Here is a 144,179-nt window from a genome sequence, read left to right as displayed (position 1 = left end):
TAACCTGCTACTTTACTGAATTCACTTATGAGTTGTAAAAGTTTTCTGGTGGAATTTCTGGGTTCCTCTAAATATATAATCATGTCATCAGCAAACAGGGATAGTTTGAGTTCTTCTTTTCCTATTCGTATCCCTTTAATTTCTTTGGTTTGTCTAATTGCTCTGGCTAGAGTTTCAAGGACAATGTTGAATAGAAGTGGTGAAAGAGGGCACCCCTGCCTTGTTCCAATTTTTAGGGGGAATGCTTTCAGTTTTTCACCATTTAGAATGATATTGGCAATGGGCTTAGCATAGATAGCCTTTACAATGTTAAGGAATGTTCCCTCTATTCCTATTTTTTCTAGTGTTTTGAACATGAAGGGATGCTGTATTTTATCAAATGCTTTTTCTGCATCTGTCAAAATAATCATGTGATTCTTAACTTTAAGTCTGTTGATATGGTGAATGACATTTATTGATTTCAGGATGTTGAACCAACCTTGCATCCCTGGGATAAAACACACTTGATCGTGGTGCACTATCTTTTTAATATATTTTTGGATGTGATTTGCTAAAATTTTGTTGAGAATTTTTGCGTCAATGTTCATTAAGGATATTGGTCTGAAATTTTCTTTCCTCGATGTGTCTCTGTCTGGTATCAGGGTGATATTGGCTTCATAGAATGAGTTTGGGAGGGTTCCCTCCTCTTCTAGTTCATGGAATACTTTGAGGAGTATTGGAATGAGCTCTTCTCTAAAGGTTTTGTAGAACTCAGCTGAGAACCCATCTGGTCCTGGACTTTTCTTTGTTGGTAGGCTTTTGATGACTTCTTCTATTTCATTGCTTGAAATTCAATTATTTAAGTTGTGTATGTCCTCCTGGTTCAGTTTAGGTAATTCATATGTCTCTAGAAACTTGTTGATGTCTTCGAGGTTTTCTGTTTTGTTGGAGTATAGATTTTCAAAATAGCTTCTAATTATGTTTTGTATTTCACTCCTGTCTGTAGTGATATTTCTTTGTTCATTCTGAATTTTAGTAATTTGAGTTTTCTCCCTCTTTCTCTTTGTTAGTGTGGCTAAGGGTTTATCAATTTTATTTTTTCAAAGAACCAACTCTTTATTTTGTTAATTTTTTGTATTGTTTCTTTTGTTTCAATTTCGTTGATTTCAGCTCTGAGTTTAACTATTTCCTGTCTTCTACTACTTTTGGTGTTGGTCTGCTCTTCTTTTTCTAGGGTTTTGAGCTGTAGTGTTAAGTCGTTTATTTGTTGATTTTTTTCTTCTTTTGTTGAATGCGCTCCATGAAATAAATTTTCCTCCATGAACTGCTTTCATAGTGTCCCAGAGATTTTAATATGATGTGTCTTTGTTCTCATTTACCTCCAAGAATTTTTTAATTTCCCTCCTGATGTCTTCTGTTATCCATTCATCATATAATAGCATATTACTTAATCTCCAGGTATTGGAGAAGTTTCTGTTTTTTATTCTGTCATTTATTTCTAATTTCAATCCATTATGATCTTATAGAATACAAGATAGCATGTTTCTCTTCTTGTATTTGCTAACATTAGCTTTGTGGCATAAAATATGGTCTATTTTAGAGAAGGATCCCTGTGCTGCTGAGAAGAAAGTGTATACGTTCTTTGTTGGATGGTATATTCTATAAATGTCCATTAAGTCTAAAGTGTTGATTGTGTTATTGAGATCTATGGTTTCTTTATTCAATTTTTGTTTGGAAGATCTATCCAGTGGTGAGAGAGGTGTGTTAAAATTGCCTAGTGTTGTGGTCTATTTGAATTCTGGAATTGAGAAGGATTTGTTTGACATACATGGATGAGCCAGTGTTTGGGGCATAGATATTTATGATTGTTATGTCTTGCTGATTTATGCTTCCCTTAAGCAGTATATAATGTCCTTCTTTATCCCTTCTGACTAGTTTTGGCTTGAAGTCCACATTATCTGAAATGAGGATGGATACTCCAGCTCTTTTGTTGTGTCCATGTGTATGGTATGTTTTTTCCCATCCTTTCACCTTTAGTCTGTGGGTATCTCTTTCTATGAGATGAGTCTCTTACAGGCAGCATATTGTTGGATTTTTCTTTTTAATCCAATCTGCCAGTCTATGTCTTTTGATTGATGAGTTCAAGCCATTAACATTCAGGGTTATTATCGTGATTTGTATTCCCAGTCATTTGACTCATTTTTGTTTTTTGACATGATTTGGTTTCTCCTTTATTTGGCTATTCCTTTAAGCTAGTTCCTCCCGTTGCTGATTTGCATCGTTGTTTTTCATCTCTTCCTCATGGAATATTTTGCTGAGAATGTTCTGTAGTGCCAGTTTTCTTTTGGTAAATTCTTTAGCTTTTGTTTATCATGGAAGGATTTTATTTCATCGTCTAATCTGAAGGTAAGTTTTGTTGGGTATAAGATTCTTGGTTGGCATCCATTTTATTTCAGGGCTTGGTAAATGTTGTTCCAGGCCCTTCTAGCTTTTAGGGTCTGGATTGAAAAATCTGCTGATATTCTTATTGGTTTCCCTCTGAATGTAATTTGATTCTTTTCTCTTGCAGTCTTTAAAATTCTGTCTTTATTTTGTATGTTAGGTATTTTCATAATAATGTGCCTTGGTGTGGGTCTGTTGTAATTTTGTATATTTGGAGTCCTATAAGCCTCTTGTACCTGGTTTTCCATTTCATTCTTCAGATTTGGGAAATTTTCTGATATTATTTCATTGAATAGACTGTTCATTCCTTTGGTTTGTTTCTCTAAGCCTTCCTCAATCCCAATAATTCTTAAATTTGACCTTTTCATGATATCCCATAATTCTTGTAGATTCTGTTCATGATTTCTTACCATCTTCTCTGTTTGGTCAATTTTGTTTTCAAGATTAAATATTTTGTCTTCAATATTTGAGGTTCTGTCTTCCAGGTGTTCTATCCTGTTGGTTATGCTTTCTATTGAGTTTTTAACTTGGTTTATTGTTTCCTTCATTTTGAGAAGTTCTGTTTGTTTGTTTTCAGTATCTCTAACTCTTTATTGAAATGATCTTTTGCTTCCCAAATTTGCTCTTTTAACTGTTGATTGGTGCGATCATTTAATGCCTGCATTTGCTCTTTCATCTCCTCGTTTGCTTTCCTGATTGTTTTAATTATGTGCATTCTGAACTCCCTTTCTGACATTTCTTCTGCTGTGGTGTCATTGGGTTTTATTGATATAGTATCTTGGTTTGTTTGGGACATTTTCTTCCCTTGTTTTCTCATATTTGTCAGATATCACTGGGACTCTGAGATATTGTAGGTTTCCTCTATTGGCTTATAGTGTCCCTGTAGATTTTCAGTATATCACCTCCCAGCCTTCAGTAGCCTGAAGTCTTGGAGGAACTCGATAATGCAGTGCTTCCGAAGAAAGCTGCCCCTAGCCCGCTACTGGGTTCAGGCCCTGGTGTTTTGGCTCTGTGGGGAAAAGCTCTCACTGGGCGGGCCTGCTCCAAGAAGCTGGCTGTGGACCCCGCCTGCCGCTGGAGGGAGCCTGGCTGCTGGGGAAAGCCTCTCGCTGTCCGCCATCAGTTCTTGAGGGAAAGGGAACAGTTCCTGTTGGACTTGCTAAATTGAATACTATAAGTTCTATTAATCTAAATATGTCTCTATTTTGCCTTCCCCGCTTTTATTTATTCACCTAAAATTTACTAATTTTATACATAAAGTTAAATATTGTCAATAGTTTAGAATCACAGCCATCATCACAAGACAGATATTATCTTACCGGAAGATTCTACAGCCAGCACTGGCACTTTTCCAGGTGAGAGACCTGTCGGGGTACCCAGCACCCCTAGCCCCAGGCTAAGCAGGATGGCGGCTGGCAGTTTGCCAACGTACGGTCCATGGCACATACTTATGACGCAATAAGCAGGAGTCGCACTGATGCCGTATGAGGAAGTACTTAACTGTTGGCTCCTGTTTCTCGTGTGCAGTGCGTGATCTGCTCGTGCCCCATACACTTACACATTGGGATCATGCATGTAGCTCGTGCCTTGTCTGTATAGCTTTCTGATTGGCTGCCTTACTATATATATTCTTTGTGTGCTCCCCTGAGGGTAGAACAATAAAGAATCTTGGAAAGCTCCATGTTGTCGGGGTGTTCTTTCCTTTGGGCAGGGGAATCCCCGATAGAGACCAACTAAATTGTATCAAAATTCTTTTGCTCCAAACTGTAGTGTGGCCTCTCCATTAGCAAGAGATTTGGAGCAGGAGTAAGGAAAGATACGGTTTTATTCTAATTTATTGAGTTCTTTATAAGTCAATCAGCCAGCCAATAGGTTTAAAGCCCTAAATTGCAGGAGACTGTACTATCCCCTCTTCCTTGGCAAGGGGTGGGGGTGCACTGGTTGGCCATAGAGAAATGAATGCAATAATAAAGCTGGTTTATGTGTGGGAGATGGGTGCAGGTGCTGAAGAAGATAGGAATAGGGAGATAGATAAGAAGATGAGAAGGGGACAGCTACCTTTCTGGAGGAGTCAGTTGAAGTGAGGAAGAAGTCAAAGGGAAGAAGAGGTGGGTAAGATGGAGTCAATTGAATAGCTTTGACAGTTTTCACAATTATACTCACATAATACACAGAAGCTTCAGACAGAGATTCAAAGTCAGATATTTTGATGGTACAAAGCTCATCTCCAGAGACATCCTGGACTATACCGAGCATGTACTGTGGACCAGACATTGGGTAGAAAGGAGGATAATGAGGTAGGTCATCAGATCCTGGCTGGAGAAGTTGAACAGACATATTAAAGACAGATAATTATACAAGAAATTAGGATAACACAAAATGGGTAATACTTCTTCCCTTGAAGTATGTTGTTTGCTATTAGTACATTTTCCCACTTTCTCTATTTTTTTATGGGCAACATAAAATTTGGTCTTCTTTTTCCTTCTTCATTTTTTGCAGTACTGGGAAATGAACCAGGGGACACTGAACTCCTGAACTACATCCCCAACACTTTTTTATTTCTTTTGCAATTTTAAGACAGATTATGACTAAGTTACCCAAGCTGGTCTCAAACTTGTGACCTTGTGCCTCAGCCTCCTGAGTAATTTGGACTGGGTGCACATCACCATACCCAGGCTGCTTTTCATATTTTGATATTTTTTCTCTATGATCTTCAAGAAGAATTACATCTTAATTGTGCATTGTAATGTTTAGGTAGCATAAACTACATTTGGTTGTCTTATTTAATTTTTTTTGCTTGAATAGCATCCTATCTAATGATAACATAGAGACCTCAGATTTCTTTCATTTTGTAGTTAGGAGGGGGTTCTGAGCCAGAAATTTGTTTATTGATGGGTTTCCTTGGGTTTTAATTCTGGCCTTAGTTTTTTTGTTTGTTTGTTTGTTTTGCATTCCTTGTTCTTGTGAAGGTCCCTCATAACAAGCAGGGACATTGGAGAAGGAACTTAAGTCCAAACTGTGGCGTCTTTCCCCACAACAGTCTAATAATGTGTTGTAGACTAAGGTAGTATGATAGTTGATAGGTCCTGGAGTTGGTTAAAAGCAGACAATATCTAAAACAGGTGAAAAATATTGGATGGCTAAGGAAAATGGTATGGCAGTTCCTCCCACAAAAACAAATTGCCATATGATCCATTATCTCACTTCTGAATAAATAACCAAAAGAACTGAAAGCAGGATTCCAAATGGACATTTGCATATCCATGTTTATATTCATAGTAGTCAAGAAATGGAGCAACTTGAGTGTCCATCAGTGGAGGAATGGATGAGGAAAATGTGTGTATACATACATTGGAAGTCATTCAGGCACATGGATGAAACTTGAGGATATTTTGTTAAGTGGAAAAATCAGTCACATAAAGGACAAATGCTATATAATTCCACTTACATGAGATTACTAACATAGTCAAATTCATAAAAATAGAAAGTGGAGTGGTGGTTGCCAGGAGTCAGGGGGAGAGGAAAATGAGAAGTTGTTGTTTAATAGAGAGTTTCAGTTGTGCAAGATGGGAAAGTTCTAGAAATTGGCTGCTTGACAATATAAATATACTTAACCCTACTGAACCATACATTTAGAAATGGTAAAGATGATACATTTTATAATGGAGGGAAGGTCACCTTTACCAATGCTGGCACCCAAGAAGTTATCTATGAATTCTCTTCTTCCTTAACTGGGATAATTTTTCCTTTCCTGTAGCTTAATTGCATGAGGTCTACACTTACACTGAGACCCTGAGAGGAAACCTTCTGGGCACAGACCTTGGTTTTTTATTTATCCCTTCTTCTTCTACATCATTCCCAACTCTCTACTTGGTTAGACTGACCTGCTGGGTTTCTGAATCCCTTTAGCGGATTGAAGCAGTATGGTAGTGTCAGGAGTCTCCTTCCCCCTCTCCTTTGTTTCTGAAATGGAAATGATATTTGATCTGTAGTGCAAGAGTTGTAATCATTGACACTTTGATCTTATATTTTCCAGACTCCAGAGTTGTAAGAAATAAATCATGTTTAATTACCTAGTCTAGTTTTTAATCTGCATAAATAGACTAACACATGTTTAAGGAAATAAAAATGCAAGGCATAAAAAGAAAAATATATATGTGTAGGGAAATACCCAGAACATGTAAAAAAATGCTTACAACTAAATAATGAGACAGAAAAGCTTTATAAAAGATTTGAAAAACAGTTCACAGAAGAAGATATGTCAGTCACTGAGAATGAAAGATGCTCACCATCAGTAGTCACCAAAGAAATGCAAATTAAAACCTCAATGACCTACCACCACACATCAATTAGAATGGATAACATTAAAAACACATGAGATAAAACCATATCTTAACTGAATATGGAGCAATTGAAAATGTCATTTTCAATGTAAAAAATGTCACAAATATAAGAACATGGAAACATGGAAAAATGTCATAATTCATTTGGAAAACAGTTTCTCAATTACTGGTATAAACATGTATTTTGTAACCTACTAATCCCGCACTAGGGCATTTGCCCAAGGATGAGAAAACATATCTACACAGACAGACTTGTACTTAAATATTCATAGTGATTTCATTCATAATTGACCTCAAATATTAATAATCCACATTATCAACTTCTCAATAGATAAACCAATGGGTAAAGCGGGATTCTGGAAATACTTAGCAACAAAAATGAATTATATATTAATACATACAATATATTGGATAAACTTTGAAATCATTATGCTATACAAGTTTGCATAATATGGGACTGCACATATGTGAAGTTCTAGATTATTTCAAAATTACAGAGAGAAACAACATGAGTTGTCATTTCAGGCTATAAGTGGAGGAGAAACTCAAATACGAACAGACTTGAGGAGATTTTTTAGGGAAAAGTTTGGGTAAGAGAACATCTGTCTTGTGATGATGACTGTGATTCTATACTATTAACAATATTTAACTTTACATATAAAATTAATAAATTTTATGTGAATAAATAAAAACAGGGAAGGCAAAATAGAGACATATTTAGATTAATAGAACTTACAGTATTCGATGCTAGCAGTCCTGCACTACAGGTAATTTCAAGCTAAGTCCTTCAGGTTATAGTTTCCTATGTTTTACTGGATGTAGGTCAGTGTTAAGTAGATTGTGGAACATTAAAGATATAGATTTTAATTATTACAACAAAAATAAGAAATGAATGCCAAAACTAGGCCTAAAAAATCAGGAGAGGAGTTGTAAAAGCATAAACCAAAAAAAAAAAAAAATTACTCTAAACAAAGGAAGGTAGAAAGGAAGGAACAAGAATGAAGAAAAGATGAGATATTTTAAAAATAAATAGAAGAACAGTAAACTAAATAAAACTGTAAAAGTGATCCAGTTAAATAGAAAGGAGCTAAAATTCCCATCAAATTTCCCTGAAATTATCAGTTGGATGGAAATAAAGACAGATCACATGATATTGATGTGATCTATTGACAACAGAAACACTTTAAATGCAAAATAAAACCTCAACTTAAAAGTTGAAAGATGGATAAAATTGTCACTTAAGTAGAAAGCATTAAAAACCTGAATGCTCACGTCAGTGTGAAACAAAATAGACCTCAAAATAAGGAGTATTATTAGAGATAGGGAGGAAAGTTTTATAATGATAATAAGAAAGAGGAACCACGGGGCGATCCAAGATGGCAGCCTAGAGGGTGACTGCACCCCCAGTCGCTCCAGAACCCAGGAGTTAAGAAGGGGAGGCATTGAGAGACTCGGACTGAAATAGAGCCACGGGTGAGTCTGCCCACTGGGTAAAGCTCGGACCGGGTGGCAGGCCCAGATAGAGGTGGCTTATCGGAGCCGGGGCAGGGCAGCTAGAGTCATCCACAGGCAGCCCTGCGCACTCCGGCAGTGGGCCCCGCCCACACAGCCAGCTTCTCCAGGTTCTCGGAACGGAACTGGCCCACTAGTGAGACCCTTTCTGACCAGAACAAGCTCCGAGTCCCGGAGCCAGTGCAGCGCAGCGTACTCCGGCACGCAAGCAGCTTCAGGGACCAGGATAGGGCAGCCAGAGACTTCCCCAAGTAGCCTGGACCCCTGCGGTGGGAGATGCCTTTCAAGGCTAGCTTCTCGGAGCAGACCGCCCAGTGAGAGGCTTTCTACATAGAACCAGCCACAAGCCCCTGAACCAACGGAGAGCTTCGATCTGAAATCAGCCTCTGGGATCAGGGCAGGGCAGCCAGAGACCTCTTCAGGAGGCTCTGCCCACTCCGGCTGCAGGCTCTCTTCACAGGGCAATCCAACATGGCAGACTAGAGAGTGACTGCACCCCCAGTCGCTCCAGAACCCAGGAGTCAAGAAGGGGAGGCATTGAGAGACTCGGACTGAAATAGAGCCACAGGTGAGTCTGCCCACTGGGTAAAGCTCGGTCCGGGTGGCAGGCCCAGATAGAGGTGGCTTATCAGAGCCGGGCAGGGCAGCTAGAGTCTTCCCAAGGTAGCCTTCCACACTCCAGCAGTGGGCTCCTCCCACACGGCCAGCTGCACGGTGCAGGCCCACAGTGAGAGCCTTTCCGCACAGAGCCAGCTCCAAACTGTGGAACCAGTAGGGGGCTAGGGGCAGTTTTCTTCGGATGCGCTGCATTATCAGATTCCTCCAAGACATCAGGCTACTGAAAGCTGGGAGGTGATACACTGGAAATCTACTGGGACACTATAAGCCAATAGCGGAAAACTGCAATATCTCAGGGTCCCACTGACAGCTGACCAATATGAGAAAACAAGGGAAGAAAATGTCCCAAACAAACCTACATACTACATCAATAAAACCCAATGACAGCACAGCAGAAGAAATGTCAGAAAGGGAGTTCAGAATGTACGTAATTAAAACGATCAGGGAAGCTAATGAGGAGATGAAAGAGCAAATGCAGGCATTGAAGGAGGAGATGAAAGAGCAAATGCAGGCATTAAATGATCGCACCAATCAACAGTTAAAAGACCAAATACGGGAAGCAAGAGATCATTTCAATAAAGAGTTAGAGATACTGAAAAAAAAAAAAAAACTGAAATACTTGAAATGAAGGAAACAATAAACCAAGTTAAAAACTCCATAGAAAGCATAACCAATAGGATAGAACACCTGGAAGACAGAACCTCAGACACTGAAGACAAATTATTTAATCTTGAAAACAAAGTTGGCCAAACAGAGAAGATGGTAAGAAATCATGAACAGAATCTACAAGAATTATGGGATATCATGAAAAGGCCAAATTTAAGAATTATTGGGATTGAGGAAGGCTTAGAGAAACAAACCAAAGGAATCAACAATCTATTCAATGAAATAATAACAGAAAATTTCCCAAATCTGAAGAATGAAATGGAAAACCAAGTACAAGAGGCTTATAGAACTCCAAACATACAAAATTACAACAGACCCACACCAAGGCACATTATTATGAAAATACCTAACATACAAAATAAAGACAGAATTTTAAAGGCCGCGAGAGAAAAGAATCAAATTACATTCAGAGGGAAACCAATAAAAATATCAGCAGATTTTTCAATCCAGACCCTAAAAGCTAGAAGGGCCTGGAACAACATATACCAAGCCCTGAAAGAAAACGGATGCCAACCAAGAATCTTATACCCAGCAAAACTTACCTTCAAATTTGACGATGAAATAAAATCCTTCCATGATAAACAAAAGCTATAGGAATTTACAAAAGAAAGCCAGCATTACAGAACATTCTCAGCAAAATATTCCATGAGGAAGAGATGAAAAACAACGATGCAAATCAGCAACAGGAGGCGCTAGCCTAAAGGAATAGCCAAATAAAGGAGAAACCAAATCATGTCAAAAACAAATATGAGTCAATTGACTGGGAATACAAATCATATCACACTAATAACCCTGAATGTTAATGGCCTGAATTCATCAATCAAAAGACACAGACTGGCAGATTGGATTAAAAAGAAAAATCCAACAATATGCTGCCTGCAAGAGACTCATCTCATAGAAAGAGACACCCATAGACTAAAGGTGAAAGGATGGGGAAAAACATACCATGCACACGGACACAGCAAAAAAGCTGGAGTATCCATCCTCATTTCAGATAATGTGGACTTCAAACCAAAACTAGTCAGAAGGGATAAAGAAGGACATTACATGCTGCTTAAGAGAAGCATAAATCAGCAAGACATAACAATCATAAATATCTATGCCCCGAACATTGGCTCATCCACAAACGTCAAACAAATCCTTCTCAATTCCAGAATTCAAATAGACCACAGCACAATAATACTAGGCGATTTTAACACACCTCTCTCACCACTGGATAGATCGTCCAAACAAAAATTGAATAAAGAAACTATAGATCTCAACAACACAATCAACAATTTAGACTTAACAGACATATATAGAATATACCATCCAACAAAGAACGTATACACTTTCTTCTCAGCAGCACATGGATCCTTCTCTAAAATAGACCATATTTTATGCCACAAAGCTAATGTTAGCAAATACAAGAAGATAGAGATACTACCTTATACTCTATCAGATCATAATGGATTGAAATTAGAAATAAATGACAGAATAAAAAACAGAAACTTCTCCAATACCTGGAGATTAAGTAATATGCTATTATATGATGAATGGATAACAGAAGACATCAGGAGGGAAATAAAAAAATTCTTAGAAGTAAACGAGAACAAAGACACATCATATCAAAATCCCTGGGACACTATGAAAGCAGTACTTAGAGGAAGATTTATTTCATGGGGCGCATTCAAAAAAAGAAGCAGAAATCAACAAATTAACGACTTAACACTACAGCTCAAAGCGCTAGAAAAAGAAGAGCAGACCAATACCAAAAGTAGTAGAAGACAGGAAATAGTTAAAATCAGAGCCGAAATCAACGAAATCGAAACAAAAGAAACAATTGGAAAAATTAACAAAATAAATAGTTGGTTCTTTGAAAAAATAAATAAATTGATAAACCCTTAGCCACACTAACAAAGAGAAAGAGGGAGAAAACTCAAATTACTAAAATTCGGAATGAACAAGGAAACATCACAACAGACACGAGTGAAATACAAAACATAATTAGAAGCTATTTCGAAAATCTATACTCCAACAAAACAGAAAACCTCGAAGACATCAACAAATTTCTAGAGACATATGAATTACCTAAACTGAATGAGGAGGACATACACAACTTAAATAAACCAATTTCAAGCAATGAAATAGAAGAGGTCATCAAAAGCCTACCAACAAAGAAAAGTCCGGGACCAGATGGGTTCTCAGTCGAGTTCTACAAAACCTTTAAAGAAGAGCTCATTCCAATACTCCTCAAACTATTCCATGAAATAGAAGAGGAGGGAACCCTCCCAAACTCGTTCTATGAAGCCAATATCACCCTGATACCTAAACCAGACAGAGACTCATCGAGGAAAGAAAATTTCAGACCAATATCCTTAATGAACATCGACACAAAAATTCTCAACAAAATTTTAGTAAATCGCATACAAAATATATTAAAAAGATAGTGCACCACGATCAAGTGTGTTTTATCCCAGGGATGCAAGGTTGGTTCAACATTCGGAAATCAATAAATGTCATTCACCATATCAACAGACTTAAAGTTAAGAATCACATGATTATTTCAATAGATGCAGAAAAAGCATTTGATAAAATACAGCATCCCTTCATGCTCAAAACACTAGAAAAAATTGGGGTAGTGGGAACATTCCTTAACATTATAAAGGCCATCTATGCTAAGCCCATGGCTAATATCATTCTAAATGGTGAAAAACTGAAAGCGTTCCCCCTAAAAACTGGAACAAGGCAGGGATGCCCTCTTTCACCACTTCTATTCAACATCGTCTTTGAGACTCTAGCCAGAGCAATCAGACAAACCAAAGAAATTAAAGGGATACGAATAGGAAAAGAAGAACTCAAACTATCCCTGTTCGCTGATGACATGATTATATATTTAGAGGAACCCAGAAATTCCACCAGAAAACTTTTAGAACTCATAAGTGAATTCAGTAAAGTAGCAGGTTACAAGATGAATGCTCATAAATCCAATGCATTTTTATACATAAGTGATGAATCTTCATAAAGAGAAATTAGGAAAACTACCTCATTCACAATAGCACCGAAAAAAATAAAATACTTGGGAATTAATCTCACAAAAGAGGTGAAAGACCTCTACAATGAGAACTACAGAACACTAAAGAAAGAAATTAAAGAAACCTTAGAAGATGGAAAGATCTTCCATGTTCCTGGATAGGCAGAATTAATATTGTCAAAATGGCTATACTACCTAAAGTGCTATACAGATTCAATGCAATTCCAATTAAAATACCAATGATGTACCTTGCAGAAATAGAGCAAGCAATTATGAAATTCATCTGGAAGAATAAAAAACCTAGAATAGCTAAAGCAATCCTCAGTAGCAAGAGCGAAGCAGGGGGTATTGCAATACCAGATCTTCAACTCTACTACAAAGCAATAGTAACAAAAACGGCATGGTATTGGTACCAAAATAGACAGGTAGATCAATGGTACAGAATAGAGGACATGGACACAAACCCAAATAAATACAATTTTCTCATACTAGACAAAGGTTCCAAAAATATGCAATGGAGAAAAGATAGACTCTTCAACAAATGGTGCTGGGAAAACTGGAAAACCATATGCAATCGAATGAAATTAAACCCCTATCTCTCACCCTACACAAAACTCAACTCAAAATGGATCAAGGACCTCGGAATCAGACCAGAGACCCTGCATCTTGTAGAAGAAAAAGTAGGTCCAAATCTTCAACTTGTTGGCTTAGGATCAGACTTCCTTAACAGGACTCCCATAGCACAAGAAATAAAAGCAAGAATCAACAACTGGGATAGATTCAAAGTAAAAAGCTTTCTCTCAGCAAAGGAAACTATCAGAAATGTGAAGAGAGAGCCTACAGAGTGGGAGAATATCTTTGCCAACCATACCTCAGATAGAGCGCTAATTTCCAGAATCTATAAAGAACTCAAAAAACTCTACACCAAGAATACAAATAATCCAATCAACAAATGGGCTAAGGAAATGAACAGACACTTCACAGAAGAAGATGTACAAGTAATCAACAGATATATGAAAAAATGTTCAACATCCCTAGTAATAAGGGAAATGCAAATCAAAACTACCCTAAGATTTCATCTCACCCCAATTAGAATGGCGATTATCAAGAATACAAGCCACAATAGGTGTTGGCGAGGATGTGGTGAAAAAGGAACACTCATACATTGCTGGTGGGGTTGCAAATTAGTGCAGCCACTCTGGAAAGCAGTGTGGAGATTCCTCAGAAAGCTTGGAATGGAAACACCATTTGACCCAGCTATCCCACTCCTTGGCCTATACCCAAAGGACTTAAAATCAGCATACTACAGAGATACAGCCACATCAATGTTCATTGCTGCTCAATTCACCATAGCCAGATTGTGGAACCAACCTAGATGCCCTTCAGTTGATGAATGGATAAAGAAACTGTGGCATATATATACAGTGGAATATTACTCCACAATGAAGAATGATAAAATTATGGCATTTGCAGGCAAATGGACGAAATTGGAGAATATCATGCTAAGTGAGATAAGCCAATCTCAAAAACTAAAGGACGAATGATCTCGCTGATAAGCGGATGAGGACATATAATGGGGGGTGGGAGGGGTTAGCATTAGGTTAGGGTTAGGTTTAGGGTTAGGGATAAGGAGAGCGGTAAGAATGAAGGAAAGAAGGACTGTATAGAGGGAAAAGAGGGGTGGGAGGGGTGGGGAGAAGGGAAAAAAAAATAAACATCATTGCCCTATGTAAACGTATGATTACACAAATGGTATGCCTTGACTCTATGTACAAATAGAGAAACAACATGTATTTCATTTGTATACAATTAAAAAAAAAAAAAAAGAGGAACCTTCTATAATGAAAATAAGTATATAAATAACTAATTACAGAACTCTAAGGTAGATGAAGGATAAATTAGTAGATAGGAAAAAAAAGAAATTGACATCAAAAATCACAATATTTGATGATCAATATTTGTCTCCATTAATAGAAGTACAAGTAAATAAAGTTATAGAACACTCATCTAAATATTATATCCAACAAGAATAAATGAGACATATTTCACAAGTATAAGTGGAACATTCACCAAGACCAGTCATCTCCTAGCCCTAAGACAAGTCTGAACAAGTTGAAAATGATTGAACTCATTGAATATATTCTCTGTCTATAATGATATTGAATTAGAAGTTCATGACATTAAAATATCAGGACGATCACAAAATATTAGGAAATTAATTGAGGTACTTAAAAATCCACAGGTTGAAGAAGAAGGGAACTTAATTTTTTTAATTTAAGAAAATATCATCAAAATATGAAGGATGCTGCAAACACAGTACTGAAAAGAAAATTTATAAAGTTTACTGAATAATAAAATTTTATAAACAACTCTGCCAACAAATCAGTTTGATAACTGCTATAGTATGGCTTAACTGTCCCACAGATTTCCATGTGTTAAATGCTTAGTTCCTGCTGGGCACTATAGAGAGGTGGTGGAATCTTTAGAGATGGGACCTAGTGAGAGATCTTTAAGTCATCTAGACAAGCCCTGGAAGGAGACAGTGGGACCCTAGGCCCTTCCTCCTTTTGTCACTTCCTGGCTATGAGGTGAGCAGCTTCTCCACCACATACTTCCCATGATGTGCTGCCACAGGCCCAAAGCAACAGGCCAGCAGATCATGTCTTGCTAAGTTTGGGATATCGTATTCTCAGTACACGGTTATACTTTGGAAATATATAACATGTCTGGTTTCACAGGTCCACAGCAGAATTTTGCCTCAGGGTGAATTGTCTGTCCATGTCTGCTTTAGATATATTTAGATTATACTTTGGAATTCACATTTTACAAGTGATGTTGGAAAGAGTTAAGACTGTTAGGATCCCTGGGGTGGAAGAAATGTATTTTGTATGTGATACAGACATGAATTTAGGGACAAAGGGCAGAAAGTAGTGACAGAATTGTATTCCTTCACCCTAAATTGATATGTTAACACCCTAACCTCCAATGTGACTATGTCTGGAAATCATCTCTCAGGAAATAATTAAGGTTAAATGAGGCCATAATGATAGAACCCTAATCCAATAGTGCTGGTGGTCCTATTTTTAAGAAGAAGAGAGAAATCTCCTCTTTCTGTCCATACTTAGGTATGGAGACAATATATCTGAGAAAAAAACAATTTAAGAAGAATTCAATAAAAACAATTTATTCTGGCTCATGATTCCAGAGGTTTCAGTCCATACTCACTTGGTTCCATCACTGTGGGCCTGTGGCAAAGCATGTGGGGCATGTGGTAGAACAAGTTGCTCACTTCATGGAGGCAAGGAAGTAGAGAGAAAGGAGCCAGGGACAACATATACCCTTCAAGGGCATGTCTCCAATGACCTACTTCCTCCAACTAGGCCCCACCACCTCAAGTTACCACCCTCCTCTTATAGCTGATTAACTTTTGAATCCATGAATGAATCAACCAACTGATGAGGTGAGAGTCCTCACAGTCCAATCACCACCCAAAGGCCCCATCTCTGACACCTTTTGCACTGGAGACCAAAACTTGAACATATGAGATTTGGGGACATTTAAATCCAAACTATAACATCGTGTGAGGATGTAAGGAGAAGCAGTTTTCTGCAGGACAGAAAGAGCCCTCTCCAGAAACTCAGTCAACCAGAACTTTGATCTCAAACTTTTCAGTTTCTGGAACTGTGAGAAAACAAATTTCTGTGGTTTAAGTCACTTAGTCTGTGCTATTTTTTTATCTCAGCCCAAGCAGACCAAGACAGATTTTGGTATCAGAAATGAAGTTCTGATACCAAAATGTATGTTTTGGTATGTAACATACCAAAAATGTAGAACAGGCTATGGAACTGAGTAGCAGATCAAGGTTGGGAGAGTTCTGAGATACATGGTAGAAAATCCTACTCTTCCTTGAAAAGACTGTGAATGTTTCAAACAATTCTGGTAAAAACTCAGGGAAAAAAAACAAAGCTACAGGTAAAGCCTCTATGATTCTAGAAAACATGCATGTCATTATGACAGAATTTTGGTGAAAATATGGCTGTTAAAAGCATTCTGATGAGGTCTCAGTGGAAATGAGAACTCTGTTATTGGAAGCTAGAAGAGAGGTGATCTTTGTTATGTGTGTCTTTGTTACAAACCAGGAAGAGAGGCTTCACCTGGAACTAAATCACCTGGCAGTTGGATCTGGGACTTTGAGCCCCCAGAACTGTAAGAAAACACATTTCTATTGCTTAAGCCACCCAGTCAAATGTGTTTTATTATGGCAGCCCAAGCTGAATAAGATACACATTACTCACAAGATGATTATTCACTCTCTGTTGGGTTACATAAAGTTACATAAAATAACAATATAAAAGATGTGTCATTAGGTAATCCAGAATACTGTGAAGTAAGAGTGACCTAAGAAGGATTCTCAAAGAAAGAGGAAATTTGGCTAAGGGTGGGTGGAATATATATATGAAAAATAAATACATATCTGTCTTGCAGGGCTCAGACCCAGGGAGCAGAATTGGGATCCTGGTAGGTGGCAGAAGATATTGAGGCACGGTTGGAATAGTAGACCTTCTGTATTCAGAGGGAGTAATAGCTTCAGCCAGTCCCATTCTCCAGCATCAGCCCCCAGCCACTTCCATCTAGCCCCCCTGAGCCATTTCTATAGACCTTTTTATATGCAGGCCAGACAAAGAAGGCACATTGCCAATAGGTTTACTTAAGTGGGTACATGTTCACAAGCAAATGTTTATGACCTTTATTACATATGCTGAATCATGGTGCTTTGACCTTGGTTACATACTAAAACACAGCTAGCCAGAAGCCTCAGTGACAGAGTCTAACAATGGCCATTTTGGGTCTTCCCTAAAACAACCTCACTAACAAACAAAGCAATGGAAATTTATACAAGAGTGACAGATTTTTTCACTGAGGTACTGTATCAAAGAAGAAAACATCAACAGCCTTCGGTGTTGGAGATGAAGTGGGGAAACAGACACTCACAATTGGTGGCATTGTAAACTGGTTCAACTCATCTGGAGAGCAACCTAATATCTATTAACTTATAATTATATATAGTAATATACAATTAGCTATAATGAATCATTGGCATCATATTTCTTTTTCTAGGCAATATCCTCTGAAATGCTCTCATGAATCTGCAAATACAGTATGTACACACTACAAGTCAGAGGTAACCTAAACAGATCCATAACATTTAACAAAATTTCAATGAAATTTTTAGGTAAAACCTTTCCACACCAGATCATCTAGTGAATTGATAAACCCAAAGAGGCATTTCCATACTGTGGAATAATATTCAGCAATAAGAAAGAACAAAAGTACTGATACATGATACAACATGTGTTAACCTCCAAAACATTATGGTAGGGCTGAATGCAGCTCAGTGGTAGAGTGCTTGCCTAGAATTATGCAAGACCAGGTTCAAACCCCAGCATTCCACATGCACATGTATGCATGGACACACACACACTCACACGCACACACATTATGCTAAGTGAAAAAAGCCAAACAAAATAGATCACATGCTATATGCTTCCATTTATATAAAATGTCCAGTAAAACAAATCTCTAGAATTCAAAAGCAGATTACTGTTTGCCTAGCCCTGGAAGTGGGTACAGGGAAAATGGGCATGAGAAATCTCTTAGTGTAATGGAATTATTCTGTAATTGTATTTTGATGATAGTTGCATAAATCTGTACATTTATTTAAATTTGAAATTGTTCACATAAGAAATTATGAAACTTTGGACTGACATTTCTCATGAATTCTTGGTAAAATATCAACAAATCACGTCTATATCACTGTGATGAAGTTAGATTTATCCTAAACTATAAATTGGATGAATATTTAAAAATAAATCCTTATTTAACCATCTTAATAAAACAAGGGAGAAGAATAACCACAAGATCATCTCCTTGAAGGAAGAGCTTTTTAAAAATTCAAAACCTATTCTTGACTGAATCTTTTTGGAAACCTCTTCAATCTGATAAAGGGCATCTCTGAAAAATCTACAAATAACAATGTACTTTATGATGAGGGTGCTTTTTACTTAAGATATGGTGTTAGATTTGTATTGCTGTAACCATCAATATGAGATAAATCAACTTACATCAATTTACCTAAGATAAATCAAATTAAATGAGGATGGGTTTATTTTGGATCACTATTTCAGAGGTGTCATTACTTGATCCCACTGCTTTGGGCCTGTGAAGTACATCACAGCAGGAGCATGTGGCCGATGAGGCCTTTATCTCTTGATGCCAGGAAACAGAGAAAGAAAAGGGGGCCAAGGTCTCAGTATCTTCTCCAAGGGCACACCCCTAACAAACTAACTTCCTTGCAGTGGGTTCCACTTACTAAAGCTTCCACCACCTCCTGTTAGACTAGTGATAAGCCTTTGGTATACTGAGGGTCATTCAGGATCCAAACCATAACTCATAGGCAAGTATCTTGACTCTCACCTCTTCTGTTACACACTGTAACTCAACATCTTAGCCAGTCTTCAGGCAAGAAATAGAAATAAAAGGGTGTCAAGCATGGGCTCAGACCTAAGTGACAAGTTCAGGATCCCAGCAGATGGAAGAAGATGCAAGATGCAGTTAGTAGACATGCTTTATTCAAGGTGGTAGGCAGCAGTCTCTAGCCAGCCCCCATCTCTAGCTTCAGCCCCTGGTCAGTTTTATTTAGCCCCCTGAGTCTTCTCCACAGGCTTTTATTTTTAAATATTCAGGACAGACAAAGAAGACACAGGTTACATCAGTGGGCATATGCTCACAAGCAAATGTTTATGACCTTAAGCACATAGTCTGAATCAGTGTGTTTATGACCTTGACTGCACACTAAAAACATAACCCACCAGAAGCCTCTGCAAGGGGGCCTAACTAGAGTCATTCAGGGCCTGCAATACAATGGGATATAGATTGTAAAGATTACATTTCAATTTATAGATTATGAATTGTCTTAAGTTGCAGGTGACATGATTGATTACATAGAAAATCCTAAGGCAAAGAAAATCCCTAGAATAGATGAATTTAGAACATTGAAAACTACAGAGTCAATTGTATTTCCATATACCAGAAATGTAATATTTGGAAAATGACAATAATTAAATTCTATTTATAATAACATTGAAATACAATGTTTAGGTAGCCATTCTTAAAATCTAGGTAACTGTTTTAGTCAGATTTTTTGCTCCTGACTAAAGGACCAGACAAGAACAAAAGTTTATTTAGGGGCTCACAGATTCAGTGGTCTCTGTCCATAGAAGGCTGACTCCATTCCTCTGAGCTCCAGCTGAGGCAGCACATCACAGCAGAAGAGAGTGGCAGAGGAAGTCAACTCAGGATATCATATCAGGAAGCAAAAAGACAGTTGTGCTCAACAAGGACAAAGTAAATACCCCAAGGGCATACCCCCAGAGACCAACCTCCTCCAGCCACACCTCACCTGCCTACAGTTACCATTCAGTTAATCCTTATCAGGTGATTAATTCACTCAATAGGTTAAGATTCTCTTAATCCTGTCATTTCACTTCTAAACCTTCTTTCATTGTCTCACATATGAACTTTGGGGGTACCTAATGTTTAAACCATAACAGGAACATTTTACACTAAAATCTATAAACCATCATTAAGAGAAAGTAAAGAAAAACTATAGTTAAGGATTGGAATGACTGATATTGACAAGGTATCAGTTCTCTCACAATTGATCTGTCAATTAAATGCAATGAAAATCAAACAGGTTATGTTTTTTTAAAAACTGACAAGCTGAATTCTATAATTAGTATGAAAGTGATAAAACTTTGAATAATCAAAATGATGTTTTACTTGGAAGACACACACTATCTGATTTCAAGATTTACTACCATGTGCAAGTAGTAGAAACTAAGAGGCCCTGGCACAGGATAGTCTACATGACTAGTACAGAATAAAGATGCACAACTAGAACTGCACACCCAAGCTGATGGAAAGGGATTCAAGGAATCCAGTGAGGAGAGGATTGTCTTTTCAACAAATGGAGGTGAACAATGAGACACGGAGAGAAGAACAAACACCTGTACAAAACAATTTGAAATGAATCACAGACCTGAATATAGAAGATACAATTATTAAGCTTCTAAAACAGCACTCACCAATAAAAGTGCAATTTGAACCACAAACGTGAGCCATAGATGCGGTCCTAAGTTTTCTAGTACATATTTTAAAGTAAAAAGTAATGGATAAATTAATTAGTATTTTATAAATAGTACATTCAAAATATAATTTCTGCATGAAACCAATAAAAAAGAGTGTTGACAAGATGTTGTGCATTTCCTCATACTTACCCTTTCTCCTTATTACTGTTTGGAGAATCTGAGGATTAGAAGACCTCTATTTTAGATCCTGCCAGATGGTGACTATCCTCCAGTTCCAGGGACTCTGGCACTGCTGAACACGTCAGATTCACTTACACCTCAAACTCAGCACAGAGATGGAGTTGGATTGGGACCTCACCTCAGCCCTTTCCCTCCTCTCCTAACCTTCTTCCAAATACCAGAAATTCCAGTGTCCCCAAACTTCAGAATTTTAGAAAGCCTCCATGAGGCACAAAAGAGAAGCCTTCATAGGATCCACAAACCTTATGTTCAGAATCACACACAGGAAGTCCTTCCTGAAATCTGCTCACTCCCATTCCTACTGCAGTCTGTTGTTCCCCTATAGCCCCAAATGAGTGTTGCAGTGATCAAATGTCTCTTCTGAGTAAATCCTACTCTGAGGAAAATAAAGTAATTAAAAGTTACAACCATCTCCCTTATCCCTACTTTGCTCCTTTTCTCTAATCACCCTACTTTCTGACACTTCTTTACTACAGTCACCTCATTATTTCTAAGTCCCCCATTGGAAAGCAAGCTCCTCAAGGACAGTGAATTTTGCCTGGCTTTGGTGTATTATATTGCAAGTGCCAGACACATAACTGATAAACATTTGTTAAGGAGTCAGTAAATCCAAGGTCAAGATCTTGAAACCCAGTCTAGGACAAGAAAAACAGGCAGTTTTTTGGATATGATTGGGGGTCCTCTTTTTGCCTGTGTGTTTGGTTGGAGCTACTTATGTCTTTATTCTGAACAGGAACCCCTCACTCAGCAAGCCCTATAGCACCCTCCACACTCTGCACATAGCACCAAGCTCATGACCAGGAGAGGAATTCTGACAACTAACCATGTTCACAGCCCCCTGGATTCAGGAGAGAGAAACTTGACCAGGTGCAGGGTATCCCAGTAGCCTAAACTCAAGAATTTATTGCTGCTTCCCATCTCAGTCCTGTGTCAGCTGCAGACTGTAGATCTCTCAGGAGCCTCGCCCAACCACAATTCCCAAACTCTGGGACCACATAGGTGGGATCAAAATAAACTCAGAACCACAGGATTATTAATTTTGTAAAATGCAGATGACAAAGAGGTGAGCCTTCAGGAATGTAGTAACAGGGCCTTTTCTGGTTAGATCCCAAAAAAGAAGAGAAGAGGCAGGATGCTGTGTTCTGGACTCTCAGACTTGTGGAGAGGTGGCCCTCCAGGCTCAAAGACAGTGTGTGGATCTGATGTCTTGGCATCAAGGGGGATGGCAGATGGACACCTGCATTTGGAGGTCCGGAAAGGTGGAAAGGGACCACCTCAGGATCCAGAGGAGATGCTGGGTGGATGCCTGGCTCCCACTCATCTCAGGTCAGGCCCAGTATGGTCTTCAGCTACTGCCCCATCTATTCTTGACCCTCTAAGAACACTGTCTCCCTGGCTGCCTTCTGTGTAGCCAACTCCCAGCCCACAGCCCCATGTTCCTCCAGTACCTCCTACTGAATTAAGATAGCCAAATCTTGTTGCAGGATACCTGGGGATAGGCTTGGAAAAGACCATGACACTGTAGCACAGTAAGTGGGACCCTGGGAACCCTGGAATCAGGAATCAGGGCTGGACACATCACCAAGAGGCACAGGCCTTACTCTTCGCTATTCTCTAATTCTGTCTGCCACCCCAGCATTAGTGAGTGAGGCTCTGGAAGAGGGGGAATCCCTTTAGTCAATTCTCCTCTTGCATCTGCTTCTTTTCACACTACATCCCTGTATATTTGAATTATACTGTGCATTTAACACAGAAAATTGTAAAAACACACCGTGGTCTACTGAGGAATGACATCTAAAACCTGTGTAATTGCCATCCTAGTAAAATGGAGGCCTCCTCCAGCACCCCAGCCAGAAGACCCTGAGCCTCTTCTAAACAGACCCATGCCCGCCTCACAAGTGTCACTAGGTTGACCCTTCCCATGACTTTCTTTGACCTGATTCCTTCTCCTCCCCTCTTCAGCCTCCATTCCCTTAATGTCCCACTTTCCTCCCCATTTTCTCCTCTTCAGAAGGCTCCCTCACCACACTAGACCAACACTTCAGTGACTCCTCTCACTCCTGCCCCATCAGTGTCACAGGTAAATGGTGAGCTGAAGCTCCAGGCCTCTGTTCTTTTGCTCCATGAAAGAAAATTGAATCACACATGAAAAGCCAAGCAAGAGAATTATTATATGTCAAAGTAAGACTCAAGCAAAGAGTGCTCTCAAGAGGGAAAGAGAATGGGTCATCTCCCAGCAGAGAATCAGAAAAGAAACTTGATACTACTTACAAATGTATTACTGTGATGTTTGCCAGGAGAATGGGGGTCCACCTTCTGCAATCTTCAACAGTCTGATACTTATCTCCTTCTTCATGTGGAGCAGGGTAGTTTTTGACCCTAGTTGATCCTTTTAGTAATTGTCATGGTGACCAACCCACTCAGGGTTGGGGCTTCATCCACAAGTCAATCCTGTGTTAATACAGGTGCTGGGGTCCAGGACCAGGTAAATTTATCTTAGTGCACCTGTGCTACTAAAGAAATTTCCCTTATATTGAAAAACCTATGACTATAAATCCTAACTTTACAATGATCTCAATAGATCTGATCAGGAGTTAACCCCATAGATCTTAGTTCTGGACTTATTTCTTAATTGGCTCTCTTTGTTCCCCCTGTTATCCTCAGGTTTAGTACACCTGTTGTTTTCCTATGAGTTACTAATTTATTCATTAGGTTTTGTTTTGCTTTTGTTTTTGTTACCGGAGATTAAACCCAAGGGCACTTGACCATTAAGCCACATCCCCAGCCCTTTTTTGATTTGAAGAAGATCTCACTGAGTTGCTTAAAACCTCCCTAAGTTGTTGAGGCTGTCTTTGCACTTTCAATTCTCTGGCCTCAGGCTCCCAAGTGCTGAGATTTTCCGAATTTACTGAGATGATTATTTGATGTTTGTCTTTAATTTTATTTATGTGATATATTGCATTTGTTGATTTATGTATGCTGAGACAATCTTGCATCTCTGGACGAAACCCACTTGATCATGGTGTGTAATCTTCTTAGTGTGTTTTTGAATACAGATAATGAATATTTTATTAAGGATTGTTACATCCATATGCTCATCGGGGATATTGCTATGTAGTTGTGTTATTTTTCCTTGATGCATCTTTACCTGATTTGGTATCAGGGTGATACTAGTTCATAGAATCAGAACACATTTCTTGTCATTAGATGATGGATGACTCTAAAGTATATTTGATATAGAAAAGTTATAAAATGCTAAGAAGGATAAATGACAAATTAAAAATAATACAGATGCTTAAACCAGAAAATTGTGTTTGCATTTCCTTCTAGTCTCTTATCATCCTCCCCCTACAACCTGAATGCTGCTCGTCTCTCTTTCTCTCCATCTCTTTCCTCAGATGATGAATACAGGCTTCAGTGGCCCCAGCACTGCCCTCTCCAAATGCCATTTCCCAGGTCAGTTGACTCTCTGACCTCCTGAGGGGACAACTTCTCCCTTTCTCCACCCTTCTCACACCCCACTACTACATCCCCACCTCTCACTCATAGAAGATAAAATATGTTCTCTCATACTTGCAAAAAAAATTAGGGTCAGGTAAGAACTGTATCATAATCCCATCACAGTCCCCACACCCGAAACTGTCTCTTCCATCTTCCCACCAGTGGTGATGGACGGTCTGTTGCCACCTCTGCACTTGGGAACAAGGTTGACCCCTTCCTCCCCTGCATCACCATGTTTCCACTCTCTGTGGCTCACTCATCCCTGCATTCAAACATACTACAATATCTCCCATTAAAGTCAACACAAGTAAACTCGGTAAATAAAACAAAATCCCTTCTCAGTAAATAAAACAAAATCCCTTCATAAAAACCCACAACCTGCTTGGGGAAGATGCTAGAATAAAGGAAGTTGCATTCCTGGCTGCTGCATGGTGTGAAACCAAGAAAGCCGACAGGCAGCTTCTCCACGAGGTGGGAGAACCAAAAACGGGTTTTTTTTAAAGAGGTTAGATATAATAAATAAGAAAAAAGTCACCAGCAGAACAGCTGCTGCCTTGGCCAGGCCAGAAATACCAGCCAGGGTGGTCCCTCCATGAGCATAGTGGAGGAATAAGGGAATTAAAGGAACCCTCATTTGGGGGAGGCCCGAGGTGTGTCTGGGTATGGAATGTATAGAGACCAAGGACATTACCCAACAAACCTGACAGTTGCACTACATGATGTCTGTGTGTGGAAACAAAGGAATGAACCAGTTTAGAGCTGTGGTACAAGAGCTACCAACCAATGAAACCAATTCCTGGTTATCAGATACAAAAATTGACAAACCCCATGTTATAGGCCAGGCTATATGACCATTTTACCCTGAGACTCCATGTCATGTGGGAAATGCTTCTCCCATGGAAACACCTGCCCCTGTACTCATCAACAGTTGCTTAGCATAGCATGTTTGACAACACAAAATGGCAATTCTTATATAATGTAAAATTGTTCTCTTTTGGTTACTATTTTCTTGGACAATGTACCCTGTCAGAGAACGATTGTCTAGATGTTCACAATAGACTCAAAAACAAATTTGGGAATCAATCTAACAAAAGAAGTGAAAGGCCTCTACAGTGAAAACTCCAGAACACTAAAAAAAGAAATTGAAGAAGACCTTGGATGATGAGAAGATCTCCCATGCTCCTGGTGAGGCAGAATTAACATTGTCAAAATGACCATACTACCAAAAGTGTTACACAGATCTAAGGTATTCCTAGTCAATCCCAATGACATTCTTCATAGAAATAGAAAAGTCAAACAGGAAATTCATTAGCAAAAATAAGAGACCCAGAATAGCCAAGGCAATCCTTAGCAAGAAAAATGAAGCAGGAGATATCACCATCCCAGACCTTAAATTATAGTACAGAGCCATGGTACCAAAACAGCATGGTATTGACATCAAAACTGATATGTAGATCAATGGGACAGAATAGAAGACACAGAGACAAACCGACATAAACACAGTAATCTCATACTAGACAAAGGTGCCAAAAACATACATTGGAGAAAAGATACCCTCTTCAACAAAAGGTGCTGACAAAACTGGAAATCCATATGTCGCAAAATGAAATTAAAACCCTATAACTCACTCTGCACAAAAATCAACTTAAAGAGGATCAAAGCCTTAGGCATTAGAACAGAAACCCTGTGCCTAATAGAAGAAAAAGTAGGCCCAAACTTCCACCATGTTGACTTGGGACCTGACTTCCTTAACAAGATTCCGAAAGTGCAAGAATTAAAATAAGAATCAATAAATGGGAGGGATTCAAACTAAAAAAAACTTCTTCTCAACAAAGGAAACAATCAAGAACATGAAGAAAGTGCCTACAGAATGGAGAATATCTTTACACTTGCACCTCAGATAGAGTATTAATCTGTCAAGGATATATAAATAACTCATAAACCTTAAAACCAAAAAAACAAATAACCCCAATCAGTAAATGGACAAAGGAACTGAACAGACATCTCACAGAAGATATATAATTGATCAAGAAATATATGAAAAAATGTTCAACATCTCTGGCAATTAGAGAAATGCAATTCAAAACTACACTGAGATTCTATTCCATCTCACTCCAGTGAGAATGGCAATCATCAAGAATACAGGCAACAATAAATGTTGGTGAGAATGTAGGGAAACAGTATAGTCATACATTGCTGTTTGGACTGCAAATTTGTGCAACTACTATGGAAAGCAATATAGATATTCCTCAGAAAACTTGGAATGGAATCACAATTTCACCCAGTCTTCGCACTCCTAGGTTTATACACAAAGTACTTAAAATCAACATACTGCAGTGACACAGCCACATTAATGTTTATAGCAGCTCATCTTATAATAGCTAAACTATGGAACCAAACTAGGTGCCTTTCAACAGATGAATGGATAAAGAAATCGTGGTATATATACACAGTGGAATGTTACTCGACCTTAAAGAAGAATGAAATTATAGCATTAACCAGAAAATAAATGGAACTGGAGAATATTATGCTAAGCAAAATAAGCCAATCCCAGAAAACCAAAGACTGAATGTTTTCTTTGATATGCAATGCTAATTCATAATGAGTGGGGCAGGTAAAATAGGTGTATTTTGGACTAGACAGAGGGGAGTGAAAGGAGGGGAGAGGGCCTGAGGGTAGGAATGATAGTAGAATGAATCAGACATTATTACCCTACATGCAAATATGATTACATGACCTGTGTAACACTACATCATGTACAACCAGACAAAATGAGGAGTAATACACCATTTATGTCTGATGTGTCAAATTGCATTCTACTGTCATATATAACTAATTAGAACAAATAAAATTTTTTTTAAAATCCATCACATGATCCTGTACCTCCCTCCAGTTATTACCCCATTTCTCTGATACACTTTATAAGGTGATATCCAAGTCCCTTCTCTCATGTCTTTTTAAACATTGAATTTTTGTTTTTCTGGTAGAATCATTTGAAAGGACAGATACTTCTACAAGGCCTTGGAAAAAGACAAATGACCCCAATCTTCCGGGCTGCCCCATTTCCTGATCCTCAGAGTCATCCTGATTTAATTCTTTTGCTTGATGCTTTTATGTTACCTGTTACCTCTGTGCCCCCATATAGAATGCTAATAGGTTGCTTGATTTTTGTTGTTGTTGCTGTTGTTGTTGTTGTTTGCTTCATGTTGCACTTTTGGTGGACACCTTCCCTTCACGTGCCCCTATCCTGGAAACAGTCATTTTATAATTTTGGTAGATCAATGTTGTTTACATTATATTGACTATGGAAATGTCATTCACAACTAGACCTGCAGCTTTCATTACTTTGTTTCCTTGAAACTGATTTTTAACTTCCCCACGATTAATGCAAGTGTTATCCCTTCATTTGCTTAGTTTCTGTTGTACTCATTACTGGAACTTTCCCAAACTCTCCCCCAGGGTCCCTGCTATGGTTTGAATGTGAGCTCCAAAGTTCACATGTTGGAACTTGATCTTCAATGTGGTGCTGTGGGAGATGGACCTAACGGGAGGTGGGCTCTTGAGGGTCCCAATCTCATAAATAGATCAGCACTGTTATCTTAGGAATAAGTTGACACCTCCTACCTCTCTTGCCCTCTCTCTTACCTTCTACCACATGAGGAAACAGCAGGGGGCCCCAGTCAGATGCCAGTGACCATGACCTTGGATTTTCCAATGTTAATAATGTGAGAAAATAAACTTTTGTTCTTCATAATTTACTCAGTATGTTCTGTTAGAGCAACCAGTCTAGGATAATCTCCATGAGTATATTCAAGCATATCCAGGTTCCACCAACTTGGTCTTTGTGAAGACACCTGTCCTAGAACCCTCAGTCCTGCCAGACCTGGACTGGGTGCCCTCATACCTGGAGTGAGGCTGACTCCTGTTCTCCTTCACCTCATGGGGGAACACTTGGCCTCCCTCTCTTGTGTGGGCTCCTCTCTTACCTACATTTCCCATAGCCCCTTTTCTTGGTTTTCTCCAACATTTTGTTTCTCACTTCATTTAGCCATATCTTTTAGGAACATGGAACTGAAAATACTGAAACCCTAAACATCTGAAATGTCTTTAGGACACCCTAGCTCTTGTTCCAACTTTAAGTTCGTACAGAATTCTGTGTTGAAAATCTTTCACTTGGAATGCTGGTGATATTGCTTCAACATTTTCTAGCTTCCAGAGCTGTTTTTTCCTGCCTCTTAAAATGTTCAGTTTCCTCTTTACTACACACTTTCTGAATATCATGGCAATGTATCCTGCATGGGTCTGTTTTCAATTTGTTTGGGGGCAATTCAAATGTAATTTTGTGGAGAGCGAAAATGCTGAGAATATTTGTTGAGATTGTAAACTTATTCCTTACTCTCAGTTTTTCTGGAATTTATATTGTTCAGTTGTTGAAAACCCTGTAATTGAGTCTTGTGTTCTTATAGTTCTTCTGTCTTCCTTACTATTACTTTTCCAATTATACTACTTTTTTTTGTACTATTTTAATTGTCCAAATAATCAATAGAATTATTCATTCTGTGACCAGTTCTTAATATCTAAGAACTTCTTTTTGTTTTCTTTCTGCATATAATTGTTCATAATTCCATTACTTGTTCACAAATACGTCTTTTTAGATATTGAGGAATTAAAAAGGATTAATTAATTAATTGGCAGTGAATTAAGGAAAGAATTTGGGACCACTTGGGATCTCTCCACAGTTTACTTAGAGTCGCAGTTCTCAAAGTGTGACGTGGAACCCTTGAAGTTGCTCAGACTGTTGCACAGTATCCATATGTTCAAAAACATTTTTATATTATCACTAAAAGATTATTTACATCAAAGCAAAACTTGGCAAAGTGAAAACCAAGGTAACAAATTGCAAAAGTAGTTACTGTTTTCTGAGCATGTTTTAACTGCACATGGGAAAAATGCCAGTTCACTTAAACATGTCCTGGTTTAAGTATTAAAAATCATTAACTTTATTAAATTGCTCTTCCAGAATTCACATTATAAAAGCACTTATTTGACAGAATGGGAAGTAGACATAAAGCACATCTGCTACATTTAAAAGTATGGTGTTTGTGTCAATAAAAGCCATGTGGTGAGTTGTACCAGCCTCATTTTTTGAATACCATTTCTGCTTCAAAGAAGGAGGGACAGAGAACTGTCCTTTAAACTTCAGTATGTGGCCAACTTCTAAAACTGAAGTGAGTCTGTCCCTTCAAGATAATCCACAGACCGCAATATTTTCAATGATAAAATGTATGCTCTCAAGAGAATATCAGATTCTGGGAGAACCTGCATTCACCACTATAAACCTGACAGACTCCCAAGTACCTACAACACTTTCTGGGAAATCTGTGGAAATATCAACATATGAACTCTTTATTATTGCACTTAAGTATGTTAACACTAGAAGATCTATATAACTTGGGCAAACAGTGCATGACTTTAAAAAATATCATGCACTAGCCCAAAATCCAGTCAATATGCAAGACACGCCCAGAGATTTTAATGCAACAGGATATGAACTATTCAATAATAACATTTCAGGGCCCATATGGCAAAGAATATTTAAGAAAACTAAACTTGTGTCAATTTACTGTAGTATCAGAGATGAATAGCCACAGTTATTGAAAACATAATTAAAAACATTCTTCCAATGAAGGAACTTTGGATGGTGTAGAGGAAAAATGGGTGGGAAGGGGTGGGAATGGAAAAACAGTAGAATGAAACAGACAGTATTACCCTATATATATGTATGATTATATGAATGGCATGAATATACATTGTGTACAACCATAGAAATGAAAAGTTGTACCCTATTTGTGTACAATGAATCCAAATGTGTCTGTAAAAATTAAAAATACTTTAATTAAAAATTTTTTTAAATTTTTTAAAAAACCATTCTTCCTAGATAATTCTGAGGCTGCTTTTTTTTATTTCATGAAAGTCACAAAATGCAGAACATATAAATATGTAGCATTCTCTAATGACAAATACAAAGAACTTTCAAAATTGTAAAAGTTAAAATGATCCCATTTTCTGATTAAATCTTTTTTGATTTGGAAACAGTTCTCTTTGAATCTACTATTTCTGTTAACATGCAATTAGTTATTAATACTCAGAAGGAACAACACCTTTAAAACGGAATTAATTTTTAATATGGCAAATATTGATAGACATAATCCACACAAACATGATTGCCTCTGAGTGCACAATACTTTGTAAAGCGTATAGTGACCCTTAAACCAAAAACGTTTGAGAACTGCAGATTTGCAAACTGAGGCAGGAATCAAGGGACAGTGAGACAAAGATTAGTACACAGGAGGGTTCCGGGGCAAGTCCCAGCCTGGGCGTGGCTCTCAGGGTCTGGAGCGGTGTCCGGTGTGGACACAGAGCGCTGGGAATTCCCAATCTCGCTGCAGTTTCACTTCTCCTTCTCCCAACCTGGGTCAGGTCCTTCTGCTGGACATTCCTGACGCGGTCTCACTTCCATTGCGTGTCCTGCTCCCCAGAGAAGCCAATCAGCGTCGCCGCGGTTCGGCTTTAAAGTCCCCGCCCGCGGCCGGGACACAGAATCTCCAGAGCTGCAGGATGGGGGTGATGGCGCCCCGACCGCTGCTCCTGCTGCTCTCGGGGGCCCTGGCGCTGACCCAGACCAGGGCGGGTGAGTGCGGGGTGGGAGGGACGCGGCCTCTGCGCGGGAGGAGCGGGGGGGACTGTCCCCTGAGCCTCAGGACCCGGGAAGCCGCGTGCCGCCGCCCCCGGGGACGGACCCTCCCAGCGTGGCGCGGCCCGTCCTGACCCTCCACTCCGCACCCGAGTCCTGCCCGCCCGCGTCCCGCCGCCCCCTTAGGTCTCTGGAGCCCCCTCCTCTCCTCCTGGCGTCCTCACCCTGGGAACTGGGTCGGCGCCGGGAGGAGGCTCGCGGGTCTCAGCGGCTCCCGCCCCCAGGCTCCCACTGCCCGAGGTATTTCGACACCGCCACGTCCCAGCCCGGACCACGGGGAGCCCCGGTACCTGGAAGTGGGCTACGTGGACGACACGCAGTTCGTGCGCTTCGACAGCGACGCACGACCTTGAGGACGGTACCGCGGGCGCCCTGGATGGAGCAGCAGGGACCGGAGTATTGGGAAAAGCAGACACAGATTTCCAAGGGCACCGCGCAGGCTGACCGAGTGAACTGGACACCCTGCGCGGCTACTACAACCAGAGCGAGGGCGGTGAGTGACCCCCGGACTGTCGGAGGTCGCGACCCCTCAGGGACGCCCCAGGTCATCAGGATCCCGGCCGAGCTTCACCCCGAGGCTGAGGGGCCCGCGGAGACCTTCGACCCAGAAAGCTCCCTCGGGGACTGTGACCGGTTTTCGTTTTCAGTTAAGGACAAACCCGCGGGGAGGGCGGGGCGGGGACAGGCTCTCACACACTCCAGGTGATGTATGGCTGCGACTTGGGGCCAGACGGACGCCTCCTCCGCGGGTACTTTCAGGACGCCTATGATGGCTAGGATTACATCGTCCTGAACGAGGACCTGCGCTCCTGGACCGCGGCGGACGCCTCGGCTCAGATCACCCAGCGGAAGTTGGAGTCGCGAGGTGTCACGGAAAAGAACAGGGCCTACCTAGAGGGCGCCTGTGTGGAGTGGCTCTCCAGACACCTGGAGAACGGGAAGGAGACGCTGCAGCGCGCGGGTATGAGCCGCTGCCGACACCTCTGATCTCCCCTAAATTCTCTCCGCCAGCTTCCCCGAAAGGAAGGGAGGAGAATGGCACCCCTCGCTAGAACTCCTCCCTACTCCTCTCCAGAGGGAAGTGGGTGGGCCTGGATTCCCAGGTGCTGTCCTAGAGGAACTGATGGCCGCTTTTTCTCAGGACAAGTGAGGGATGCAGTCTCTCTCTCCCTGGTTGGTGGGAATGACAATAAATAACTGACCACAGTTCCCTGGCGGCAGTCTTGGCATCAAGGACAGACTGTCAGGTCCACTCCAGCCTAGTGTCTCTGGAGGTCTGACTCCAGCTGTTCCACATGTCTCAGCCTCTACCAAGACCAGAATCTCTGGATTGTCTCAATCTGATTCAGAGTTTTCCAAGGAAGAGATTATGCCATAAGCTTCAGTCCAGGCTTGTGTCTACTGTTTTGCTCCCTCAACCTCCAATCATGTCCATTCTCATGATGGTCATGTAATGGCTGCTTCAGTGGCTCATGAGAGGTAATGCCAAAATGTTGAATTTCCATGTTCTTTCTCTCAGACCCCCCAAAGACACAGGTGACTCACCACACTAGCCCTGAAGGACACCATCACTCTGAGGTGCTGGGCCCTGGGCTTCTACCCTAGGAGATCACCCTTTACTGGCAACGAGATGGGAGGATCTGACCCAAGTTCCAGGACATGGAACTTGTGGAGACCAGGCTGCGGGGGATGGAAAACTTCCAGAAATGGGCAGCTGTGGTGGTGCCTGCTGGAGAGGAACAGAGATACATGTACCATGTGCATCATGAGGGGCTGCCTGAGCCCCTGGCCCTGAGATGGGGTAAAGAGGGGGTGAGGGCAACAGAACCTGTTGTCAGGAGAGCAGGAGGCTTTCTGGAAACCCTCAGCAGGGTATGGACTGAGAACTGGGATCAGGGCTCCTCACCTAATTTCCCTTCCTCTCCCAGAGCCACCCTCTCAGCCCACCATCTCAAATGGAGAATTGTTGCTGGCCTGGTTATCCTTGAGCTGTTGTCACTGGAGCTGTGGTCGCTTTTGTCTTGTAGAAGAAGAAAAACACAGGTAGACAAAGTGGAGGCTCTGAATTTTTGTCCCACAGGTGGTTTCAGGTACCTGATAGAAGTGTGCCCTGCCTTGTTAATGGGAAAGTAATATCTACAAGTATCCTTACCCCAACCTGAGATCCTGTTTACTCTTTCTAAAGCACACAGAAACTGAAGGACAAATTTATCCTCTTGATTTTTGTGATGAAGGGGACCTGATTCCCAGCATTTAGAGGCTAGAGGGGAATTTTCCTTCTGAGGACAGACCTCCAGGAAAGCAATTTGCTCCATCCCTACACATCTCCTTTCTTCTTGTCTCCTGATCCTTCCCTACATCACAGTTCTGGAGACTTTTCCTAGTGTCCAGACTAGGGGTACCTCTAGGACCTCTTTCCAAGCTCTTCTCTCACAGGATGCTTTCTTCCCATAGGAGTTTTAAAAGGGACCTATGCTCCAACTGCCTGTAAGTATGAGATCCCTGAGACCCTGGGATAGTGTAGTGTGGAGCAGTGGGGATCCATCCCATGATTCCTCCATTGCCCACATCTCCTGTGAACTGACCAGGTTATGTTTTTGTTCTGCTCAGGTAATGACAGTGACCAGGGCTCTGATGTGTCTCTGCTTAAAATGTGAGATCCTGAAGGATCTGAAGAGGGAGAGGGGTAGGAGAATGGGGAGACTCCTGGGTTACAGGGACTCTTGCATGGACTTTTGACATTTTAAGTGTTTAATGGGTTGTTCATGGTGTCTCCATTACAATAAATCATCTGAATTTGTCCAAAATACTTTCTTTTACAGTGTGGGACAGCTGCCTTCTGTGGGACTGAACAATACAGAATTTCTTCAGTTCTCTTCCTGCTCCCTATTGCGATTTCAGGAGGTCCTGACTTCTCTTTGTGCAGCTGGCATCTAACTGTGTGTATGTGCCTGTGTTCCTGTCATCATAATGTGAGGAAATGGAGAGAGGAGCACATCCATCATCACCAAGCTCCCTCCCCACACTGTCTGTTCTCTTCCTCAATCAACCTTCCTCTATAGCAGATGTGAGGCGGGATGTCTTCATTCCTGATTTAGCTTTATGTTTCCAAGGGCTGTAGCTTCTTTCTTCCCTATTGAAAAATAGAATCTGGATATGATTTCTATTTCACATTTGTGCCATGAAATATGACTGATGGGTTAATTGAATGAAAGGAAGGTTACTAAACTTCAGAGAGAAAATAAAACCTGAAACCTTCCAGAATTCACGTGTTTAACTGTGCTGAGTCTGCTGCAGGTAGGGACTGGAGAAGGATGAAAGGAACTGAGGGTGGACAAGGACTCAGTCTGTGTCCAGTCCATCCTAGGCTTTGATTTGGTCACTGTTCAGCTGAATCATCTTTCCTGCTCCTTAGTCCTTGTCCCTTCAATTAAACTTCATCCCACCAGGACCTGTGATGACAGGAACTCAAGCATCACCAGGGCTGGTCCTGTATCCAAAAAATGCTATGTTTAGTTTAGTTCAGTCATACATGTTTCTTAAGTAAGTGAAAAAGGGTAAAAAATCAAGATAGTCCTTTGCATTTGGCCAGATATAAGCCACATCGGCAAACTCTTAACCTTTTCTGAATCTTTGGGTTTGATTTGGCATCATTTACCTTCAAATCAAAGAATTTACAAATTCCATTTAGTAATTTAGTAACAGGTTTGTTTTGTTTTATTTTGTGTTTTTGGTTTGGGGTTTTGTTTGTTTTTTGATTTTGTTTTGTTTTGTTTTGTTTTTTGGTACTCAGGGGCACTCAACCACTGAGCCATATCCCATCCCCAATTCTATTTGTATTTATTTTGAGACAGGGTCTCACAGAGTTGCTTAGTGCCTGAGTGCTGAGGCTGGCTTTGAACTCAAAATCCTCCTGCCTCAGCTTCCTGAGCTGCTGGGATTATAGGCCTGTGACACAGAACACCACTGGTAACTGGTTCCACTAGTAACCTGAAAATCTGTTTATTTCCTCTTGTTTTTGAAGGACATTTTTCATTGATATATGCTATGTCAGGGTTCGTTTTGGTTAGGATGTGAGGTGTCCCCCAAATCTCATGTATGAGACAATGCAAGAACTTTTAGAGGAGAAATGATTGGGTTATGAGAGCTTTAACCCAATCAGCAGATTAATCCCCCTGATGGGATTAACTGAGTGGTAACTAAAGGTGGGTTAGGATGTAGTTGGAGGAGATGGGTCATTGACCATGCCTTTGGGGTGTATATATATATATTTTTCCACTGTTCTATTTGTTTTAATTTAGAAAGGTATCAACTCATAGTGCCTCTTTTTTCACATAAGCATGCACATAGATATGAGTTTTAACAGGAATCATACAAATAAAATTTGTATAAACACAAATCCATATTGAGCCATACACAGATAACAAAGTTAAAATGAAGAAAACTGGTCACAATATACAGAAGGACACTGCTGTGTCTTATATACTAGAAAGTCTTTTATAAACTAATCATCTTATATAATCAGAAGACCAATCTTCAATGTCATCCTTCAAGGTGGGTTTCTTTACTATTTCCTAAAAGCAAAAACAAAAGGGCAATAAATTGGTGTCACTGTGACAAGTTTTCAAATGTCCACTTTCATGAGCTGTTTCAAGTCCTAACTTCATGCTTTTCTACAAGTAATTAGACATCCCATGCATATTTATCAGCAAATTGCCAGCTTGGGTAATTGATAAACTCACCCTGGAGTTCCCTAATGTATTAAATTGATATATACTCAGAATAGAATTTGGGAACATACTATTCTCATTTGGAAAGGTTGATCTTACTAAGGCTACTAGAAGCATCTTTAGAGTAAGCCAAATAAAATGTACCACAAATGTGATTAATCGCAATAGGTTCATTATATCAAAAGAAAACAGACGGTTTTCTGCAAATGATCTTAAACTTATATCCCAGATTTACAAGTTCTTGTTTTGGTTCATAGATTCACCTATTATGGAAAAGGTTTTCTTCTTCCTTGCTTATGATGTTTTCTTCTTGAAAATACTGCTCACTTGAAAGAGAGATAGAGAAAAAAAAAAAAAGAAAGAGAGATAGAGCTTGCAGCCACAGTTCTGCATGCTGTTATTTCAACACGGTGGTGTGCAGTAGGATCACTGAGTTTCTCTGAACATTACAACGTCTTGCAAGCTCAGTACTCACTTCTGCTAGCCTTTCCTTCATCCTGTAAGACTGCACCGTTCCTCCAATGTTTTCTCCCTCCCTGTCTTTTCACTTGCTGCTTCATACTGTCCTCTTGGATCAATTTCCACCAAATCATTTTCCCTCGATTGAAGGGTTAATAGTTTTTCTTCTAATTCCTTCTTCTCCTCCTCCAGTTTTCCAACATAATTTTTCATTCTTCCAGAGACAGAACCTCCTGCCTCAGGAATGATTTTTCCACATTTAGATATGCACTTGTGACAGGAATATTGCAGTTGTTCATTAAGATCACCAACTCCTTTTCATAGAAAATTGATGTGCAGAATCTCTTCGACAATGTCCCCTCTCATGTCCATATCGATTTTTGTCTGATCATGATGTTCCTTTCAAGAGCCAACTGCTATTTATTGGGTTTTGGAAGTTCATCATGACTAGAGGCACAAGCAGCACTTACCACCTTCCAACATCGCTGGGTTTCGATTTTCTCTATTTCAGGTCCCCTGCAGTGTTGTTTATCCTTTAGTTCATTAACTTCACACACATCAAGTCTTGCCTGTTCTTCCTCTGATGTCTTTCCTGCAAGTACTTCTGCTGGGTATTTATTTTGAAACATTCCACGTGCTTTTCTTCATATGCAACAGCTATTTCTTTAAGGTTATCGCTGCAATTGACTGCATAGGACAATGCGGTCCTACCAGAGCGATCTTTCAACATATGTCAACTCCTTTTTGCAGCAGCAGCCTGACTGTTCCTTTGCTTTTGTGTCTGCTGCAAGCATCAATGACATTCTTCCGTGATGATCCGTCGCATGGATGCTTGCTCCCATGTCCACTTAGGAATTCTGCCATTTGCTGATTGTTTTCTTTCAGCGCAAGTACTAGTGGAGTGAGGCTTATCCTTGTTTTTTGCTTCAATCATCGCCTTGTGCCTAAGCAGGTTTGCTGCTGTGCACGTGTTCTACTGTAGACGGCATAGTGCAGGGCAGTGTTGCCACTGGCGTCCATCACATTTGGATCTGCATCAGACTGCAGCAAAATCATGGCACACTCCTCCGCCTGGAATCGTACAGCCTTAATGAGTGCTGTGCTCTTGTCATCGTCACAGATGTTGACATCATAATTCATCTTTATCAGGAGTGTCACCACTTTGGGCTGGTCATAGACACAGGCATAATGCAGAGCAGTCCTGTTCAGTGGAGCTGCTGCGAAGCTCATCTCCAGATTCAGAATCTTGATGGATTCTTTCCAGCCTTCTCCTGCTGAATCACAAGACTGTTCCTGGGAAAAGCTAGTTTTCTCAATGTCCAAGAACTCCAGACGAGGAAAGTGACCAAATAAGCGTGTCCTGTTCTGGCTACAAACTTAGGAGAATGTGAGTCACTGTTAACTTTCTGTTATTATAGGTCAGGTCCAGGCTTAGATTGAGAGTTCTGACCTGGATTAAAATTGGGTCCAAAATTCTGATTGGCATCACAAATAAGACCTATTCCTTGAACAGACGATGATGGCTTCCCAAACCTTGAAAGCTCAGGCAATTTGTTCACATTTTTCTCTTGATCTCTGAAGGTGTGGACTCTGCATCATTTTCACCAGAATTATTTGGCAGTTCCAACTAGCTGCTTTAACAGGTGGCATTAGAGCTTTGCGGGTGACTTCCGTTACATACTGGGCTGGCACATAAAAGGTTTTGGAATTCTCATCCAGTTTAACTTGCCACCAGTCATCATTGGTCTTTTTCACCAAGATGTACTGCTCCCCTTTTTTTATCACAATCTTCAGTCCTTGGCTTCATATTCATAATCCTATTCCATTCCGATATTACACTTGTCCTGGAACCATCTTCCCCACTTCTGTCAGTCATTTTTATTCAGTATTATTCACCTCTCAAAAGGGATAGCATGCCACATTATGGCTTTAGGACTTGCTGCATTAATATAGCTAAACCAAAATCCGAAACTTCCTGAGCACCAACATAAAGAAAAGAATGGAAAAAATCCACACCTGTCCTCATGTGATAGATCACAGTCAATCTGCTTAAAAGGAGATAATAAAAAGCCAGCATTACATTTAAACCTCAAATATGTAGCTATTAAACTTCAAAGTACCAAGCTAGTCGGGCGAGGTGGTGCACGTGTGTAATCCCATTGGCTGAGAGGCTGAGGCAGGACATTTCACAGGTTCAAAGGCACCTCAGCAACATGTTGAGGCCCTAAGCAACTTAGTGAGACCACGAGGTCCCTGGCGGTCTTGCGGCGGGAGGCCCCCTCCTCAGCCAGCACGGAGGGCGCGGAACACCTAGACGAGCCTGGAGAGCTTTCACACCTCCACCTCCACCTCCCGCGTCACTCTGGTCGCTCGGGAGGGTCTGGGGTGTATATTTTGAACCTGGGGAGTGGAGTCTTCCTCTCCTGCTTCGTGATCATCATGTGAGCTGCTTCCCCTCACCACAACTCTTCCACCATGATATTCTGCCTCATCCACAGCCTAGAGGAAGGACCTGTGAAACCATGAGCACTCAAATCAACTTTTCCTCCCCTAAAATTGTTTCTAGTTGGGTCTTTCAGTCACAGCAGTGAAAATGCTTAAAACAGGGATTGACTTTTTGGTTTGCTGAGAGCCTTGAAGTTTTGTCCCACTTTGTTTGCTCTTCCCACTTTGCTTCTTCCAAAACTAGGCAAAGACATCACAAGAAAGAGAACAACAGCCAAAATACTTCATGAACCTACATTCAAAAATCTAAATAGAATGCAAGGAAATCAAATGCAAAAAACGTATATAAAGCAATGTACATCTCTTCAGGTTGGTTTTTGTCACATCATGGGAAATCAAGATTGGTCTAATGTTTTCAAAATTAATAGAATGAAGATCAAAAAACCATATGTTCATTATTGAGGGACCCCAAAAAAAGCATTCATCTGAATTTGACTTCATTCCATGATAAAACCTCTAGCATATTAGAAATTGAAAGGAACTTTCAACATGGACCATGCCTTAATTAAAAGGCTACTGCAAGCATCTGCCCAAGAGATGAAAGGCTCAACATTTTCTTCCTAGGATCAGTAACCAAGTAAACACACCAGATCTCACCATTTTATTTAACTTTATTCTGGATGCCCTAGTTATTTCAAGAGTCAAATAAAAAAATCTTACAAATCCCAGTGGCTTGGGAGGCTGAGGCAGGACATTTCACAGGTTCAAAGGCACCTCAGCAACATATTGAGGCCCTAAGCAACTTAATGAGACACGAGGTCCCGGCGGCCTTGCGGCGGGAGGAAACAAAAAAAATACAAATAAAAAGGAAGAAATAAAACTATCCTTATTTGCAGGAAGCATGAGAATTTATGTGGAAAATGCTAAAAACTCCCCAAGCTAATAGAATTAATAACCCCATTTAGCAAGGCCACAGTACAAAAGCTCATTTTGCCAAAACCAATTTTATACCAGAATTCTATTAATAAGCAATTAGAACATGATAATTTTTTCTTTCTTTTATTTCCTCTTTTTTATTGGTTCTTTTTAGTTATACATGACCATAGAATCCATTTTAGCTTAATTATAAAAGCATGGAATATATCTTGTTCTAATTCAGTCTCCAGTATCTTCCTTCCCCATCCCTCCCCACAACTCCTGCTCCCTTCTCTCTACAGATCTTTCTCCCATTTACCCACAGTTATCATTTTAAGTGAATTTCTTGTGTGTGTACATGATGGTGAGATTCACCATTCACTGTGGTCTATTCCTATATGCTCATAGGAAATTTATGTCAGATTCATTCTAGTCTTTCCTTTTCCCATCCTCCCATCTTTCCCTTCATTTCCCTTTGTCTACTCCACTGAACTTCTATTCTATTATTATCCCCCCACCTTATTGTGGGTTAACTTCCACATATCAGAGAAAACATCTTACCTTTCAGTTGGGGGGGATTGATTTATTTCACTTAGCATGATAGTCTCTGGTTCCATTCATTTATCAGCAAATGCCATAATTTCATTCTTCTTTATGGCTGAGTAATACTCCATTGTGTATATATACCATATTTTTTTATCCATTCTTCTTTTAAGGGTTCCTAGGTTGGTTCCATAGTTTAGCTATGGTGATCCAATTTGTAGTCCCACTACACATGTATGAGTGTACTCTTTACCCAACAATCTCACCAATGCTTATTTTTCCATGTATTCTTAATAGTTCCCATTCTGACTGGAATGAGAGGAAGTTCTAGGGTAGTTTTAATTTGCATTTCTCTAATTGCTAGAGATGTTGAACATTTTTTCATATATTCATTGATCATTTATAATTCTTCTTTTCAGAAGTGTCTGTTTAGTTCTTTTGCCCATTTATTTATTGGGTTATTTTGGTTTTAGTATTATGCTTTTTTAAATTTTCTTTGTATATCCTGGATATTAATACCTGATCTGAGGAGCATATGGCAAAGATTTCCTCCATTCTGTACTCTCTCTTTTCAAGCCTTGATTGTTTCCTTTGCTGTGAAAACCTTTTTAATTTGATGCCATCCTATTCATTGATTTTTTTTTTTTTATTTTACTTCTTGCACTTTAGGAGACTTGTTAAGGAATTCAGTTCCTGAGCCAATATGTTGGAGTATTGGGCCTACATTTTTTTCTAACAGGTGCAGGATTTCTGGTCTAATTCCTAGGTCTTTGATTCACTTTGAGTTTTTTGTTAGGGTGAGAGATAGGGGCTGAATTTCATTCTACTACATATCGATTTCCAGTTTTCCCAGCACCATTTGTTGAAACGGCTATCTTTTCTCCAGTGTATGTCTATGCATCTTTATCAAGTATGAGATTGTTATATTTATGAGGGTTTATCTCTGTATCTTCTATGTGTACTATTGGTCTTCATGTCTGTTTTTTAGTGCAAATACATGCATTTTTGTTACTACTAGCCTGGTAGTATAATTTAAGGTCTGGTATTTTGATGCCTCCTGCTTGCTTTTCTCACCAAGGATACCGTCCCTATCTGGGTCTTTTATCTTCCCAAATGAATTTCATGACTGCTTTATCTACTTCTATGAAGAACGTACTTGGAATTTCGATGGGAATTTCAGAAAATATGTAGATCACTCCTCATATTTTGACAATATTAATTCTGCCTATCCAAGAACTTGGGAGGTCTTTCCAACTTCTAGTGCCTTCTCCAATTTCTGTCTTCAGTATTTTATAATTTTCACAGTACACGTCTCTCACCTCCTGTTTTAATGTATTCTCAGGGTTTTTTTTCCAGCTATTTTGAATGGAATGTCTTCCTGATTTCCTTTCTCAGCAAGATGATTATTAGTATATAGTAAAGCTATTGATATTGTATGTTGATTTGTATCCTGCTACTTTGCTGAATTTATCAGTTCCAAAAGTGTGGATTTTTTCTTGGGGTCTTCTAAGTATAGATCATGTCATCAGCAAATAGAAATAATGTGATTTCTTTTCTATTTGTAGCTCTTTAATTTCCATCTCTGGCATAATTGCTCTGGCTAGAGTTTCAACTACTATGTTGAATAGGAATAGTGAGAGTGACCATCCATGTCTTATTCCTGTTTTTAAAGAAAATACTTTCAGTTTTTTCCATTTAGCATGATGTTGGGCTTTGGATTGACATACAGAGCATTTACAATGCTGACACAAGTGCCTTCTATTCCTAGTTTCTTCAGTGTTTTTAACAAGATGGGCACTGAATTGTGTTGAAAGGTTTTTTCTGAATTTACAGAGATAGTCATGTGATGTTTGTCTTTAATTCTATTTGTGTATATATTACATTTATTGATTTTCATATATTGAGCCAAACTTGCATCTCTGGATGGAACACACTTGATCATGCTGTACAATATTCTTAATGTGTTTTTGAATATAGATTGCACTATTTTATTAAGGATTTTGCATTTATATTCATCAGGCATACTGATATATATATAGTTTTGTTTCCTTGAGTCTTTATCTTCTTTGGTAGCAGGGTGATACTAGCTTCACAGAATAAGAACACACTTGATAGAAAGTATTCTTGTCATTAGGTGATGTAAGACTCTAACACATACTTGATGTAGAAAAATTATAAATACTGGCAAGGATAAATAACAAGTTAAAAATAATCCATATGCTTAGGCTGGAAAAATTCTATTGCATTTCCTTTTAGTCTGTTATTCTTCTCCTCCTCCAGCCTGAATGCTGCATGTTTCTCTTTCTCTCCCTCTTTCCTTCAGCTCATGCCCTCTCAGGATGCCATTCCCAGGTCAGTTGGGTCTCTGGCCTCCTGAGGGGACTTCTCACTTTCTCCTCCCTTCTAACATCCCAGTACTAATTTCCCACTCCTCACTCCTAGCAGACAAAATTCTTTCTCTTTTCACTTGGAAAAAAAAAAAATAGGACTTCGGTAAGAACTGCATCACAATCCCATCACAGTCCCCACACCTGAAACGGCCCTCCTCCATCTTCCCACCAGTGATGGATGGTCTGTTGCTGTCTGAGGTCAGGTGGGAATAAGATTGGCCCTCCCTCCCCTGCATCATCACGTTCCACTCTCTGTGGCTCATTCACCTGCATTAATCATACTGCAATATTTTCCATTAAAACAAACACAGTTGAACTCAGTCAATAAAATAAAATCCCTCATTACAAATTCACTTCCTGAGCTCCCCTTACTGCACCATTTCTCTGATGCCCTTTGAGTGATGTCTGAGCCCCCTTTTCTCATGTTGTCTTTTTTAAACATTGAATTTTAATTTTCCTAGTGGAATCGTGGACAGCATGTGAAAGGTCAAATACTTCTACAAGACTTGGTAAAAAGACAAATAGCCCCAATCTTTCATGCAGCCCCACTTCCTGATCTCCAAAGGCAGCCTGATGTACTTCTTTTGCCTGATGCTTTTATTGTTACTTCTGTGCCCCTAAATAGAATGCTAACAGGGCTCCTTCTTGGTTTTTCACTTTCATGTTGTACTTTTTGTGGACACCTTCCCTTCACATGCCCCTATCCCGAAAACAGTCATTTTATAATTTTGGTTAGATCAATGCTGTTTAAATTGACTTTGGAAATGTTATTCACAACTAAGCTTGTAGCTTGTCTTACTTTGTTCCCTTGAACTGATTTTTAACTTCCCTGCAGTTAATAACAAGTTTTCTTCCTTCATTTGCTTAATTTCTTTTGTACTCATTACTGGAACTTTCCCAAACTCTCCCCAGGGTCTGCTATGGTTTGAATGTGTGCTCCAAAGTTCATACTTTACAAGCTTGATCTTCAGTGTGGTGCTGTGGGAGACGGGGCCTAATGGGAGCTAGTAAGTCATGAGGGTCCCAATCTCATAAATAGATCAGCACTGTTATCTTAGGAATAGGTTGACACCTCCCACCTCTCTTGCCCTCTCCTCTTACTTCTACCACTTGAGGAAACAGCAGGAGGGCCCCAGTCAGATGCCAGTGAACATGACCTTGGATTTCCCAACGTTAATAATGTGAGAAAATAAACTTTTGTTCTTCATAATTTACTCAGTATGTTCTGTTAGAGCAGCCAAACAGACTAAGACAGTCTCCACGAGTACATTCACGCATATCCAGGTTCCACCAACTTGGTCTTTGTGAAGATACCTGTCCTAGAAACTTCAGTCCTGCCAGACCTGGACTGGGTGCCCTCACACCTGGAGTGAGGCTGACTCCCTGTTCTCCTTCACCTCATGGGGGGAACACTTGGCCTCCCTCTCTTGTGTGGGCTCCCTCTTACCCACATCCATGTGTCTCCTTTTCTTGGTTTTCTCCATCATTTTTGTTTCTCACTTCATTTAGCCATATCCTTCAGGAACATGGAACCGAAAATACTGAAATCCTAAACATCTGAAATGTCTTTAGGACACCCTAGCTCTTAGTACAGAATTCTCTGTTGAAAATATTTTTACTTGGAGTGTGCATAATATTGTTTTCCAGCTTCCAAAGCTGTTTTTTCCTGTCTCTTAAAATGTTCAGGGTCTCCTCTTTTTCTATATACTTTCTGAAATTTCATTCAATGTATCTTGGCATGGGTCTATTTTCATTGTTTGGGGGCAATTCATGTATAATTTTGAGGGCTGAACATGTTGAGGATATTCCTTGAGATTTTAAAATCACTCCATATTCTCAATTATTTTGGATTTCCTACCATTCAATTGCTTGAAATCCTTTATTGATAGCCTTGTGCTCTTGTATTTCTTCTGTCTTCCTTACCATTACTTTTCCAGTTGTACTACTTCTTTTCTGGTATTACTTTAATCATCCAAATAAGCTATAGAATTATTCACTTATATGATCACTTTTTAAAGTGTAAGAACTTCTTTTTGTTTCTTTCTGCTTATACTTGCATATACAAGTGCATAATTACTTATTCACAAACACCTTTTCTTTTTCCATGTTTTAGCAATTATTGAGAAAAGTAGCAGAGGATCAAGCAAAGGAGTTGGAGCCAATTGGAAGCTCTCCACTTCACTCAGAGCAGCAGTTCTCAAACTGTGATCTGTGGGACACTTGAAGTTGCTCAGATTATTGCACAGGATCTAATAGGATCAATATAAAAACAACATTTTTTATATTGCTAAAACATTTTTTGCAACTAAGTAAAACCATTGGCAAGATGGAAGCTATGGTAACAAACTGCATTAGTATTTATGTTTTCTTGAGCACCTTTTCATTGCAGAAGGAAAAGAATGCTGGTTCACTTAAACATGTCCTGGTTAAAGTATTAAAAATCATTTACTTTATTAAATCTCCATTCCGGAATCCACATTATAAAAACACTTAGTTGATAAAACGGGAAGTACCCATAAAGCACTTCTGCATATTCAAAGTAGGTGTTTGTGTCAACAAAAACCATTTGGTGAGTTGTACCAGCCCCGTTTTTTGGAATACCATTCCTGCTTTAAAAGAATGAAGGACAGAGAAACTATTCTTTAGACTTCAGTATGTGGTCAACATTCTAAAAAATGACCTGAGTCTCTCCCTTTGAGATAATCCACAGATAGCAATACTTTGATGATAAAATATATGCTCTCAGAGAAATTCAGAATCTGGGAGAACCCAAATCCAACACTATCAACTTGACAGACTCCCAAGTACCTATAACACTTTCTAGTGAAATCTGTGATAATATCAACATATAACCCTCTTGATTATTTGCATTTAAATGTATTAACACCAGAAGGCTATACAGCTTGATTCATCAATGCATGACTTTGAAAAATATCATGAATTAGCACAAGATCCATTCTATGTGCAAGACACACCCACAGACTTACTTGCAAAAGAATACAAAATATTCAATGATAATGTTTCAGTGTCCATATGGCAAAAACCCTTAAGAAGTTAACACGTGTCATTTACTGTATTATCAAAGATGAATAGCCACAGTTATTGAAAACATTCCTCCTACATATTTGTGTGAGGCAGCATTTTTTATTTCAAACAAAATCACAGGTTAAATACAGAAGATATGAATATCTACCAGTTTTCTAATGACAAAAAAAAAAAGAATTTTCAAAACTGTAAAAAGAAAATGATCCAGTTTTCTTCTATTAAATGTTTTTATTTGGAAAAGTTATTTCTCTGAAACAACTATTTCTGTTAGCATGGAATTAGTTATCAATACTCTGAAAGAATAAAAGATGTTTAAATCGTAATTAATTTCTAATACAGCAATACTGATACACATAATCCACATAAACATGATAACCTGTGGAGTACACACTACTTTCTAGGAGTATGTAAAGACCCTGAAACCAAAACGTTTGAGAACTGCTTATTTACCCCCTGAGGCAGAAATCAAGGGACACTGTGACTGGTACAGAAACTGCATTCTGGGCAAAGCCCCAGGTCCCTGGGCGTGACTCTCAGAAACTAGAGCGGTGTCTGGGGTGTGGAGGCAGAACACTGGGTATTGATTCCCCGTCTCCCTGGAGTTTGACTTCTTGTTCTCCCAACCTGGATACAGTTCTCACTCCCATTGCGTGTCTTGCTCCTGGAGAAGGCAATCAGCATAACCGCACTTCCGTTTAGAGTCCCCATCCAGCGGCCGGGACGCAGAATTTCCAAAAGCAGGATGAGGATGATGGCGCCCAAAATCCTGCTCCGGCTCCTTCTCCTGCTCCTGTCGGGGACCCTGGCCCTGACCGAAACCTGAGCGGGCGAGTGCGGGGTTCGGAGGAAAACGGCCTCTGCGCGGGAGGAGCGAGGGGACGGTCCCGTGAGCCTCAGGAAGCTGCGTCCCGCCGCCCCCGGCCCGGACCCTCCCCAGCGTGGCGCGGCCGGTCCTGACCCTCCACTCCCGCCCCCAAGTCCTGCCCTCCCGCGTCCCGTCGCCCCCTTAGCGTCTCTGGAACCCGCTCTTCTCCTCCTGGTGTTGTCAACCTGAGTCCGGGGCCAGGAGGACAGAAGGGTCTCAGCCGCTTTAGCCCCAGGCTCCCACTCCTTGAGGTACATGGAAACCTTCGTGTCCCGGCCCGGCCGCGGGGACCCGCTTCATCTCCGTGGTCTACAACGCGCAATTCGTGAGCTTGGACAGCGGACGCGGAGAATCCCGGACAAGACCGGCGGGAGTATTGGGACCAAAACACACGGATTTCCAAGAACTCTGCACTGAATCACCGAATATGCTTGAACATCCTGCGCAGCCACTACAACCAGAGCGAGCGCTGTGAGCGCGGCGAGTGACTCCGGACCCTTAACGGATGTCACACCCCTGATGTCCCTCATGGATGGTCCTGAGACGGCAGGGATTCCCTGGTCCGAGCTTCACCACAAAACTGAGGGACCAGCCCGCGGGGACTGTGACCGGTTTTCGTTTTCATTTTAGGGGGAAAATCCGCTGGGCGGGCGGGGCGGGACGCGACTGACTGTGGGGCGGGGACAGCCTCTCACACACTCGAGAGGATGTGTGGCTGCGACGTGGAAACTGAGGGACGCCTCCTCCGCGGGTTCCTTCAGTATGCCAGCGACCGCGCAGATTACATCGCCCTGAACGAGGACCTGCGCTCCTGGACCGCGGCAGACGCTGTGGCTCAGATCACCCAGTAAAAGTGAGAGGCGACAGGTGGCGCAGAGCGCCGCAGGGCCTACCTGGAGGGCACCCGCGTGGAGTGGCTCCTCAGATATCTGGAGACCGGGAAGGAAACTGCAGCGCTTAGGTATGAGGGGCTGATACCTGATGACAACTGCCTGATCTGCAGATCTCTTCCGCCCACTTCCCACAAGGTGGGGAGAAAGCACCCAAGCTACAATACTTCTCTGCTCCTCCTCCAGAGGAAAGTGAGTAGGCTTGGAATCCCAGATGCTATACTAGAGAGGAACTGAAGGACACTTTCAAAACAAGTAAGGATTTGATCTCTCTCTCCCTGCCTGGTGGGAAAGACAATAAATAACTGACCACAGTTTGCTGGCAGCAGACTTGGTATTATTGGCAGACCATCAGGTCCATTCCAGCCTAGTGTCTTTGGAGGTCTGACTTCAGCTTTTCCACATCTCTCGGCACCACCCAGATCAGAACATGAAGTCCCTCTCAGACCCTGAAGCCTCTTACACTGGTTTGTCTCAACCTGATTCTAGAACCTTCCAAGGAATAGATTATGCCAGAAACCTAAGTCCCAGCTTGTGTCCAGATTTTGTGCTCCCTCCCCTATCCCAATCATGCTTTCCATTCTCTGATGGTAGTTCAGGAGAGACAATGCAAAAATTTCTTAATTTCCCTATTCTTCCTCTCAGACCCTGCAAAGACACAGGTGACTCACCACCCTAGCCCTGAAAGGGATGTTACTCTGAGGTTCTGGGCCCTGGGGTTCTACCCTGAGGAGATCACCCTGAACCACCAATGAGATGGCTAGGACCAGACCCAGAACATGGAACTTACGGAGATCAGGCCTGCAGGGGATGGAAACTTCCAGAATGGGTGACTGTGGTGATGATTGCTGGATAGGAGCAAAGATACACATGCCATGTGCATCATGAGGGGCTGTCTGAGCCCCTCATCTGAGATGGGGTAAGAAGGGGATGAAGGCACAGAGCATGCTGTCAGGAAAGCAGAAGGCTTTCTGGAGACCCTCAGCAGGATCAGAGCTGAGAGCTGGGGAATCAGGGTTCTTCATCTAGCTTCCCTTCCCTTCCCAGAGCCACTCCCTAGGTCCACCATCCCCATCAAGGGAATTGTTGCTGACCTGGTTCTCCTTGGAACTGTCACTAGAGCTGTGGTCACTTTTGTCTTGTGGAAGAAGAAAATCATAGGCAGGGAAAGTACAGAGTCTGAATTTTTGTCCCACTGGTGGTTTCAAGTACCTGGGAGTAGTGTACCCTGCCTTGTTAATGGGATTTAATGGGATGTCCTAAGCAGGGTCCCAGACAGGAGCTCAGAGGCATGGCCAGTCACTGAAGATCTGGAGGTTGACAGAAGGAACTTGCATTAAGTGTGGCAATTTTGAACAAATACAGACATCATGCATCTTTTCAAAGATTCACTCTAAATGCTGACCTGACAAGAGAATTGAGAAGGAAGGACTAGCAAGGCAGCAGGGAAACTGTAGGGAACTTGTCAGTCCTATGCTGGAAATACCGGTCATTTTACCTGGAGTATAAGCAGAGGAAATAGTGAGAGTGTTTGGTTGCTACACACATTTTGAAGATGGACTTTACAGCACTTCCTAATGTACACGACTGGGGTATGAGAAAGAGGAAGTAAAGAGAACACCAAATATTTGTGACATTGTAATCAGAAAGATAAGAGTAGCATGAGTTGAGAAGTGGCATGTCTGAGCACAGGATTTTGCAGGCTCTCAGTGGAGATGTTGAGCTGAGTTGTTCAAACTGCTATACCAATTGCTGATGATCAAAGTGCTCTCAGCAGACCCAAGGGCTTGACGCAGGCTTGTTGTCCTCATTGGCCTTATTTTGGGTCAAATAACTTTAAGCCATAATTTTGTTTTATAAATGTCCATGGGTAGGTACTGACTCAAAATTTGAAGGAGAGAATAAATATTTCTATAGGAATCCATATTTAGCCAATATGTCAAACAATTTACACAATTCATTACAAAAGGAAATTAGAAGCTTAGAGAAGAAATGTGTAAGCACAAATGGAAAATGTGTTAAGTACAAATGTGTAAGCACAGGATTGAAAATCGGTAGAAAGAGGCTCATAGATGTCCATATGTGAATTAAGAAACAGAAAATAACATCATAACCAGTATTATGAATAAAGAAAAATATGACAACTTTCAAGATGCCTGCATAAGCAGGAAACTACCCATGACCTTCTATTTCTCAAAGACACCAAATTCAGTTATTAGAAAGTAAAATCGTAACAGTCACTTTAAAAATTCAGTTCATCAACATTTGCTTGGAGTCATAATGGACTAAGAAAAACTAGAAATTCATAAAAGCACATGAAAATATAGAAAGACTTTCAGACATTGGATAAGTATGATAGAGATTGCAATCTCTGAGAGAAAAGGAATGAGAGACAAGGTCTACAGTTGTCCATCTTCCTTCCTGGATGCAGTTCCCAGGACACAGTGCAGGGAGGAAGAGCCCTACACAATCCAGAAGCCTAAGGGAGTTGAAGGCACAGAGATATGTATTTGGAGAGGCCATAACAGTAGAGTATGCAAGGAAAGCAGATAGTGAAGGCTGCTGAAAATAATAGCACCTAAATCTAGAGGGCGCCTCTGGAGTCCTGGGTTCATCAGCACACACATGTAAAAACACCATTCAAGGACAGGAAAAGATAGTCCAAAAGCACCAGAGGGAACAATGGTACCTAGAGATACAGGGGAGAAGAAAGTGTCTGTTTTCCACTGTCCATGCTGGAAAACCTCATAGTTTGCAGGACACTGGACAGAGTATTCAGAAGAATATCATAAATGTGATGCTATCAGTGAATAACTTGTGACATCAAATAAAAAATTACCAAGTATGCAATGATAACAAGAAAATGCAATGCATATAGCAGAGAAAAACAATCCAGACTAACTTAACATTAAGACAGTTATTATAAATGAATTACTTATGCTCAGACATAAGAGACAAAAAAAAATAGAAAAAAAAATCAGGCTTGGAGCACAAGTTTGTAATCCCAATTACTGAGGAGGCTGAGCAGGAGGATTACAAGTTCAAGTGCAACCTGGGAAACTTAGCAAGACCCTGTCTCAAATAAAATAAGAAGATCTAGGGTTACAGTGCTTGTCTAGCATGCTCAAGGCCCTGGGTTTGATCCCTAGTATCCATGAACATGGGAGGATTCTCCATCTTCTGAGGTCTTCTTCAATTTCTTTCTTCAATGTTCCATAGTTTTCATTGTAGAGGTCTTTCACGTTGGTTAGATTTATTCCTAGGTATGTACGTATGTATGTATGTATGTATGTATGTATGTATGTATTTGAGGCTATTGTCCATGAGATTGTTTTCCTGATTTCCTTCTCAGAAGATTCATTGTTGGTATATAGGAACTATAACTATTGATTTTTTTACGTTGATTTTAGGGTTTTTGTTTGTTTTGGTACTGGGGATTGAATTCAGGGGCACTTAACCACTGAGCCACATCCCCGACCCTTTTTTATTTTTTATTTTGAGACAAGGTCTCACCAAGTTGCTTAGAGCCTCACTAAATTGCCAAGGCTGGCTTTGAACTTGTGATCCTCTTGCCTCAGCCTTCCAAGTCACTGGGATTACAGGCATGTGCCACCACACCCAGCTGAATATTGATCTTGTAAACTGATACTTTGCTGAATTTATTAGGTCTAGCAGTATTTTGGTGAAGCTTTTTGTATCTTCTAAATATAGGATCATATCATCTGCAGTGATAATTTGACTTCTTTATTTCCTATTTTTATCCCTTGTGTTTCCTTCTCTTGACTAATTGCTCTTTGAAGAATTTCTAGCACTATTTTAAATAGCAGTTGTGAGAGTAGACATACTTTTCTTATTCTAGATTTTAAAGGAAATGTTTTCAGTTTTCCCCCATTCACTATCTTGTTGGCTTTGTTTTTGTGGGTTTTTGTTTTGTTTTGGTTTGGTTTTTGTATATTATCTTTATGATGTTGAGGTAGGTTCTATGTTTCGTTTCTTCAGTGTTTTCATCATGAATGGGTGCTGAATTTTTTCAAAGACTTTCTCTGCATCTGTTGAGATGACTGTGATTTTTGTCCTTATTTCTATTTATGTAGTCTATTACATTTATTGATTTGTGTATGTTTATCCTTGCATCCTTGGATAAACCAACTCAGTCATTATGTACAATCTTTTTAATATGTAGTTGAATAAAATTTGCTAATATTTTATTAAGAATTTTTACATCTACATTCATCAGGGATACTGGTTTGTAGTTTTCTTATCCTTTTTTTTTTTTTTTTTTTTGGTTTTGCTATGAGTATGATACTGGCCTCATAGAATAAATTTGGAAGTATTTCATCTTTTTCTATCTCATGGAATAATTTGAGAAGTATCGGCATTAGTTCTTTTTAAAAAGTCTGGTAAAATTCAGCTGAGAATCCATTGGGTTTTTCTTTGTTGGAAGACTTTTTATTATGATTTCTATCTCATTGCTAGTTTTTGTTCTGTTTATAGTTCCTATGTCTTCCTAATTCAATTTTGGCAGGTCATATGTGTCAAGAAATGTATCCATTTCTGCTAGGTTTTCCAATTTACTGGAGTATAAGTTTTCAAAATAGTCCCTGATGATCCTTTGAATTTCTGTGGTGTCTGTGATGATTTCTCCTTTTTCATCTCTAATTTTATGAATTCGGGTCTTCTTTCTTCTTCTCTTGGTTAGTTTGGTTAAGGGCTTATCAATCTTGTTTATCTTTTCAAAGAAACAACTCTTTAATTAATCCTTTAGATTATGTTTTATTCTCAATTTCATTGATTTCAGTTCTGATCTTAATAATTTCCTTCCTTCTATTGGTTTTGGAATTGGGCCTTCTTTTTCAAGGACCTTGTGGTGCATCATTAGGTTGTTTATATAAAATCTTTCTGATTTTCTTATGTAGGCACTCATAGCTATAAACTTTCCTCTTAGAACTGCCTGCATAGTGTCCCAGAAATTCTGGCATGTTGTATCACTATTTTTGTTTGATTCTAAGAATTTTTAAGTTTCTCCCCTAATTTCTTCTATCACCCATTCATCATTCAAATGTGTATTATTCAGTCTACATGTATTGATGTTGTTTCTGTAGGAGTTTTTTTGTGCTGGTTTCTAATTTCATTTCATTATGATCTGATAAACTGTAAGGAATTATATTTTTTTTTGTATTTGCCAAGAGTTGCTTTGTAGGCTACATTATGGTCTATTTTGAAGATGGTTCCATGAGCTGCTGAGAAGAAAAGTGTATTCAGTTGTTTTTAAATGAACTATTCTACAGATGTCTGTTAAGCCCATTTGATTTATAATATTTTTCAGGTCAAAAGAGTTTTTTTTGAGCTTGTGTCTGGATGACCTGTCTATTGGTGAGAGCACTGCATTGAAGTCACCCAGTGTTACTGTCCTGGAGTCTATCTAAGACTTTAATTTGAGTAGTGTCTCTTTAATGTAATTAGTTACATCAACATTTGGGCTATAGAATTTACTATCATTATATCTTCTCAGATTGTTCCCTCTACAAGTATGAAGTGACCTGCTTTGTCTCTTCTGATTAATTGTGGCTTGAATTCTGCTTTGTTGGATATAAGAGTAGCTAGCTACTCCTTGTTTGGGGCTACATTCACATGGTTTATCAATTTCCATCCTTTCATTTTCAGTCTGTGACTCTTTGTAAAGTGAATCTTTTGCGAATGACATATAGTTGGGTCTTGTTTTCTAATTCATTCTGTCAGTCTATGTCTTTTAATTGGAGAGTTCAGACCACTTAACTTTGATGTCATTATGGGGAAATATGTATTAGTTCCTCCCATTTTTATTTCTTTCTAATGTTTCATTTGGTCCTGTTTCTCATTTGTTTAGCTATTCTTCAAATGGGATTTGTTCATTCATGAGCTCTGGGTTTTTTTCTAATTTCTTCTGTTTGGAGTATTTCTTTAAGTAAGTTCTGTTGTGCCAGCTTAGCAGCTGTAAATTCTTTTAGTTGCTACTTTTCTCAGAAAGTTTTATTTTTTTTCTTTGATTTTTAAGGATAGTTCTGCTGGATACAGCAATCTTGATTGACAGTTATTTTCTTTCAGGACTTGGAACATATCATTCCAAGACCACCTGACTTTTGTAGTTTGTTTTGAAAAATTAGAAGTAATTCTAACTGGCTTGGTTCTAAGTGTGACTTCTTTTGAGATTTTAAAAATTATTTCCTTATCATGCATGTTGGGTATTTTAATTATAACGTGCATTGAGAGCTTCTTTTTCTCATCTTCTCTATTTCGGGTTCTGAATGTGTCTACTGTCTGGATGTCCAACTCATTATCAAGGTTTGGAAATTTTTCTGTTATTATTTCCCTAAAGAGATTGTTCATTCCATTAGCCTGCATCTCATCCCCTTCATTCCAATTATTCTTAAATTTACTCTCTTAATGTGCCAGAGATCTTGTAGATTCTGATCATGGTTACCTATTTTCTTCTCTTTAATGCTATCTGAATGTTTGAGGCTGGACACTTTGCCTTCCAACTCTGATGGTCTGTCTTCAGCATGATCTACTCTATTAGAGAAACTTTCAACTGAATATTTTGCTTTATTGTGTTTTTCATTTCTAAGATTTCTATTTGGTTCTATTTGTATCTCTATCTCATTTGTGTCCTATACTGACTTTCTCATTCAATTGTTTTTCTGTGTTCTCTTGGAATTCATTGGTCATTTTTATAATCATTACTTTGAATTCTTTTTTTTTATTGGCAACTTAGTCTTTATTTGAAGATATTTTTCTTTTTTTAATTTTTATTTTTACAGACTGCATTTTTGATTCATTGTACATAAATGGGGTACAACTTTTCATTTCTGTGGTTGTACACAATGGAGATTCACATCATTCATGTAATCATACATATACATAGGGTAATACTGTCTCAGTCTACTATCTTTCCTTCCCCCACCCCCTCCCACCCCATTTTCCTCTACACCATCCAAAGTTCCTCCATTCTTCTCTTCCCCCACTGCCACCCCCACAGTTAAGTATCATCATACACTTATCAGAGAAAACATTCGGCCTTTGGTTTTTTGGGCTTGGCTTATTTCACTTAGCATAATATTCTCCAATTTCATCCATTTACCAGCAAATGCCATAATTTTATTCTTCTTTATGGCTGAGTAATATTCCATTGTGTACATATACCACAGTTTCTTTATTCATTCATCAATTTAAGGGCATCTTGTTGGTTCCACACTCTAGCTATTGTGAATAAAGCAACTATGAACATTGATATGGCTGCATCACTGTAGTAGGCTGATTTTTAGTCTTTTGGGTATAAACCAAGGAGTGGGATAGCTGGGTCAAATGGTGAGTTCATTCCAAGTTTTCTGAGGAATCTCTATACTGCTTTCCAGAGTGGCTGCACCAATTTGCAACTCCACCAGCAATGTATGAGTGTGCCTTTTTCCCCCACATCCACGTCAACACTTATTATTGTTTGTGTTCTTGATAATAGCCATTCTAATTGGAGTTAGATGAAATCTTAGGGTGGTTTTAATTTGCCTTTTACTTTGAATTCTTATTCTGATATTTCATCCACTTAAATATCTTTGGGGTCAGTTCCTGGTAATTATGAACTTTTGGAAGTGTTGTGTTACCTTATTTTTCCACATTTCTTGTGTTCCTGTGTTGGGTTTCATGTACACATTAGGATGAATTTCTTTTCTGTTCTTATGTGTGGGCCTTTTTAGGATACAGCCTTCTCTTACCGAAGTGTCCTAGAGTGGGGTCTCTAGTTTGAGACCTCCTTGTAGGTGTGGAATCCACGACCTTTGTATTAATTCTCTGTTTTTGCTGTAACTGTGGGTGTCCATGAGTGGAACCTGAGGTGCTAGCCCACTCCTAGTCCTTCCTACTTGGGGCCTGGTTGTTAGTTTGGGTTTTTATCTCTTCTAGTCTTTGTATTAAATTATAGCTGAAATGTGGAGCAAAGTATACTGTCTTTTGGCTGAGTTTAGTTCAGCAGCAAAGTCTCTACACAGCAAACTTGTAGTGTCCCTGTAGGTTCCCAGTACTTCACAGAATAGGAGGAAACAAGTAATGGCAAAACAAGATGCATACAATATACAGCTTATGGTAAATAACTGGTTCTTACTACAACATCTGCAATGTTAATTACCACAAAAGAATGGGAATGGTGGGGCCTCAAATTGCCAATAGCAAAATCAACAAGTAACCATGACCTAGATCTGGTATTAAAGCAAACAGCAAATGCCAACTATGTCTCCTATAGCAGTAATAATTGCAACAGCTTGAATGGTGGAGGCATAAACCAATTAGTTCTAAAAGATGATAAAAATACAGTTCATTAAGGGGAAAGAAAATGTGGTAGGAAGGTAGAAGAGAATTTACAATTTCAAAAAAGTGTACGGAGAGACTGGAGAAGAGATGCAATGGGTGATGGTTATAAGGAAGGAGGAAAAAAATAGGAAGAAACAAAGTAATAGGAGAAACAAAGGGAGAACAAGAGAATTTTACCAGTAGCGAAAGAGGAAAAATGAGAAAGAGAAATGAACAAAAACAAACCAAAATAAACAAACCCAAAGACAAGGCAAGGAAAAATAACTACATTTAAAATGCTAAAAATGAGTAAAGAAACAAATATGTGTACATGTCCATGAACCAATCAGTCCTGCAGATGGCAGGGGAGGGAGAAAAGATTCTTAATGAAAAATGAAGGAACCATCACTTCTGAGATGGTCAAGACAAGAACAGATGATGATTGCCTATGGCCAACTGTTCTTCTTTATGCACAGAGAGAGGGGTGGTTGGGGGAAAGAGAGAGAGTCAGCAAGGGCTGGTAGTTTTTAACCCCTTCCTAATTTTGTATTGCTCACCAAGCTGCCATTTGGAATGACCTAAAACTGAAGCTGGTTGAAATAGCTCTCAGTTTCCCTTCTCACAAGGCAGCATGGAATGAAAAGTATTGTTGATTCAAATCTTGTCTACACAGACCAGATCAATGCACTTCCAGGGCGGGGATGCTGCAGAGCTCTATGAGGGGAGTTCGAAAGGAAATCAATGGAGTAGAGGAAAGTGCAACAGGGGGAGGAATGGAAAAGAGAGAAAATGTGGGGAAAAAATTGACCAAATTATGCTGTGAACATATATGAACATACCACAGTGAATTTCACCTTTATGTGTATGTATAAAACACCAATTTTAAAAACATTAAATGAACAGAAAGAAGAACAGCAGAGGAAGGGGACTAGGAGGAGAGAAGAGGGGAGGAAAAGAGGACGTACTGGTGACTAAAATGGACCAAACTGTATTCCAAGCATGTCTGATCGTATCAAAACGAACCCAATATTATGTATAACTATAATGCACTAATAAAAACATTTTTAATTATAAAAGGTAAAAAGATCCACTCTTATTATACTTTTATTAAAAGTAACTATTTCTCTTTAAAACTATTTTGTTAATATGAAATCAGTTATTAATATTCAAAATGAATCAAATATCTTTTTAAATGATTGTAATTAATGTCAAATATCAATAGATATAATCCCCCTAAACATAATTACCTTTGAGGTCCATAAGTTATCTTTTTCTTTTTCTACAACTACTTTCTAAGAGTAAATAGAGATCCAGAAACCAAAACGTTTGAGAACCACTAACTTACTCCCTGGGCCAGGGATCAGGGAGATAATGTGACAAACAGCTCTCGGTGCAGTAGGCGAGTAATCAGGACAAAGTCTCCCGGGAGTTTCACTTCTCCCTGTCCCAACCTGAGCCAGGTTCTTCTGCCTGGACAATCATGGAGGCCCCAGTTTTCACTCCCATGATGTGATTGGTTCCAAGAGCATCGCCGTGGCTCTCAGTTCTGAAGTCCTCACCCGCCTGCCTGGACTACCGCAGTCCCCAAATCCAGAGGATGGGGTCGCGTCGTCCGGCACCCAGTTCCTGCTGCTCTCGGCGCTCTGGCCCTGACCGAGACCTGGGCAGGTGAGCGCGGGATCGGAGGGAAACCTTTGCGGAGGTGAGAGGGGACCGCCCAGCGGAGGGGCAGGACTCCGGGAAGCCGCTTTTCAGCCGCGGCGGGTCCGCAACCCCCACCCCCGCCCCACCCCTTCCCTCACTCATTCTAAGCCCGTCGCCCGGGCTCAAACCCACCACTTCGGCCCCGCCCTGGTCCCTCCCCTGACTCGCGTCCCCAGGGCCCCTTTTCCGCACCCCTTCCTGCACTCCCTGAGCCATCCACCTGTAACCCGGGTTGCCGCGCAGGGAGGAGGGTCGCGGGTCTCAGCCGCTCTCGCCCCCAGACGCCCACTCCCTGGGGTATTTCCACACCGCCGTGTCCCGGCCGGCCGCGCGGAGCCCCGCTTCATCTCCTGCGTGGAGGACACTCAGTTCGTGCGCCGACACCGGGAGTGCGAGGGTGCAGCCGCGGGCGCAGTGGGTGGAGCAGTTGGGGCCGCAGTACTGGGACCGGGGGACGCGGATCGCCAAGCACAACACAGAATTTCCGAGTGAACCTGCGCACCACGCTCGAACGCTACGACCAGAGTGAAGGTGGTAAGTGACCCTCGGCCCGAGTCGGAAGTCATGAGGCCTTCGCATCCCGCTTAGACCAGCCCAAGTCGTCCAGGATCCCCAGGTCCGGGGAACACCCCGAGGCTGCAGGACCCGAAGGGATCCTCCACCCAGGAAAAGCCCAGGGTGCCTGTTACCCAGTTTCATTTTCAGTTTAGGTGGAAATCTCTGCTGGTTGGTTCTGGTGGGGTGGGGCAAAGTGGACGGACTGACTGAGCGGGCGGGGCCAAGCTCTCTATTATAAAGCACAAGGACAGATTTATTACCATGATGATGAGGTGATAGTCAGAGATCAGAGGGGAAGTTCCCTGATGAGGACAGGTTTCCAGGAAGGCACTTGTTCTTCCTGCACGTCTCCTTTCTTCATGTCTCCTGATCCTTCCCTAGGTCTGTAGTCATACTTCTGGAAGCTTCTCTGGGGTACAGTCCAGAATTAGGAAATCCCTCTAGTTCTGGCCCTTCCTCCTTCTCACAGGATGTTTTCTTCTCACAGGTAGAAAAGGAGGGAGCTACTTTCAGGCTGCCTGTATGAAGGGTGATCCCTGAGACCCTAAGGAGAGTAAAGGGGAGCTAATGGGGGAGTTCAACCACCCCATAATTCCTCCTGTAGCCACATCTCCTGTGGACTCTGACCAGGTCCTGCTTTATTGTACTCTATAGGCAGGCACAGTGCCAAGGTTCTGACACATCCCTCTCAGCTTGTGAAGGGAGGATCCTGGAAGGTCTTAAGTGAGGAGAGGGGTGGGAACTCAGGATTTAGACCTGTAGAGTGTTTTGGGAGATGTTCAAAGTATCACACTTAAAATGACTAATCTGATTATGTTCATGATTGTTTTCTTTAATAGTGCCAGACAGTTGCCTTGTGTGGAACCTGGCAATATAAGATTTGTTCGGGTATTTCCCCCATCTCTACTGGGACTTCAAGAGCTCCTGGTTTCTCTCTCAGTTGACATTAGACTATATCTATAAGTCTGTGTTCCTGTGAGCATAGTGTGAGAAAATGGGGAGACCAGCTCATTCCTGAGCACTAAGACGCCTTCCCACACTGACATGTAATCTGTTTCTTAATCAGCCTTCCGGTTTCAGCAGAAACAGGGTTGGGATGTCTTCATCTCTGTCTTAACTTTATATTACACTGAGCTGCAACTTCTTACTTCCCTAATAAAAATGAGAATCTGGATACGGATTTATATTCAAATTCTTGCTATAAGATGTGGTTTCTGAATTAATAAATGAAAGGAAGATTTCCAAAACTTGAGAGAGAAAATATAAATTGAAACTTTCCAGAATCTGTTGTTGCTATGCTGAGTGTGTTCCAGGTGGGAACAGGAGAAGACTGTGAACAGCTGAATGTAGACAGGGTGGTGACCAGTCTGTGGTCAGTTCATCCTGTGCTTGGATGTGGTCACTCTTCACCTAGGTCATCTTACCTGCTCTGCACCTTTGTACCTTCCGAGGAACCTCGTCCCACCAGAACCTATGATGTCAAGAACTCAGACACAGTCAGGGCTTTATCTTTTCTCCAAGATCATGGGCAGCAAGAGCATTGTGTGACAGGGCCAGCCTAGGCTCTGGCCTGAGTCCAAACTGCAGCCCATATCTTTTTTAGTTTCTTAGTTTATTTAGAGAATATGTCTGTTCTTGTTCTTGTGTATGAGTTCTGGTCTCATTCTCTTCTGGGTGTCCCTGTCTCTGACAGCAGCAGAAGTCATTTTCCTGTCATTGTCCCACATGCCCAGGATAGTCCTTGCACACAGGGGTCTCTGTGGTATCCAAAAATGAATTTTCAGACATGTCCAGCTCTTGTTCTCATGCTAGAGTTATTTCTTGGATTGTATTTTCCATCATTTCTCAAATATATTTGGTACCAAGGATTGAACCCAGGAGTGCTTAAGCCCTGAGTCACATCCCCAGTCCTTTTTATTTTTTTATTTTGAGACAGGGTCTCCCTAAGTTGCTTAGGGCCTTGCTAAATTGCTGAAGCTGATCTCAAATTTATAATCCTCCTGCTTTAGCCTCCCAAGTGGCTGGGATTACAGGTATGCACCATCAAGCTCAGCTTCCCTGATATTTGTAAAGGAACCAGATTTGGAGAATAGCAGAGAGGAAGGACCCACGATCTCCAATATTAAATTCCTGTTATAGGTTTTTGTCTTCTCTGCTCACCTATGTCCTGTCTCTGCCCTTAGCTCTATGAATCCTGGCTCAGATTCTTACTCCTGGATTCACACAATAGAGTCTAGTATAGATTTTTATTTGCTTGACAAATAGGAACATAAGTCAAGGATTATCTTTCTTGAAGAAAATAATGTACTCATGTGCTGTGAAATACAGGAGGGCTTTTATAAGGGACAGGATGAGAGAGGGCAGAACTTGTGAGAAAAACCCAGGTGACCCTGACCTCAGTGTGAAAGTATTATGTATAGGATATGCAATTTTTGCATCTAGGGTACATCAGAGAACTATAAAAGGTCAAAATTGCCAGCAATGTAGGGCAAGTGTTCTGGGGGAAAGAGACAGGAGATACACTCTAAACAGAAAAAAATGGTTCATGTAGGAGGTAGCAAGTGTTATGAGGAAGGTGATCCAAAGTGTAAGTGTCAGGGGCAGGCAAGATGGCTGTTTTCCTAGGGTGATCAGCATATACCTCCTTAGGAAGATGACCTTTGAGGAAAGATTTGAAGGACATGAAGGAATTTGTCATGAGGATGTTTGGAAGAAGTTTATCCTAGTTAGAAGGAAGCTTCATTGCAAATGCACAAGGATGGGATCCTGTCTGTGTGCTCTGGGAAGCAAGGATTCTGGGATCTCCTGAGCAGAGACATTAAGAGCTCAGAGCTCCAACCAGTTCCAGTAGGACTGGAGGTTGTTAAAAGGTTCTTACTTTGAGTGGGGCAATTTTGAGCAAAAAGAGAAACAGTACAACTTTTGTTTGCAAAGAACCACTCTGGCTGCTATGCTGAGAACAGAATTAAAATGGGCTAGCAAGACAGCAGGGTAAAGTGTAGGGAACTCCTGTAGTCCTCCATGATGGACATGTCAGTTACATCACCTGGGGAGTGAGCAGAGGAAACAGTAGTGATTGGATTCTACACACATTTTTTTTTTTTGTAATTATAGATGGACAACATGCCTTTATTTATTTATTTATTTTAATGTGATGCTAAGGATCGAACCCAGTGCTTCACACATATTGGGCAAGTGCTCTGCCACTGAGCTATAGCCCCAGCCTCTGGATTCTACACACATTTCTGAAGATGGGCTTCACCTAATTCCTAATGTATTAAATCTTGGGTATGAGAAAGAGAAGTAAAGAAGGACATCAAAAATTTATGAGAGTGTAATTAGGACCATGTAGTTGCCATCAGTGGAAAAGGGGTAGATGCTTACAAAGGCATACCTGAGGAGGGGACTTGGCAGGCACTCAGGAGATGTTGAGCTGGGATGTCCACTAAAAATGCAGGTAAGGTGGCCAGGCTGACAATGGGACAGACAAGACTGGAGACATTGAGGAGAAATTTGGGGGCTGGAGAAATAAATTTGAGAAATCACATCTTACAATATTTAAAACCTTGAGAACTAATGAGGGCACCCAGGAAGCAATGACTAAAGAAGAGAAAGGGAGCCCTGGAGCCCCAGTGTGAGTGACACGATCAGACCACACACCCAGCACATTGCATGGTTATGGCACTGCAGAAACATGCAGACCAGGGACTCCCAGACTTTCCTATGCACAAAGTCAGGAGGATCTCAGTTTCCAGGCCACCCTGGGCAATTTAGCAAGACCCCATCTCAAAATAAAAAAGGGCTGGGAATGTAACTCAGTGGTAGAATGCTCCAGTATTCAATCCCCAGTTTTAAAAAAAAAAAAAAAAGGAGGAGGAGGAGGAGGAGGAAGAGGAAGAGGAGGTAGAAGGGGAGGGAGGGAAGAGGAGAATGAGGAGAAGAGTATTTAGTTCTTTGACAAGACAAGCAACACTTTACTTCATGGGCTAAAGATGTAAAGAACTGTTCACAGAAGAAGCTATAGAAGTCACTAATAAGTACTTGAGAAGATGATCATCATCATTAGTCATCAAAGAAATGCAAATTAAAACTACAATGAGATACCACCTTATATCAATTAGAATGAACAACATTAAAAACACTTGAGAAAATACCACATATTAAGAGGATGTGCAGCAGTTGGAAATCTCATGCATTAGTGCAAGAAATGAAAAAAAACATTATCCCCATTTATAAAACAGTATCATAATTACTGATATAATTAAATATACACTTGCCTTATGACCCAACAATCCCATTCTTAGGTGTTTATCCAAAAGAAAATAAAACATGTCTACACAGACTTGTACTCAAATATTCATGGTGGCTTACTAACCCCCTCAACCTCCGCCAATTCTCAAAACAGTAGTATCCGGAAAGGGTAAGTACAAGAACAATGTAAAATATTCCCTCAATAACTAAATATGTAGTATTCGTGTTGCTATTCCTTTCTGTTTGAGTGAATTACCATCTAGCATCACTTCCTTTCAGGCCAAAGGACTTCATTTCAAATTACTCATGGTGAAGGACGGCTAACAAGGGGTCTGTCAGTTTCATTTATCTGAAAGTGAGTATATTTTGCCTTCTTTCCCCCTTTTTGTTTATTAAGATATTTTTGTGAAACACAGTGTGCTAATTTGGATATAAATTACATGAATATTGGTAATTGTTAAGAATCATGTAACTGTCACCACAACCAAGATGTGCTCTTATCTACCCTTACCCTAGAAAGCTTCCTCATGTCCCTTTGTGTTTGATCGTTCCCTTTACTCTAGTCCTGTGTGACCACTGACCTCCTTTTGGACTGTAATTTTGATTATTTTAGAATTTCACATACATGCAATCATATGCTATGCAGTCTTTTTTATAACATAATTATTTTTAAGCTTCGTCCATGTGTGTATTAATATTTCACTCTTGTTACTAAGTATTACTGAAATCCTAGTTTATAAACTGGTATAGCTACTGAAAAGTTGATAAATGGGTGTGTTATTATGAGTTTGGGTCTATTATAAATTAGAAAGTCCTTAATTTTAGCTAGGTGTCTACTCTCCTCTAAGGCCACAGACTCTGGAATATGCTGAATAACTCACACTCACATCTCAAACTCTGGACATGAGAAAATGAGCACAGAGATAGAGTTAAGGGTGGGACCCCACTTCAACTTGCTTTCTCCTCTCCCAGTGTTCCTCCTCACACCAGAGATTTCAGTCTCCCCCAAACACCAGGACTTCAGGAAGTCTTCATGAGGCACCAAAGAGAAGTCATGAGATCCACAAACTTTGTGTCCATAATCACCAACAGGAAATCTTTCCTGAAGTCTGCCCACCTCTATTCCTGTTGCAGCCTGAGTATATTCCTCCATTAGAGCTTAGGATATACAGATCATGATTTTAGAACACTCTGCTTCCCCAAATCCATAGCTTCCTAACCCTCCTCTTTCAGGACTAAGCTCAAATGTCATGGCTCAGTAGTAATCATGAACAGTTACAATCATCTCCCTCATCTTCCCTACCTGGTTCCTACTTTGTGACCCTCCTTTTACTTCAGTTATTTTGCTATTTATGTTTTGTGTCTTCCATTTAATGGTAAACTCCTCGAAGATAGCAATTTTTGCTGGAGTTTGGTTTGATATATCCCAGGGGCCTGGAATACTGCCAGGCACATAATAGATATGCAAACATTTGTTACGGATGAATAAATCAAAGGACCAGACCTCCTCAAACCTTTCTGGGAGAAGAAAGGTAAGAGTTTCCTGGATGTTTGGGGGTCCTCTTTGAGCACATGTGCATGGAGTGGGGCTACTTACTACCTTATCCCAGTGTTCTATAATTATCATTGTAGAGGTTTTTCACCTCATTGGTTAGATTTATTCCCAGTTTTTTGTTTGTTTGATGTTATTGTGAATAAAATTGTTTTCTTTATTTCTTTCTCAGCAGATTCATTATTGGAGTATGGGAAAGCTATTAATTTTCGCATGTTGATCTTGTATCCTGCTACTTTGATGAATGTGTTTATCAGCTCTAGAATTTGTTTATCAGCTCTAGAAGTCTTTTGATGAAGATTCATGTCTTCAGCAAACAGAAACATTGCAACTGCTAGAAGAAAAGGTAGGGTCAATGCTCCAATATATTGGCACAGGCCTTAATATAAGGCCTTAATAAGACTCCTAAAACTCAAGAAATAAAACCAAGAATCAGTAAGTGTGATGGCTTCAAATTTAAAAAGCTTCTGCACAGCAAAGGAAACAACTAAGAGCATGAACAGAGAGCCTATAGAATGGGAGAAAATCTTTGCCAGCTACTCTTAATAGCCAGAATATATACAACTCAAAAAACTTAACACCAAAACAGCCAAATAACCCAATCAAAAAATGGGCAAATTAGCTAGGAGACATTTCTCAAAAGAAGAAATGCAAATGATCAACAAATATATGAAAAAATATTCAACTTTCTTAGCTGTCAGGGAAATACAAATCAAAACTACACTGAGATTTCATCTCACTCCAATTAGGCAATCATCAAAAATACAAATAATAAATGATGTCAGGGATGTAGCAGGAAATGTACACTTATATATGTTATTGATGGGACTGCAAATTAGTACAACTGCTTTGGAAAGCAGTAGGGAAAGTCCTCAAAAGACTAGGAATGGACCCACCATAGAACTCAGCTATCCCACCCCTTGGTATTAATCCGAAAGAACTCAAAATCAGCATACTATCATGATATATGCATACTAATGTTTATAGCAGCACTATTTACAACAACCTTATGGAACTGGCATAGGCGTCCCTCAATAGGCAACCAGATAAAGAAAATGTGTTTTATACACACAACAGAGTTTTACTCAGTTATAAAGAAGAATTAAATTATGTCATTGGTGGTAAATGTACGGAACTGGAGAATATCATGCTGAGTAAAACAAGCCAGACTCAGAAAGTCAAGGGTTGAATGTTTTCTCTTATTTACAGGAGCTAGAGGGAATAAGAAATTAAAAGAGGGGATTTCATGAAAATAGAAGGGAAAACAATGCAATAAAGGAAGGGGAATGAGGGGGAGGGAGGGAGGAGGGAGAGAAAAGGAGAGAAACAGCAGAATGAAATTAACTATGCCTATATGTATTATGAACATATCACAATGAATTCCACCTTTATGTATAACAACAATTCACAATTTTTAAATAAATCAATAAAAAAGTTAAGTCAAATAAATCTAAATGTAAAAAACAACTTCTAAAACTCCGAAACAGAAGTTTTGAAATTGGATTAGCAAAAAATTTTAGCAACATGAAAAAATAAAGTAAAAAACATAAAATACAAAACAAATACATTATGAAGTGGATTTAATCAAAATTAAAACATACCTAAAAACATAAACCACAGACAGGGAGAAAATCTTTGCAAGACATAAAAGTAACTTAGAACCAATAAAAAGAATATATAAAGAATATTTGTAACTCAATGAAACAAACAACCCTTTCCACAAGAAAACAGAGGAAGCTTAAAAAATGCTGTTATATACTATAGTCACACAGCCACATCAAGGTTTATAGCAGCTCAATTCACAATACTACTCAGCATTTGCAGGTAAATGGATGGAACTAGAGACTATCATGCTAAGTGAAATCAGCAAATCCCAAAAAACCAAAGGCCAAATGTTTTCTCTGATAAGCAGATGCTGATTCATAGTGCAGAGTGGGCAGGGAAGAATGAAGGAACTTTGGATTATACAGAGGGGAGTGAGGGACTGGGGGTGGGGATGGAAAGGATGGTAGAATGAATCAGACATTATTACCTTATATACATGTATAAAAAATAAATAAAATTTTAAAAAGAAAGTGCTATTTAACTTGCTTTTCTTAAGTAAAAGAGACATTTTTCACTAAAAAATGAAAAAGACTACACACTATATGACTGCTATTATACAAAAGACTACACACTATATGACTGCATGTATATTAAATTCTAGAATATTCAAAATTACAGTCCAAAAGGAAATCAGTGGTCATCCAGGACTGGGGGTAGATGGGAAGATCAAACACAAAGGGGCATGAGAACTTTCTCGGGCAAGGGTGGATGAGAGCACATCTTGGTCATGGTGGCAGTGACGTGATTCTAAGCAATTACCATGTTCATGTAGTTTTATATCCCAAACTAGTGACTTTTATTTCACATAAATATCTTCATTTTAAAAAGGCAGAAAGAAGACAAAATAAATTCATTTTCAGATAAATAAAATTGACAGTTTTGAAGGAAATGATGGTAGATGATAACTCATTTATACAGAAAGGAATAACTAACAACAGAAATATTACATAATTAATATGAAATATTTTTACATTATTTATCTTCCTGGACATTATCATCTTGAGTACCTGGGGGTTAGAAAGTCCTTAATTTTAGACCCTGCCAGGTGATGACTATCCTCTAGATCCAGGGACTCTACAATTTGCTGAACATGTCAGGCTCACACCTCAAATTCTGGATTCAAGAGAAGAGCACAGAGAGAGTTGGGAGTAGGGTCCCGCCTCAGCTTGCTCTCTCCTCTCTCAACCTTCCACACACACCAGGTACTTGACCCTCCCCAAATTCCAGAAATTTAGAAAGTTTTCATGGTATGAAATTCATCTGGAAGAATAAGAAACCCAGAATAGCTAAAGCAATCCTTAGCAGAAAGAGTGAAGCAGGGGGTATCACAATATCAGATCTTCAACTCTACTACAAAGCAATAGTAACAAAAACGGCATGGTATTGGTACCAAAATAGACAGGTAGCTCAATGGTACAGAATAGAGGACATGGACACAAACCCAAATAAATACAATTTTCTCATACTAGAAAAAGGTGCCAAAAATATGCAATGGAGAAAAGATAGCCTCTTCAACAAATGGTGCTGGTAAAACTGGAAATCCATATGCAACAGAATGAAAATAAACCCCTATCTCTCACCCTGCACACAATCAACTCACAATGGATCAAGGACCTCGGAATTAGACCAGAGACCCTTTATCTTATAGAAGAAAAAGTAGGTCCAAATCTTCAACATGTTGGCCCAGGATCAGACTTCCTTAACAGGACTCCCATAGCACAAGAAATAAAAGTAAGACTCAATAACTGGGATAGATTCAAACTAAAAGGCTTTCTCTCAGCAAAGGAAACTATCAGCAATGTGAAGAGAGAACCTACAGAGTGGGAGAAAATCTTTGCCACTTATACTTCAGATAGAGCACTAATCTCCAGAATCTATAAAGAACTCAAAAAACTCTACACTAAGAATACAAATAACCCAATCAACAAATGGGCTAAGGAAATGAACAGACACTTCACAGAAGAAGATGTACAAGCAATCAACAGACATATGAAAAAATGTTCAACTTCTCTAGTAATAAGAGAAATGCAAATCAAAACTACCCTAAGATTCCATCTCACCCCAATTAGAATGGCGATTATCAAGAATACAAGCAACAACAGGTGTTGGTGAGGATGTGGGGAAGAAGGTACACTCATACATTGCTGGTGGGGTTGCAAATTAGTGTAGCCACTCTGGAAAGCAGTGTGGAGACTCAGAAAGCTTGGAATGAACCCACCATTTGACCCAGCTATCCCACTCCTCAGTCTATACCCAAAGGACTTAAAAGCAGAATACTACAAAGATGCAGCCAGATCAATGTTCATAGCTGCTCAATTCACAATAGCCAGATTGTGGAACCAACCTAGATGCCCTTCAGTTGATGAACAGATAAACTTGGTATATTTAAACAATGGAATATTACTCAGCCATAAAGAATAATAAAATTATGGCATTTGCAGGCAAATGGATGAAACTGGAGAATATCATGCTAAGTGAGATAAGCCAATCTCAAAAAACCAAAGGAAGAATGATCTCACTGATAAGCAGATGATGACACATAATGGGGGGGGGGGCAAGACTGTATAGAGGGAAAAGAGGGGTGGAAGGAGTGGGAGGGTAGGGAAAAAAATAACAGAATGAATCAAACAACATTACCCTATGTAAATATATGATTACACAAATGGTATGCCTTTACTCCATGTACAGAGAATCAACATGTATTCCATTTTTGTTTACAATAAAAATAAATTTTAAGCAAAAGAAAGCCTTCATGGTATACAAATAGGAAATAGTTTTGAGATCCACAAACTCTGTGCCCAGAATCAACAACAGAAAGTCCTTCCCTAAGTCTATCCACCTCATTCCTGCTTCAAGTTCAGTGCATTCCCAAGTAGAGGCCAGGATGTGCAGATAGTGATCCTAGAACATTCTTCCTCCACAACATCATAGACTCTCTGACCCTGCCACTTCAGGACTGAGCTCAAATGTCTCCTCTCAGTAAAGCCTACAATGAGAATAAGCAATAAAAGCTACAACCATCTCTTTCATCTTCCCTACCTTGTTCCTTTTCTCTAGACCATTCTATTTTCTGACACTCCTATCTTTCACTTCAGTTATTTATGGTTTGTGTCCTCCATCAGAATGTAAGCCCCATGAGGGCAGTGATTTTTGCTGGAGTTTGGTCTGATGTAGCCCAAGGGACTAGAATAGTGCCAAGCACATAATAGATACTCAAACACTTGATATGGATGAATAAATCCAAGGACCAAAACTCCTTATATCCTAGGAAAGAAAAGGTAGGGAAATTCCTGGATGTGGTTGGGGGTCTCCTTGTGTATATGTGTGTGAGGGTTACATACTTACTTAACCCAGGCCCAGAGCCCCTCAGCAAGCCCTGCACACACTGGACATGGCACCAAGCCCATGACCAAGACAGGAAACCGACCACATTTGGAGTTGGTGGGGTGGGGTGAGGGTCAGGTCATGGGATGCTGACACATTGGAATCCTCCTCATCCCAGCTGCAACTCATGGATTCACTCTGCTTCCCATCTCCCAACCCCGTCCCAGCTGCAGCCTGGGGAGCCCTTGGGAGCCTCCCCAGGCCACAACCCCCACACTCTGAAGTCACATGACAGGAACCAAAATAAAATCAGAACCACAGAACCATTCATTTAGAAAAATGGAGGTGGCAAGGTGTGAGGCCCAAGGAATGTAACAACGCACCCTTTTCTGCTTAGGTCCTAAAAGGGAAAAGAGCAGGACTCCTGTGTCCTGGACTCTGAGGGCTACAGAGGGGTGGCCCTCCAGGCTTCAAGAGAGTGGATCTAAGGCCTTGAAGAAGGGTCCACCATTGATGTCCAGAGGGCCAGTGGAACTGGACGTCTGGGGAGGTAGAGAGAGAACCCTCAGGTTCCGGAGGAGATGCTGGGCAAATGCTGGAGCTCCTACACATCACAGATCTGGTTTTATCTCAATATCTTCTTTAGCTTCTACCACATCTACTCTGGTCTCTCTGGGACACCATTTCTGTGGCCACACTTTTAAAGTGTAGTCAACTCAGCCCACAGTCCCAGGTTCCTGCAGCAGGTCCCACTGACTGAGGATACCCAAGTAACCAAGGCTTGTTCAGATCGCCTGGGGCTGGACTTGGAAAGCCCATAACACTATAGCACAATGAGTGGGACCCTGGGAACCCCAGAATCAGAGATCAGGGCTGGACCCTTCACCATGGGGCACAGACCTGGCTCTCCTCTCTCCTCCTTGACTCTGCCTGCCACCACCCTATGGTGAGGGGGTTGGGGTGGATGCTGGTTATAGAAGAGGGGGAATTCCCTTAGTCACTTTCCCTCCCTCGACTTTTCCCATTTCTTCCATGTGTTTGAATTATACTATACCTGTAAGTACAGAAATCTGATTGACAGAATTAACATTTGTATCATTACCAACCTGGTTAAAAAAACAAGGCTGCCCTCCAGCACCCCAGCCAGAAGCCCCTGAGCCTCATACCAAAGGAATCTCTCCCTCCCTCACAGTTGTTCACTAGGATGACCCCTCCCACGTCCCTTTCCAATCAGATTCCTCCCCCTCCCCCTTGGCCTCCATTTCTTTAATGTGTGGATTTCTTCTGTTTTCACTTCCCCAGAAGGCCTCCTCCTTTTTTTTTTTTTTTTTTTTTTTTTTTTCAAGAGATTAAGCTGTTATTTGTCCAGACATTTTTTGAGGGGGAAAAGCAGGAGGGAAGGGACAGGCAAGAGGCCTTCTGCCCATCATCAATTATAGTAATAAAAATTAGAAAGTCCCAGAGAACTTGATAGGAGGCAACAAGGCCATCCTTAAAACTTATACTTCTAATATAAAAACACTGTTCTTCCAGGAACTTACCACATACTCACAAACCATTGATATACTGTTGCCTTTTAAATCCATGCACTAAATTTAAGATTACTGGTGTATACAAATAACAAACCAAATAAAATTTGCCTTCCAAAACACACCTATATTATACCATGTGAACCAAGGACCTGGGCTTTGCTAAAATATTCATGATTAAAATGTAAACAAAAAATTTTTTTACAAAGTTTAGAAATAAAGGCAGCTTTTTACCCAGATTTCTCACCAGTTTACCAAATTCTAATGTAGGTCATTAACTGTTCACAAATGATTCATTTTTGGACTTATGGTTTAAAGCCTCCAGATTGAAAAGGTGCTCTGAACTTCTGACTTTCAAAACAACTTGAACATCCCTATGTGCTTCCTGTGCCTCAATTTAATTTTAAATAAAGAGCAGGAATATCATAAATATGACTGACTTAAGTCAACAACTCCTGTTAAACTGGAGAAAACAGTATCACCCCTCATCCCAATCCACAAGGAAAGGACTGCCAGTGGCGCGTGTGTGCATGTGCACCTCTGTGTGTGTGTACATAGTATACACGTGGGCACACAGATACAGAGACAAGTAGATATAGGTACATATATCTCAAAAAAGGCAGTAACAAAAATACCAAACTATGCTTGCATTGTGGCAGCGGAATAAGACAGTGTTAGAGTGAAGGGGGAAATGGTTAGGATCTATTACAGATTTAAATGACTATGATACTAGCTTAATTTTTACCAAACTTGCCTGTAACTCCCCTCCCGACAGACAGACTTACAAGAGAAGGAGTCCTCCTTACACAAAATGCTTTGTGTTCACATCAATCTGTACTATTCAGAACAAAACCAGTTCTGCTGGCAGAGATTGTGGGTTCGCAGGGACATTTAAGCTTTCATTAAACTGGAAAGCAATCAAGTCTTTATGTCTACAAATTATACATTTAATAGTTCCACAAATTTGGCAAAGTTCATGATGACATCTAGGATGTTTTCACCAAATCGTAGACATAAATATGGAAATCATCATCAAACTTGATGAAATAGACGGATGGTTTGGCTTCTACTTGATGAATGACCATGCCAGTCCTTTTCGAGCCATCTTCTTTGGCATATTCCACTTTTTTGCCTACCAGGCTGTCCACAACTTCTCCTGGTTCCCTTTCTGCTGGAGGTGAGTTATTGGAGTCAGGCATGATGCGAAGGTCGCCTTCTTTGTAATCGTCTAGCAGCTGGTACATGTACAAGACAGGGTCCTTCTCATAGGTGATGTAGAACCACGTGTTCATGACAGGTGCCCGTGCCAAGACCATTCCCCTCCACTCATCTTTAGAGCCATCCTCTGTCTCAAACATATGTTGCACCGCTTTGCCAATCATTGTGTCTGCCAAGTGTGCATCGCTGATCCGAGATGTTGCAACTCTATCAGGTAGGACTTCAAGCGCAGAAACTCTTTCGTCTTTATTAAGTTCTAGTCCGTAAACACAGTCAAATCCATCATACTTTATAAGATACAAAGAAGGATTCATGGGCACCTGGTCCAGGACGGTCCCCTTCCACTGGGTTACGGGGCCGATGCCCTCTCTCCACCCATGCTGGATCCTGCAGCCTACGATGTTCCGCTGGGGCTGAGACACAGGCTTGCTTGGCCCCACACTGCTCCGATGTTTTCTCAAGAGGAGAAGAACTCAGCATGGAGCCTAAGCTGGGAGCTTGTGAGATGTCCTCTTCTTCATCATGTTTGCAGACACTCCAGCATGGCCTGCATCAGCTCTGGACCGCTGGCCAGGTGTCTTTCCGAATGGGGTCTTCATTCATCTGTATTTATGTGAGCAGCAGAGCTGCTAGACTAGGGTGAAAATTCAATATTCTCCAATTGAAAACTTTCCACAGAATGTCAGTCTTCTTGTTAATCCACCATCCAAGTGCCTCTTTTACAAGCTCAGCAAAAATGTGAGGAATCACAAGTACTCTGGAAGGCGGGGCGCCGGCCAGCAGACCAGGTGCACCGCCTCCTCCTTTTTTATGTCAAAACTCCAGGGTTCTTCCTGACCCCTATCCCATCCTAGGGTTAGAAAATCCGGGGTTGATTCCTTGAATGAGACCCCTTCATCCTGAAAGTAGCAAGAGAACAAGTATCAAGGACTCAGTAGTCCAAGGTCCATACAGGAGACTGAGGGCACCCAGTACATTCATGGGATCCACTCCAGTGCTGGGAAACTGGCCTTTATGGTCTTGAAGGCATAGATGTGCCCTGAGGCAAAGGTCATTTCATGGGGAGGAAACATACTTTACCTTGTGTTTTGGGTAGCAGTTCAGACTCCAGAACGAGTGGCAGAGCCCCCTGCTATGAAGAGCCCTGTATAGCTGCTGGAAGCCCAAGGAGACAAGGGACCTAAGCAGTCCCAGGTGAGAATGGGAAACAGCAGCTTTGGTCTTCTGAGCTCAGCCCTGTGGCTACACCTGCAAGCTGCTGTTCTGCCCTCAGATTCTTCTTAAACAACTCTGAGGAGAATGAGGCTGTGAAATGAATGGGGCAGAGAGGGCCATTCCAGAGACTATGCATCAAAGAGGAGATGAAGATACTTCTGGAGCAGCCCTGAACTGCACAGGAGTTAGAGGGTTATTTTGACTCACAGTTCTGGAAGTGCAATACCATGGGACACATCTAGAAACAGGCACATCCTGTTAACAGAATGCCAAGGTGGAACACAGCTTGACATAATGAGAGACAGGGAACACGTGTGTATGTGTAGCCTTCCTACCTACCCCCCTACACTCCCTCCTCTCTCTCTCTCTCTCTCTCTCTCAATCTCTCTCTTTTCTCTCTCTCCCCCTCCCTCATCCTTGCCCTCTCCCTCTCCCTCTCTCCCCTCCCTCCCTCCCTCTGGAGTCACCTGTATTTAATCATGGAAGCTCCATACTGACAAGCTTATCTAATTCTAAATATCTTCCAAAGCTCTCATCTTCTCAAGACCTCTCAATGGGGATTGAATTTCAACATGTGAACTCCTAGGGGACACACTCAAATCATATCTAAACCACAGCAAATTCTAAAGTGCCGTTTCAGATTCTAAATCTTCTGCTAAATTTTTTATAAAAATAGATCTACATGAACTCCAGGATATTTTATATATGTTGTCTTCAATACATATTTTCTTCTACCTAAGAATAGACTCCTGTGCCTCCTTATGTTCATTAAAAATAACAATGATGCCAAGAGTTCCAATGAAATACAGACAAGTTCTAGTGATGGGCATGTTTGAAAATTTATGACTGTGAGGTAATAATTTATGTTATAGATAGTATGTACTTTTTAATTATTAAAATACCCATTCAATGTTCTAAGGCATGGTATACTTTAGAGATATCTCATAGTCAAACAGAAAAATCTATGGTCTCCATACTTCATTATATGCATCATAATATATTTTATTCTGGGGAGAAAACTGAAAACTAATAACACTGTAGACATTGGATTCAATATGGTAACTACTAGCTACACATGGTTATTTATTTAGAAAATTAATGGCATAAATTTAAAAATTCAATTGTTTGGGGCAGTAGCCACATTCCAAGTATTCAATAGCCACATGTAACTAGTAACTACTATGCTGAATGCAGATATAGAATAATTTTGTCATCATTGTTATGGTTTGGATATGAGGTATCCCCCAAAAGTTTGTGGTAATGCAGGAATATTCAAAGGTAAAATTATTATGACAGCAGTAACCTAATCAGTTGATCCTAGTTTAAAGGGCTGGGTAGTAACTGTAGACAGGTGGGGCATGGCTGGAGGAGGTGGGTCACTGGGGGTGTGCCCTGGAAGGGTGCATCGTCCCTATGGTCCCTTCCTCCATCACTCTTTCTGCTTCCTGACCCCCACCATGTGCTGAGCAGCTTTCCTCCACTGGGCCCTTCTATCATGATATGCTGCCTCAACTTGGGCCCAGAGCAACTCAATTGGCTATTTACAGTCTGAGATATCTGAAACCATAAAACCCAAACACATTTTTCTCTTCTAAGTTGTTCTTGCTGGGTATCTTGGTCACAGCAATGCAAAAACTAACTAAGAAAAAAAAAAATCACAAATGTTCCACTGAAAGTATCAGCACTACAGACCCCATGTTTATATAACTCCAGTTTCATATGTTGAAATCTAATACCAAATGAGATAGTATTCAGAAACTGGGCATTTTGGAGGTGATTAGGTCACAAAGGCAGAGAGATTTGGACTTTCATTAAGCAGACCCCAGAAAGCTGTTGCACCCCTTTTGCCACATGAAGACACAGTGAGAAGATGGTTTTCTGTGAGGAAGTTGCCCTCACTAAACGTGGAGTTAGCCACCCACTTAAGTTGTAATCCCAGCCTCCAGAACAATAAGAAATTTCTGTTGTTTATTAGCCACCCTGTCCATAACATTTTTATTATAACAGCCAGATGGAGGAATGACACTGTTCTAAAGTCAAGCACACAAAATAAATAAATAAATAAAATAATAAAGTCAAGCACATTAGGCCCACTTAAAATGAAAAAGAAAAGAACTGGGGATGGAGCACAATGGTAGATTATTTGCCTAGCATGTGCTAGGCCCTGGGTTAAATTCCCAGTAGCAAAAGAAAAGGGGGTTGGAAATTAATATTAATTCTCATATAAATCACATCAGATTTAGTACATGCATACCAAAACCCAAAATGCACCATGACTGAATCTTCTATCTGATACTTTCACATATAAACTGTTCCTAATTCCAAAGGGGAAACCCATGTCCCTCCAGTTCTGTTACCACACTGAGGATGCTCTCTAGTATCACATTACCAGGTAGCTGTTCTCTTATAGAAGAGTCTGGAGCAGAGTACTAGCTGTTTTGGGAAGCAGGGAGTCAAACTCAGGGAGAGGAATTCTGGAAATGAAGAGGCAAAGAAGATAGAGTCAGCTGGCAACTCTCCACAGTTTACTCAAAACCCTGGTTATCAAGCTGTCATCTGTGGAATCCTCAGAGGCGCTCAGATCCTTTCACAGGATCCACAAAGTCAAAACTATTTTTGGAGTATTACTAAGACATTATTTGCATGAAAATAAGACACAGCAAGAAAGGAAGCTATGGTACCAAACATCAACAGTAGTTATTCTATTCTTCACCACCTCTTAGCTACAGAAGAAAAAAGAAGTTTTCACTTAAACAAATCCTGGTTGGAGTATTAAAAATTATTAATCTTATTAAATCACCATTCCAGAGTTCTTATTTTCACAATATCTTATGTGATTAAATGGGAAAAACACATAAAACACTTCTATCTGCATTCCAAAGTAGAGTGTTTGGGTCAACAAGATATTTTTTGAGCTGTAGTAGCCCCCTTTTTACAGAATATCATTCCTACTTAAAAGAATGCATGACAAATTATGATTACTTAGACAAATATTTGGTCAACATTCTTAAAAACAACCTGAGCATGTCCCTTTAAGATAACCCATTGATAGTATTTTTGCCAGTGATAAAATGCAAGCTCTCAAAAGGAAATTAGAATCTTGGAGAACTTGAATCCACTACCATAAACTTGACAGCTTCTCAAAACTTAATACATTTTTCTGGTGAAATCTGTGGTAATATTAACATGTGATTTTTTTATAATTTGTACTTTAATGTGTCAACACTGGATCACATGCATGGCTTTAAAGAACATGATGCATTATTGGCACAAGATTCATTCAATATGTAAGAAACACAAATGTACGGTAAAGCAACAGAATAGGAACTATTGTATGATATTGTTTCATAGACCCTTTAGGAAAATAGTACTTGAGTCATTTCAGTGCAGTAGCATTGATAAATATCCAGTTATCTAAAACACTATGAAAAATATTCCTCCTACATATTTGTGTGAGGCTGCATTTTTTCTATTTTTCAACCAAAATAACAGATAAAATGCCAAAGATATGAAAATCTAGCGATTTTCTAAGGAGATAAATACAAAAAGAATTTGCAAAACTGTAAAATGCAAAAAGGTCCATTTGTCTCACTATGTTGTTTTCTTTTGGAAAATAGTTATTTCTCCTTAAAACTATTATATATTAACATGCTATTAGTAATATTCTAAATGAATCACATTTTTTAAAGTGGCTTTAATATGACAAACATTACTAGATATAGTCCACACAAACATAATTATTTGGGGGATCCACACTAATTTCTAAGAGTGTATAGAGATCGTGAAACCAAAACGTTTGTTAACTACACTTAGCTCCATGGCCAGGAATCAGGGAGACAACGTTCCAAAAGGAGAGGGTCAGGACAGAGGCCCGGAACCCAGGTGTGACTCTATCAGTCTCTAGCCCTACAACGGTGTCTGGATAGAGAAGCCAAGTCTTGGGAATTTCCCACCTCCAGAAGTTTTCTTCCCCGAACTCGTGTCAGGTCCCTCTGCCTGGACACTCGTGACACGGCGCCAATTCTCCCGCCAATTGCGTGTCGGGTTTCCAGAGAACCCAGTCAGCGTCGCTGCGGTTCCAGGTTATGAAGTCCCCACCGACTGGCGGAGAGTCATATCCTCCAGACCCTGAGAATGGAGGTCTTGGCTCTCCAAACCCTCCTGCTGCTCTCTCGGACCCTGGCCTTAACCGAGACCTGAGTAGGTGTGTGCAGGGTTTAAAGGGAAATGGCCTCTGTTGCGGGAGGAGCGAGGACACTGCCGGCGGGGCGCTTGACCCGGGGAAATCCTGTCTTGGTTGTGGTTGCACGGAGATCCAGACCTTCCCCACCTCCGCCACCCCTTGCCTTGACCCTCCCATCTCATCCCCTGCCCCCTGGTCGCCTTATTCTTCCTCCCCTTTTCGGTCTCACGGGTCCCAGCGCCCGCGTCTACGCCCGCCCTTCCTATCCCACTAACCTGGGATCCCCCTGACCAGGGCCGGGAGGAGGGTCTCAAGGGCTGCCCACCTCCAGGCTCCCACTCCCTTCTCTATGTCACTACCGCTGTGTCCCGGCCGGGCCACGGAGAGGCCTGGTACATCTTTATGGGCTACGTGGGCCACACTCCGTTGGTGTGCTTCGGTAGCGACTTGGGGAATCCCAGGGCAAAGCCGCGGGTGCCGTGGACCGAGCAGGTGGGACCTGAATATTGGGACCCTAACACACGGATCGTCGAGCGCAGTGCACAGACTTTCCGAGTGATTCTGAACGACCTGCTGGGCTACTACAATCAGAGCGACGCCAGTGAGTGCCCTGGGACCAGAGCGGAGGACGCCGGACACCTTTCTTGGCCCCATTCTCCATGGATGGGTCCGAGTGACGCAGCTTCACCCTAAGGCCGCGGGACTCGCAGGTCACCTAGACCGGCAGAAAGCCCCAGAGATTCACTCTGGCTGGGTTTTCGATTTCAGTGGGAAAAGACTCTGACCAGTCACTTTCCGTCAGTCTCATTCGGGGCAAGTCCATGGGACGGGACCGACAGAGTGGCGGTGCCAGGGTCTCATACCTACCAGACTATCTGTGGCTGCATCATGCGACCGAACCGGTGCCTCCTCCACGGGTACACTCAGGGCGCCTAGAACTACGTTGAGCTCAAGAAGGACCTGCGCTCCTGGACAGCAGCAGCGGTCACCGTGGTCCAGATTACCCAGCGCAAGTGGGAGGCTTCGGGTGAGGGCCTAAATGGAGGAGGAGTGCATAGAGTAGCTTGGCAGATATCTGGAGTACCAGATACCAGGTACCAGGGGCTGAGGGTATCTCCCCGATCTCCTGCAGATCTCCCTACCCACCTCCCAGAAGGACAGGAAAATTGGGCTAGAATATCCCTCTACCCTGAATCCAGAGATGATCGAGTTCCCCTGAGTTTTTGGATACTGTACTAAAGACCCACACTACTCTCGGGACTTAAGGATCCAGTTGTTACTATCTAGGGGTGCTGGATTTGATGTCTCCGTTCAGCAAAGAATTGAAGAACAGAACACAAGGCTGAGGAGATAGTTCAGTAGGTAGAGTGCTTGCTTTGTAAGTACAGGACCCTGGGCTCCGTGTCCAGAACGGGGGTGGGGGGAGGACAAAAAAACAGAGATAGCAAGCTGCAGGTTTATTGCAAAAACGACAGGTAGAAGGGACCCCAGAGTTGGGAGTCCAGTGGGGGAGTTTTAGCCTGCTCTTTTTATGTTCTCTGAAACTTCCTCCTTTCCTTAACTTCTTCCCTGTCCATGCTCTCCACACTGTTATTGATCAGTGCCTCCTCTGTCCATGTCTGTTTTAGTTTTACTATTTGATCCCTCACTTTTTGAACTTATGTTCAAAGCTTCTGTGGGATTGGGTCGCCTGCTTGTGTCCACTTTCCTCAACTAGGAAGTTACCTCATCAGAAGACCCTCTCCAAGCTCCCTTCCTTTAGTCCTGCCCCAGACCTCCTCAGTTGCCCTCTAGCTCTGGCTGCCTAAGCCCTTTTACATCTCCCTCACAGTCTCTCCTGAGTTGAACAGTCCCTGAAATAACTGACCAGCTGTCCCCTTTGCCTCTGGTAGCAGCCTTAGGAATCACAAGGAGACTTTCTCTTATACTTTGTTCTCTGCCACAAACCTGTTTCTTTGGAGGTCCAACTCCTGTTTTTCGAAGTCTCTGGGACTTCACTCAGGTCAAAATGTTAAGTCCCTCCCACAGACCTAGCACCTCATCCTGGGCTGTCTGGCCCTATTCTAGAACTTTCCAAAGAATAGGAATACTGTCCCAGATACCTGAGTATTGACTAGTGGCTGAGTTTTACACTCTCTTCCCCACCTCAATTGTAACATCAGTTACCAGGATGATCATAAGAATGTTTCTTCAGTAGCCCAAGGAAGATAATGCAAAAAGTTTTAATTTCCTGATATTTCTACAGTGCCCCCAAAGACACCTGTGACCTACCACCCCATTTCTGACAATGAGGTCACCCTGAGGTGCTGGGCCCTTGGCTTCTATCCTAAGGAGTTCACCCTGACCTGGCAGCAGGATGGGGATGACCAGACCCAGGACATGGAACTTATGGAGACCAGGCCTGCAGGGGATGGAAATTTCCAGAAGTGGGCAGCTGTGGCTATGCTTTCTGGAGAGAAGCAGAGATATACATGACATGTGCACCATGAGGGGCTGCCTGAGCCCCTCACTCTGAGATGGGATAAGGAGGGGGGTAAGGGCACAGAGCATGTTTGGGGGAAAGCAGGAGCTATTCTGGAGACCCTCAGCAGGATCCAGGATGAAAGCTATGCATCGGGGCATGAATAGGTCAATTTTCCAGTGCTACAGTGAAATACCTGAAGATGGGTACTTAATAAAGTAGTTTAGTATCTACTAATGCTGGCACCAGCATCATTTGGGTTCTGGTGAGGACCTCATAGCAGATGGCATCAGAATGGTAGAAGTCAGTACAAGAGAGAGAAATCACACGGCAAGCCTAGAAGCCATAGAGAGGAGATTCTTTTATAGTAATTTGTTCTCTAGAGAACTAGGGATCCCATGAGAGCAGACCCTCAATGACTTAAGGACCTCCTGCTAGACACTACCTCTTAAAGATCCCACCATCAGAACACGCCACATGGGAACCACACTTCCAGTGACCCGGAGGACAAACAATATCTAAACCATAATAGGGCCCCTCACCTTTCCTTCCTTTCCCAGAGCAGTCTTCCCAATCTACCATCCCCACCATGGGAATCATCACTGGCCTGGTTCTCCTTGGAGCTATGGTCATTGGAGCTGTGATCACTGTTATGATGTGGAAGAAAAAGAATGCAGAGTTCTTGTCCCATGGGGGGATTTCAAACATAGGTAGAAGTGTGCCCTGCATCGTTAACGTGGAAGTACCATCCACACACATGTGCTTAGCCAGCATGTGAGGCCTTGGTTGCCTGGAGCCTCTTGTTCAAAGCATATGAACATGAAGGAAAAATTTATCAGCCTGATGATCGTGATGAGAACCTGATTCCCAGCAGTAGCAGGTACGGGAAATGTCCTGCTGTGAGGTACCTTCTGGAAGACAGTTTCTTTGTCCCTTTACCTCTTCTTTCCTCATGGCTCTTGATCCTGCCCTGGGTCTGAAGTCATAGTTCTGGAAATTTCCCAAGGGTTCCGGATTTGCTAATTCCTTTGGAACCTCATGACCCATCATCAACCCTGGCCTCTCACAGGTGAAGAAGGAGGCAGCTACGTTCAGTCTGCCTGTAAGTATGCAGAGAATTGATCTCTGAGGCCTTTGGGGGTAGTGTAGACAGGAACCCATGTGGGAGATCACCCAACCCCATAATTCCTCCTTTAGCCACAACTCCAATGGGCTCTGGCCATATCCTCTTTTTGCTCTGCCCCAGGCAGTGACAGTTCCCAGGTCTCTGATGTATCTCTCATGGCTTATAAAGGTGAGACCATGGAGGGCCTGAAGTGGGAGAGGGGGTAGGGCAAGGGGAGACTCCTAGTTTATGGGGACTCCTTGGATTTGGACATTTTGAGTATATGGTGTGCTGTACAGTGAATGATCTGCATTTGTTTTTGGAAGATATCAGCTTACAAGAGGAAAAGGTTGTTTGGCTACCAGTTTGGAGATTTTAGTCCATGATCAACTGTCCCCATTGCTTTTGAACCTTTGGCAAAGCAGCCTGTCATGGTGGCAGCACCTAGTAGAGGAACAAAACAGAGAAGAGACCATGGCCCACATCGCTTTGAGGGCACACCCAGTAACTGAAACCTCCCACTAGGCTCCACCTCTTATTGTTCCCACCACCTTCCAATAGCACCACATGTTGGGAACCAGGCTTTTAACATGAACTTTGAAGGATATTTCAGATCCAAAATATCATTGTACCCTTACAAGATTCAGGCAGCTCCTGCACACAGGAAATTTGTGATATCAAAAGGTGAATTTTCAGGCTTATACAGTTCTTGCCCTCTTTCTAGAAGTGTTCCTTGGATTGTACTTGGATCCACTCCCAAATCTTTTTAAATGAACCAGATTTGGGGATTAGCAAAAAAGAAGGATTTCATAATTTCCCATCATAGATAGACTCCTGTTAGGTTTTTGTCTTCTCTAATCATCTGTCCCTTTTCCCTGCCCTTAGTTCTAGTAATCCTAGTGATTGCTCCAATCCAAACTTGTGGATTTATAAAGCAGAATCTAATTTAGATTTTTATTTGCTTGAAATATAGAGCCTATGACTTCTTTACTGAAGAGACAAATGTATTCATGTGGTGTGGAGTGCAGGGTATGGGAAGTAGAGCGGGGAAAGAGAGGGCAGTCCTGATATCCAGCTGTAAGGAAAAAGCTAGGCTTCATACAGATGTTAGAATTAGCAGACAATGACATTAAGACAGTTTTTGTAAATGCATTCCATATATCCAAGCAGTTACATAAGACACATAAAAGATCACAATCAAAATTCCAAAGATGAAAGCATCTGAGACATCAAATACACTGGATGTGAGGTGGGATTCATGGTAGACTGTACTGAAGAATAAAAGATGAGTGACCCTGGAAACAAAGAAATAGAAACTTTCCAAAATTTTCATAAAGCAATTCTTACAATATATTGTTGGGTTTATGACATATTCAGATATGATGTTTAAAAAAACAGCACAACAAAGAAGAAGAAATACAGCTATAGAGAATAGCATCTTCATATCTCACTGAAAATAAGTATGAATTCTGAAGTAGTTTCTGATAGGACAAACTATGGAGTAAGTCCTAGAGCAACCACGAAGAAAACTACAATGAAAAAGAATTAGAATTAACATATTACACTTGACACATGCAGAATCAGTAAAGGAAGAAAAGGGGGAGAAAAGACATGAGACATAGAGAACACAAGTAAAATTACAGACAAACTTCATTAACATTAAATGGAAATGGAATAAAAGGCAGAGATCGTCACATTGGATAAATGAGGTTAAACTACACACTGTCTACAGTAGACACACTTAAGATTCAAAGGTACACATAGACTAAAAAAATGGAAAAGTAATGGGTATGGTGGTACACACTTGTAATCCCAGCAACTCTGGAGGTAGAGACAGGAGTTTGAGGTCATCCTCAGCAACTTATGGAGACCCTGTCTCAAAATAAAATTTAAAAAGGGGTTGGGAATATAGCTCAGTAGTAAATCACCCCTGGGTTCAACCCCCAGTAATAAAGGGGGAAAAAAAGGTGAAAAATAGATATATTAAGAGCAACCATAAGAAATCTAGGGCTGCATAAGTATGTATACTCTGTGTTCACAGAATGATAAAAATACCTAAAAATACCTTTCTCAGAATATATTTTTATCATTAAGGGACAAATGACTATAAATGTATAAGTACCTAATTACAGAAAATAGATGAAGCATAAATTAGAAGATATAAAAAGGAAATGGGCATAGTCACAATTATATTTGGTGATCAATACTTCTCTCTCATTAACAGAACAAGTAAAAATCAATAATAACTAAGTTCATAGAATATTGAAACCCCACTGTAGGCTGATTTAACCTGACATTTTTTAAATACCACATACAAGATTAGCACAGACATTCTCCTAAGTGTATATGGAACATTCTCCAAAACAAACCATTTCCTGACTTTAAAACAAGCCTCAGTAAATTTAAAGAAACTGAATTTACAGAGTATATTCTCTATCTGCAATTAAGGACTCATATACCTGGAAAGTTCTCAAATATTTGGAAATTAATCAGTGTACTTCTAAAACATCCATTAATTAAAGAAGAAATTACAAGAGAAATCAGAATTTTTAACTTAATAAAATGTAATCCAAGGGACTGGGGCTGTAGCTCAGTGGTGGAGCACATGCCTAGCACATGTGAGGCACTGGGTTCGATCCTCAGCACCACATAAAAATAAATAAATAAATAAAATAAAGGTATCATATACAACTAAAAAATATTTTTTAAAAAATGTAATCCAGGGTTGGGATTGTAGTTTAGTGGTAGAGCACTTGCCTAGCAGGTGTGAGACACTGGGTTCGATCCTTAGCACCACATTAAAAAAAATAAATAAATGAATAAAATAAAGGTATAAAAAATGTAATCCAAATGTGAGAGATGCAACAGAAGTGGTGTTTTGAGGGAAATTTATATAAATAATAATGAAACTCTAATAAAGAAGTTATGCCAAGAAGTCAATTTGCTAATGATACAAAATGAATAAATACTTTTAAAGGCACAACTGGACAAACTGAATCAAGATAAAATAAGAAATGTGAACCCACACATGCAAATTTAACAAACTAAATTCATAATTTCAAATATTCCAGGAGGCCAGGCACAATGGAATAATCCCAGCTACTTGGAAGGCTAAGCCAGGAGGATTGCAAGTTTGAGGCCAGCCTCAGCAACTCAGCATGACCCTAAGTAACTTGGCAGGACCCTGCCTCAAAATAAAAAATAAAAAGAACTGGGGATATCGCTCAGTGGTTAAGCTACCCTAGGTTCAATTTCCAGTACCAAATATATATATAATATATGTACACACATATGCATATTTATTTATGTGTATATACATATGGATATCTATATTGTGTGTGTGTGTGTGTATACACACACATGCATCCATACCAGTGTCTAGGGACATAGCCCTGAGGTAGAATGCTTGCCTAACATGTGAAAAGCCCTGAGTTCAATCCAGCACATACACAAAAAGAACAAACAACAAACAAACAAAAACATAATGTAAAAATATTTCACAAAGAAAATTCCAGGCTCAGATGGCTCACTGGTAAATTCAATCATTGCACTAAGAATAAACATGAATCTTATTCAAACTCCTCAAGAAAATAGAGGAGAAAAAAAGAGTTCCCAAATAATTTGATGAGGCTAATATCACACTGATAGAAAACCAGATAAGTAGATCAAAAGGAAACTTCATCTGCCAATCTCTGGTAGAAGTACAGATCCTCCAAGTCATCAATCTGTTCTACCAACAAGTAAAAAGCTAAATAAACTGGAATCAACAACTCTTCCTAGATAAGAAAGGTCACAGGGGAAATGGCTATCCCCAGAATTAGAAAAACAGACAGGTAGACAGAACCACAAATTACCAGCACAGAAAACTGGAGAGAGTCAGTGACAGATACAGCTACAAAAACCTGAACTGTAATTGACAAATTGCTGGAGACTTCATTTAGAGACTATGAGACATAAATGCTACAGGGGAGGACTGGGGATGTAGCTCAGTGGTACAGCACTTCCCTAACGTTCATGAGGCCCCAGATTCAATCCCCAGCACAGAAAAAATAAATAAAGCAAAAACTCAGGGGGAATCGCAAAGTTTTGTGAATTTTACCTGTAGGAGTTTTATCAGGTTCTCATAGTGAAGACAGGGAGAAAAATATCCTCCATCTTCCTTTTACTAAAGGAGAAACACTAGGTAGGTAGATAGGCAGACAGGTTTTTTGTTGTTGTTGTTTTTACTGAGACATATTTTTTTTAAATTGTACATTTTTATGGCTACAATATAATAGTCTGACACATATGTGTACAATGTACAATGATTGCTATTGTTTAAATATTAGGTGTCCCCCCCGCCACCCCGCCCAAAAGCTCCTGTGTGAGGCAAAACAAGGAAGTTTAGTAGTGAAATGACTGTGTTACAAGAACACTAACCTAATGGGTGAATTAATCTCCTGGTAGAGATTAACTGAGTGATAACAGTAGGTAGATGGAGTCTTAGCTGGAGGAGATGGGTCATTGGGGGTGTGACTTGGGGTATATATTTTGTATTTGCTAAGTGGAGAGCTCCCTCTCTGCTTTCTGTTGCCACATCCTCAGCTGCTTTCCTCTCCACATACTTCCACCAGGATGTTTTGTCACTCTTTGGGCCCAGAGCAACAGAATTAGCCATTTATGGACTGAGGACTCTGAAACCATGAGGCCCCAAATGAACTTTTCCTCCTTTAATTGTTCTTGTCAGGTTTTTTTGGTCACAGGAGCAAAAAAAAGCTGACTAAAACAATGATAATATCAGCACTTTCCTCAAACATTCATCATTTCTATGTGTTGAGGACTTTTGTACTCTTCTAGTTATTCTGAAATATACCAGTATTTATAATCAATAGTTAACTTACTGTGCTGTAGAAAACCATGATGAACTCCTATCTAACCATGTTTTGGTGTCCCTTATGTAAGGTCTTTCCACTTCCCTTCACCTCTGCCCATTTCAGTCACTGGTGACTACTACTCCATTTTGTTCTTCCATGCTATCTACCTTTTAGTTTCCACAAAGGAGTGAGGAAAAAATGAGTATTTTGAAATACGACAGAATATTCTGTTCTCATTAATGAGGACTATTCTCAAGAGATACCACTTACCAGAGTCTGGTAATGGTAACCAATCTGGAGGAAAGAAAAATACCCAGCTCCAGCCAGCCCCAGCCAACCATGAGCTAAAAAGAAGTAACCATCTTGGAGACCAAAGGGGATAAAAAAAGAAAAGAAAAATCTAATATCTGGTGAATGTTAAAGCCCAGGGGCGGGGCACAGGCTCAAAAAAGACTCAACACTGGGCTGGGGATATAGCTCAGTTGGTAGAATGCTTGCCTCACATGCACAAGGCCCTGGGTTCAATCCCCAGCACCACCAAAAAAAAAAAAAAAAAAAAAAAAAAAGAGAGAGAGAGACTCAACACAAATCATAGGATTATAGAAGTTTCCCCTTCCTACCCACTGCCATATTATAAAACCACATCACTAAAGCCTATTTACCAGCGTTCAGACAAAGAACCAGAACAAGACTGAGATATGGCAGAGTCTGATGAAATATCAGACTATACATTTAAAACAACTGTGATTAGTATGCTAAGGGCTCTAATGGAAAATATAGACAGCATGTAAAACCAGGTAGATAATGTAAGCACAGATATAGAGAGTCTATGAAATAATTTGTTAAATTCTACAGATAAAACACACTGTAGCAAAAGAAAAAAATGTCTTTGACAGGCTCATTACTGGACTGAACACAGCTGAGGAAATAATTTGTGAACTTCTGGGTATGTTAGTACAATTGTCATAATCTGAAAAGAGAAAAATGAGTGAAATAATGGAACTAAATACAAAAACTGTAACATATCTGTAAGGGCAATACTATAAAGAGAAGAAAGAGAATGAAGAAGAAGCAATATCTGGAGCAAAGATAACTGAGAATACCACCCCCCAATTAATATTTGACACCAAACCACAGAACCATAAAGCACACAGAACACCAAGCAACATAAAGGCCCCCAAAACCTATACCTAAGCATGTCATATTCAAACTACAGAAAACCAAACATAAAGAAAACCCTATTGAAAGAAGCAAGAAGAATAAACACCTTGACAATAGAAGAACAGAGATTATAAATGACCCCTGTCAGACATTATGTCCCAAATATCCTATTTACTAGAAATTCTATTTAAATACAAAGGCACAGGTAGTTTAAAAGTGTATAGATGGAGAAAGTTATACCTTGCTAACACTGATCAAAAGAAAGCTTGAAGTAGCTGTATCACTTTCAGACAGGAAATACTTCAAAGCAATGAAAATTATCTGGGATAAAAAAGGGACAGTGCTTGATGTTAAAGGGATTAACTCTCCAAGACGATGTAACAATCCTTACTGGATATGCATGTAAGTGCAGAGTATCAGAATACACCAGGCAAAAACTGATACAACCAAGGAGAAATAGATGAACCACTACTGGAGACTTCAACACCCCTCTGCAGAAAAGGACAAATCCAGAAGGCAGAAAGGCAGAAAGGACATAGTTGTCCTTTCAATGGCACCATCAAATATGTTGATATAATTAACATGCATACATTACTTCATGCAATAACTGAGAATACACATTCTTCTCAAGTTCCCATGGAACATTCACCAAGACAGACCATTTTCAGGACATAAAGCACACCTCAACAAATTCAAAAGACTATAAATCATACATTTCTCTCAGTCCACCGTGAAATTAAAGCAGAAATCAATAGCAAAAAATCAAGCACAAAATCTCAAAATACTTATGAGATTAAACAATGCACTCCTCAATAAAACATGGATCGGCGCGGCGACGGGCGGGAGCTGAGTGCTCTGCGTGCACAGGTGGAGAAGCAGCGGCACCGGTGCGACAGCGCGAGACATCGGGACCGCTCCAGAGAGCCGGGGCCACGCTGGACTTCCGCAGCGTCGGTCATCCCTTCAGCTCTCTTTCCTAAGCGAAGGCCAGCTTGTGGTGTGGGGTGGCCTGGGCTGAGAGCGCGGGGATCTGGGGCCGCAAAAAACCACCGGTGTTGATAGCAGGCAGGGAAGATGAAAAGTAGTGGGATGGAGCTGGGAGAAGGACACCGCGCCATTTTAAACGGTTGAAGAGATTGAACCAGGTCATCTTTCCAGGCAGCTGCAAGGACAAGTTCTACAGGGATATGCTGGAGGTTGGGGAGCTAGCGAAACTTGCCTATTTCAATGATATTGCTGTAGGTGCGGTATGCTGCAGGGTGGATCATTCACAGAATCAAAAGAGACTTTATCCTAACACCAGGATGTCTTTCTGAAGGCTAGGAATAGGAACTAAAATATTAAATCATATCTTAAACATCTGTAGAAAAGAGGAACTTTTGACATGTATCTGCACATCCAGATCAGTAATGATTCGTTAATTGACTTCTATGGACATTTTGGCTTTGAGATTATTGAGACAGAAGAGCTCTTATAAGAGAATAGAACCTGTAGTTGCTCATGTGCTTCAGAAAAACCTCAAAGTGTCTTCTGGTCAGAATGCAGATGCGCAGAAAATAGAAAACTTAAATTACAAATGAACTTTCCTGCACTTGCTTGTTGCCAAATAAAAGAGATCCATTGATGCCCTGCCCACACCCCTTTCCTAAGGCTTTCCTTCCTTCTTGTTCCTGTTTTTTTCTCTTTTCTTTTTGTTCCTTTAGAAGTTTTAATACTTTCAAAGACTTTTTTAAAATAATCACATTTGGTTTGTTTTAGTTCTCTTATTTTTGTGAGGTGGTTGGATTGAAGGAAGGAGACAATAGATCTGTTCAGTTTCACAGTTAAAATGTATGGTCCCAAAAATTTGGGTGTCAGATGATGTCAATTTTTTTTTTCTTTTCCTAATGTCCTGCTTTCACACTGAAGGGCAGAGCCTACAAATATTATTTACTTCTGAAGACAAAAAGAAGCAGCAGCAATATACTGTTTTCTAATTCATAGACCAGTTTAGTATGTTCAAGGTACTTTGGGTTTTCAAAGACTATTTTGTGAAATGCTAATCCCTAGACTTCGCCTTCCCTCCTAACACCAGTATGTCTTACTGAGCACTCCCTCAGGAGTTAGACCATTGTTATCCTTTTAAGAAACATCGAATTTATTTAGATTTTTAAAACATTTTTTTTTTCTCTTCTTGCTGACGGATGAGGCAGTTTGGGTAGGAAGTGTTATACTTTGGCCTGAAAGAATTTGCATTCAATTGCTTTTTTTCCTAATGAGTGTTCAGGTTTTTAGAAGTTTTGTTTGTTCTACTATTGACTTTTTATTATACTTTTAGAGTATGGGTTGGTGAGATTATTTTTTTTTAATATCCCAAGCTAGAGATATGGCCTTTAATTGACCTAAAGAAATGTGTTGTGATTTTTTTTCTCCTATCCTATCCTTTTCCTTTGGTAAGCCCAATAATAGTCTAAACTTAAAGATGGAGTTGATGGGCTGGGGTTGTGGCTCAGTGGCAGAGTGCTTGCCTTGCATGTGCGAGGCACTGGGTTTGATCCTCAGCACCACATAAAAATAAAGTCCTTATAGGTCAACCTAACAGGTTGATAATAAGATAAGAGACATATGAAATGTTCCTGTTTTCAAAATTCGGCTTAAAGTACATCAAGGACCTAGGTATTAGTCCAGAAACCACGCACATACCAGAAGAAAAAGTAGGCCCAACACTCCTACATACTGGCTCAGGAACTGACTTCCTTAATAAGACTCCTAAAGCTCAAGAAGTAAAATCAAGAATCAATAAATGGGATGGCATCAAACTAAAAAACTTCTTCATAGCAAAGGAAAAAAATTAGTGTGAAGAGAGAGCCTACAGAATGGGAGAAAATCTTTGCCACCTGCACCTCAGATAAAGCATTACTTTCCAGGATATAAAAAGAACTCAAAAAACCTAACATGAAAAATAAATAAATAACTCAATAAACAAATGGGCAAAGGAACTGACACTTAACAGAAGAAATGTGAATGGTTGACAAATATATGAAAAAATTTCACTTCTTTAGCTATTAGAGAAATGCAAATTAAACTACACTGAGATTCTATCTCACTCGAGTCAGAAAGGCAATTATCAGGAATACAAGCAACAAGAAAAGTTGGCAAGGATGTGGGGGAAAAGGTACACTTATATATTGCTAGTGGGACTGCAAGTTGGTGCACCATTCTGGAAAGCAGTGTGGAGATTCCTCAGAAAACTTGGAATGGAATCACCATTTAACCCAGTATCCCACTCCTCTGTATATATGTGAAGGATTTTAAATCAGCATACTACAGTGATACAGCCACATCAATGTTCACAGCAGCTCAATTCACAATAGCTAAGCTATGGAATGAACTTAGGTGGCCTTCAGTAGATAAATGGATACAGAAAATGTGGGATATATACACAATGGAGTATTACTCAGTCATAAAGAATGACTTTATGACTTTTGCCAGTAAATGGATGGAACTGGAGACTCTCAGACTAAGTAAAGTAAGCCAGTCCTAAAAAAAACCAAAGGTCAAATGTTTTCTTTGATATATGGAAGTTAATCCAAAATAAGGAGGCAGGTGAGGAAAAGGGAAGGAAAGGGGAAGGGAAGAACAGACAACGACAAAAAATGGTGGAGCCCTAAAGCAATAATACTGGTGCTTTATAAGAGTACGGAAAAAAAATCTTTCTCTCTCTCTCTTTTTTCCCCCTCCTTCCATTAACATAAGACCAGACAAGAACATAGTGAGAGGTTGTTCATTTGCTGCTGAGGAAGAAAGCCCTCACCAGAAAGCAAAATAGCCAGAACTTTGATCTTGGACTTTCCATTCTCCAGAACTCTGAAAAAATATTTTTTGTTGTTTAAGCTACACAGTCTGTGGTCTTTTGTTATAGAAGCCTAGGCAAAATAAGATGGATTTTGGAACCAGGGTGGAATGTTATCTTACCACATGCCAAAAATTGTAGAAGAGACTTTGGAACTGAGTTGAGGATGGAAGAATTTGAGGTGCATACTAGAAAAGTTGAGATTGGCTCCAAAGAGTTTTTGGTAGTAAGATAGATGTTTAAGACAGTTCTGGTGAAGGTCCAAGAAGACAAGAGGAAAGCTATAGGCAAAGCCTCTATCATCATATATCATCATGAACAAAATCTATTTAAAAATGGACATTAAAGGCCATTGTGATGGGGTCTCAGATGGATATGTGGAATATTTTATTATAACTGGAGGGGAAGGGATTCTTGCAATAAATTCTGCAAGCCAAGAAAAAAGGGTACACCAAGAAGCAAATCATCCTGCACCTTCATCTGGGACTGTGAACTTCCGTAAGTATGAGAAAATGAATTTTTGTTGTTTAAACCACCCATTCTACAGAGTTTTGTTATGGCACCCTGGAGAAGTCAATCGGTGTCGCCGCGGCTCCAGGTTACAAAGTCCCCAACTGGGCCATGAAGCCCCGAACCTTGTTCCTGCTCCCCTCAGGGACGCTGGTCCTGATCAGGGGCTGGACAGGTGAGTCAGGAGGGAAATGGCCTCTTGAAGGGACTACCCCGCGAGGGGAGAGGGACCGCGTCTCAGCCACCTGCGGCCCAGACCTCTGCTCTACCTTGTCCACTGGTTATTCTGACCCCCTGCCCCGCTCCTTTCTCCCATCTGAGTCTCGCCCCGCCCCGCTGCCTCCTCCCCTCCCCTATACATCAACCTGGGACTGGGGTCCCGCTACAGGTGGACGGTCGTGACAACCTCCCACTCCCTGAGTTATTTCGGCACAGCCATGACCCAGCCGGGTCACAGGGAGCCGGGTTTCATCGCCTTCCGCTGCGTGGCTCGCACACAGTTCGTGCTCCGACAGTGACCCCGAGAGTCCCAGAGAGGTGCCGCGGGCGCGGTGGATGGCGCAGAAGAGTCAGAGTATTGGGACCTGCAGACCCGATCGCCAAGCCAACGCCCATATATTGTGGGTGAATTTGCGAGCCCTTCTCAGCTACTAGAATCGGAGTGAGGCCGATGAGTGATCCCGGACCCAGATCACAAGTCACAACCAGCCCTCATCCTCGGTTGACTGGCTTGGGTCTCCCCAGTCCTAGGATCCGACCCAATGTTGCGGGATTTGTTTGGATTTCCAGTTTGGCGCAAAAGGCTCTAACCAGTCACGGCCTGTCGTTCCCTCAGGGGGCGGGGCTAAGTGTATGGGACCCAGCAACCACGGCGCAGCACGTTGCTAGGTTCTGGCCAGGGTTCCACACCGTCCGGTCCACGCTTGGCTGCTACACAGGGCGTAATTGGCGCTTCCTCAGCAGGTACTTACAAGACTGCCTACGATGAAACCGATCATATCTCCCTAAACTAGGATCTGTGCTCCTGGACGGCAGCAAAGGTGGCTCTGATCACCTAGTACGAATGTGAAGCGACTGATGAGGGCCTACCTAGAAGTTACATGTATGGAGTGGCTCCACCTGAAGGACAGGAAGGAGATGCTACAGTGCGCAGGCACTAGGGGCAGCGGGCCACCTCCCAGATCTCCTTGCTGGTCTCCCACCAAAGAGTGGACAATGGAACCTATGCTACAATACCGCCCACCCTCTGGTTCAGACTAGATGAGTTAACCTGGGTTTCCAGATGCTATATCAGAGTAACTCTGGACCCACCTTTCAGGAGGATTAAGGGTGGCAGTTTCCCTTTTCTGGGTTGAAGGGGAAGTCAGTCCCTGAAATAACTGATCAGCAGTTCCCTTTGATTCTGGCAGTAACCTTGGGCATCAAATGTTTTTGGAGCTCTGACTCAAGTTTTTCTGAGTCACTCCACCTTCACCTAGATCACTGAAAGTCTCTTTGAGACCTGAAGTCCCTTGGCTTAGGTTGACTCAACCCAAATCTTGAACTTTCCAAGGAATAATAGATTATCTCAAAACCTTAAGTCCAGGATCGTGTCTGTTTTGTACTCCCTCTCCCACCCCAGGGTGGTCAGGTGAGTACTTGCTTCAGTAGTCAATGGGAAGAAATGCAGTGTCTAAATTCCTGGAGTCTTCTCAGACCCCCCTCAAAGGCACACATGACCCATCACCCCAATTCTGACCATATCCCCCTAAGATGTGGGCTCTGAGCTTCTTCCATAAGGAAATCACCCACCCCTGGCAGCAGAATGGGGAGGGCCAGACCATGGAGATTGTAGAGACCAGGCCTGCAGGGGATGGAACCTTCCAGAAGTGGGCAGTGGTGGTACCTTCTGAAGAGCAGAGATACACATTCCATGTGCAGCATGAGGGTGCCTAAGCCCCCACCCTGAGATGGAGTTTTGAGGGGACGTGAGAAAAGACTCTGTTGTCAGTGAAAGCATGAGCCATTCTGGAGCTCTTCAGCATGGTTTGGGCTGAGAGGTGAGGGTCAGGGTCCTTCACCTTCCCTTCCAATCTCTTCCCAGAGCCACATCCTCAGCCCATCATCTCTTATCATGGGAATTCCTGTTGGCCTGGTTCTCCTTGAAGCAGTGGTCATCAGAGCCGTGATGTGCAGGAAGTTAACAGGTAGGGACAGGGTGTGAGGAGTGGTCTAAATCTTGTCCCATTGGGAGATTCCAATCCCCAGGTTGAAGTTTACCCTGCCTCATTAATGGCAAGTACCAATCACACACACATGCTTACCCAGCTTGGAGTTCTGTTTGCTAAGTACTCTGTGAATGACGTGAAAAATCGAGGACCTATTTATCACCATGGTGACTGTGGTTGAGGGAACCTGATGCCCAGCAGTTGCAGATCAGATGTGAAGGGCCTGTTGTGGACAGACTTCCAGGACAGCAGTTGATTCTCTTCTTGAAAATTTCCTTTCCTGATGTTTCTTGATCCTGCCCTCCATCTGCAGACAGTTCTATAAACTTCCCTGGGCCCAGAACTAGGGGGTTCCTCTGGGAACTCATGGCCCTGCCTCCTCCTGGCCGCTCACAGGATGTCCTCTCAGGGGTGGAAAGAAAGGGAGCTACACACAGGCTGCCTTTAATTTTACAGGTGGGTGATCCCTGAGGCCCTGTGACAGTACAGACGGGAATCCATGGGGGAGATCACCCATCCCATAATTCCTCCTTGAGCCATGTGTCCTGTGGGCTGTAACCAGCTCCTGTTTTATTCTACCCTAGGCAAGGGTAATGCTCAGGTCTCTGATATATTTCCCAAGGATTCTATGGTGAGGCACTGGAGGGCCTGAAGTTGAAGAGGATAGAGCAGCAGGGACACTACTAGGTTATGGGGCTTTGATTTGAACATATTGAGTATGTGTGGTGGGCAGCTCAGAATGTCATCACTTACAGTGACTGATCTGGATTTGTTCAGTATTTTCTTATACAGTTTGAGACCCCTGCCTTGTGTGGGACTCAGTGACATAAGATTGTTTAACACACACACACCACTGTGACTTCAAAAGCTCCTGACTTCTCATTCTGCTCTAGCATGTGAATATACCTATGGGGTCTTGTTCTTATCAGCAAAATGTGAGAAAATGAGAAGCCCCAAACCTCTTCCCCACACTGACTTGTGTTGTCTTTCCTGATCAACTTTTCTTTTCCAGCAGAGACCAGGCAAGATGTCCCTATCCCTGTCTTAATGTTTTATAGCACTGAACTGCAGCTTCTTACTTCCCTATTGAAAATAAGAATCTGGACATAAATTTGCCTTCAAAATTCTTAAAACTTGGGAAATGAATAAACCTGAAAACCTTCCAGAATCCACATTTGTTTTACTGAGTCTACTGCAGGTAGACATAGAAAGCTGTGAGGAGCCCAGTATGGATGGGGCTCTGCCCAGTTGGTGCTCAGCCCACTGTGGATGTGTTCACTTTTCAGCTAAGTTATCTTCACTTCTCTGTTGCCCTTGTCCATTCAGTAGAATTTTGTCATACCAGGATCTGATCACAGATACCCAACCATTGTCCAGGTATTGTCCTATGTCTAGGACCACAGGCAGTGAGGGTTTTGTGTGGCCAGGTCAACATAGGCTCAGACCCAAGTCTGACTTTCAGTCCCCAACTTTTATGTGCTTGTTTCTTAGTTTCTATAGATTATTCTGTAAAATTCTACAGATTTTCTTATTCTTATGTACAAGTCCTGGCCTCACTTCCCCTGGGTGCCCAATTCTGACAGTAGTAGGTGTTTTGTCTGTCCCCACCCACAAGTCTCTGTGGTCTCAAGAAACCAATATTCAGGCCTCCCCAGCTCTTTGCCCTCCTTCCAAGGCTGTCTTCCCCAATCTTTTTTAAAGTACCAGATTCTGGAACTACCAGAGAAGAGGAATCTTATAGTTTCTTGTTAGATTCCTCGTGTAATTCTTCTGCTCTATTCTCCTATCCCTCTCCCTTCCCTTAGCTCTAATAATCCTAATGCTGGCTCAAATACAAACACATAGATTTATAAAGCAGTCTAATTTCAATTCTTGATTGGAAAATTGGACCCATAAGTCAAGGACCATCTTTTCTTAAAGAAATGTACTTGTGTGCTGTGGAATGCAGGTATGGTATGGGAGAAAGGGTGAGAACAGCCCTGATGTCACTGAGAGAACATCATTATGAAGAATGTTGTACTGCAGCTGCCACAAAACAGCATTGGGTCCAAGGCTCAATTAGTAAAGCAACTAGAAAATGGAGGTACTATACACTGATCACTTGTTTAATCAATATAGGCATAACTCACTTTACTGTGCTTTGTTCTGCCCTTTGCAAATATTGAGTGTTTACAAACTGAAGGCTTATGGAAACCCTGTGTCAAACAAGTCTATTTGGGTCATTTTTTTAACAGTATGTGCTCATTTTATGTCTGTCACATTTTGGTAATTTGGCAGTATTTCAAACATTTTTATTATCCTACCTCTTATGGTGACCTGTGATCAGTGATCACTGCTGTTACTATTTTGTTTGGGGGTACCACAGACCACCACCATATAAGATGGCAAACTTAATATATGTGTGTGTTCTGACTGTTCCACTGACTCATCATTCCCCCTGTCTTCCTCTCTCAGGCCCTTCCTACTCCCTGGGATACAACAATTAAGCTAAGTGTTCAAGTGAAAGGAAGAGTTGCTAGGTCTCTCATTTTAAATCAAAAGCTAGAAATCATAAAGCTTAGTGAGGAAGATATGTGGAACCATGAGTGAAGCCAAAACCTGGCTGTGAGTTATAAAGAAAAGTTATTGAAGGAATTAAAAGTGCTACTCCAGTGAACACAAATGGTAAGAAAAGTGAAACAGCCTTATTGCTGAGATGGAGAAAGTTTTCATGGTCCAGAAAGATGAAATTAGTCAATACATTCCCTTAGGTCAAAACCTAATACAGAAAAAGGCCCTAATTCTCTTCAATTCTGGAGACTGAAGCAGAACATGGTAGCCCTCACCTGTAATCCCAGTGGCTTGGCTGAAGTAGGAAGATTACAAGTTTAAAGCCTGCCTCAGCAACTTAACGAGGCCCTAAGCAACTGAGCAAGACCCTGTCTCAAAATAAAAATAAAATGGGCTGGGGATATGGCACAGAGGTTAAGCGTCCCATGGATTCAATCTCTGATACAAAAAAAAAAAAAAAAAAAAATCTGATGGCTGAGAGAAGTTGCAGAAATTTGAAGTTATCCAGAAGATCTGACTAAGAAGGTTCATGAAGGAGGCTACACTACACAACAGATCTTCAGTGTAGACAAAACAGCCTTATATTGGAAGATGTCATCTAGAACTTTGATAGCTACGCAAGTCAATTCTAGCGTGAATGGATAGGTTAAGTCTTTTATGAAGGGCTAATGCAACTGGTGATTTTGAAGCCAATGCTTATGTCATTCTGGATGTTCTAAGGCCCTTAAGAATTATACTACTTTGCTGCACTGTATAAATGGAACAAAGCCTGCATGACAGCACATCTGTTTACAACATGGTTTAGTAAATATTTTGAGTTCACTGTTGAGACCTATTTTTAGAAAAGATTCCTTTCAAAGTATTACTGCTCATTAGCAATGTACCTGGTCACCTTAGAGCTGGGGGGGTGGGGTGTATACAATGAGACTTGTTTTTAGGCCTGCTAACTCAATACCCATACTGTAGTCCATGGACCAAGGAGTCATTTTAACTTTCAGTCTTATTAAGTACATTTAATAAAGATAAAGCTGCCATACTGATTCTTCTGATGTACCTGGGTAAAGTAAATTGAAAATTATCTGGAAAGGATTTGCCATACCAGATGTCACTAAGAACAATGGGGGCTAGGGATGTAGCTCAGTTGGTAGAGTGCTTGTCTCACATGCACTAAGGCCCTGGGTTCAATCCCCAGCACTACCCCCACCCCCAGCCGCCAAAAAAAGAACAATGGAGAGTTACAGGAGAAGGTAAAAATAGTAACAGGAGTTTGAAAGAAGTTGATTTTAACCCTGCTAGAAGATTTTGTGGGGTTAAAGACCTAAATGGAGGAAGTAACTGCAGATGTGGCAGAGATGGCAAGAGTTAGAATTAGAAGCAGGAACTGAAGATATGACTGAATTACTGCAGTTTCATGATAAAATCTGAATAGATGAGGAGCTCCTTTTTCCCACCCCACTCCACCCCCAGTACTAGACAATGAACTCAGGGGCGCTTTACCACTGAACTATATCCCCAGCCCATTTTATTTCTTATTTTGAGACAGGGTTCCACTAAGTTGCTTAGGGCCTCACAAAGTTGCTGAGGCTGGCCTCAAACTTGTATTCTTCTGCCTCAGTCACCCAAACCACTGGAATTATAGATATGTGCCATTGTGCCAGATTATTTTTTGTTTGAGAATATTGCTAAGTTGCTGAGGTTGGCCTCTAACTTGTGATACTCCTGTCCCAGTCTACTGTGTAGCTGGGATTACAGGTGGGCACCACCAAGCTCAACTAGGAGCTCTTCTCATGAATGAGCAGAGAGTGATCGCTTGAAAGGAAATCTAGTCCTGGTGAAGATGTTGTGAATATTGTTGAAATGTCACAAAGAATTTAGAATACTGCATACACTGAGTTGAGAGAACAGACTCCAAATTTGAATAAAGTTCTATGGGTAAATGCCATCAAATAGCATCACATGCTACAGGAAAATGTCTTATAAAAGAATCAACTGATACAGAAAACTTCATTTTTTTTGTTTTGTTTTTTAATGGCCCCAGAAATACCAATCTTTAGCAACAACCAAACTGGTCAGCAGCCATCAATATCAAGGCAAGACACTCCACCAGAAAAAGATTACAACTCAATGAGAGCTCAGATGATTGTTAGCCATTTTAGCCACAAATTATTTTTTTTTAATTGTGTGGCTTGCTTTAATACAATAGTCTCCTTACCACAGTGGTCTGGAATGGACCCACAGTATCTCCAAAGTATGACTATATTTGATCACTGGCTACATGACACACTATGTTTGCATCTAGTATACATCAGTGAATGAAAAACAGGCTCAAACTCCTTGTAAATATATGTTGTAATAGGAAGAGTAGCTGATACCCTCTAGGCAGATTAAGGACAGTGTTCATTTCATATTGGAGGTAGTAATACTATAGGAATGTGATCCAGAGTGTGGGTATGCAGGGATAGGCAAGATGGTTGTTTTACCAGAGCAGTCAGTCAGTGTGGGTCTTGTTGAAAAGAACTTTGAAAGATTTAAAGAACATAAAAGAATTTGTGATGAGGATGTCCAAAGGAAGTTTTTTAGGAAGATCTTTCAATGCAAGTATACTAGAGTAGGATCCTCTCTGTGTTGTTGGGGATAGCAAGGAATCTGGGACATCCTGAGCAAAGTCGCTGAGAGGGCAGAGGTATGGTCAGATACTACAGATCTAGGGGATGTCAGAATTCCTTCTTTGAATGAGGCAGATTTGAGTAAAGACAGACGGGGTAAATCTTCTCTTTTCCAAGGTTCACTTGGCAGCTAAGCTGAGGATAGAATGGAAACAAATGCTAGCAAGGCTGTAGGGGAAAGTGTAAGAACACCTGGTGCTGTACTCCAGGCTGGACATATGGGTTCCTTTACCTGGAGTGTGAGCAATGGGAATAGCAGAAGTGTTTGGATTCTGGATCCACTCTGGAGATGGACTTTACAGAATTTCACAATGGATTAAATCTGGAGTATGAGAAAAAAGGAGTCAAGGAGAACACCCATAGTTATCAGACTATATAAAGAGATGGAGCTGCCAATGGTGAGGAGGGGAACACTCCGGAAGGGGCATATAAGAATAGGGGACAAGGCAGGCACTCAGTGCAGGGGACACAACCTGAGATGTGCATAAGAAATGTAGGTGAAAGCCAGGCACAGTGGTGCATACCTGTATCTCCAGTGACTCTGGAAGCTAAGGCAAGAGGATTCCAAGTTCAAGAACAGCATGGGAAATAAAGAAAGACCCTGTCCCAAAATAGAAATTAAAAAGGCTTGGGATATAGTTCATTGGCAAAGTGCCCCTGGATTCAGTTTCCAATACCATTTAAAAAAAAAAAAAAAAAAAAAAAAATGCAGGGTGACCATGGGACAAATGAGTCCAGACACATTTAGGAAAAATGTATGGGCAGGATAAACAGATTGGGAGATGACATCATAGAAATTATATTTAAAGTCTTGAGAACTGATGAGGTCACCAAGGGAGTGATGGTTATAGAAGAGAAAGGGCACAAGGACTGAGCCCTGGAGCCCCATGTAAGTGATCTAATCAAACCAAATCAGGAGCAGAATGCACAGTTCTGGTGCTACATCTAGAAGACACACAGACCAGAAAGTCCCAGACTTTCCTGTGCACAAGAATCACCTGGATGTCAGCATAACCTGCAGACAGTCTGGAGTCAAGCACGATATTCCATATTTATGACAAGGCTGGTACTGATGCTGCTGGTCTGCTGATCACACTTTCAGTAATAAGAATAGAGACCAGACCCGGCATGATGGTGCACGCTTGTAATCCCAGCAGCTTGGGAGGCTGAGGCAGGAAAGATTGCAAGTTCAAAGTCAGCATCAGCAATGGCGGGGTGCTAAGCAACTCAGTGAGACCCTGTCTCTAAATAAAATACAAAATTGGGGGCTGGGGTTAGGGCTCAGTGACAGAGTGCTTGCCTAGCACCTGTGAGGCACTGGATTCGATCCTCAGCACTGCATACAAAAATAAGCAAATAAAATAAAGGTATGTTGTCCATCTACAACTACAAAAAAAATTTTTTTTAATTTTAAAAGAAAATGCAAAATAGGGCTGGGAATGTGGCTCAGTGGTCAAGTGCCCCTGAGTCCAATCCCCGGTACCAGAAAAAAAAAGAAAAGAAAAAAACGGAGACAAGAATTCCCAGGCTGCTTGTGAGCAATAATAATAATAAGCAATGAATAATAAGCAATAATAATAAGCAACTCTTGGACTGAAGTGCCTAACATGTAAGACTGCAGGTCTATGGAGATGCCTAAGTGTTTTGCAACCCACCATCAATTCTGATATTGAACCAGATCAGAACCACTAAGGATCAATGATCACAGAATGTCCAGGAAAGGGAGGGCTCTTAATCCACATTTAATGTATTTTCTGCCCCTCAGAAACCCAAGCCAGGGTTTACAAGCCTACTCTAATTAGCACTGGCTGCTTAGAACACAATATAATGAAAAAAAAAAAAAATCTAAGGGTGAATCTGAATTCAGCAGGAATAAATATAATATGGAAATTTTGGCCTTCACCATGGCAAAGGAAGTAGCGGCTCTTAAATCTAAGTGATGTGGCTGGGGTTGTGGTTCAGTGGTAATGTGCCCACCTAGTACACGAGCACTAGGTTCGATCCTCAGCACCACATAAAAATAAATTAATAAAATAAAGGCATTCTGTCCATCTACAACTAAAAAATATTTTTAAAAAAATCTAAATGATGAAGGAACTTGATTTGGACAGACAAAACGAGTTACTATAGGTGGTTAAGCAGCAGTTACAGAGTCTTATTTCTGTTTTAGTACATCTTTTTCAGCAACATAGAAGATGGAATAAGGACTAGCAAGACTAAGGTAGGAAAATCAATTAGGATAGAAGAAGCTAGCAATTGGTAAGTAGGAGAGTATATCTCCCTGGATGACTCCCACATCCTGGAATCATTCCTTGGCTAAAACAGGAAAAATACAAACTAAGTTGTCAAGGATAAATTAATCTGTGTTGCATAAAGGACTGCAAAAATTGGAAGCAGCTAATCATCACACCCCTGATTTAGCTGGCAATGAGTGGTAAATGAAGGAAAAGGAACCAATTTTGAGAAGTGGGAACAGATGGTTTTTTTGATAGATAGGCTAAACCAGGTACCAACCATCTCTATTTTTACCCCCACAATCATCTCACTGCCTCCTGTCCCAAATCTCTAGCTCTGCAGTGCCTCTTCTCTCTAGAACAGTTTTAAAGTACTGCCAATGTTGTCCCAACCCACCACGGATCCTCACCAAGGAATTCTTAATTAAATCAACATAAAAACTCATTTCCCAAACATGATGCCATAATCCTAGGGCTACTAAAAACTAAACTTTACAACTTCTCAGTAATTTAGAGATCCCACAACCACAATGATGTGGCGGGAAGAAAAGACTTACCTGGAAATGTGTCTCAGTTGACTCTTCGGATAAAATTTAGAGAGAAGATGTCATTACGTTATACAACAGCAACAGGTACATCTCTGCTGAAGTTTGGGAAAAATCAGCAAACCACATCTGAAAACCCCTTCATTTGGAGACTGTCTAGTTCAATTCAGCTACATGACTATTTAGGAATAAGAACCGTCTAGCCAAAGACCACATATTTAGCAGTAAGGATGAGGCAAAGATCTTGCAAGAAATCTTAAAAGAACTGCCTGATCCAGGCAATGTATGACTCATGAGTAAAGCTTCAGGGAACATAAATAAAACTCAATACATATCAGTCAAGAAGGCTAGCAGCACTGGCACAATGGCCCACACCTGTAATCCCAGCTACTCAGGAGGCTGAGGCAGGAGAATTGCACATTGAGGCCAGCCTCAGCAACTTAACAAGACCCTATCTCAAAATAAAAAAATAAAAAGGGATGGGGTGTAGCTCAGTGGTACAGTGCCCCTGGATTCAATCCAGGTACCACAAGGAATAATAAAAAAGAAGGCTTGTAGCATTAAGAACTCTACGCTGATACCATGTCTTGAATGTGACACTCATCAAACTCAGGAAATACCAGTTTCTGTAAAGTTAAGCCCTTTACTGAGAAATATCACAACTCTCTATGACAGGTCACCAAAACACATTGGTTTTCATTTCTGGCTTCCACTGCAGATGTAGAAAGCTGGAAACACTGCTAACTGTCCTGATAATAAAAGTCTATTGAGTGAAAAAAAACAATTTTTCTTAAAACTCTCAGAAAGCTACCCAAGTAGCCTCAAATCCAAAAGAGACACAGGATGTGAATATCCACTCAAAGGAGGCAGAGCACAATAGAAGATGGGACAACCATACAAGTGGATCAGAAGTATTTAGATAAAATTACTTATGAACTGCTAAAGACAACATGAAAGAACAGAACTCTCAGAGCTACAAGTAAAACAGTAGTTCATACCCACTTGCAGGTTTCCTCCGCAAACCTCTACAGGGTACTCAGGAGAAAGATGGGAGACAGGGTACGAGCCCAGAGAAGAACCCCTCTCAAGATACAGAACTAGAGGAAAGAAGATCTGTCAGAGCAAAAAAGGCAGATATCCAGAAATACATGGATATTTCTCATCTAAGAAACAAAAGATAAAAGGCATTCCTACCTATGAATTCTAACATTTAAACAAAAAATAATACCAATTCTACACAATGTGTTCCAGAAAACAGAATGAGGATAGGGTCAAGGGAATATTTCACAACTAATTTCATGAAGCCACCATTACTCTGATGCAAAACATCACAAAATTTAAAAAAAAAAAAAAAAAGAAATAAAAGGGCAAGCTATAGGTGGGACAAAATATCTGCAAAAACATCTGTCCAAAAAGACTCATGTCCAGACTATATAAAGCACTCTCAAAACTTAAAAAAAAAAAAAAAAAATTAAAAAGGAAAAAATGCTTGAATTCATCAAAAAACATATATGAATGGTAAATAAGCATACTACTTACCTATTAAAATGAGGAAAAGGCAAGAAAACAATTCCAACTACTGGCACAGATATAAAACAACTAGACAGTTTTATGTTGCTGGTAGAAACACAAAATTTTACAGGCACATTGACAGTTTAGTAGTTTCTTACAAAGCTAAATATACACTTATCTAACTCAGTATTCCGACACATAGGCATCTGCCTAAGAGAACTTTTAAAAATTAACATTCACCCAAAACCTAAGTCCATATTAATAATGGCTTTATTTAAAAAGACCTGTATCAGTCAGCCTTTCATCACTATACTGAAATATCTTAACACAAGCTACTTGTGAAGAAAGATTTATTCAGTTCAACATTCCAGAAGTTTAATGTCCAAATAGCATACAGTACAGGTTCTGTGGCAAAGGTTACCCCTTGGCAGTGCCACCTCATGGCAAAGAGTAACAACGGAAGCGCCAGCAGAAACAAGGTTTATATCTCAAGCCAGGAAGCAGAAGGTGGGAGAGAATGGGGCCAAATTCAGGATTTTCTAATCCTCTCAGAGTCCCACAAGAACTACCTATCCAGGCTACCTTCCTGCCATAACCTAAGGCCTGCCCACTAGGCCCCACCTCCCAAATGTTCTATCACTTCCCAAAAGCACCACCCTGTGGACCAAGGCTTTAATCAGAATATACCCTAGGGGACACTCATTACACCCAAATCATAGCAAACTGGAAACCCTCCAAATACCCTTCAACTGGTAAATAGATAAACACTATTCTAGCAAAAAGATGGAATGAACTAAGGATGCAAGCAACAAGGATGAACCTCAGGTGTATTATACTAAGGAAGTATAACCAAGGTATCTCCCCCACAAAAAAAAAAAAAAAAACACCACATATGTGAATGGTTTACTGGAAAATAAGCAAAACATGGCAAGACTATTCTGTAAAACAGAGTCATCATGACCATCTTTATTAACTGCTACAGTTGTTAAAACTTAATTCCAAGTAACAGGCTACTCTCTCACAGTGATGGCTTTATTATAAGAAGTTCTGGACTGGTATGCTGTCAGCAATATTGATTTTAGTGTTCTTGCTCTAGAACTCCAAAGGCAGTGGTTTTCAACTTTGCTGCACATAGGAATCACATGGAGATTTTAAAAAATGAGAATGTCTGGTCCAATCCTGGGACCTTCTCATTTGATTGGTAGAAGGTGTGACCTGAACACTGGATAAGTTTTGTACAAATCATCAGATGGAGAAAGAGCCAAGCTTGACTACATGTGTCAGAATGTCTAACCCTGCAAATACCTGAATTTCCACCTGGGGATTAAATTGGCCAAAAGCAGGCAGGACTATCAAAATTCCATGTACAAGGTCTAGTTAACTAACTACATAAAACATTCACAATACAATAATACAGAAAAACTTTAGAAAGTTTGCAGGGATTTTTTGTTTGTAGTGTCACCTCCTTACACTTGCTTGGAAAGCACTCCATCACTGAGTCACATCTCCAGCCCCAAGATAGAAAAACTTCAAAGGAAGGGGTCTTCCTCTAAATTCCCCCAAACTCTGGACCGGAAAGCATTTTATTAAATAACTTTTTTCTGTTTTTTTCATTGCAAATTTGTTTGGTGCTGACTTTGCAGGCAAGCCTTGTTTTCCAGAAGAAATGTAATATGCAATCCAGTTATAATTTCATCATCAGGTATCTTGGGTTCTTCATGAAATAAAATTTACAAAAACTTATGAAGTAACAGGTTACCTTAGAATGTGATAGCAAACTATTTATAAATAGCTCAAGTTACACGATAAACCTGACATTAACTGAACAATTTCTTTACAGAAAATCACTTCTATGACATCCTAGTATTACATACTGCTCACAGAAAAAAAAAAATAGTGAAATTTGGAAAATTAAGTAATTTGTTTAAAGTCATAGAATTAGGAAATAGGATTGCTAGATTTGAACTACTGATGGTCAGACTTCAATCTCATATCTTTCATCCCATATATACAGCTGTTATTACTCTGCAGGTTTTTGTCTCTGCTATTTTCTTCTATTCCAGTTCTACCATCCACTGACCCTCTTCTCTCCTACTAGAGAAGGCCCTTCCCTGTCTGCCAGACACCAATCCTATGCACATATGACCTCACAGAAGGAAAAACAGGCAGGGCAGAGAGGGTCTCCTGGACCACTATCTCAACATTCCTCTGCAGAGCCTGAGTCTAAGTCAAAGCCACACCAATCTTCTGCTACTGCTCAGCCCACACTTAGACCTGGCTTCTCACTAGTAATTTCAATTTTTAATTAGTCTAATTCAAGCATTCCTTCATTTCACATTGAACAACTATTTTCTCTGCTTCTGGTCTGTTTTTTCTACTGGATAGCCATTTCTAAGAAATTTAGAAAACATTCTAATTCCATTTTTATCATCTCACTCCCTAACCAAGATCATCAAAAGCTCCCTATTACCAAATCACATTGAAAAATCTTCAGTGTTATGAGGAGACCATTCAATATTTTCTTCAACACTACTAATCAGCACCAAGTTTACTTGATGTCTGCACTAAAGGACAGGCTGTAACGTAAAACTTGTAATAGCTTCTGAGGCAATCAGCTGTTTGTTGCAGTACTTTCATGTTGAGTTTTGTTTTTTTTTTTTAATTTTGTAAGGAACCCTTTAGAAACCTATAAATATTTAAGTATATGTAGAAAAGTGCAAAAATCATAATAAATGTTCATAAAGCACAAATGAACAGACCTGTGCTACCACAGTTCAAATTCATAGATTAAGAAATAGCAGTCATAGAACTCACTGAAAGAGGACAGTCACATTATATTTCACTTTTCTTTACTTTCCTTTGTGCACCATAGAGGACACTTAGGATACAGACTTGGAACTCAAGACAAATTTCTTTGGAGAAATTGATAGCACTGCTTGGGGGTGGGGGTGGGATCGTGTCTTTACAGCATACTTTTAAAAAGGAAGACAAAAATATAAGAAATAAAAAATATCAGGCTGGGGTTGTAGCTCAGCCGCAGAGCACTTGCCTGGCATGTGTGAGGCACTGGATTCAACCCTCAGCACCACATAAAAATAAAGGTATTGCATCCACCTACAACTAAAAATAAAAACATATATCATTTAAAAAACTCTTAAAGAAATCGTTTTCTTAATGAGGAAACATGTATGTAGAAGTGATAAGAAAAACAACCCAAACCATCCCTCCCACCAAAAAAAGGAAAGAACGCTGGAAATGCAGAGAAAAACAAGTGTAAATGACAAAACATAATCAAAAATTACTAAAGAGGAAATGCAATTCAAGTAACTAAGATTTCTCTTTACTAGCTGTAAAAAAAGTAAAAACATAGACACCAATATCGAGCAAGCAAACAAACAAAAACAACATATAATATCTATCTCTGGGAAGGGGCCAGGATCTTACACTGCTGTCAGGAATGTAAAGTGAACGGCCTTCAGAGAAAGCAATATGGTAACAACTATTACAATCAGAAATATGTAATATACTCCACACAAGAATCTTTCTCAGAAACAAACCAAGACCACATTAAGGACATATGTTCAGGGGTCTTTATTGTAACACTGCTGTAGCCACAAAAAGAAAATAGAAAAAAAAATAAAACAGAAATGAAAATGAAGTAACAATCAATAGGAAACTGAATTCCTATCTACTAACAAAAGGTTGAAAAAATATCTGCAGAACAAGACTTGTTAGGCAATTATTAGAAATTATATATGAACATATATTAGCAAAAGTTTTAATATGAAATATCACTAGCTCCACTGCAGGTAAACAGATGACAGTAGTCCCCCCCTTAAGGGCAATGGGGTATGATCCAAGACCACCAGTGGATGCCTAAAACCCTATGATGTCTCTCCTTTCACAGGATCCCTTGGTCAAGTGTTCATAAGCTTAACACTCTGGTGGAATATGTTGCCTTTAAATCCATTCATGTATTCCATTACAAATTTACTGCCTTTTCCATCTTAACTAAGCACTAAACTCACACTGTGGCTGAAATTTTGCAGAATGAGATACAACAGTAAAACTAGCATGAATTTTTCCTTATTCGAAAGTTCAGAGGGGGCTGGGGTTGTGGCTAAGTGGTAAGAGCGCACGACTGGCATGTGTGAGGCACTGGGTTCGATCCTCAGCAACACATAAAAAATAAATGAATGAAATATATGTACTATGTCCATCTACATTAAAAAAAAAAAAATTTAGAGGATTCCATCTTACTAAGACTCTTAGCAACCTCAGCATCTGATCTTGCTTGTTGGTAGTTGAGAACTTTGACATTTTCATTTAAATAAAGCACTTTGTGGCCATTATTAAGTAAAATAAGAGTTATTTAAATACAACTTTTACAATATCACACTCCTCAATCTGATAACTGAGGTGACTAGTAAGTGACTAATGGGCGACAGTCCATACAGTGTACATTTTGTATGGATAATTCACATCTCCTGGGAACAGGACAGCATGAGATTTCATCACACGATTCAGAATGGTACACAATTAAAAACTTATGAATTATTTCTAGAATTTTCTGTTTAATAATTTCAGACCACAGTTGCCTACAGATAAACGAAAAACAATGAAACCACAGACCAAAGGGGATTAGTCTATCTCATAACATACTGGTGTGTATATAAATAGATGCATAATTAAGGAAACAAAACTAAAACAATGTGCTAGAATTTTAGTTTCCACGTCTCCTGAACCAGTAGTCCAAATTCCAAAAATTCATCCTACTAATAAAATGGCATGACAATCTAAGATGTACATACAAGTGTTTTCACAACAATTTGCATTTAATAAGACTTGAAAAGAACTTAAATGCCTACTACTAATAAAATGATTAAATAGTCTACACAATACAGACTTGAAAAACAATTATGTGGTTCTATGTCACTGACCTGAGAAGATAACAAGTTTAAAGTATAAAAATCAAACTGAAGATGGACTTTCTGTATATTTGTAATACTTCATAATAGAAAAAAATGGTGAGGAAAAATGAGATGCTTTGCCTTTTCCTGATAAGAATCTCCAAGTTAAGCCCCACCCATCTTCACTCCCATCTCACCTTATCTGACCTCAGCCAGTTTTCTACCTACACAGCTCATGTATCTATATTTTCTAAAAAACCCAGTGGTTTCCATCTCTTTTGTTCTCCTTTCCCAATATAAAAACAATATTTACACCTATATTTGATTTTTAAATTTACCTTTCATCTCATTACTATAGTTCATTTTTGTCTATTCCTGTGTTAGAAATCTCTTGGTATAAATCAACATTAAGACTCAGAGTTATTCCAGTTTTCCTGAATTCTACAATCCTTTTGATTTTAAAGATGGAAAACCCTTCTTTGTTGAAAGAATATATTGTATCCTAGTACAGTTATAAATCCAAGTGATCAAGTTCCAAAGGACAAACAAATTTGTGTTAGATTCTCAAATTCCTTTATCATTTTGTGTGTAAGTAAACAGATGGAAATAACAGATCACAGCAATATGTTTATCCTCTTTCTCAAATGAAAACAGATACTTCACTATTATTTAGGGGACCACTATGATCCACTATCTGCATCTGTATGACCTGAAGCTAAAAATAGCCCTTAAATTTAAATGATTAGGAGGGAGTAAAAAATAAAATGTTTTGTGACACATGAAATTATATGAAATTCAAATTTCAGCATCCGCAAAGTTTTATTGAAACAGTCAAGCTCATTCATTTCATATTATATTTTATTCATATTACCTAATGATGTTTTCTCATCATACCAACACTTAAGTACGGAATGAAAAGACAAAGACATTCTATCCCTTTATAGAAAAATTTGCCAACCCCTGTTCTATACCATACTACATAATCTTCATAATTTTTTAGTTTTACTAAAACTCTCCCCCCCCCACCCCCTTTCCCTTCCTTATTCAATATAAAATTCCCTTAATATCTGTCTCCAGGTGAGCACATTCTCAAGTCATTAGGAATGCACTACCTCCTGGTAATTTCCTTAATCGCATCCTGTTCATCTATAAACAGGAAGCCAGAAAGAAGGTCTTACACATTTAAATGTTACAAATTAACATATCAAAACCGAAACCCAAATCTCATCGCGTAGCTCCAAAGTCAAGCCTAAAGAGGCTGACTGCCAGTTAATCCCTTTCAAACTACCTTACCCAAGAACTGAGGTGTTTTATGTGCTGCTGCTAAAATTTCTAATACCCAAACAAGTAACAGTGAAAAGAGCTAATAAATGTATTTTCTCAAGTTTAATCTTCAAGCTACCAGAGAGAGAAAAATACGAAAAGTAAAGTCAGCAAAAATCAAGGAACAGTAAAAATAATTTAAAAATAGGCCTATTGTAATTAGCACGTGTGATCCAAAAATCTTTACACCTTGGACATGTGATCATGTTGTCTGCAATAGTTTCTGGGTCCCAATAATAGTTTGACAAGGGGTTAAATACAACACGGTGTTTGTAAGTAGAATCACAAAACTTACACAGGAACAAATCGAATCACTTTTTGTCCAAACACTAAAAAATTTACTCATCTCTTTCAAACATTCTACATGCTACTATGGAAGGCAGGAAGAGGCAAACTACTTTTGCTACCAGCATTGTCACAGCCCTCCCAGCATTAACTCCTCCCCAACCCCACCTACCTCTACCAGCAGACTTCCCTAGCCTCCTCACCCACTTCTTCCAAAATCACAGACCTGCGAAGCTTCCAACAGCGGGAGAGCAAAGCAGAGAAACCATGATCCAAAAGGTTAGTGTCTCCCTCGCAAGTATCATCTGCTACTAAGGAAAAACTTAAGTCGCCCCAAAGTGGAAAGAACGGGCCTTGGCGCTCACCCAGTTAACGATGTTTTACTGCGCGCTTGCTGCAAGTCGGACACCGTGTCAGGAACTAAGGATACAAAGGTGAGCAGCAGAGTCGCGATTATACAGCTCTAGTATTTTCCATCCCGGAAGAGAAGTGGATAATATCGATAAAGCTCACCAAGCAGGGGCACGACAAGGAGAATCTGAAGCCTGCGGTGGGAAGAGCCTACATGCTCCTTAAACATTAAAGACTAAACCTCAACTAGTCGGAAGTGACGTGCCAACTGAGACCCGCAGGTCCGCCACGCAATTGGCCACCGCCTCAAATAGCCACCCTCTCCCCAGACTGACCCGAAGAGAGGAAAAAGTGTGGCCGAAAAGCCCACAATTCGCTATGGTCCGGCCCTTGCGACTCCCAGCCGCACGGGGACCAGCATAGCCTTGGCCAGAGTCCAGGCCCGCAACCTGGACTGGACAGCTTAGCAGACTGGGCGCCGCAGTGGCGCCCTGCAAGCAATGGGCTTCAGCGTTCCACCACGCGCATGCGCGGTCCTCTATCTCCGGAGGATTTCTTGGGTCACCTGGACGCCGGCATTTCAGCTACCTGCCGTTCCAGGTTCCTTCTCACTCTTGATGACTCCTGCTGGTCTTCAGTTCCAGCCCCCCTTCTTTCTCTTCCTCAGGCACCGCTAGGCCCTCGCGCGCTCGCCCGCCGATACCCCGGCTTCCACTGACACGAGTCTCCGCGCGGCGCCGCTTCCGCTTCCGGCGAGTATTGTGTGTCGCGCTGCGGGGCGGGGGCGAGGGGAGGAGGAAGGAGGGAGGCAGCGCGCCGGCGGCTCCGCGCCCCGCACTCCCGGACCCGAAGCCGGGAAGGTAGGTGCTGTCCCGTTGCCGCGCCTAGGCCGGGTGCCTGCCCACGCCGGCCGGCTCCGCACGCCGTGTCCCAGCGCCCGGCGACTGCGTCACCGGCCCCCTGCACGTAACCACAGCTGCCTCCGCCCGCCTAGGGCCCGGGCGGACGTTTTGCCGCCCCGGCGACGTCAGCGCGTCCGGCGTTGCTTGGCTACCCCGCTGTTCCCCCGTCCCGTTGCCGCTCGTCTCCCCGGGTGAAACTGACGCAGTCACCGCGGGTCTCGACTGCGTCAGAGTGGCAGGCATCCCACCTTCACGTCACACCTCTTCCTCACCTGGACACGCATCTTTCCCTCCCAGCCAACCACGACGTTTCCTCTTTCCCCCTCTCCAATCCCACTGCCCCAGATATGGCGGGAGACTAAGGAGAAGAGGGGGGAGAGAGTTGTGGACCACGCTCAAGAGAGGGTCACAAGGTGGAATCCGAGCAGTAATAGAAACAAAATGAGGACGTCCCTGAAGTTTGCCCTTCCACTGAAACATGAGGAATAGATAGGAAGGATCGACCCAGAGACACCAGGGCCTCACTCTGGCTGTCCTCTCCAATCCTCTCCATTCATCAAGTTCCAAGTCTTCTGTTCTTCCCTCACGCGTTTCCTCATTTCTCTTTACCACCACTTTGCCAGTCTGGACTCCATCCTGGTCCCTAAATGTACATAAATACAACTCAGTCAGGTGAGGAGGCCACCTGTCAAGAAGATTGGGGAAGGAGCAGACTAGTCAAGTTGGATTCTAATGGATGGAGAAAAATCATCCAGCTGAACTTCTCTCTTGATAGTGAGGAAAGAAATTATGGTTCAAATAACTTAGCAGCTCCTATTCCAAATTAAACACTTCTCACGTGTACCATCAATATACCAAAATAATTGTTAATCCAACTCATTACATGGACACTTCTCTACCAGTGCATAAACCTACAAATTTCCTTACTTTGGTTGGGTCTCTTGGGTGCAGGGTGGAAAGCAGAGGGGTTAACTGGAGTAAAGACATCAACTTACTCGTGTATAATAAGTTTTAATGTTTTAGGGGTGGAGTAGGGGACCAGCTTTCTGTTTATAAATCTTCCGATGCTTTTCCAACACTGAGGCTTCACCTGAAGGAGATTTGATGGTCTCTTTACTTCTTTTAATTCCCAAACATTCCAATTAGTTGGAGACATAACATGTCCAAGGAATTAGATGTCAGTAGCTATTCGAACTCTAGTCACCACTAACTATTTAGAATAGGACTCTTACGCTTTCTATTCAAGAAGTCATTACCATGGGCTCAGTGGGTATTCTTTTATAGAGTTGCTAAGTATTTATTCTTTTCAGTGGTTCCAAATGTTCAAATGCCACAAGTAGAAATGAGAAATGTATGAAACATTTCATTCAAGAAGAGAGTGCACTTCTTCCTGCAGGCTAGTATGGCAAAGAAAGAATAATTTCAAACATTCCTAAAAAGAGGAGATTGTTACCTTTGCCTAACTCATTCAGTTTATTACCCTTTGAAATAGAGGAATGACCAAATCAAGCTAAAGCTCCAATGAATTATATAAAAATCTTCTGTGGCATTAAGCTTTAAAATATACCTAATTTAAGAAACCTTAATATCTTGACTCATAGGGCACTTTTCCCTTCCCATGCTCCTTTTCTGTTTGTTAGGAAAATATCTCAAACTAGGATGCAATGATCTGGAACTGTTGTTTCTAAGATACAAGTAGGGTGAGCCTGGACCAGAAGTATGCTGGGCTAAAGTTCAAGGAAATCCCTGTTTCTAACAAGAGAAAAGAGAAGTAAAAGAAGAGAGATCAGGGTTGTGTGTCAGTTTGCTGAAGGGCGGGGGGCAGAGGGGGGATAAAAAAAATAGGGTCAATGACTAAGTCATCAAATTGGGAAATAGAGAAAAAAGAGTGTTGAATCTAGTGGAAGAGAAGATGGAAAATACCAGATAGGGTTAAATCTAGAGTTAAGTTTAACCTGGGGATAAATATCAATCCAAGGATGCCAAAAAATTCATCCTCAACTAATATTTTTTCTTTCTCTGTCTCCACACCCATCCCCAAGTTAAAAAGGCAGAGACACGTCTGCTTAGAGGCTGGGGCCTCTGCAGCTCACCGCTGCGGCTCTGGAGAACTTACAAGTTGAGGCAAGTTGTTCTGTGTGCCTGAGTATCTGAAGAGCCTGTCATCATTGAATGTGGGCATAACTTCTGCAAGCTTGCATCACCCGCTGGTGGGAAGACCTAGAGAGGGACTTCCTTGTCCTGTCTGTCGGAAGAGCATCCCGTTACCGCAGTCTCGGCCTAATCGGCAACTGGGCAGTATGGTGGAATTGCCAAGCAGCTCCAGGCTGTCAAGCGGAAAATCAGGGATGAGAGCCTCTGCCCCCAGCACCATGAGGCCCTCAGCCTCTTCTGCTATGAGGACCAGGAGGCTGTATGTTTGATATGTGCAATTTCTCACACCCACCGGGCCCCACACTGTCGTGCCATTGGACGATGCTACACAGGAATATAAGGTGGGCAACCAAACACATGATGCCAATGTGGGAAAGAAGGGAGGAGCATACTCTTTGGGTAGAGGAACTTAAGTTCCTAAGGGCAAGACTGTGTCTGGTCATCATAGAGTTCCCTCAAAGCTACATAAATGGGGGGTACACAGTACATCTGATCAATAATCCTCTACGTGAAGAGCAGTACCCCAGAATTTCTGACTTTCACAACACATTTGAGTCTTATGGATGAATATTTGATATGTGTATTCTTGGAATATATCATACTTTTCAAAGTGAATGAAACCATGTGGCAAAATCAGACTTGGAAGAACTGAAAAGTATTCTGGTTTTCATTCTGCTACCTGCTCAGGATACTCCTTGTTTTCCCATTGGTATTGGGACTAGGTAGCATCACTTTAGACTGATACTAAGCTGAACTCGTCCATTGTTTGCATCTCTCCAGGTAGTGGGGAACATGGCATCTGGTCTGACTTACTGCTGGGACACAGGGTAAATGTTTGAGCAATAGAAACTAAAGATTTTAGTGTCTTCATCACATATTTTGCTTAATTATATTAATGAAATCTTGAAGCAAGAGATTTAAAGTAATTTATAGTATAAGTAATCAAGTTATTTTAAGTGGTTAGATTTGGATAGGAGGACAGATTTAAAGAGGGGTATCAGGATCAAGAAGGTAACTTTGGGCTGGGGATATAGCTCAGTGCTAGAGTGTGTACTAAGTATGTACAAGACCCTGGTTTTATTCCCTAGCACCACCAAAAATAAAATTTCTTTGGCAATAACAGGCAGTTGTCCATAATAAAATGGGTAGGGTTGGGGAAGGACACAAACTTGATGAGAGCTGGAAAACTATCTCAGATTCAGTGGAAGGAAGTTGGATGAGCAGGGAACCAGAGGTGAGTTAGGTAGGACTAAGCTGTGGCAGGAGGAGGGACCTCTAAGAAGTTGACATCTCAAATTGTTGACTACAAAGGGAGTGGATTAAGAGGTGGTAAGATGAATGGAAAGCAAATAGATGGTTTAAAACAAATGTGTTGGAGCTAGGGATATAGCCCAGTAGTAGAGCACTTACCTAGCATGTGGGTTCTATCCCCAGCAACCCCCCCCTAAAAAAAGGGTTACCTCTGAGCAATATACCAGCCAACCTCAAATGTCAACCTCTCCTACTTCCTTCCCACCCCTCAGGAAAACTACAGAAGTGCTAGAGCCCCTGGAGCAGAAGCTTCAGGAGATAACTCGATGCAAGTCATCTGAGGAGAAGAAGCCTGGGAACTCAAGGTAAGGCAGGCAATTCCATTCATGTGCTCTACAGAGTATTTGTAAATGAGGGAATAACCACTATTTGAATCCATCAGTTCTAGTTCTTTAGAAAATGATGTTCTCTCAAAAATGATGATAATTTATTATGCTTTGTTATCACTAAATACTGTGCTTAAATTACTTGTCATGATTTAAGAATTGAGGGGAAGGATGTAAAACGATGAAGGATAGACAAAACATCTAACCTCTGGTAAGTTGAGGGAGGTTCTTGCTGTTAGTCTCCCTTTTTTCATAAAGTAGGGAAAGAGACTGCTGAGAATGTAGGGATAGGAGTTTCGTGGAGGAGAGAAGAATTTGGAAGGTTCACAGGGAAGGAGAGTAAAAAGAGCTGACCAAGAGCTCCTAAAACTGCCTGGTGACATCAGGACCACATTCTAGTAACTCAAGGTAAGTGAGAAATGTCAGTTTGTTCCTAGGATGTCCTTCGCCTCCCCATCCTTCACCTGTAGAATCCCATTCATCCTTTAGTTAGGATAAACCTACTTCCTGGCCCTTCAGAAATTAGTTTTATTAAATTTCATACAATTTTGCTTCTTTTTCATATCATACCTTATTTGTAGAATGGTATTTTGTCGTCTAATTTCTTCAATTGAACAGTAAACAATCAATAGTAACAATATAACTAATATTTAGTCCTGTGCATTAATTCATTGGGTGTCCATAGCTTTCCAAATTTATAAGGTCATACAAAATCTTAGGGTTTTGCCCAAGTTGAAGGTCTTAAGAGTTCAAGCCAGACTTGAGACAAGTGGGATATAGAAAAGTTACAGGACAAAGAGAAGATCCTGATGCCATCTTTAACATGGGTAATTTTAGATACTCTGTAAGGTAGATTATTACCCTCAGTTTACACTACAGAAAAAGCAACTTTTTCTAGTCCAAGATCATGTATCCATAAGTGGCAAAACCAGGGATACTAGTTCTTTGTAGGTCAGTAAATGTTTATTTATCTCCTGGTGTGAGCCAGAGCCTATATTTGACATTATAGAACAATGATGAACAAAAAACACAGTCCCTGTCCTCCTTGAGCTTAAAGTCAGGTGGAGAAAATGGATAATGACATAGGACAAAAATCACAGCTGCAAGTTCATAAGAAGATAACATAGGTAGGGCACAGTGACACACACCTATAATCCCAGTTACTAGAGAGGCTAAGGCAGGAGGATCACAAGTTCAAGGGCAGCCCGGGCCTTGAGACCCTGTCTCAGAATAAAAAGGGCTGGGATGTAACTCAGTTGTAGAGAACCCCTGAGCTCAACCCCAGTACCAGGAGAAGGGTGGGGAGGGGAAGAAGACAGCATAGAAATATGATCTTGTTAAAGGTTTCCAGAAGAAGTAATGAGTGTTTGGAGTTGAAATTCATGGATTAACAGAAATTAAACATGGGTTTTAAAGTAGAAACACTAATTATTTAATAATGATTGATAATATTTCAATGGAGAACAATTATTAAGTGCTTTATATATTTTAACAAAGCAAACATTTGGATTTTAAAACTTGAACTAATTTTCATCACAAAGATATACTTTTTTAAAAAGTTCTTTGTTCTTTTGGAGGGTTCCTGAGAAAGTTAAACTATATGAAAATGGAGCTTATTCCCAGTCATTGATTTTCCCTCTTTCCTGTTGATCACCTTCTTGAAGGTAAGGATGGAGAGGGAAATAAAATTTAAAAACCTAAATGCTGAATAGAACTATACAGTATTTTTAAATTGTAAATTACATCATTTCAATGTCTCTGAAACTACCACAGAAAACATTCTTTTTGTGACCATTTGAATTCTTCCTCTTCCCTTTCCCTCATCTCCACCTCCAGAATGAGACTCAGTGCCCTTTTAAAAACAGTTGGTAGGGACTAGGAGTATAGTTATCCCAGCACAGCAAAAAACAATTTGTAATTAACTGTGCTAAATGCAAAGTATAGATGAAATAACCTATCTACATAATTTTAAAGAGGACTATTAATTCTAATGTAATGTAATACACCATAGACATATTTATAATAAAATTATATATAGTATTTGAGCATGACTACCCTGAAAGACACTATAGCATAGTTGTCAGCTTTGCACCTACATGTGACATCAACAATGCAATAAATACTTGTTCAGACTGAAGTAGATATGTGGTAATGTGACTCAAATTCCATAAACAACTTAGCTCTTGGTGACATGATTTTTCAAAATAATAACTTTTGCTAAAGTTCTAAGAAAATAAAATCCAGTCCTAATGAGTTTTGTTTAGTCATTCCTGAAAAATTCAGGTGTATTTCAGCCATGTAAGAATTCCTCTGTGTTTTTACATAAAATGACATTCAAGTCCATACCTATATTTTTAGTATCCAGCAGAACATAAAAAATGATGCAGGAAGGTTAGGTGTGGTGGCACACACCAATAATCCCAGTGATTTGTGAGGGTAAGTCAGGAGGAGTGCAAGTTCAAGACCAGCCTAAGCAATTTAGCAAGACCCTGTCTCAAAAGGGCTGAGAATGTGACTCAGTGATTAAGCACCCCTGGGTTAAATCCCCAGTACCAAAAAGAAAAAGAAAATGATACAGGACAGTTTACCATCCAAGGTTGTCTCTCACACATTGGAGGAATAGTGTCCTCAGAGGGAGATGGCACCCTCATAAAACCACTATCCTACAAATACAGAGTGAAAAAAGAGAAGGGGTGGTGGGTTTAAAAGAGGGGAAATCTTTTCTTTCTTCCTATTCACCACTGTTAGGTATTCTAAACTTTTGCCTGTGCAGCACATCTAAGCATCCTGGCACACAGGATGTTTCTTACCTTCAGGGCAAACATTGTGAAAATAAATTATTTTCTAGCATGCACCTGAGAATGCAGCAGTAGAAAGTGAAGCAGCAAGTGGCCCTGGAACCAGAGCTAGTTAGCCTCCACTGGGAACTAGCTTGCAATCCAGAAATGTCAGACTTATAAGGCCAACCCAGGCTTTACATTCTCACCCTCTCTTTACCCTCAGTCCCGCCTTTCAGTCCTTATCCACTACCTCACTCCACAGTCTGGTCTGGTCTTCTCACTTTCTTCCCTCTTGGGTTGATACTGTCTCATCAGTCACATGATGCTTAAAGAATCCTCCACTGGTAATATCATTTCTTATTTCAGGGAGGCACAAGAGGGAGGATGCACTGAAATCCTTAATGATAAGGCTGGTGTTGGGGTCTTACATTATCAAATTGAAGAGTGTTAGAGGTGGCATAGAGAAGGCATGTTCCAAATTTCAAGCAACTGATTTACTAAAAATATCCATAACCTGTTCCTGGGATGGGAACTACCAATTCTCTAAAATTACTTGAAACTATTTAATAGGTTCAGCTCTGAAATGTACATATGCACTTTGTAACAACCCACTAAGCTCTTATAGTTTGTGATAGTTTTCCACTTCTCTGGTTTTTATCAAGTAGATGTCTTACGATATACAAATGATGACAGTCGTATCTTAACTTCCTAGTATTTTTACTTTTCTTTTTTTAACAGAGTATGTAAACTTCAGCATTGGGAATAGCAGAAATATCTCTAGTATCCATAAATTGTAGATGTCATCATATTATTGATTTCTTATATCTTGAATATGTCATTAAAACATGAAAGTATAACTTTTCAAGAAGTTTGTTTACTGACAAAAATTAATTTTTTTAGATATTAATTTTGATGGGGGTGATGTTAATCTCCCAGCAGGCTGGGCATGGTAGTGCATGGCTGTAATCCCAGTGACTGAGGAGGCTGAGATAGGAGAATTGGCAAGTTCAAGGCCAGCCTAGACAATTAGCAAGACTTATATAAAAATAAAAAGGTTAGGATGTAGCTCAGTAGCAGAGCATCCCTGGGTTCAATATCAATACTGCAAAAATAAGTAAATCAATTTCCCAATGGTCTTCACTATCAAGTCATCAGTGGGAGACGGGATGGCACCATTCTTTATAGGAGATTTCAGTGGAGAGAAAAATGTGTCCTGTTAAATTATTTCCAGTGACACTGGAAGTCTGTACCTGTTGGGTTGTGGAGAATCTACCCACAAGCCCACTGACCCTGCTGATACAACATCCTCTTTCCTCAGAGACTAGTGGAGAGTCGGCGACAGCAGATTTTAAAGGAGTTTGAAGAGCTTCATAGGCGGCTGGATGAAGAACAGCAGATGTTGCTTTCAAGGCTAGAGGAGGAGGAACAGGACATTCTACACGACTTCGAGAAAATGCTGCTCACCTGGGGACAAGCGCCGGGACCTGGCCCATTTGGCTGCTGAGGTGGAGGGCAAGTGCTTACAGTCAGGCTTCGAGATGCTTAAGGTTCGACCTTTGCCCCTGCGTAGCCCCTCAGGTGAAACACAGTATAGCTTTGCACAGGCCAGTCTGTCAGCCGAGGGTGCTTACTCCCTTGCTCTGCTTCCCTAAGTCCAATTCTTTTCTTCCAGACATACACAGAGGATCTTTTTCTACAGCAAGGCTTCTCTGATTTTCTCATCCCCTTCTAATCGTTTTTGTGTTCTTATGTCTTGTCAACAATTATGTGCTTAATTTGTATCACAGAAAAAATTCACCCTTGAGAGAAGTCTAGTCTGCATAGTGAAAAACTATGCATTAATATTTTTGTAGACATAGTTTTCATTACTTTTTCCATCCTAATACTTGATTTACCTTGTGCTAAAAAGAATTGAAAGTTAGTTTAAAGGATACTTGAAATTAATGTATAAATAATACATTGCTTTTGATATGTTAATGATGCTTCTAAAATGTTTGAAATAGTTTTGTTCTCTTAAGAAGACACATGATGTTAGTAAGGCTGTAAGGGACATACTTCTTATTTTAGAGACCAGAATACCAACATTTGAATCAGTGAAGCTTCATTGTATGTTTATGTGCATGTTATGTATCACTTGGTATTGATTGCTGTCCTTTCATGTATGTATGTTCTGCTTTCCACATTAAACTGGGAAATCCTTGCAGGGCAGAAATTTGTCTTCTTTGTCTTCTGGACCCCAAGTATTCTCAAATCAGGGTTGGCACACACTTATTATTTATTAACCTGTGCCAGATAGGGAATACCAAACCACAATGGGAAAGTGTGATTTGTTCCTATGCCACCAATCTGGAACTATCTGTACTGATTCTCAAGGATACTGAGGTATGTGGTTGGTACTTGGGGGACAGAGTAAAGAGAGACACAATACCTATACCTTGCAGGGAGCTCCCAGTGTCCTTGAGGAGCAAAGACAAACATACAAGAAACTATTTGGAAGTGATATAAATTTCCAAGTTTCAGGATGATCAACAGTTGAAAGTGGAGATTATTTTTAGAGGGATGTATTCAGATCCCTCTGGAACTCTACCCCTTGCATTGTAACCCTCAGTTTGCCCTGTGCCTATTTTGTAGATCTAGAACTTTTGGGAAGAGGGGGGACCTTTTGCCTTGAGGACCCTTGAATGCCAGGACCAATCTTGCTTTCTTTTCTCGTTCCCTCTAGGATGTCAAAAGTACCCTGGAAAAGTAAGTGATTCTTATGTCTTTCTGAATAAGTTAGGTCTTGGCTTAGAGACTAGGGGTCTAATAATGAGTTGGGGTAGTAAGGATGGAAAAATCATGCAGTATCTGGGTAGAATATGGGAGAAGGTTCATTACAGCCTTGAAGCCAGGTAGAGAACAAATCCTTAGGAGTAATAATTTCTTGCTTTTTCCCCTTTGAGCATCCCAACTTGGTTGTTAAGGACAATGATAATGTAGAACCATATTCTGCTTGTACCTGTAGATGGAACTGTGTCCAAACAAAAGGGCAGGAGGAAGGGGATGGGAGAACAGGAAGGATGATTATCATTTGCATGAAGTATAATCCCAGCTACTTAGGAGACTGAGACAGGAAGATTATAAATTCAAGGCCAGCCTGAGTAACTTTAGTCTCAAAATAAAATATAAAAAGGGTTGGGGATGTCAATCAGTGGTAGAGAGCTTGTCTAGCAGGCATGAGGCCCTGGGTTGGAGCCAAGTACCATTTAAAAAGAAAGAAAATTCTGAGGCTCATTCTCAAGTTAAGGACCAGTGTAGGAGAGCAGATGGCGCTCCACTTATAATAAAAGAAAGCAGTTGTCTTCAGGGAGAAGGGAGAAAGTGGGAAGATGAAGAATTTTAGTTTCTCTCTAAAGCTGACAACATCTGAATATTCACTTGACTAGCATCCCCTGACCCTGCCCTTTCTTCCCCCATCTCCCTATCTATCCTAGATGTGAGAAGGTGAAGACCATGGAGGTGACTTCAGTATCCATAGAGTTGGAAAGAACTTCAGCAATTTCCCCCGACAGTACTTGCCCTAAGGAAAATCCTTAAACAACTAATTGGTGAGTTGTTCCCAAAAGAAACTAGGAGAAGGAATTTCCAGAGAGAAAAGTCTTTAAATCCTACCTTAATTAAATGGACTTCAGTTACTTCATGCCCACTCCCACCTCCACCCCTTTACCTGGATTTCAGTCTCACCCTGAGTTACAGAACTGAGTGAAAGGAAGCCATAACGTCATCTATTCTTAAATTTACATTTTTCTAAATAGGGACCCAGAAAGGTTAAATAATTTACCCACTTCATCAGGTGACATGACCATAGAATTTGCCATCTCACCTGGGACAATCCTGAGAATGAACAGAAATGTCATTAATATTTATGCAGGGGGCTGGGGTTGTGGCTCAGGGGTAGACCACTTGCCTGGCATTTGTGAGGCCCTGGGTTCAATCCTCAGCACCACATATAAATAAATAGAGGTCCATTGACAACTAAAAAATATTTTTAAAAAAATATTTGTGCAGGGAAAATAGTCATAAAGCAGGACCATTCCAAGAAAACAGATACATGCTGATCTTTTCCCTAGACCATACTGCTGACTTGCTCTGGATTCTTCTTCCACTTTCCATTCTTTCTGGCCCTCATACCATATCTTGTACTTTTCCATACAGTGAAATAAATGAAGAAGTTAGATGAGGAAAAGACAGGGGCAGAAACCTAGACCACTAATCCCTGCAGTGTCAAGAGATCATTATCTGTTTATTTTAGGATCAGGGTGAGAAGTGAAGCCTTTGTTGCCTCCTCTCCCTTAGGTGACAGCATGGATTTAGAAAGTTAACCAGTGGTGTTCTGAGGACCTTTCAGGGACCAGGCTCTGTACAGGCAGGCTGGAAGAGTGAGGCAGGGGTGTTTAGCTATTCCCATCCTCATCTAGCTCCCCACTCTGGCTTCTCCCGCCAGCGGATGTGACCCTGGACCCTGAGACTGCTCATCCTAACCTAGTCCTGTCAGAAGATCGTAAAAGTGTCAAGTTCGTGGAGACAAGACTCCGAGATCTCCCTGACACACCACGGCGTTTCACCTTCTACCCTTGTGTCCTGGCTACTGAAGGTTTCACCTCAGGTCGACACTACTGGGAGGTGGAGGTGGGGGACAAGACCCACTGGGCGGTGGGTGTGTGCCGGGACTCTGTGAGCAGAAAGGGTGAGCTGACTCCACTCCCTGAGACTGGTTACTGGCGTGTGCGGCTGTGGAATGGGGACAAGTATGCAGCTACCACCACACCTTTTACCCCTTTGCACATCAAGGTAAAACCCAAGCGGGTGGGCATATTTCTAGACTACGAGGCTGGCACGCTGTCTTTTTACAACGTCACAGACCGCTCTCATATCTACACCTTCACTGATACTTTTACTGAGAAACTATGGCCCTTGTTCTACCCAGGCATCCGGGCTGGTCGGAAGAATGCTGCACCACTTACCATCAGACCCCCAACAGATTGGGAGTGACAGGTTGAGATGTGGGATTAACTGGGGTGAGGCAGGGTCAAAAGCTATGGGCCTTCCTTCTTGTGTCCTGCTGGAACAGCTTGGTGTCTGCCTGGTTCCAGTCCTGAGTCATCTTGGAGAAACACTCTTGGTCTCCAGGATGGTTTGTGTGGAGGAGTAGGTAGGACTGGGCTGCATGACAGAGCACAGCTATGTCTCACTCCTCACTATCAGAGTGGGGAGCTGGTTGCCAGGAGAATGTCTCCCTGATGTCCATCAGGTTTTCTATTGCACAAGGACAGGTTGGGAAGGAAGGAGAAGCTTTTCCAGAAACAAAAAGTCTATGGGAGAGTCTAACTGGCTCAAGTAGGAGGAGAAAACAGAAACCCTTAGGGGCTTCTTTGACTTGTTTGTTGAAGAAAATCACAGGGGTCAGTGTACCTCTAGACTGAAAAAAGATGAATGACCATTGCTGTCATGGGTCTAGAAGTTGAGGAGTTTTTCTGAAGGCAGAGTTTGGGCATCAAAGGAGGTTACAAAGAAGATCAGGTAAGGGAACGTAAAGCAACAGATTCCTAGAAACCAATGAAGGGGAGGGAGGTTTCTTCAGTGTTCTATTCCCAAGGTAAGGTTGCCATTATGAGTAGGATTGGCCAGAGGTAGCAATGTGGGGAGAAGGATTGGAAAGGAGAACCTGTGTCCCTACCTTGGCCTTCAGCTGGCTATTTGCCTGCCTCCTCACGATTGGTTGTCTCCAAGAAGTTGCTCCACTTGTTCCTCTCCAGAGGCAAGATGGAAGAGATTGTACAAGACACAGCTACCCTTTCACTTTTCCCAAAAGAATTTGGAGAAGAGAGAGTCAGGTATTGGAGAAAAGAGAAAGGTGTATCTATCCAAAGCCCTGACCTTAAAGAATGTTACTGAATAGCTACTCCCAAGTTGTCAGCCTTGTCACCTGGCTCAGGTATCCAAGCCGGAAAGGAAGAAAGATAATAGAATCTTTCTCACCCTGAGGACAGGGAAGAAGAGGATGGTACATTTAGGAAAGGGCCTGATAGGCAGCTTCCTTTTGCCTGTGCATCTGGCCTGGAACTAGTGTTCACAACAGCCTTTTGCTTGTTTGTTGCCATCCTTCACCCTTTGCCATTCCCCTTTTGAGAGAATGTAAATCATTTTAATGTTAGGCCAAAATAAACAACCTATAGGGTATACATGTTGTCAAAAAAGGTAAAGAGATGCATGCCAAACCAAACTAAAACAACTTGGATTATCTGCTGCTTGGGTAATCTTCACAGAAGACTGACACAAGAAGCTGCAGTTTATTGAGGGCATTTCAGTTCCTCCTACCACCTCAACAGGACTTTTTCCACTCTCCTCCTCTTACCTTTGTGCCTTGACTGTGGTTCTTTGTGGCAAGATACTTTGGTTGGTAAAAATAATATGGAACAAAGGATCCACTGAAGTGATTTCTGTCTCGAGTGCTAATTTGGCCATCGCTTTATGTGTATTGTAAAATCACTGGATGTGAACAATACATATTCCTGGGTCTTGCCTGCAGTGTTTGATCAAGGTCTGGTTGGGCCTGGGGATCTCTACGTTTTAAACACATTCCTCACTTGAATCTGAGGACTCTTGTAAAACTTCACCTAGAGGAAGTTTCAGCTAATTTCCTTCCTCTGAGCTGGAGGCCTGATTCTCTGCCCAGACTGGCAGGGGGCCTGAGATGGGAGCAGCATATCACCTTCTCCTGACTTATACTGCCCTCCCTATCTTAGTGTTCAATCATATTCTGCATCTCCAGCTTTAGTTCCTCTGCATCTGACCTGAGAAACTGGTCATCATTAACTGGGAATCAGTGATAAACACAGGATACTGGACAACAAATGGGAGACAGACAGAAGTCAGAGGGAGGAGTGTGAAGTTGATTGTAGAGTGAGTGGGCTGTAGTCTGGGGCAGGGGATGCTGTTGATAGTTTCCTGTGCTGTATGTAAGACTAGGAATTTAAAACTATTCATTGAGCAAGTAGGGATCACCTGCTACCTGTCTAGCACTGTAACAGCAAGTATGTTTCTTGGTAAGTGAAAAAGTGGGAGTAAGCTGTGCTGCGGGCCAGGAGACCTCCCTCCTCATCCTCCCACCCTCATGACCCTTTCCACTTTCTCCCCAAAGTGTTGTTGTTTTAAATGCAAATCTATTCCTTCAATCTATAGATTTTCCAGGAAACTGCTTTTGACTTCAGAACAGTAGAGCAGAAGGCGCAAATTGCTCATAACCATCTCCCCAGCCTATCTGCATGAGGAGATCAGACTTCTGTCCTGAAAATATTTCCCAGTTTTAAGAACCTCTCGTGGGCTGGGGTTGTAGCTCAGTGTAGAGCGCTTGCCTAGCATGTGTGAGGCACTGAGTTCCATCCTCAGCATCACCTGCTTCCTTAAAACAGAAAGAGAAAAAGAAAAAATAAAGGTATTGTGTCCATCTACAACTTAAGAAAATAAATAAACAAAATAAAAAAGATCCTCTCCTGCCCCACTTGCCTCTCCAGTTCCTACTAAGTACATGATCATAGTTTTGAGGAAGATTGGAAGGAACCCAAAACTCAAAAGGACCCTGGCGTTTGGATTGGCAGAGGATGGGATCCTAAATGTGTAAGGCAGTGCTGGGCACTACACCTCCCAGGAGGCCTTGCGCGGGCGCACAGGGCGGGGCCTGCGGGCGGGTCCGCTCGCTGCTGGGGCACCCGGATGGCGGGGCCGGTGAAGGACCGGGAGGCTTTCCAGAGGCTCAGCTTCTTGTACCAGGTGAGTGAGTGCCGTGTGAGGAAAGAATTCTGGTGGGCCTCGCCCTGGAGTGACCGCTGCTTGCCCCCAGGCCGCCCACTGTGTGCTTGCGCAGGACCCCGAAAACCAGGCGCTGGCGAGGTTTTACTGCCACACGGAAAAGACCATCGCGAAGCGGCTCGTCTTGCGACAGTGAGACCATGCGGGTCTGGGCGGTGGGCGGGACCGGGAAGGAACCACGAGGGAGCGCGGGCGCTTGGACTACCTTTCCCCTCCGCCCCAGGGACCCCTCGGTGAAAAGGACCCTGTGTCGCGGCTGCGCCTCCCTCCTCATCCCTGGCCTCACCTGCACCCAGCGCCAGAGACGTGAGTGCTCCTGCCAAAATGGGATGGGGGCCAAGCCACTCCATCCTCGCCTTAGATGGGTAGGGGGCTTTGGATATGCTGGCGCCAGCTTTCTCTAGGTCTGAATTAAGTTTCTAACTGCACTGGGACAAACTAAAGTCTGGGCTTGGCTTTTTTTTCTGTTTGGGTAAAAGAAAAATGATTCCTTAAGAGACAGTCTCACCCTGGCAAGATGATAAATACTGTGTGGTATCCCATGGTGCATGATTCCCAGCACCATTCGTTCATTCACTCAAGAAATATTTACTTTCTAAGATATGTCAAGTACTAGATTCATCATTGTCGAAATTACAGCCTGGGGAGATAGACTAAAATAGAATCAAAATAGTGTAGGAAAAAAATGCTTTAATTGGGAGGAGGGTAGAGTGCTGAATTACTCATGCCAGTGATGGTGAGGTACATGATAAACAAAGGGAACTAGAGAGAGAAATTCTAAGCATGGGTGAGACTTCCCAGACATGAAAATTTGATGTACTGTCAAGGAAATGAGAGATGGGGAGGCTGGCATTTAAGATGGGCAGGAGGGAGAGGTGAGGGAAACAAGCCACATCTTAATCTTGTTAAGGAGTTTGGCTTTTATCTTAAAGAGGCTAATGCCATGAAATTTACATTCAAAGTGGGATTAGGGAGTAGAATGCCTGCTGGAAAACCTTGGAGGCAAAACTGGTGCAAAAGACCCTTTCTTCTCAGAAACTTGGGCACTCTTCCTTTTTCCCACTTTTACCTCAGGCTGCAGGGGACAACGCTGGACAATACAGACCTGCCTAACATGTCAGCGCAGCCAGCGGTTCCTCAATGATCCCAAGCATCTGCTCTGGGGAGACCGGCCTGAGGCTCAGCTGGGGAACCAGGCAGGTGAGAGGTGGTAGACAAAAATGGGGGGAGAGCTGAAGAGGACACAGAGGTGCATACTGGTTAGTGTAAAGGATGCCACGCTCTTAGAAACCTAATTCTGCTCCTCTCATTCTGCTGATCTCCCTAGATTCTAGACCACCACAGCCCTTGCCAAACAGCCCATCCCATCCAACCCACCTTCCTAAAGAGAAAGTGCAGTCTCAGGTTTCAGTCACCAGCGATGGATTCAACCCATGTTCCAGATAAAATAAAGTTTAATTCTTTTTCACTTTGAATGTTTCTGTTCTGTGGATATTTTAACTCCCACTTCCATTTTCCTCTATTTCTTGATCACCATATAACCTCTCATTTGTCCTTACAATGTTTATACTCCCAGCATACTATAGAGAGGTCCCCATTTCTGTATACCACTTAGTCCTGTTAAAGCATTTCTCATTTCCAAAGCCATGACTCCAGTGCCCTATGACTCCTTTTTCCTCAGGGCAATGCTGTGTGTAGGACCTGTGTTCCAGACTTTTCTGCAAGGACCTGAATTTCCTTGGGACATTCCATATTTAAGTAGCCCTGACTGTTGACTGAAGAGGTAGACAGAATATTGATGATGCTGTTTTTATTTAAATAAGTGGAAAAGTGTAGCAATGAGGGAGTATTCATGTCCTTCTCACGTACTCAGGATTGGTCTTTTCCTTATCTCTGAGTAATCTTCTATAAAATTCTGATCAGGGAAATGATACAAACTTGAAATAGTAAGGTCAAGGATACTAACAGAAGGATAGTAGCCGATAGAACACAAATATGCCCTAAGGTAAACAAAGTTTTCTTGAGAATTGGTTTAAAAAAAATAAATAAATAAATAAAATACTTTCTATGATATCCCTAGAGAGCCTACTCAAGATCAGAATTCCAAGACTAACCTCTTTAATTGTTTCCAGGTAATCATATTACCCCCACAAGTACACAAAATTTACTATTCCTGGAATGCAGTTTTGTTTCTTCCAGTTCTCTTGTAAACCTTTTGTTGCACCTATTGTTGCATAAAAATTCACTTCATAATATTGTGGCCTAATACAGCAATGAATCTGCATTAGGAATTCTGAAAGGGCTTAACTGAGTACTTCTGTTCCATATGGACAGAATTAGCTGGAGTCGTGGCTGCATTTAGCTGGTGGCTGAAAGGTTATCTAGAAGACCCAGGAATCTAGTGTCCCCTTAGCCAAAGCAAGCCATGTGGCCTAGGTCAGATTCATTGTGAAAGGGCCTGTGTCAGAATATGAATACTGGGAGTTTCATTCATTCCCTAGGGACCATAGATAAAATCTGACACATACTTGTTTTGCCTTTGCCCCTAACTTGGTCTCTCCACTGACTCCATGTGTCTGAAAGTTATTTACATAATATACTAAACAGTATACAAGTAACTGAATATTTCTTGAGTTACTATTTGACAGTTCATTTCTGGAATTGTGTCTACTAGGATCAAGTATGACAACCAACAGAAACATGTAGCCTGAAAGTACATCTTAGGTATATCTGGACCCTTTGTATCCTTCTCATACCTTCCTTGGCTCCCCAAGTGAGTCACATTTCAATGGTTGAGCTCTTTGGCTCTTGCACACTAAATTTGATCTTTTGCCAAGATTTTTTATGATTGCAGATGATGAAACATATTCAGAGTAGATTAGCAGGAGAACTTTGAGCATTTTTTCATTTTGTTAGTTCATTTTTGGAATTAGGGATTGAACCCAGTAGTGCTCTATCACTGAACTACATCCCCAGCCATTCTTATTTTTTTATTTTGGAACAGGGTCTCACCAAGTTGAAGAGGCTGACCTCGCTGAATCCTTCCTCAGCCTCCCAAGTAGCTAGGGTTACACGTGTGTACCATCATGCCTGGCCTAAAAGCCCCTTTTGGGGCTAAAAGTGGGGAGGCTGAGGATGTAGCTCAGTGGTAAAGCACTCCTGGGTTCAAGCCCCAGTACCACCAAAAAAAAACTCAACAAGCTCAGTGACCTTCTGAACCAGATTCTTGGTGATATAGAAGTTCCTTCCTTAAATGGTGAATTATTCTTGGTTAGGAATTTAACTGTTAAGATAAATCTTCTAAATCTAACCTAGAAAAACTCATGTGTGCTTCACTTTGACTCATGGATGGCACTTTGAAAACTGTTCCCACTGTTTTTTGCTTTTATTTTTGTTTTGGCACTGAGGATTGAACCCAAGGGCACTTAACACTTAGTTACATCCCCAATTTTTGTTTTGTTTTGTTTTGTTTTGAGACAGTGTCTCACTCAGTTGCCCAGACTGGCCTTGAACTTTTATGATCCTCCTGCTTCATCCTTCCCCAGTGACTTGAGATTATAGGCATGCACCATAGTGGCTGACTCCCCTGTGGTTTTTTGTTTTTGTTTTATCAAATTTTATCCATACCCCTGTTGAATCCAAAAATTCTAGAACTTTTTGGCACATTTATGTATCAATGACTGGGAAAAGACAGGCATATTATAAATTCTTATTTGATGACTTAATGGACTTAATAGAAGAAAGTAAATTTCAACTGAAAGTATAAGCTATAATGACAGATTTGGAATGAGGCAATCAAGGCTTCTAAAAGCAAATTTTAAAGTAGTACCAATAAAGTTTGTTTTTTTCCAATCAACCCAAGGCATTTGGTGGAAATTGCAATGTGTAGATTGGTCATGCAATGTGGCAATGACAAACATTCAGTTTAAAAATGTATCATTTGTCTGCTGGTGGTCCTTCCAGCTGAAGAAATTCCAGAAGATTCTAGTGAATTAAAATTGTATTTGCCTGAAGAAGCCATGAACTTAATGACTGATTTGAAAATGATTATGTACAAGAAAGAATAAGAATACATTTGACACAGTGGTTCTGCTGTTTGATCACCATGATTGTTTCCACCAAATTAATGATCTGTATATGAGTGCACGGGGGATGAATTGCCATGTACCCAACAACACAGAAGCATGACATAGCAGATGGGAACGTTTAATAGAGAACCTTCATGTTGATATAACTGAATCATGGAAGCATTTCAAAAAGAGTAATACCATGTAGAAAATGAATGTGAACATTGTCCAAGGTGAGATGACCTACATGTAAAAAGTGGGGTGATGGGGTTGGGAGTAGAACTGGGAATGTAACTCAGTAGTACAGTGTATTACCTAGCCTATACAAGTCCCTGGGTTCAATCCCCAGAACTGCAAAAAAAAAAAAAAAAAAAAAAAATTTTTAAAGAAAAAGCAGCTATTTGTTACTATGTAAGACTTTAAAATATAGTTAATAAGTTAATAAAAGTCATAAAATCTCTTACAGATTACTTCTATGCAGGTTCTCATACTCTCTCCCTGTAATACACTTTTTTCATATGTTGAACCTTCGAAATTTAGTTTGGGAATCTTTAGTTTGTGTGTTTGTTTTGGTGTTTTTCCACTATTTTCCTTTTAGTTTAGTTTGGGGAGTTTTTGTTTTTTAGTATTTTCCCATTATTTTAAATTGTCAGCATTATATTAAAATTTGTAATATTATATATTTCATCCTAGCATGATCTCCAATACTGGAGGTATAAATTGTATTAATATTTTTAGGGGAAAAAAAGACTTTTAGAGAGTTCTAATTTGTCTTATGCATTTTTTGCAAATTTGATGCCAGGAAAATGCAGTATCACAATATTGGCTTTTAAGTATTTGTGTGTGTACTAAAAACTTTTTGAAACTTCCTCAGCAAATGAAGATGTTTTTTGTTTTTCACAACTGCATTTGTGAAAGATAAAATTTCTCAAGCTCTCAGCTCTGGGTGATTGCCTATATTATGGTGGTGACTCAGCAGGTTTTGATCCATCTCATCAAAAGACTTAAGTTGTCTATCACCCATTTCAGATGACCACAGCTATAAAGCTGGTTTCACATGCTTACCAACCATAATGATACATGTTTATACATCTCACTTTTTGATCTATTTCTTTGTGAGTACAGTTTTTGGTTCATAAATCTTACATCCATATGACTATTTTTACTCTGAGTGTTTATGTTGGCAAAGATGTGTATGATGTTATATTGCCTATTATTATGAAAGGTAGTTTTAGAGGATTCTGTTGTTTTTGTTTTGTTTTTTTTTGTGGTGCTGGGGATTGAACCCAGGACCTTGTGCTTTCGAGGCAAGCACTCTACCAACTGACCTATCTCCCCAGCCGGATTCTGTTGTTTTTATGTTTCTCAAATTTCCTTTCAAAAGTGTAAATAAATGTCTTTAAATTTTTTTCAGTATTTCTGAGATTTTGATCTTTCAGAATTTTTTTTTTCATATTTGATAGCAGCTTTTTTTATTGGTTACAAAACCTAAGCCCATATACAAAATTAAGAACACGTTTAGATGCCTCTTTTGAAAGAACATTTTAGTCTATTTTAACTGAGTTTAAAAAAAATAAAAACAATGCAATTTTTAAACACTGTTTTGAAAACTTAAAAGTGCAGCAATATACTTAGTTTCCTTTATCTATGAAATGGTGCAATTCCAATTCAAAACTGGTAAGGTCACAATAAATTGAATCAAGCAAATGTACACATTTGTCTGCACTACTTGATGCTAATGTTCACTTAAATGTTAGTTTGCACTTAAAACACAAGAGGAAATAGGAATCATCATAGTAAAGGCCCAATTTTATTCTCAGTGTGTGCAAAATTTGAAAGGTAACTGTCAGTTAAGTATGAGAGTCTGGAAGAAACTAAGTTGAAAGGGGGACAAAAAATTCACAATATCCAGACAATTTGTACTTCATGGGTTTCACCAAAGTTTGTGACCTTAATCTGATTTGATCTTGTTATTCCTATTTTTAGTGAACACCACACAGTTTGAAAAATTTAGACGATAGTGTCTGAACAGGATGCAGTTACCATATGAAGCTTTAACTCAAAATTTGGATAAAGAAAAAAAGGCACAATGAACTTCAACTCAATTTTATGTGCACAAGAGTTGAAAAATCTGAGCCACCTTAAAAAGAAATTGATTCTAAAGTTTATAAAACCTATAAATAATCAGAGGCCAAACCACTATATTAAAACAGATTCTCTAGCAAGTAAAAATCTTGCAGTTTAAACATACACTTGTATCCACTTTAGATACAAGACAAAACTCACTCTTTAAAGTGGCTCCACCTTGGCAGATACATATATTTGTAATGAATGCACACCTGCTATGTATTGTTTATCAGTGAAAACACCCAGTTGATTCACAAAGCTCTGATGGCATCTGTCTCATCTTCATCACAGTAAATACACCCCCCCATAACTAAATGAGTTTAGATATTCTATCCCTTCACATCAATGCATTGGGAAATTACATCCAGTAAACAAGAGCAACAAAACCATTTCTGTGACAGCACAAATTAGTTTAAAAATTTTCAAATCCATATTCGTTCATTAATAACTGGGTCAGACAATTTACCAAAAGCAATAACTTTACATAGTAATACCAGATTTTGCAGAACTACTTAAAGATCACTGCAAATCAGGTTTATGTTAAATAACTGCAGATTATTCCTCTATACAGATCCCTGTTTGAATCCTTTAATATGCACAGATGCTTTTAGAGTAGGATCTGAATGAACTTTCCCAATACTCAGAATGAAGTCTTATAACACTTCTAAATAGTTGCTGGTTTGTTGCCAACCACATTATCAAAAGCACTGGTTACTAAGTAAAAAATGTTTTAAGACTAAATTACAGTAAACATGAAAGCTTCACAGTTTAAACCCAATAAAAATCAACCATATCCAATTATCAGATTAGAAAATATTAACTCCTGAAAGCTGAAAGCAAGATTTTTTTTAAAAAAAATCACCAATGAATATTTTAGACCTTTGCAGTTTTGTTTTATTTTTCCTTTGTATAGAGGGACTCTTGCTTTCAACTTAAACAGAAGTTCAAGTCTGTAACAGGTTGCAGCTCAGGTAAAATACCATGCACAGCATTTGATTACTTCAAAACAGCAGGAACACACAGGCTGAAGTGAGTGGTCAAATAGGGCTTGCTGTTCTCAAAAATTAGGTATAATGGTGAAAGCATTACCATCCATATCTAAAGTTCTTCCTCCAACCCTGGCTTCTGAGGCAGATAATAAACATATCAATTACTGGTAGATGAAGTACAGTTTTTTAAAACTTATCTGTTTAATCAATAACCAAGTTTCTTGTTTTTAAGTTACTTTTTGTGTCAGTTCCACCAATGAAAATCATTTGGCTTGTACTTTAAAATCTATTCTTCCACATAAAGAATATGAAAATATGTATGTGGAGGACAATGACGGAGGCTCAGATCGTACTGCACCTCTTCAGTCTTCCAATGTGAATATGCATCATACCAAAGTGTCTTGATCCACAGTGCACCATTTTCCAAAGGAATACCAACGGGCAGCTGACTTGCCACCACTATGGAATATTTTAAACTGGAGACTGCAGTTGTCAGCATGGCACCAGGGACCAGGGAATATAGGGTAGTTGAGATTGTTAAGAATTCTAAAACAGTTTAGGAAATCATGCATATGCATTTACAGTCCATGTGAGAGTGACTTTTGGCAACTGCAAAGTGACTGAGACATGGCTTGCTTTAGAAGCATCAAAACGAAGAGGCATGTGTTTTGGAGTCTTTTGTTGCTGTTGTTCTTATCATTTGGTAGCCATCTGGTGGTGCTTCATATTGAACATGAGAAAAATGCTGCACTTGATTGACCTTAAAAATTAAATTCTTTTGTTTGAAGGTTGGCTATTGGGTTGAAATTGTAAGTACCTCCTTGTGTTGCTTCAGGAATGAGGCTAGGATCTTCATCAATGTCATCACCAGAAAAATATTGATCTATGATTTCAAATGCTAATTTATATATGTCTTCATTTTCATGTTGCTGCAAAACTTCAATTTTCTCCAACCCTCCACATTCTTCAATTATTTCAGCTATTGTGCTCACTTCATCACCAGCCATTATCAGAATGTTTTTTAAACCATGTAGAACCACCTGAACCACTTGAGAATCTTTTACTGACAATAAATTACAGAATGGTGGTATTACATTCTGTTGTACAAGGTACTCAACCTGATCTTTTCTGCCACTTATTGTTAAGTTGCTAATTGCCCAAGCAGCTTCTTTTTGTGTTCCAAAGTCCCCCTTAGCAAGCTGATGAATAATCATAGGGATTAATCCAGCATCTATTATAGCTTGAACTTGTTGCTGGTTGCCTGCTGTTATGTTAGAAAGGAACCACACTGCTTCCTTATTTATCTTCTCTTTTGGATGTGATAAGAGATTTGGGAAGTGTGATAGGACATCACAATTGAGAACAACCTGGGTTTGCTCATCAGTGCCTCTCACTATGTTGCCAACTGCTCTGAGGGCTGCAGTTTGAACTTTTACTTCCTGGTGGCTCAGAAGGGGCACAAGAAATGGCACAACCCCTGAATCAATAACCATCTGTATCTGTTCATTACCTCCATCTGTCAATTATGACAGAGCCCAAACAGTGTCTACAAGAATATTTATGTCTGTATGGTATATGAGGACACATAAAGCTGGCAAAATCTCCTGAACTGTCTCCATAGGCGGTGGGGGGTCCTTATTCCTGCAGAGATTGACAATGACCCATGTGACGTTCCGAAGGAAGGTGATGGGAATGGAGGGATTGATGAAGGACAGAAGAGGTTTGACAATTCCCAGTGATATGACATAATCTCTACATTGAGGACCATCACCTACAATGTTTCCCAAAGCCCAAACTGCTTGTTCACAAACATTCTGATGTAGTAAATGAAGAAGTCTCAGAAAAAGAGGTACTGCATTAGACTGTACAACAGCTTGAGTCTGTTCCTGATGCTATATTACTTAGTGCCCAAGCAGCTTCAAACTGTAATGAAGGATTATCATCCCTCTCTAGACATTTGACTAAAATTGGTAAAATCCCAGATTTTATGAGGTCATCAATTGGTGGGTTTCTGTCACTGGATAATAGTTTTCTTGCTGCCTGGACAGCATTCAACTGGACCACTGGGTTATCACTTGTGGCATTCTGTAATATAGCTTCTAGTGTTACATTTTGTGCTTTAAAATCAGCATCAACATCTGAATCTTCTAAACTTTCTTCTTGGGGAACATTTCTCTTTTTCAGTAAGTGTTCATCTCTTTTGTTCTTACGCAGTTCAACTGTCACTTCATTTCTATGTCTTCACATTGTTTCCACATCGCGGCCCTTGTTCTTGAAGCTCTTCATGCGGTGGTTTTCCAAGCCGGGGTTCTCAGCCATGGCTGTGAGCGGCTCCAGCGGCGGCGAGTCTCAGCACAGGAGGCTCAGAATTTTAGATAAGAATTTTTCTCTCTCAAGATTTCAACATTGGGATTAGGGTGTTCAGAACTCAATATGCATATGATGACTGTAATTTCCCAGTTTTCAGTATTCATGCCTCAAATAGTGCTGGATGTTCCCAGTTCATGGATTTCTTTTTCTTAATATCTTCAGATTTATTTTCAGTGTTATAGGGAGGAAAGGGCAGTTACCCATTAGCTTGGAGTGGGAATAGGGACTAAATCAAGCTGTTTATTAAATCTTCCAAACAATCCTTATTTTGATGACTTTCTTCTTCCAAAAGTACCTGACACTGTCCTTCTGAGTCTTTTGGAGACTTGTGGTGTAAATCAGAAGGATATTTTTCTGTTTCAAAGGAGAATGAACTAGGGCAGTAATTCATCATATTAGCAAACTAAAAAGGAAAAGACAATAATTTCAGTAAAGGTGGGAAAAGTATTTGATAAAATCTAACATCCATTCTTGACAAAATCTCTCAAAATGACAACTTACTCAACCTCAGAAGGGTCTATATGACAAATGGCCAACAAATAATGAAATACACTGTTAGGACTTAAGGAATTGCAAATCAAAACTACACTGAGATTTCATCTCGTTCCAGTTAGAATGGCAGTCATCAAGAATACAAGCAATAGGTGCCAGTTCACCAAAGCTCCGGCTGAGGTTTTGCTGAGCACCTGCAGGCGCCTGTGTACCAATAAACAGCCTCTTGCTTTTGCAGCCAGTGTCTTCGCGTGATCTTCCTTGGACAGGGGGACGGAGGGTCTTTCATCTGGAGGTCCCACCGAGATCGGTGTTCTTGCTGCCCCAAATCCCTGCCCGAGGAACTTCTGGAAGAACTACTGGGAGAAGCACCCACCCCCAGTTGACTTTACAACCTGCTCTTCCCCAACCAGACTTCTACCTTGGACCCCTCGATTGACCCGATTTTTAAAAAAAGGAACTCCAAACTGCTTGCCCCTCACTGCCCCCTTTCAGCTTCGAAGCAGCCAGAACGACCGACGCCCCCTTTTCCTTAAAGCAGTTGGGAGTTCCTATAGCTAAAGGGGGGAATGAAGCCAGAATTAAGGACAGGTAGTTCGTGTAGAAATAGGGAATCGGGTCAATTCGAGGAAATGAAGCCATGAAGCCATCTGCCTTTGAAAGTTGGAGACTGCCACTGGAAGAATGGAATGTCAAGGATCTCCGGAGCCCATTGATTACCAAATTTACCTGCCTTTATTAAGGAGTGCAAGCATAAAGCTGCTAATTAATGCCCCCTGGGCCCTTACCTGCCTGAATCACCTTGGCCTTCCCCCTGCCCATGGTTTCTCAGTAATGCAAAACCAGGCCTAGTCACGTAGGCAGGAAGGAGAAAGATAAGGGGGGAAAGAATTGGAGAACAAAAGAGACTTTAACCTATAAAAGATGTAGGGTGCGCTCACTTCTTGGGACTTTTAGAACATCAGCATAACCGAGGCAGGATGGACAAATGGATATAGGATTCTATCCATGATAAAAAGGGGGGAATGAAAGGCCCCAGCTCCATGTCTTAAACCCATGACCTAGGTCACTCCACCCAACCCCCCCTGGGAAGGTTGCACGACCTACCCGGAGGTCGTCAAACTGATAAACAGGTTGAGAAAGAACAGGGCGGTTGGGAGAGCACAGACCATCTCTGAACAAACAGGAACTGATAAGCAGGAACCATAAAGATGTCAAGCAAAAATTTCCAGGAACATAGTACGAAAAACGACCTTACCCTTTAGGTGACCCATGTGCTGGATTCAAAATAGCCAATAAGAAACCTGTTGCTTACCGCGCGTGTGAAACCTGCCCCTTTACCCTATAAAAAACCTGTACCCCAAAGCCCGGTGTGCCAGTTCACCAAAGCTCCGGCTGAGGTTTTGCTGAGCACCCGCAGGCGCCTGTGTACCAATAAACAGCCTCTTGCTTTTGCAAAAAAAAAAAAAAAAAAAAAAAGAATACAAGCAATAAATAGGCTGGGGTTGTAGTTCAGTGGTAGAATACTTGCCTAGTGAGTATGAGGCCCTGGATTCCATCCTCAGCACCACATAAAAATAAATAAAGTCATTGTGTCCATATACAACTAAAAATGAAAAAAAAAATTTTTTTAAAGAATACAAACAACAGTAACTGCTAGAGAGGATATGGAGAAAAAGGAACTCTTTTACACTCTTGGTAGGGTTGTAAATTAGTATGACCATTATGGAAATCAGTGTGGAAGTTCCTCCAAAGACAAGGAATGGAAACACCATATGACACAGCTGTACCACTCCTCAGTATTTATCTTAAAGAATTAAAGTAATCTTACTATAGTGATACATGCATATTAGCCTCAGTATCTGTCGATGAATGAATGGATAAAGAAAATGTGGCATGTATACACAATGGACTTTTTAAAACTTTTTTTTTAGTTGTAGATAGACACAATACCTTTATTTTATTTATTTATGTGGTGCTGAGAATTGAACCCAGTGCCCCAAGGATGTGAAGCAAGCATTCTACCACTGAGCAACAACCCAGGCCCACAATGGACTTTTATTCAGCCATAAAGAAGAATGAAGAAGAATGAAATTATGTCATTTGCAGGAAAATGGATGGAACTCGAAAACATTATGTCAAACAAAATAAGCCAAACTCAAACCATTAGCATAGATTTTCTCTCATATGTAGAAGAGAAAGGAAAATAAAGGTGAGACGGGAGAATTTCATGAAAATGGAAGGGAGATCAGTAGTATAGGGGAAATGGAGCCAGGGGAGGAAGAAGGGAGGGAAAGGGGAAAAAAAAAGGAATGATACTGAACCAGTTATGTTAATACCATGTGCATGTATGAATAAGTGACAAGTTCCACCATTATATATAATTTAAAAACACCAGTAGGGGCTGGGACTGTGGCTTAGTGGCAGAGTGCTTGCCTGGCATATGTGAGACCCTGGGTTCCATCCCCAGCACGACATAAAAATAAATAAATAAAATAAAGATATTTTTTAAAAAACAATAAAAACCTGGGGGGGGGGGCCTGTATGAAAAACCTGATTGATATCACATTTAATGTTGAAAAGTTGAATACTTTCCCCCTAAAAATCAAGAAGAAGACAAGGTTATCTACTCTTACTGCTTATCATTGTACTGGAAGACTCGAGTTCAAGACCTGTAAAGCTATAGCAACAGTATGGTGGTCATGATGTGCAAAAACGGACAAAGGGAACAATTGAACCGAGTAGTCCAGAAATAGATACACACATATATGGGTAACTGATTTTTAGCGAAGGTGCAAAGGCACTTGCGAGAGAAAGGACTGTCTTTTCAACAAAAGCTGCTGAGACAATTGATTATCCATGTACGGAGGATATGAACTTAGATCTACTGGTGCTCTTTCCTCACCTCACCCTCTTAAATTACCGCCCTTCTCAATCCCTGCATCTTTTCCATCTTGGGAGCTCCACTCTCCCTCACATCCTGACTCCAACAACTTGGATTCTGAGTTACGAGGGTCCTGCAGGGTCTCAGTCGCTGCGGATCGCTAGGATCCTACTCCGTAAGTTGTTTCAAAGCCGCGGTGTCCTGGCGGTTCCGCTGGGATGTCCAGTACACAGCCGCTGCTAAGAAAGAAGGAGCCGGGGAATGGGTAAGGCAACACACCGGACTTCTAGAGCAACGCACATGTACTGAGGGAATCTCGGACCTTGAGCTGCTCCTACAATCAGAAAGCTCAGCCAACGAGTGGGGTAGGCACACCCACCCATGCCCCACCGACTGGTAGGAATGTGGGGAGGTAGTCACCCACAAGACACCTCACGCCCGGGCTGAGCCTGCAGGATTTTTATTTTGTTCATTTTATTTCCAATTCGAGTTGTAACTGACATCGCCTTTGGCCAATCACTGGCTGTCTTGGGCAGGAGGGCAGGGCAATGCAAATAGGGTTGACCTAAGGCCACCTGTTTCTAATGCTCTTCAGATGATTTCAGGCTGGGAATTGGGACCTGAATGGCGCCTTCTACTGAACTGTGGAGTCAGTTCTCGCACAACGGGACTAATTTCATCTTCCTGAACTAGGACCTGAGCTACGGACAGGTCCTGGCTCAAGCACAAGTGGCAGGAAGACGGTGAATGATATGCTAGGACACCAGAAGGCCTACCTGGAAGGAGAATTTGTGGAGTGGTTCGGCAGGTATCTTGAACTCAGAAAGGAGCAAGTCACGGAAATGATTGGTCAACAGTTCTCCTTGACCCCAGCATGGCCTTGAGAATCAAGCTGTGCAGGGAAGATTACTTCTCTCTCCCCATTCTCTGGCTCCACCTCACAACATTTTAGGAGCCTGACTCTGGGTCAGAACCTGAAGCTGCCTTTCCTCCTCTCAGACCTGGAGCCCCAGACCCCAGGCGTCTCACCTCTGCCCAGGTTGAATTTTAGAACCAACTTGTCTATTACCACCAAAAACCAAAATGAAAATCAGACTCTTGAGGTTTCTACTGGTATTGGGTAGAACTGGAGTAGATTACCCCAGACCCCTGCATCCAGACTGGTGTCTAGGTTTTGTGCCCCCTCCTGGCTACCAAATTCTGTTCAGTCCCAGGGTGGCCCCATGATTCCTGCACAAATGGTCCACTAGAAGGAAACCAAACTCCCTAAATTTTCTCTTACTGTTTTCCTGAGAGCCCTAAAGATGCATGACCCACTGGCCCTCTGATCATGAAGTTTGGGTTTCCACCTTGTAGAGATCACCCTGACCTGGCAGCAGGATGGGGAAGACCAGTCAGTCATAAGACATGGAGCTTGTGGAGATCAGGTCTGCAGGAGATGGAACCTTCCAGAAATGGGCAGCTGTGGTGTTACCTTCTAGAAAGGAGCAAAGATACATGTACTGGGTGCTACATGAGAGGCTGCCTGATCCCCTCACCCTAAGATGGGGTAAGGAGAGGATGAGGGCATAGAGCCTCTTGTCAGGGACAGAAGGAGGCATTCTGGAGACCCTCAACAGGGTCAGAACTGAGAGTGGGGATCAGGCCCCCTCACTTACCTTCTTTCCTTCCCAGAGCTGTCTCCTTAGCTCACCATCTGATGATTCACAGCAATCATTATTGATGTGATTCTCCTTGTACATTTGGTCACTGCAACTGTGCTCTGAAACAAGAACTCAGGTTGTGTCTCTGCAAACCCTGAAGCATCTTCCTCAGACACATACCTTCAATATCTGTTTCCCCTGGGAGAGAGGACTGGGAAGTTCCCCTCCTGCCATTGCTCCACATTACACTGACTTTTGTGACTTTTTAATATTGCGATTTATTTCCTGAAAAAAAAAAAAACTTATACTTAAAATTAGTTTTTTCCTAAATCTTTGTAGTTGTTGTTATTGACTTATAGAATGTAGAAAATTTCCTTAATATTTGAAAGAGTTATAAAGCTTTTAGAATTCACAGGTTTCTCTGGTTGAGTGCAGCTAGAGACCAGTTGGGAGGTAGAGTGGCACAGTTCAGAAGGTGCCTGAACATCCAGTGCTCAAAACTGTTGGTTTTGGGCTTGGACACTACCCAGTCATGTCATCTCTACAACTTCATTGTGCTTACCCTTACAGAGGGGACTTGTCCCACAAGGACACATGATCAGAGGATGATTCAGGCTTGATCCAGTCCGGGTCCTGTCTCTAGAACTTCAGCACTAAGGATGGGACTAGGCATGGCCAGTCCTGACTCAAGCCCAGATTAATTACCTAAGGTAGTTCTTTCCATCTTTTCCCACACATTTTATAAACAGCCAGATTTTTGCAGTCGGCATAAAGATGAGATTTATTGTTTCTTGGGCATACTATTACATTGCATGGATGCTTCATGGTTTATTTCACCCAATCCCAACAGACATTCACTTGTGCTGTTGGCAACATTTTGCTATGACAAGTAATACTGATGGCTAACTCTTGTTCTAGACCCAACTCCATAACTTATTAACTTTGTGACACTAGACTATTTCATCTCTTTGACAATGTTTTTAGGATCTATCTGTAAGTTATGTGTAAGTCTTATTCAGTGTTTTAGATTGCCATAGTTTATGCTTATAAAACATTTTATTTATCCATTTTCTTATTTTTCATCACCAGTTTCCTTCCATCTATACACTACCATGTATATCTGTTAGTCAGCTTTCCATCACTATAACAAATGCCCATGATAATTAACCTATAAACAGAGAACATAGAGAGAGAAAGACAGAGAGAGAGAAAGACAGAGAGAGAGAAAGACAGAGAGAGAGAGGGAGAGAGAGAGAGAGAGAGAAGGTTTACTTGGGCTCTCTGTTTTGGAGGTTCCAGTTCATGATCGGTTGACCCCATTGCCTTTGGTCCTATGGTGAAGTAGTACACAATGGTAGGAGCACATGGCATAGCAAAACCACTCACCTCATGACCAGGGAGCAAAAAAAAGTTGCAGAGGAGGGGACTTGGATTCCTTCAGAAACATGTCCCCCACTGACCTAAAGATTTTCCACTAGGCCCCATCTCCTAAAAGTTCACCACCTACCCATAGCACTGCCCCAGGTGATACCAACGGTTATTGATGACAGGTTCTGCTTCCTCAAATTTTAAGTTTGAACATTAAAGAAGCACGTCAAGGCAAGCATACAAAACAGGTTTCATTTAAAGGTAGTAACACAGACTTCTCCCAGGAGGGAGAAGGGGGCCATGGCTGGTATTCTGGTATCCCAAGAAGTGAGAGCCCCTGCCCCTTTTATAGACTTTTGCTTTCTTTGTTCTCCTGCTGTCTTCCCCCTTATCTCTCTCCTTCCTGCAAATGTGACTAGGCCCAGGAGATGCTGGTGGGATGGTCAAAAGGTGGGAAGCAGATGGGTAGGGGGAAGAGCCTGATGGAGTGATCCAGGCAGGTAGCAGCCCAGGGGGCATTAATTAACAACTCCCTTTCTGCAACCTTTCGGGAAAGGTAGTATTGGCAGGTAATCTTGGTGATCAAAGGGCTCTGGAGACATAACATTCCAATCTCCCCAGCAGCGATCTCTAACTTCCCCTATCCAAACTGGCCTACGTTTTCTCGATTCAGCCCCATCACCTACCTATCCTGACTGGCTGTCTTTAATTCTGGCTTCATAGGAACTGAGCCCTTAACATATGGGCCTTGGGGGAGATATAATACTATAATACTCTGGGTTGGTTTGTTTGTTATATTTTTATTTGGGGCTTTTGTATGTTATTGGTTTGGGAATTTTTCTTCTTTTTAGTACTGGGAATTGAACACAAGGGTGCTTTACCACTGACCTACAGTCCCAACTCTTTTTATTTTTCATTTTGAGACAGGTCTCACAAAATTGCTGAGGGTCTCACTAAGTTGCTGAGGCTGATCTCAAACTTGCTATCCTTCTGTCTCAGCCTCCCAAGTCACTGGGATTATAAGTGTGCACCACAGCACCCAGCTCCAACCACAAAACTTTGTAATAGAATCCCTTCATAGGGGACAGTTCCTAGTTGGCTGGAGCATGGGGGCCAGGACCTGTCTAGAGGGGAGAGGAGTGTGCTGGATGGAGGCTCAGTCCCTCCCCTTCTCCACAGGATGATCGCAGCTCACCATCTTCACCAACATGTTGGGTGTGTTGCTCTTCTTGCTGTGGTTCTCTATCACTATGGGGCTGTCAACAACCCCAAGAAGCAGGAATAAAAGTGGTGCTTTCTCCACCCCAGTATGTAGTCTGAGGCAAAATGGAGGGTGTGAGGGGCTTCACCCTTTACTTCATCCTTTCTACCCTCACAACATACAAAGCAACTACACCTGGATTTTTCCAAGCAACTTTTATTTCCTCAAAGTCTTCCCTAACCCTATGGAACAAGAAGCTGCCACTGAATAAGGCCCAGTATAGGGGTTGCTTTTCTACTCTCTCCCTTCCCCCAATACAAAAATGTACATATATTTTTTTTAAAAATCATGAACACATGAGCGTGGACCTCTCTACTACGTGACCATGAGGACAAAGTGGATACTAGGTTTTTGCGTGTGGAAATTCCCTTAGGAAAGCCAAACTTCCCTTCAGTTAAAGGACTAAGGAAAATATTAAAGATCCTTCCTGTCCATGGGCCTGCCGTGACCTTCACATATCCTTGATGGAACATCTAAAGAATGCTGACTTCTCCCTGGGTTTGACTCACTCAGGAGAACTCAATCACTCATTCACTTATCTCAAGGCTAACACTCCCTCCCTTCAGGGATCTGGCCAGTCCTTGGAAAGTTGAAGTGTCCTTAAGGGAATCACTAGGTTAGGCAGGTTGTAGAAAGAAGCTTTCTTTCTTTGTTCTAACTTGTATTTAAGGAACCCCACTGGGAAAAAGACTTTGGAGTCTCACCCTTGGATAAGATGCACTGTCCTGCCCTGGACTTCCCAGTTGGGACCCCCTAGTTGGGACCCTAAGAAGCTACCCCAGGACTCCCCTGTTGTATGACTTCAGGTGTTGATGTTTCCCCTGGTCTGGTGATGTGTTTTCTTCTCTTTCTCTCTTGCCTATCATTTTTAATTTTGCTTTTGCTTTCATATTACTACTAAAATAAACGCTATCTCTTATAAAAAAAAGTGTCTTTACTGTCTATGGGATCCAACTTATACAGCAACTGCGCACAGATATGACACTTTAACATTACACAGTTTGCCTGCACCTGTCTACACTCCCCAGCAGCACACCAGGGTTCTACTTTTGCTCCTGTGCTCACCAGTTGTTTAATCTTCCACACAGTCTTGTGAGTACCAAGTGTTTCCCTTGACACTGTTAACTTGTATTTCTCCAATTACCAGTGATACTATGCAACAATTCAGATAATCAAGCATTCATTTTCCTCCTCTTTCACTTGCTTGTTCAGATGCTTTTGTGGTTTTCCACTGATTTCATGTATTATTTTGTTTTTTGTTTTTTGGGTTTTTTGTTTTTTTTGTTTTTTTTTTTTTTTTTTTGTGTGTGTGTGTGTGTGTGTGGTGCTGGGGATTGAACCCAGGGCCTTGTGCTTTAGAGGTAAGCACTCTACCAACTGAGCTATATCCCCAGCCCCATCATGTATTATTTTTAATTTGGAGGGTGTATAGACTGAATGTTTGTGTTCTCCCAAAATTCACACGCTAAAGCCTTACCCACCATGTGATGCCTTTTAGAGGTAGACCTTTAGGAGGTCATTGGGGTTAGGATGTGGTCATAAGGGTGGGGTTCTTATGAAGAGAATTGTGTTCTTATAAGAAGAGGAAGAGAGAGCAGAGAACTTCCTCCCCTCACCCTCTGCCAAATAAGAACAACCAAGTGGACAGCTAGGAAGGGGGCCCTCATCAGGACCTGCATCTGCTGACACCTTGATCTTGGACTTCCTACCTTCAGAACTGAAATAAATAAATAACTGTTTTGTAACTCACCCAGTCTATGGTACTTTTTTGTAGCAATGAATTAAGACCCAAGATTATTTTGTCATTTTTGTTTGTTTGTTTTTCCAACAATGGAAAATAATTCTGTTAGAGTTTTACCTGATACATTTGTGTTTTTAATTCATTTGGAGTTGATTTCTGAAGGTGACATTGTTGATCTGCTAGTTAATGTGGCTTGAGTGAGTCCCTTGTCTATAAGCTGTGCTTTAGTTCTCCCTTCTGCCTTGGCCTGGAGTTTCTCATGAAACCACAGCCCTAGGAAGTGGTTAGTGGCAATTTCCTTCAGGGGATAGCCTGGCTTCAAACCAGCACTGGATGTCCCTGAAGTGCAGCTGACAGAAGTGTCACCGCTGTCACTGTTTCTTCATTGTCTGAATCTTGGCAGAGAGTGGTGATTATTTTGTCCTTGAACTCACCTATGAGTTTACTCTTTATAGTTTT

The 144,179-nt window shown here is 40.9% G+C and overlaps 2 protein-coding genes and 6 pseudogenes across 3 annotated transcripts; 6 read left to right on the top strand and 2 right to left on the bottom strand.

Annotated features, from left to right (window-relative positions):
* Window positions 1-31,079: 31,079 nt before the first annotated feature.
* Window positions 31,080-34,469, top strand: LOC124988332 (HLA class I histocompatibility antigen, alpha chain G-like; annotated as a pseudogene).
* Window positions 34,470-46,484: 12,015 nt separating this feature from the next.
* Window positions 46,485-80,745, top strand: LOC124989344 (patr class I histocompatibility antigen, A-126 alpha chain-like; annotated as a pseudogene).
* LOC124988329 (spindlin-1-like) lies at window positions 70,117-110,504 on the bottom strand (annotated as a pseudogene).
* LOC124989343 (N-alpha-acetyltransferase 50-like) lies at window positions 87,607-88,112 on the top strand (annotated as a pseudogene).
* On the top strand, window positions 91,545-110,321 carry LOC124989342 (HLA class I histocompatibility antigen, A alpha chain-like; annotated as a pseudogene).
* Trim39 (tripartite motif containing 39) lies at window positions 109,344-121,966 on the top strand. Its single transcript, XM_053743429.1, is given in 17 exon segments — window positions 109,344-112,448; window positions 112,450-112,509; window positions 112,511-112,551; window positions 112,554-112,589; window positions 112,592-112,666; window positions 112,669-112,811; window positions 112,813-112,854; window positions 113,294-113,340; window positions 114,037-114,129; window positions 118,251-118,366; window positions 118,369-118,392; window positions 118,395-118,477; window positions 119,653-119,675; window positions 120,404-120,450; window positions 120,453-120,482; window positions 120,485-120,517; window positions 121,414-121,966. Coding segments are annotated over 17 exon segments (1,551 nt in total). The 5' UTR covers window positions 109,344-112,338; the 3' UTR covers window positions 121,962-121,966.
* Window positions 121,967-124,609: 2,643 nt separating this feature from the next.
* Rpp21 (ribonuclease P/MRP subunit p21) lies at window positions 124,610-126,252 on the top strand. 2 transcript variants are annotated; one of them, XM_047557739.1, is made up of 5 exons: window positions 124,610-124,739; window positions 124,834-124,910; window positions 125,002-125,084; window positions 125,853-125,978; window positions 126,106-126,252. In XM_047557739.1, exons 1-5 carry the CDS (start codon window positions 124,683-124,685, stop codon window positions 126,222-126,224), a joined length of 462 nt encoding a protein of 153 aa, XP_047413695.1. In that variant the 5' UTR covers window positions 124,610-124,682; the 3' UTR covers window positions 126,225-126,252. The 2 variants fall into 2 exon arrangements, with proteins under 2 accessions (XP_047413695.1, XP_047413694.1); XM_047557738.1 differs by having other exon boundaries at window positions 124,637-124,739; window positions 124,810-124,910.
* Window positions 126,253-131,871: 5,619 nt separating this feature from the next.
* On the bottom strand, window positions 131,872-134,280 carry LOC124988325 (importin subunit alpha-4-like; annotated as a pseudogene).
* Between the last annotated feature and the right edge of the window lie 9,899 nt (window positions 134,281-144,179).

This window comes from Sciurus carolinensis, chromosome 7 (assembly GCF_902686445.1).
Source record: "Sciurus carolinensis chromosome 7, mSciCar1.2, whole genome shotgun sequence".
In the NCBI taxonomy this organism is placed as follows: domain Eukaryota; kingdom Metazoa; phylum Chordata; class Mammalia; order Rodentia; family Sciuridae; genus Sciurus; species Sciurus carolinensis.
This window is presented reverse-complemented; position numbering and strand designations above follow the sequence as displayed.

Bases quoted from the DNA above. Each gene is read 5' to 3' on its own strand.
- Rpp21 (XM_047557738.1), top strand. From the start codon at position 124,683: ATGGCGGGGCCGGTGAAGGACCGGGAGGCTTTCCAGAGGCTCAGCTTC. The intron at 124,911-125,001 runs GTGAGACCATGC...CCTCCGCCCCAG, and splicing joins AAGCGGCTCGTCTTGCGACA to GGACCCCTCGGTGAAAAGGA. The intron at 125,085-125,852 runs GTGAGTGCTCCT...CTTTTACCTCAG, and splicing joins CTGCACCCAGCGCCAGAGAC to GCTGCAGGGGACAACGCTGG.